This window comes from Onychomys torridus, chromosome 3 (assembly GCF_903995425.1).
Source record: "Onychomys torridus chromosome 3, mOncTor1.1, whole genome shotgun sequence".
In the NCBI taxonomy this organism is placed as follows: Eukaryota; Metazoa; Chordata; class Mammalia; order Rodentia; family Cricetidae; genus Onychomys; species Onychomys torridus.
Window position 1 is genome coordinate 102000481 of NC_050445.1, and position 139635 is coordinate 102140115.

Sequence of the window (139635 nt, forward strand, 5' to 3'; positions counted from 1 at the left end):
ATGTACAATTCCTATGAAACACTTCTTGTTGCTAACCATAAGACTCTGGGTTTATTTGTTACCCAGTAATAGCCTGGTGCATTGAGCATCAGTGGGCTCTGGTTGCCTGAATGGACTATTTCACTTACAACATAAGCTTTCTGATATCCTAGTGTTTTATGATGAAGGAGGACTTTCAGAACTTTGCAATTAGAGAGAGGGAAATATATTCTAAGGAAATCACACTGAGGATAGGGAGGGTTCTGCTTTTCTCCAGCAAGCCTGAGCATCAGTCTGGGTTCTAGAGTCAGATGATACAAAAGACACTAAGGGTAAAATGGGAGATAAGATGTGGGGGAAAAAAAGGAAGTATGGGTTTGAGCAGTCCAGAAGATAGAGATATAGTAATGAGCCAGGTTAATTGGGGCTGAAAATAAAGGGTATATTGTCAGACTAAAGGAGCCCCCTCTGATGGAAGGTGATGGGACACTTGTTTACCTGAAGGAAATGATTTGCTCCAGGCTCAGATCATCCAGCCAGTTTTGCTATGCAACTGGTTGCTCCCTGGGTACTTTCTTAGATGGGGGTCATGTCAGTAAAATGCCATGTGTACTTCCAAGCAGCTATCTGGGCACCTGGATGGTGAGACAAGGCATGTGAGTTATACACTATATGACATAGGGAAGGTGGAGGCTACCCCTGGTCATCTGGCACTTGGCCTCCCATTGACATTCCAGAGGCATGCATCTTCTAGCTTGAATGCTCTTGAAAGAAGAAATTAAGTCAATTTCTGGGTAGTCAGAGGTAGGTACATAGACATTTTAGTACTGAGAGGACACAGACTTAGACATACAGCAATATACCCTTCATTCTCAGCCCCAACTAACCTGGCTTGTCTGGGACATACCAGGACTATCCACCCCACCTTCAGTGCTGCAATCAGGGGATAACTAGCTATGAGATAGTAAAGAAAGAGATGGAATGAGGGAGGGAGAGAGAGGGAGTACTGTTGTCTGAGAGCTTGCTGAATGCTAGGCACCATGGGTAGTGGTTTACATAAATCATCTTAATCATATTCCTGATGTTGTATGTTTACCCTCATTTACAGACAGGAATCTTAAAACTCAGGAAGGTGAAGCAACTGCCCTGTCCTAATTAGCTTCCTGTTGCTGTGATAAAAACAATGACCAAAAACAACTTGGAGGAGGAAAAAATGTATTTGGATTACATTTCTATACCACAGGCCATCACTGAGCGACATCAGGGCAGAAACTCAGGCAGGGACCTGGACGCAGGAACTGAAACAGAGGTTGTAGAGGAACACCACTTACTGGCTTGCTCCCCATAGTTTATTCAGTCAGCTTTCTTGTACAACCTGGGACTGTGTGCCCAAGCGTGGCACCTCCCACAGTGGGCTGAACCCTCCCCCATCAATCATTAATTAAGAAAATTCCCTATGGACATACCAACAGGCCAATCTGATGAAGGAAATTCCAGAGTTGAGGCTCTGTCTTCCCAGGTGACTTTAGTTTGTGGCAAGTTGACCAAAAAACTAGTTAGCACTAACTAGACTATACAACTGCTGAGCAGGGAGCCCAGAGTGGAACCCAGGCTTACCCAAATGCCAAGGTTCATACTGGTGCTATAATCCATGACAAGAGCATCTTCATTTTATTCTCAATTATTTTACTGCTGATTCCTTAAAATAACAGGGTGGCTCTTGTCTCTCCTGGGTTAAGTGTTATAAACACCATCTCAAGTGTCTTCTCAAAGCTAGTGTCATCCTTCTTTCATACATGGAAAATAATAAAGCTAAGGAAAGCTGCATGACTGACCTAACATACACAATGTGGTGATCTGAAAGAAAATGGCCTCCAAAGGGAGTGGCACTACTAGGAGTTGTGGCTTTGGTGAAGTAGGTGTGCCTTGTTAGAGGAAGTGTGTCACTGTGGGGCAGGCTTTGAGGTCTCCTTTGCTCAAGCTTCTCTCAGTGTGACACTGAGTCCACTTCCTGTTGCCTTCTGATCAAGATGTAGCCAACACCATGTCTGCCTGAACACCGCATGCTCCCTGCTATGACAATAATGGACTAAACCTCTGAAACTGTAAGCTGCCACCCCAATTCAATGTTGCAATGGTCATGGTGTCAGCTCACAGCAATAGAAACCCTTACTAAGACACACAATAAGCAGCAGAGTCAAGATCTGAACCTATCTCATTTCAGAACCCATATCTCTAGTCAGGAGGCCATCCTTCATGTTGTCAGTGTCAACATACTACAGTCCAAACATGTCCATGAAAAAGTGATTATGAGTCATGAAAAGAACACTCTGAAGAATACAGCTTTCATGGAACCACAATGTACACCCAAAATCTCATATATGCATGTGACTCTGATAACATCTGTGTCTACAGCAACCCTGAAGCATTGAATATATGTTGGGAATCAACTTGGCCCCAAACACAACTACACTGTACCAGCATCGGAGCTTACTTACTTTGGGGAACATAAATCATGAATAACCACGGCTTCTGGGTGTGTCTGGGTTCCACCATGGTCTCTCATTTAGCACTGTTGTAGTCTTGGGGCACCTAATAACATACTTTTGGGCAACTTGACACAAGCTAGAGTATCAGGGGAGAGGGAACCTCAGTTGAGGAATTGCTTCCATTGGCAATGCCAGGGCACCAGAATGATCCTCTGTGAAACAAACCACAGCTGGATAGAGTGGTATAGGCCTGCCATCCCAGCATCAGGAAGCCTAGGTAAGAGGATTACAAGTTCAAAGCCAGCTTGAGACAGACAGAGATCCTGTCTGGGTAAAGCAAGGGCTGGGGAAATAGCACAGTGGTTGAGTGCTTGCCTGCCACATGAAGGTGCTGGGTTCTATTACAGAAAAAAATAAACAAAAGAAGCAAGTCACTCCTTAGCTGAGAAGCAGTTTTAAAAATCTATTTCAAAAGTCCCTGAAAGTGTTATGTTCACAGGCATGACCCAGGATGGTGATTGGCAGGGAGGGGAGAGGGCTGGAGAGCTAGTATGTAATGCATATGGAGGTTCAGGTTGGAAAGATAAGGAATATTCTAGATATAAATAGTGCTACATAACACTAAGTGTACTTAATATTGCTGAATAGCAAACTGGAAAATGGCCAATATGGGGGCTGAAGAGAAGGTTCAGTGGTTAAGAGTACTGGCTACTCTTTCAAAGGATCTAGGTCTGGATCCCAGCACACATATGGTAGCTCACAACCAATTGTATCTCTAGGCCCAAGGGGTCTGACACCCTCTTCTGATGTCCACAGACATTGGGCATGCACAAGGTACGCATACAGACAGACAGACAGACAGACATGCAAGCAAACAAAACACTCATTAAATACAGTACATAAATTGTTTAAATTTTTTCTTTTTTTTCTTTGTTTTTAAATTTTTTTCTCCCCTTTTTTTTTATTACATTTGTGTTTTAATTTTACACATCAGCCATGGGTTCCCCTGTCCTTCCCCCTCCCGCACCCACACCCATCTTCCCCCCAGCCCCTCCCCTCCATTCCCATCTCCTCCAGGGCCAAGACTCCCCTGGGGATTCATTTAAACCTAGTGGATTCAGTACAGGCAGGTCCAGTCCCCTCCTTCCAGGCTGAGCAAAGTGTCCCTGCATAAGCCCAAGGTTCCAAACAGCCAGCTCATACACTAAGGACAGGTCCGGGTCCCACTGCCTGGGTGCCTCCCAAACAGTTCAAGCTATTCAATTGTCTCACTTATCCAGAAGGGCCTGATCCAGTTGGGGGCTCCACAGCTTTTGGTTCATAATTCATGTGTTTCCATTAGTTTGGCTATTTGTCCCTGTGCTTTTCCAATCTTGGTCTCAACAATTCACACTCTTACAGTCCCTCCTCTTTCTTGACAATTGGGCTCCACTGCTGGTGGGAATGCAAGCTTGTGCAGCCACTTTGGAAATCAATATGGCCCTTCCTTAGAAAATTGGGAATCCATCTCCCCTAAGACCCAGCTATAGCACTCTTGGGCATATACCCAAGGAATGCTCAACCATACCACAAAGGCATTTGCTCAGCTATGTTCATATCAGCATTGTTTGTAATAGCCAGAACCTGGAAACAGCCTAGATGCCCTTCAACTGAAGAATGGATAAAGAAAATATGGTACATATACACAATGGAGTACTACTCAGCAGAGAAAAACAATGACATCATGAGGTTTGCAGGCAAATGAATGGATCTAGAAAAAATCATCCTGAGTGAGGTAACCCAGACTCAGAAAGACAAACATAGTATGTACTCACTCATAGTAGGATACTAGATGTAAAACAAAGATGACTAGACTGCTACACAACTCCAGGGAGGCTACCTAGAAAACGGGACCCTAGGAAAGACACAGGGATCGCCCAATGACAGAGAAATGGATGAGATCTACATGAACAACCTGGACGACAGTGGGAGTAATGAAGGGCAAGCTTTGAGGGAAAGAGAACTTAGGGGACCAGGAGATGCCAGCTGGATCAAGAACAGAAAGGGAGAACAAGGAATAACAGACCATGATAAATGAAGACCACATGAGAACAGGAAGAAGCAAAGTGCTAGAGAGGTCCCCAGAAATCCACAATGATACATCCACTGTAGACTACTGGCAATGGTCGAGAGAAAGCTTGATCTGACCTAGTCTGGTGATCAGATGGCCAAACACCCTAACAGTCATGCTGGAACTCTCATCCAATAACTAATGGAAGTGGGTGCAGAGATCCTCGGCCCAGGCTCCAGGAGCCCAGTTGTTAAAAATTTAAAAAGCAGGAACTCTCGCCACAGCAACACTTCTGCCTGTGGCTTCCCCTGAGCTTGTGAATGAATGCACTTTCTTTCTTGTGTAGTACATGCTTCTAAACAGCATTCAGCTCTTGTCTGGTGGATAACAAGGCCCAGTTGCTTTTGGAGCAGGCTGTTTGAATAGGAAGCCTGTGAAGCTGCCGAGATGTGTGGAACCTCCTCTTTCCTTCCTCCCACATGCCCATCCTGCTCTCTGCCCTGGTCTTCTGTGGGATTTGACCCAACCTGGCCTCTGGCTTCCATCCAGCTGTTGGTAAAAGTTTTCTTGCTCCTCCCACATGACCCCAGGAACAGAGAAGCCGTTTAAGCCTTATAAATACTGGCAGGCTCAAAAAGTAAGTCTCCTTTTTGACTCAAAAACATGTCTCTGTTTCCTTTGGCAGATTGGCAGATCCAGTAATATTTTCAGATAAGAAGGTAAACAGTGGGTGGAGGGGATTAAGGCATCCTAACAAGGCCAGTGTCTTTACAGAGAGAGAAAGGGAAGAAATACCACTCAAGTCTTTACAGAAAGGTAAGGGGAAGAAATACTACTCAAGTCATTTTCTTTGGGAGAAAAGGAAAGAGCTGAGTCCATCAGAGGCCCCAGAGCTGGGAGAAGTGGGGGAGGGTTACATGGGTATGCCTCTTGGTACTTTCAAGAGAAAAAAAATGGGGACACCCAAGGACAGGCTGGAAGATACAGTTGTAGCACATCTCACCCTCAGAGCTTAGAGACAAGGAAGAGGGTGAGAAAAAGCAGCTTATTCAAAGCCACCAGGCAGTGGTGGCCCATGCCTTTAATCCTAGCAAGGCAAGCAACAGGGAGAAGGTGAGAGAGGGAGGGAGGGAGAGGGAGAGGGGGAGAGAGAGAGAGAGAGAGAGAGAGAGAGAGAGAGAGAGAGAGAGAGAGAGAGAATTAGTTGAAACCCCAGTCTGAGTTCTGAAGTGTGGTGGTCTTTGAGAGCACTAGCAAGTCCCACTCCTTACAAAGAAAGAGGAAGCCAGACCCTTGCTTTGTGTTCATCCCTCAGAAGCTGGGGAGACAGGGAAGATGGACTCCAAGACAGAGGAAAAAAGTCTACACAGTTCAAATGCAGGTGCGTGCAGAACTTCTGTGATAGTCTGGAAGAAAGATAATAAGCTGTAGAAGAGAGAGTATCTTTAGGGCTTGTGTCCCCCAAGCCTCGCCCTCAAGTCCCCCTGTGTGCCACTGAATTCAGGCTCAGGGAAGCAAGTATTTTCATAAAACTTATATGTACACTCTACCCAGAAGGGAGGCCCAGGGAAGAGGGTGAGTCTGTGTGTTCTATGTACTGTCTGTATGTCTTAATACATATTAGGTACTCAGAAAAATATTTATGAAGTAGATGAACATCTCTAGCCAGAGCCTAATCTTTTATCTGCTTTTTTGATGGGAATTGATGTACCCCACAGATGCACTATGAGGGATCTTAGGAAATACCCATCTTCAGATCCTATCTGCACTGAGCTGGTTGTTAACCCCCACCACACATTCTAATAATCATGTCAGGAATCCAGTGTCTTCACACTGCCACAGCAAGGCCACCTTCCCCAGTGTAGAAAGGAAGGTGGTAACTGTGGCTCTGAAAGCCAGCTTTATAAAAGGCTTGCTCCATCCTGGGCTTGCAACCTTTCTGTTATTGACATTGAAACCTAGTTGTGTTGACCTTGGTCTCCAAGGTAAACAAACTGTGTGGAGGAAATGTTTGGACCTGAAGATTCCTGTTTGTTTCCAGTTTGGCCTAATGGCTGGAATCCTCAATGGTTCCATTCTCTTCTTTTTAAAGTGCTTCTGATATGTAGCAAAAGGGACAGTACCAGACTATTGGTTCTTTTCTAAATCAGGCTCAGGCATACCATCAGGACTCCCCAGTCTCATGGAACTGCACTTACAAAGAAACACCGGAACCTGAGCCTTTCTGGGGGCCCCAAGATGCTGAGGAAGAGCTAAGAAGACAAGAAGAAGCAGAGAGTGTGGTGGTCAGTAGTTGCTGATCCATTGTGGATTTTTTGTTTGTATTTTTTTTTAAGATTTATTTATTTATTATGTACACAGAAGAGAGTGCCAGATCTCATTACAGATGGTTGTGAGCCACCATGTGGGTGCTGGGAATTGAACTCAGGACCTCTGGAAGCGCAGTCGGTGCTCTTAACCTCTGAGCCATCTCTCCAGCCCCTGTATTTTTTTATTTAGTTGGTGTGTACTTGTGTATGACATATGTGTGTGTACATGTGTGTACAAACAGGGGCAAGAAGTCAAAGCCAGGGATCTTTCTCAGTTGCTCTCCACCTTATTTTTTTTTTGAGACAGGGTCTCACCAAGCCTGGCTCTCACTGATTGGCTAGACTGGCTAGCCAGTGGGCTTCAGGAATCCACCCTCACCCCTGAAAGCGGGGTTACAGATATCCACTGCTGTGCCTGGCTTTTTATGTGGATGATGGGTATTCAAACTTGGTCCCTCCTGTGATGCAAGCACTGCATCAGCTGAGCCTTCCAAAGCTGTGTGTGTGTGTGTGTGTGTGTGTGTGTGTGTGTGTGTGTGTGTGTGTGTGTGTGTTTCTGGCAATTGAGGCTTGAACTCTGGACCTTGTGTAAGACCTTCCTTGCAAATCTGAGCATTGATTAAATACCTGGAGCAAAGTTAAGACTTTCAAATGATTGGTCTCCCTGAATCCTTTCAACAGAGCCAAGACAAATGCTTAATTTTCTCCACTTTACACATGAGAAAACCAAGGCCCAGAGATGGTCCATGGGCACACAGCTGAGATGGGAACCACATATGCCTTGGTGCCAAAGCCTTAATCACTAGGTAATGCTGCCTCTCCAAGCTTGTTCCCCTCCCTCGTACCATAACATTCTTTCCCCTGAGTATGAGGGTTGTTTCTTAATTAGACAGTCAGATCTTGGGCCTGGAGAGAAGAGACAGTGATGGTTGGATGAATAACCTCCTTGTTAGAGCATCCAGCCAGGAGGATGTTTGGAGATGGGCAGATGAGCTTGAACTTCTCCAGAAGACTGCAGAAACCAGAGCAGGGTTCAGATGGGGGCAGGGCATGGCCAGACCTGTGTGTTGGAAATAACATGCCAAAAATGGCATGCCAGGCCTCCTGCTGTCCCAAGCAAGACACACACTGCTGAACTGAGGAAGTTGTCTCGCCCGCAATTGGCATTGTCGGAAGGGGCCTGCCTGGCAAACGATGGCCTCCTCATAACCCAGTCTGGAAAGCTGGCTTCTGTTGAATTTGGCAGGGAGCCCTTGATGAGCTCAGCAGCAGAGAATGCAAAGTGTCACTACTTTCCAATGTAAAAGGCTCTGCTCAATCAGGACCAGAGCTGGACCATCATATGGGGGCCAGGGAACATATCCAGGGCCCCCCGTGTTTTCTCACACATGTGGTAACAGATGAGCTGAAGGCAGGCTCATCCTTGGCAAATAGAGTCTTAAAACTCTCAGCATGATCCCTGGAAACCTTAGTATTCCACATGCGATCTAGGTACCAATCACATGAGCATTTCTCCCACCATTCATCAGAAATGCAAAGTCCCAGGCTGGGGAGTTGGCTTAATGGCTTAAAGACCTGGCCACCACACAAGCTGTGGACCCAAGACCTGATTCCCTGAACCTATAGGAAGTCAGGCATTGGTTTCATGCTTCTATCATCCCAGCACTCCTATAGCAAGATGTGAGTTGAAGACAGGAGAATCCACAGGAGCTTGCAGGCCAGCTAACCCAATGCATACAGTGGAGGAAAAAAAAGACTGCTTCAAAAATATGCAAAGTAAGGGTTAGCACCCAAGCACTCCTCTGACCTACATACACACACCATCACACAAGTGAGCCCCTCACAGACACACACACACAAAGATAAATTATAAAAGAAAGAAAGAAAAAAGTGCAGACTCTGGGCTCCATAGACCCACTGAATCCAAATGTGTGTTCCCAAGCTCCCCATGTGAAGAAAGTGTAGACATGCTGTCCTTTACCATGTCCTGGTAAGATGAGTCAGACATCCTGAAGCTGTACTTACCCAATCTGTGTTCTTTCTGAGACTGAGCTGCACAGTGGAGTTTGGTTACCAGCACAGGAAACCTTTGAGACACTCTAAAAGATCAATCATGCTACACTGAAGCAATATCTCGTGTATGCCTCCCACACTCAACAGTGCCACAAAAATTCCCTTTAAAGAGGTGTAGAAAGCATCACCAGACAATTTTCAACCTGTCTGCTCCCTGCTACGGTTTGGAGGCTGCCTGTAAGCAGAGTGGGTGGCCTGATGAGGAGAATAAAGGTGTTCTGAGAAAATCCAAAGTCCCATTGCCCATGAATCCACTCTCATGGGAACAGAGCCTGCCGTCTTTTAACTGTTTTCCACTGTGATTCCTTTTTAAAATGAGTTGTGGGGGCTGGAGAAATAACTCAGCGGTTAAGAGTGTGCTCTGCTCTTGCAAAGGATCTCAGTTTGGTTCCCAGTACCCATGTTGGATGTTAACTCCAGCCCCAGGGGATCTGACAATTCTAATCTCAACAGACACTCATGTTCATACCTCTACATTCAGATACACATGCATACACATAATTAAAAAGAAAAATATTTTCAAAGTTTGTTTTGTTTTGTTCTGAATGAAAAAGCATACTTACCCTAAAACTAAGTATCTTAGTTATGGTTTCTATTGTTATGATAAAATGCCATGGTCAAAAGCAACTTTAGAAAGAAAGGTTTGATTCACCTTATAGTTAGAGATAACACAGTCCATCACTGAAGGAAGCCAGGCAGGAACTCTTGCAGGACAGGAACCTGGAGTCAGGAACTAATGCAGAGGTCATGAAGGAGTGCTGCTTACTGACTTGCTCTTCATGACTTACTCAGTCTGCTTTATTATAGCACCCAGAAACACCTGCCCATAGGTGGAAACTTCCTACAATCAGCTGGACCCTCTCACATCACTAATCAAGCAAGCAAATGTCCCACAGGCTTGTCAACTGGTCAATCCAGTGGGGGAATTTTCTCATTTGAGGATCCTTCTTCCCAAATGACTCTAGCCTGTGTCAGGTTGACATAAAACTAGGCATCACATTAGATCACTTGTGACTGCAGAGTCTGGTCTGGGGTGTGTGTATATGTGTGTTGATGTATGTACATGCATGTGCAGTATCTATGGGTGCATGGATATGTGTGCACATGAGTACACATGCACGTGGAAGCCAAGGATCAACATCAAGTGTCTCCTTCCATGGCTCTCACCATAGTTTTGGAGTCTGGGTCTCTCACTAAACCTGAAGTTTGCTGATTTGGCTAGAAAGTTCACTGCTGTCCAGTAAGCCTGCAGATTCTCCCAGTTCCTCCTCCCCAGCTCTAGGATTTCAGGTAAACACGCCATACTTTCTTATGTGGGTTCTGGAGATCTGAGCTTGGGTCCTCACTATTTATACAACATGCAGTTCACCAGCGGAGCCATTTCTCCATCCCCAGTCTGTTTTTCTTGATGACAGTCTCTTAGCCAATAGAAAACCCTGATGGCTGTTTCCTTCTGTCTTCACCACCCATCACACCTTGTCTACACACCTGCAAGGTCCCCCAGCCAACCCCCCTACTGCTAAGCTTGTCCCTCTGCTCTCTGCTCCATGAAGCCACCAGGAGGTCACTGAAGAACCAACATTGAAGATGCTTGGAATCCAGCTGAAAGCTGAGCCCTTCCTGGTCTGGCTTTCCTCAGCTGCTGTGAGAAATGACCACAACCACAAGTGGATTAAGAGAAAAGAATTTATTATCTCCCAGGTCTGGAGGCTGGAAATCCAAAATCAATCTCATCAGGCTAAAAACACTCTTCTGGGTGATCCAGAATCTATTGCTGACCTGTTCTGCCTTCTAGAACCTACCCTTATTGGCTAGCTCCTGGCTACATCCCTCACTCCCTGCCTCCACCATTGCAAGGCCTTCCCCTCTATTCTCTGTGTCTTATCTTCCTCTCCCTCCCTTTCACAGGGATGTGTGTACATTATTTCATTGTGTGCCCTACATGCTTAGCCATCCAGACTCCACAAAGCCTGAGTTTGTCTTGTCTTCTGACATTTATGATTTCAGGGATAGGATGTGGGTGTCTTCAGGGAAGGGGCATTTTCCACCTACTGCATGGTCATTCCAATACACTTACCAAAACCTAAACTCTTTATTTACTGGAACCACTAAGGTGACATGACCCCTGCCCATCTCTGACCTCATCTTAGTCCACCTTTTTCCTCTCTCAACCCATTCCTCTGCCCTGCTATCAGCTCGTCAAACAAGTGTGTGCCTGCCACAGGGACTTTGATCTTACAGATTCTTTGCTTGAGATATTACTGCTTTGGGTATCATTCCCTGAAAGGATGCATGAATTAATGAATGAGAATGAATGAATGCATGAGTGAATGTCTTATTCCCAAATATATCAAAAACACAAGCAGCCTCATGGATTGACTAGCTTCATCTACTTCTTAGGTTTTCTCAGTCTGAAGGAAGACCTTTCCACCTAATCAGATTTTTCAGTCACCAAACACTTGGAAATACCCAGAAGTCTTAGCTATCTACAGGCTGCCTAGAAAGGAGCCATGCTCTCTCATTGTGATGAAGCCTGAACTGAGGACCGACATAACTAGTGTTGTACAGCACCTTGCCCATCTCTTTGTTCTTGCAGAAGAAAAGCCCAAGGAGTAAGAATCTTCTGCCAGGCGGTGGTGGTGCACGCCTTTAATCCCAGCACTCAGGAGGCAGAGCCAGGTGGATCTCTGTGAGTTTGAGGCCAGCCTGGTCTACCAAGTGAGTTCCAGGAAAGGCACAAAGCTACACAAAGAAACCCTGTCTCGAAAAACCAAAAAAAAAAAAAATCTTCTTGGACATTCAGCAGTGGTTGTGATGAGGCTTTGTCAAGTGGCCAGTGAATTCTCATGGCAGTGAGCAGTGGCTCTTGTACAAACACCACTGCTCATAGGCTTCATGTTACCCTGAAGAAAGGATGCCTGGCTATAGCCAAATGACCTTGAATTTCTTTTTGACTCTGAGAGCAGGACTATCATCAATGAAAATCTATTAAGATACCAAGATAAAAGCATAAACAGAAGTTGTTGTGGTTTTATTATGATTGTTCCCAAAACAAGAATTCTAACATATCTAGATCTACAAATTAGTAGCACTTATTAGATTATAAGCAGAACTAGAGAGAACAACTCAACTCCCCCTGATTTGTCTGGAATTTTCTCTGTTAGCATTTTAAATCCTGCATCCCAGGGAAAACCCCCTTAGTCCCAAATAAGCCAGGACAGCTGCTAACATAGTGGTGGCTTACAGGCCTATCCATACCACTTGAGGTTTGAAGCAAATGGGTAGAAGAGGGAGCCACATAATTTATGTCCAAATATGTACAAGTTGTAAATCAAGCTAACATACTGTGAAATAAAAGTATGTTTCCTCCTCCTACCCATGACAAATGGTGTCAAAACAACATGGGAAATCAGGTTTGAGTTTCAAGTTCATGAGTATTTCTCTAGTTGCTGTTTTTTTTTGGGGGGGGGTTGTTTTTGTTTTTGTTTTTTTCACTTTTTCTTCTTACTCATATCTCCGTGCTATACCTTAAGGAATATTATATAGGTGGGGATGTTCAAACTTCATCTACACACATTAGGATGGCCAGCTCTTAATTATTCCTTGGTCCTAGGGCAAACTGTGGCTTTCTTATACATCTAGGACCACCTGCCCAGGAGTGGTACCATATACAATGGGCTGAACCCTCCTACATCAACCACTAATCAAGAAAACATCTCACAGGCTTGCCTGCAGGTCAATCCTATGAAGTCCTATTAAGGCATTTCTCAATTGCAGTTCCCTCTTCTCGGATGACTCTAACTTATGTCAAGTTGATTTAAAACAACAACGATAAAACAGCCAGGATAGGTGGTGAAAACAAGAAATATGGATGTCGAGGTGGATAGCACGGAATTAGGAAGGGTGGATTTAGATATTGCCACTCAAATTTGTCACCAGAGTGATCCTAGGTGAGGTTCATTGCTTATGTGATTCTTGATTTCTTCTTAACCAGCATATAGTACATAGAATTGAAGGGAAGATGGGCAAAGATAGAAGAGATAAAGGACATATAACCCAAGCCTATGGCATCAAGTGTCAAATTCCACATCTTCATAGTAACAGGCATGCTGGTGGCTGTTCCTCAAGAACTATACTAGAACAGTTCTAACTATCATCACGGCATGCTATAGCCACGGTGCTGTGAAGTAGATTAATTAACTCTGAGGCTTACCATCAAGGAGAGACGATGTCAATGATGATTGAGATGTCAGGTCATGAAATCCTGCTAGAACACATAGGAAACAGCTCTGATGGTAAAGGATTTGCCTTGCAAACACAAAGACCTGAGTTTGATCTCTAGGAGTAGTGGTAGACATCTGCAATTTCAGCTTGGGGAGGTCGAAACAGGAGGCTCCCTAGGGCTGCCTGGCCATCTAGTCTAGCCAAACCAGCATGCCACATGTCCCTGAGAGAGACCCTGTCTAATAACCTTCTGAAGAATGACATTCAAGGTTGGTCTCTAGCCCACATACAACCTACACAAAAAATACACACAAAAAAAACCTCTCTCCCACTGGAGATGGAGTTGATAGACTAAGTCTTTAATAACTACAGAATGGCCAAGAAGAACCCACAGGGAGACACTTGAAGGCATAGATCGTTCATGTCTTTCTTGGAATATGCAGTACAGGATGAGCAGTGCCCATGAGCACAGATACATCTCAGACTACATGGGACACACAAGAGCAGCTATGAGGGGGGGTTAACCATGGTATTCATGGTCACACTAATGCCACCTGAGTCACTGCAGCCACTCAGTCACCTCTCAAGTAACAGAAGGCGGGTCATTCATGGGCAAGCCCTAGTCACCATCACCTTCAGTGACTGTCCTGAACTCTGGCCAGACATAGGCAATGACTCAAGTTGTGTATGAGTCATTTCTAAATTAAATGTGAACATCACCAAATTAGCTCAAAAATGATTGAACATCTGGACCGATGGACCATATCACTAAGTCAAAGGAAGGAGACATAAGGAATTAAGGGAAAAAAATAGAAGCTTACATTCTTTGAAAAAAAAAAGTTTGTTTTCTTTTGAAATACAGGACTATTTTTGTAAAAATGACTGACTCACTTCTTTTTTTATCATTCTAAAGGAAGGAGAGCATGTATAATAGATTGCTTTACAACCAAATGAAGATGTCATGTAGACATTAAGTTCTCTAGTTTGGTTTATATTATCCTAGCAACATCCAAAATGTGCACATGAGCCTAAGATTGATTCGTTTCTAGGTTAGATTGCTTAAGGCCTCTCCATGATTGCAAGGAACTTCCCGAAAAGCTTTCTCATTCTTCCTGGGAGGCAGAAGCATGGCTTACCCCCAAAATACTCTCTGGCCTGATCACCCTAAGTTCTTACACTTGTTCTCACAGGGTGGGGACCTTATTATGGAATCTTGGGGGTAAACTAAGGTCAAAAGATGCTTCCTACACTGAGTTCTTGATACCCTTTGTCAAAATTTCCCCATTCAGGGGACTGGGACAACAAAGAGTACGAAATCAGACTGATCAGGGCTCCGCTCCTAGTGGACAAGCTGCCCGCTCTTTCAGCTTCCTCATCTGTGAAATGGGGAGACTTGGGATTGTTGGGAGGATTAAGTGTGACTATCTTTGTAGAGGGCTTGGCTCTATGCCCAGCCACCTGGCACAAACTGCACAAATGCTCTCTCTTCTTCCTAATGTAGGAGTGTTTGACGTTATTTATGTAGACACTCCAGAAGCTAAGCCACTGGAATCTCAACTTTGGGGTAATAGAAAACTTTTAAAGCTCTGGCCAAAGGGAACTTTTGCTGCAAGACTCTTATTCTCCCTGTCACGATGCTCCCCATTCATCACCTTTTGTTGTAATTACTTGTTTACAGGTCTGTCTTCCCCAGAATAGCCAATCCTATGTGTGTCTTATTTCACTGCCTCCTGTCCAATGCCCAGCACAGTAAGGTGCACAGAAAGAAAGCACAACAGTTATTTTTCCAGTTAGTGAAAGACTGGACAATTAATGGACCCATAGAAAGGCAGATGGAATGGAAGCATGGAACAAGGATAGACCGGATGAATGAATAGATGTTTCCATTAATGGAAGTAATGAATGAATGAACTAAGAGATTGAGGTTGGTTATGTGTGTTTAACTGAGTCAGATGAAAGTGTTTTGCATTCATGATACAAGATGAACCTAACTACTCCACATCAGATCTTAACTTGGAAAGAGTGAGTTCTTCGGGGATAGATGATAGTTATTTTTTAATATCTTGAGGAGTTGGAGTCAGTGCTGGGATAGGTGATAATGCCCTACTGGAAAGCATGACTCATTCCATGCTCACATGGTACACAAATTGCACGTCTCTCTTACCTTCCATCACAATCCAGGTTCTATCTGGCAGCCTCTATTCATGTCGGATGACATCACCACCAAGCCATGTGTCTGGGGCTGTGACAACAAGTGGGGACATCAACAGGAGCCCCTACCCACCCCCAGAGATTTTACAACTTGATTTCTGATAACTAGGAGTCTTTCCTGAAATCCTTCACCCGCCCCTTCTTCTGGGTGAGCTCATCTGGTCTTTCCAGAAGGATGATCATCAACAAAGCATTGCTGGACTCCATCAGGGGGATTTGGTGTCTACATAGCCTGTGCATCAGCGATGGATGCACTCATCTTTCAGCTGCTCTGGAGTACTGCCCATGGCTGTCTGGGCATTCCACTGCTTCCCCAGCGGTCTCCACAACGCCCAGGGTTAGCCAAAGGAGGTCTGAATGATGATTTTTAAATTGCAACCTGCCTTGAACTGATGTGTTTAAAGTGACCATTGTGAACTATCCAAACCTCCTCCAAATGTGTGTGACTCTAATGGGGTAAGGAGGATACTTAATTAATGCCACTTTTATTATCACAAAGGAAGAAAGACCCCACACCCTTGCTGAGTACAGCCTTCAAGGTCACTAAGCAGATTTGTCTAAGGTAAACAAGCACAATGATCACTCCCTACCTGACAATTAGCAAATTAGCCTTTACTTGCATTTGCCAGGCTAGGCATGGGAGTGCATATTCTACAGACATCTGCACATGTGACCCACTTGCCCAGTGCCAGGAGCTTGGTCAGGCTGCCTCTATTTTATAGGTAGGTGAACTGAGCCAGTGGCCAACAGAGATTTGAAACAAGTCTGCGTGGCTTATGAGCAGGTACTCTTACTGCTCTGCACACTGTAGCATGGCCCACCAAGAGAGGAAGTAAGGGTAACATCTCACAAAGTGGGATATATCATGGAACACACCTGAGAAAGAAAACTATCTATACCTGGAGGGAAATAGGGGAAAGACCTCTTGAAGATACAGTCACAGTTTTCATGCATGTGTGTGTGTTCATGCACGTGCACATAATTATAAGTGTACAAGTAAGTACATGTGCACATATGTGTGCATGTGTATGGAGAACAGATGACCACCTCAGGTTATTGTTTGTTGGACATCTTCCATCTTGTTTTTTCCTTTAAAACAGGGTCTCTCCCTGGCCAAAAACTCACCAAGTAGGCTAGGCTAGCTGACTAGTGAACCTCAGGCATCTATTGATCTCTGCCTTTAATATCATCATCACTGGGCTTACATGTAAGTCCCACCATGCCTGGCTATTTTACATGTGAGTTCTGGGAATTGAACTCATGTCCTGTGTTTGCAAAGTGAACACTTTACCAACTGAGCTGTCTCCCCAGCCCTGATCACAGTCTTCTAATAGATTCACTATCTTCATGTGCATAAGGGCAAAGCCTTTCAGATACATTATGAAGGCAAGAAAGGAACAGATGAATGACATTTTCAGAGACAGATTGTTGTGGAATATTTGTTTAAGCAGGCAAAGATGTGTCACATTTGTTTATGATATGGAATATTACTTTAACTGTGTAAAGGTGTATTATATTTGTTTATGCTGTATTTATTTGTTTAACAATGTAAGGATATATGCTTAATTATGTACAGATGTGTTGCTGTTTCACCTTGCCTGCCTAAGGCATCTGATTATTCTAATAAGAAGCTGAATGGCCAATAGCTAGGCAGAGAAAGGATAGGTGGGGCTGGCAGGCAAAAAGAATAAATCCTGTGGGCCACAAGAATGTATTCTAGAGATTCAGCTGTATATTAAAGCTATATCTAGATATTTCAAAGCATTTTTTCTAGAGGAAGCCACTTATCAAGGAATATTTGGTATTTTTCAGTTTTTAATATTTCAGTTGTCTTCTGCTATGAAATTTTTGTGGGCCCATTTAGTACTAGGCCATTGGTGAACAGTTTAGCTTCTCAGACCTACTGCTGATCCACTAGGTAACTAATGTCCCTATAGAGCCTAGGAGACAGGTTGGCTGTAGATGCATAGCTTTGTTTCTTGTGCAAACAAAGCTCAGACCATCCCTTGCCTTCCAGCCTAGTAGCACCTAGTAGAGCTATTGACTCAGAACAATAGGGTTTGTTTTTTGGTTTTTTGGTTTTTTGGTTTTTTGGTTTTTTGGTTTTTTTGCATAACCTGGTGCTGTAAGAACTGGGGCAGATTTCTTGGCCAGAGCAGAGCCATGTTGCAGGGAGAGAAAGAACAGGGCCATGTGGTCAGAGGAGAAGAGAACAAGGAGAGTTTCTGTAGATGGTAGGCAGAGCTGCATGGCCAAAGAGAAGAGAAGAAGGCAGAGTTTCTCAGAGCCAGGGGTAAGGAGCAAGGAAGAAAAGAAGGAGGACGGAGGAACAGAGGGCGAAGATGAGGTCAAAAGCATAGGAGCATAATTAGGACTATGAGAAGACAGGAAAATTAGGTACAGAGAGGAGCTGAATGTGAGAATGGAGCTGAAGCTGTGTAAATAGACGTTTGTTATAGAGAAATAAAGTAATGGATGAAAGAGCATGGTGTTCGACGTAGATTCTTTTCCCCGCAGATAACACCCCGCTGAACATGGCATCTTCCCCAGGACTCTGGGAGGAATCTTCTCAGGACAGGCCCTTGAGAAAATTCTGTTAAATAAATAGGAGGAGAAATCTAGGTTCGAAAAGAAAGAATGAGAGAAGAAAGAGAAGAGAATGAGGGAGAAAGAGAGGGACACACCCAGGGCCAGAAGCCAGGCAGCCATCAGACAGACAGACAGACATGAAAAGCAGTGAAAATAAGATATACAGAAGGAAAGTTAAAAGTCCTGAGGCATAACATAGATGAAGAGCAACAAGTTAAATTATAAGAGCTAGTGGGACAAGCATAAGATAAGGCTGAGCATTCATAAATAATAATGAGTCTCTGTGTTATGATTTGGGAGCTTGTTGGTGGCCCAAAAGACAGCCTGGTACAGCAGATATCAGCTCATGCTAAAAAGAAAACTTATAATAGTGATATCTTATGTTTACCTAAATTTTTCTAGTATTAATAAAAACTGGGGAGTCATAAATTGAGATAAAATCCTAATAAAACCAAGGACAGCAGCGAGACAACCGGCTGACACCACTCTCCACATTTTTCCAGTCCAAAAATCCTGGAAATGTCCCTCAGCCCCTCCTGTCCCTCTCTATCCAACTTCCCCAGCCTTCAACATCTCTATGACTAATCCTGGTCAGCCCATCACTGACTCCTTCCGTGATTCGAGGTGACTTTATTGGCACAGCTGATTGGCGGTGCAAACAATTCTCTAGCAACCATGAGAGAGCCCAAATACCTGGAGCAGGCTAGTGAAAGAATGAGCTCTCACAGACAGAATCAAGCAGAGAATGGCAGCTGTCAGCAAGGTGATACAGGTGTAGAAACCATGATTCCTGAGAGGTTTTGCCAACTCCGTCTCCTCTTTGAGCATCAAGCATCCAAGACAATGTACCCTGCCTGCACTGCAACAGGCAGTGGCTTCCACACAGCTACTGCTTTTTATACCTGTAAGTACAGGAACATCTTGGGGAATCAGGCCAAGGTTGCAGTGTCGGGTGCTAGGGAGAAAGGTAACAACAGAGGCAACTGCTATTCTGAACCATTTGTAATCTAGAAATAACTGAGTGGACATTAGAAGGGAAGGAATTTTTAGGAAAAAAGAAAATTATGGTGTCACTGTATGCCAACATCAGTGGGGTACTTTGTTGATGAATTTCTAAATAGTCATATTAAATAAAAAACACAAAGCCAGATATTAAGCCACAGCTAACCTTACCTCACCAACTCAGCAGCTTGCAAATGTGACTTACTACCTGTCTACTCACGCCTACATGCCTTACTGTTCTGATTTGCTCCCTCTGTCCAGCTACATCACTTCCTCTTCCTGCCCAGCTCTGTCACTTCCTGTCTGTCTGTACCAACCTCCAGACCTCCATGGTTAACTAGTGTTACAATTTAAGGCATGTGCCACCACACCTGGCTCTGTTTCCAGTATGGACACACAGAGATCCTGCCTGCCAAGTGATAGAATTAAAGGCATGTGCTAACACTGCCTGATTTCTGTGTTGTGGCTGGCTTTTTCCTCTGATCTCCAGGCAAGCTTTATTTATTATGCACAAGTAAAATATCACCACATTTTAGCACAAATAAAATATCACCACAGTACTTTATATGTCTACCCTCCTCTCAGTGGGCCCATCCTCTCCAAGCCAGGCTCACAGTCCCACGTCACAGTTAGAAAAATCAGGATAAAATGAAAAGTGCCCATAATTGTATGGCTGAGAAGCAAAAAAAAAACCAGGGATTCAGCCTCAGACATTCCTGACCGAAAAGCCACACTTTCCTCACCAGTATCTATCAGACCCAGTGGGAGAAATATGGGAGAGGACCCAGGAGCCGCAGTCCTCAGGGTAGTCTAATGGTCAGAAAGGACAAGCAAGCTGAAGCATGGACTGGGTCACGAAGGATTAGACTAATGTGGGATGTTCAGGCAGGGAATCTATTCCCCCAAAGAAAGTTGGGAAACAGGAAATGACTGGATTAGATGCTTGTCTCATCACTGGGTGACTTGGTTTTCCTTCTGTGTATGTGGTAAAGCACTGACCAAAAGCAACTTAAGGGGAAAAAGGAATTATTAACTTCCTGCTCTCAGTCCATCACTGAAGGAAGTTAGGGCAGGAACCTCACATCAGGGAGCAGAGAGCTCAGGCTAGAAGCAGGGTTGGCCATCATCCCCAAAAGTATATCCTCAATGACCCACCTGTAGAGTCCTGCATTCCCCTGAAATTAAGGCTGGGGACCAGATAGATCAAGCCATAATGTGGATGAAATCAGACATCCTCTCATTTAAATCAGAGTCTAATTTGGGCCTCAAACCCAGCCAGAGAAATGAATCTAAGTCATAAATGGTGCCATAAATGAGACCTCACCCTTTCTGATAGTCACAGAGCATGTGCACATCATTCTTGGGGCCAGATAATATACACAGGCATTTTTATCAGCATCCCACAGGGAGATGTTACCAGGTAATATAGTTTCAGAGTGCCTTGGAAAATTAAAATGCCAATATGGCAAATAGGGTAGAAAGTGTAGTCATGGAGAAAGCTATTAATGAAGGAATCAGCATACTGATTTTTATATTTTCTGTCTTTTCAGTTTGCCCCAGAATGAAGAATGCTATAATATTTACCTCTACCTCTTACTGATGAGAGATCTCCTGAGGAACTAAATAGGCTGAACTTTCTCCATTCCCTGTGTTCAGATTATTTTAAAATATAATGTTATTTTAAACAGTTCTCTGGAGCTGAATAGATAGCTAAGCCCACAAAGTGCTTGTTGTGAAAGCATAAGGACCTCATATCAATCCCCAGAACTTACATCCAAATCAAAGCCATATGTAGTGGTGTGTCCTAGTGACCTCAGCTCTGGAGACAGGCTGAGATACCCGCAGATCCCTGGGCAGCCAGCCTAGCCAAAGCAGCAAGTCTCAGGCCAGTGACAGACCCTGCCTCAGAAAAACAACGTGGATGGCATCCTGAGGAATGACAGCTGAGGTCGACTTCTGGCCCTCACATATATTTACCCACATGTGCACATATACATGTGTATATATAAACATATACATTCACACTCACACAGGCACAATAATAAACAAATGGCATCCATAATTAGGTAATTGATAGATATAGATATATACAATCAACGCACAGGTGTTGAGTGGTGAGGAGGCAAGAGAGAATAATTTTCATTTCTAAGCCAGGGATCAATGATATACATACACGTATGTGTGTGTGTGTGTGTGTGTGTGTGTGTGTGTGTGTGTGTGTGTGTGTGTAGTCACTTGGCACATGGCCAATACCTCATTAGGGGCTGCTGGTGTTTTTAGCTGTTGTTTATAGTCTTAATCAGTATTAACATTGAAATCTTGACACATGTAAGCTCAAATCAAAGAAAAATTACTTAGTGTCTCTAAGTATCCTAGTGAGTATTAACTGTCATTTCAGCATACACAAGAGTCACCTGAAATGAGTCTCCAAGGAGCTAATTGTCTTTACCGGGTTGGTCTATAAACACATCTGTGAAGAACTGTTTCGATAATCTTAACGGATGGAGGAGGGGCCAGCCTGCTGTAGGTTGTACCATTGTCAAGTCTGGAGTTTTATTAGACAGTGATCTAGAGAGTAATCTATCGAGCACTGTTCCTCCATGGTTCCTGCCTCCAGTTTCTGCTGTAACTACCCCTGAAATGGACTGTGACCGGAAAGTATAATCCAAATAAAATCTTTCCTCTTTAAGTTCCTTTTTTGATCAGTGTTTTATCATAGCAACCGAAATCAAACTAGAATGCCAAGGCTCATTGAGATGGGAACAAGATCACTTTTCTCAAGGAGGTTCCATAAGAAGATTCCATGAAACTTTGCATATATAGAGGCTGGCCACGTCATTTCAGTATCATCCCAGAAATCACACTTGGTGCCAACTATCTGGAGTATGTCATTTGAAATTGGGGAGTCCTCTCTTTACCACGCCACTGTAAATCTATGGTGCAACCCCTTCTCAGCTAGTCCACCTCTACCCCTGCCCTCCCCAGTCCCCAAGGCTCATAATGATTTCTAGGCTAGGAATTTTGGATCTCTATCACTGAACTTTCATCCTGCTGAATGTGCTTCTTCCTTGGTGAGTCATGGCACCATCTCCCTCCCACTGGGTCACACAGAATACAAACAAGTATTTTCCACACATTGTTTGCAAACTGCATACCAGCTAATCACACGGTAATTCAAGCTCAGTCAGTCAGTCTAGAAAACTTCTCTGATAGCCCCAATGTCTCATACCCAAACCTAATCCCTAAAGAATCAAGATGAGATTGATATTATCAAACTTCTCCACTGAGGAAGACTATAATGTAACGAGATGGGTCATATTCCTTTAAACCATGTGCTATGGTTTGACTCCATTCTTCACCTTGCTATGGCGAAACTTAAGTGCTGTGGAATGTTTAAGTATGTCAAATGTGTTGCTCTGATTGGTTAAAATAAGACCCTGATTGGCCAGTAGCCAGGCAGGAAGTATAGGTGGGACAAAGAGAGAGGAGAAGTCTGGGAAGTGGAAGGTGGAGGTGGAGAGACCTGCTAGCCACCACCATGACAAGCAAGGTGTAAGGTACTGGTAAGCCACAAACCATGTGGCAACTTATAGACTAACAGAAATGGGTTAAATTAAGATATAAGAACTAGATAGCGCCAGGCGGTGGTGGTGCATGCCTTTAATCCCAGCACTTGGGAGGCAGAGGCAGGCGTATCTCTGTGAGTTCTAGGCCAGCCTGGGCTACCAAGTGAGTTCCAGGAAAGGTGCAAAGCTACACACAGAAACTCTGTCTCGAAAAACAAAAACAACAACAACAACAAAAGAACTAGATAGCAAAAATCCTGCCACGGCCATACAGTTTGTAAGCAATGTAAGTTTCTGTGTGTTTATTTGGTTGGGTCTGAGCGTCTATGGGCCTGGCGGGTGAGAGAGATTTTGTCCTGACTGTGGGCCAGGCAGGAAAACTCTAGTTACACTTAAGCCCCACAAATCATGTGTTGATGGTGTGTGGAGGCAGTGTCTTTTAGGGGTAATTAGGATTAAATGAAGTTGGGAGGATGGGACCCCCATGATGGCATTGATCCATATGTAAAGGCACCTGCTGTCAAGCCTGATGACTGTGATTTCCAGAATGGACATAGTAGGAGGAGAAAACCAACTCCTCCGAGTTGTCTCTAGCTCTCCACACATAGACTAAATAATGAAATATAATTAAAAAGGGAGAAGAGGAGGAGAAGGAGGAAGATGAGGAAGAGAAAGAAAGGGGGAAGTAAGAGGGAGGAGAAAGGGTGGAAAAGTGAGGAAGAGGAGAGAGAAGTGGGAAAGGAGGCAAAGCTGGGATGTTTTCTGCTTCCCCACATAATGCCTTCCACAATGTACCCACGTACCCTAAAGCACCCACACACACACTATGTGCCAAATGTCCCAGGCTCTAGAACCATCAGCCAAAATAAGTCCATCTTTTATAAATTACCTTGTTTCAGATATTTTGTTATAGCACAAAAAATGGACTGTGATGCTAAGCTTTTGTCTAAGCCTCACATTCCCACATCCACTCCTCAAAGCAGAAAAAAAAATTATTGACAGTTATTTTAATAACTTTTTCCTTGCACACCCTTCACTGAGTTTACACAGCACTTCTGTGTGTAGGCATTCCTGAGCATAAGGCCAATGGCCTAGGATTAAAATAGTTTTCAGCTAAGAGAAAACTATTAAGGAGAAAGGAAACTCCTAGTAAGCAAGAAAGCTTTGTGTACCTGCAGCCTCATCATCTAGGAGCTACAGCTGTGGTACCTGGTGGTACCCTGGAGTACCTGGTGCCGCTTGCCATTCCTCATACAGACTTTGATAACTGCCTGCATTTCCCACTCTGTTCGTGTTCTTTAGTAGAGTCTCAGCACTAAATATTCTGTATTTACAAATTCATTACTTCTTTTTTGTGACCCTGGGCACAGAACTCAGGGCCTATAGCATGCCAGGCAAATGCTCCACCACTTAGCCATATCCTGGGCCCAGCTACATTATTTTTAATATAGAGAGACTGAGGCACAAAGGACTTACATGCCTGAAGTCACGCTCCATGGCTGAATAACTTCACTAACTTCACAGTTGGTTTCCTGTGACCTCAAAACAGCCAATGTAAGGTACCCCATTGTCCACCTTAGCTTCCCAGCATTTCTAACTGATTTTCATGTTCCAATTGATCACCAAGCCTCACATCCTTAAGCTGACTCACATATAGCAGAGAACACAAAGAATCTAAAAGAGGCCAAAGGGTGTTTGCCAATGAGCTGGCAGACACCAAGCCAACCAAGGAGCATGGCAGTGTATGACAGAGTTCTAGTTAGAAGTCTTGGAAGGCAACTAATGAAGGGATTTCTTATAAAGAAGAAAACAGGCATCAGAAGTTTCTTAAAGAAAATGGAGGCATCTAAAGCCAGCAATAACTAGAAGCAGCAAGCGGAAGTGGCCAAGGGACAGAGCTGTCACCGTGAGAACTGTGCTCTGTGGAGGTGTTCTATTTTCATTTCTGTTACTGTGTTAAAACACCCCCAACAGCTGGGCAGTGGCAGCGCACGCCTTTAATTCCAGCACTGGGAGGCAGAGCCAGGCGGATCTCTGTGAGTTCGAGGCCAGCCTGGTCTACAGAGTGAGATCCAGGAAAGGTGAAAAGATACACAGAGAAACTCTGTCTCAAAAAAAAACAAAAACAAAAACAAACAAACAAACAAACAAAAAAACCACCCCAACAAAAGCAATTAGGGGAGAAAGGTTTATTTCAGTTCACGATTCCAAGTTAAAGTCTATGCCTTCTGAAAAGTCAAGGCAGCAGGAACTTGAAGCAGCTAATCATAAACATCCACAGTCAAGAGCAGAGAGAGAGAAATGCGCACATACTTAGTGCTCAGCTAGCCTTCTACACTGACATAGTTTAGGATCCTCTGCGTAGGGAATGATGCTGTCCAAAGTGGACTAGGTCTGCCCACATGAATTAGCATAAATAAGAAAATCCTCCACAGACATGACCACAGGCCAATCTGATCTAGATAATTCTTCATTAATTCTCTATTTCTCAGGCTAGGGAAGATAGCTCAGCTGTTAATGGCTCACAACCAAAACTTCAAGACTCTCTCACTAATTGGTTCTACATTATGTCAAGCAGACAAGTAGAACCAGCCATCACAGTGGGGGACAATGGCCAACACAAAATTCTGCCAAGGGAGGACAAGAGGAGAATAAATATGTGTACATCTAATCTACCACTAGCTGGACCCAATGAGAAGACAGCAAAGTACACATGAATGGATTCTGGGGAGCTGCCTCTGGTACAGAGCCAGAGGAAGAATGAAAAATGGAGCCAAAGGCCATGAGAGAAACTTCCACACCAAAGGCTGGGTGTCCTATCTTTGCCCAGGAGGTCCTCGCCCAGAAGCCAGGGATCCCCTGAGTGGCCCCATTGTGAACTTGTATCCCCACCATCTAGGAGGCCTTGAGCAGCTAAACTGACATGGCTGAGTTCCAGATTCTCATCTGGAAATACAAATGACAACCTTTGGCCATTTCAAGGCTTTCACTCACAAAGCACTAAAGATGCAAAGCAAGATGGGCATTTGTTTACTTTCTTCCTGTTACCTGGATTTGCTCTAGAAACAAGACAGAGCAGATATGCACACATGAATGGATATACACATGGGGGTCAGATAAATTAGAGAGTCATTTAAACAGCATATTGAGTTAAATTTAATGTGTGAATTGGTTGACTCTTCCAAACTCTACCTAAAAATTTCTCCATGATGCTGATTGTATGATGGTTAATCTTCATTGTTAATTGGATTAGATTTAGAATCACCTTTGAGGGCATTTTCAGAGAAAATTAACTGAGGCAGAAATAACCACTCTGAATGTGGGTGACATCATCCTGTGCAAAGGAAAAGGAGGATACCAGCTAAATTCTAGCATTCCCCTTTTCTCCTTCTTGATAAACATAGATGTGTGCAAGCAGCCTCATTCTCCTACCGCAACTGATGACAGCCAATCATTCTGTCACGTTTCTTCCTTCCTCCCCTACTCTGTAAGTAAGTGTGCGTGTGCGTGTGTGTGTGCGTGTGTGTGTGTGTGTGTGTGTGTCTGTCTGTCTGTCTGTCTGTCTGTCTCTGTGTGTGTGTGTGTCTGTCTGTCTCTCTCTCTCTCTGTCTCTCTCTGTCTCTCTCTCTGTCTCTCTCTGTCTCTCTCTCTCTCTCTCTTGTGTGTGTGTGTGTGTGTGTGTGTGTGTGTATGTGTGTGTGTGTAGTACACATGCGTGTTTATGTATGGGACAAGGAATAGAACTATTACTGGTGAGGATGACAGCCTTCATCTCTCAGGCTTGTATATCCTTAAATTTCCTGTTCTGGAATAAGCACTCTTTATGAATCTATGTGTGTTTGCTTATTGTAGTGTAGGAAATGGAACTCAGAGCCTCAAGCATGCCTGGCAAGTGCAGGTGTATGAGTGTTCACACAGGTATGTGTACATATGTAGGGAGATATGAAGTTGATATTGGTATTTTTATCAACCATTCTCTACCTTATTTTTTTGAAATGGGGTCTCTGGCTGACCTTGGAGCTCAAAGTTACCTAGACTGGCTGATCAATGAGCTGCAGGGCTATTCTTGTATCTGCCTCCCTAGTATTGAAATTATAGGCGTGCATTACCCAGAATCTGAACTCAGGTTCTCATAACAATGAGAACTCTGTCTCTTGACAGAGACAGGAGAAATCCCCAGACACTTGCAGGCTCGCTGGCCTGCAAACAAACTACCCCATCTTGATCAAGTTTATGAGCTGAAGTATCTCCCTAGATCCTTAAGATGCTTTTCCTGGGTATTTGGTTATAGCAGTGAGATAGTAACTAACAGAGTGACCTAGGGACAAATGATGCCCTTTAAGGAGATACTTGGGGTGGGGGTGTGGCTCAGTGGAATAATACCTGTCTAGCATGTGCAAGTTCTTCCATCCTTATCACTGTAAAGAAAACTCAATTACTCAGTCAATTAAAAAGATAAATATCCTAGTCACAGGATTTTCTGCCCAAGGACATTAAAAGAACTCAGAGAAGTGTCACTTTTAAAGGGAAAGAGCAAACTTGTTTATCCTAAGAAGTAACAGAAAACTAAAGCTTTAACATAAATTCAATGATCATGGAACAATGCTGCTTGGATCTTCTTTTTGGTGTAACAAATTAGCAAAATCTAGCACATTTTAATGTTCTTCTCACATCCAGACATCCCTCAGCTTCCAATGGGGTCAGTTAATGTGTCAGTTAATGCTCATTGATGTGAGCAAATGTTTGATGTGACTCAATGTAAGGGAAGAGAGATTTGTTCTGCTTTATGGTTTGGGGCGGGGGGGGGGGGGGGGGGGGGGTGGATACAGTCCATCAAGGCAGGGAAGGTTTGGTGGTGGGAGCTTCAGGCAGCTGCTCACATTGTATCTGCCATTAGGAAGCAGAGAGTGATGATTGTCAGTGCTCAGCTGGCTAAGTCCTCTGTATACAGTCCAAGAATCCAGTCCATGGCATGGCATCACCCTCATTTACAGTGAATCTTCCTATCTTAATTAACTTAATCTAGATAATCCCTAATAAACGTACCCAGAGACTTGTCTCCTAGGTAAATCTGAATTCTATCAAGTTGACCATATCAACTATCTCAATCACAACAAATCTATCCTAAACTGAAACTATCTTAAATCCAAACTGCATCAAATAGCCTAAGCAAATGCCCCAGCTCAGCAATACAGCCACTTTGGAGTATCAGATATCTACCCACTCTTGAGAATATGTGGCTGACCAAGAGTAGTAGGTTCCTGCCCAAAAACTACTGGACCATAGACTGATACTCCAGGAAAAGATAAAAATTCAAAGACTGAAGTCAAGTTCCTCACTTCCATACTATAATAAAGTTAATTTAAAAAAAAAAAAAAGAGGCTTGGAAGATGTCTCAGTGGGAAAAGCTTTTGCCACACAAGTGTGTAAATTTGAATTCAGGTAGGCAGAGCCCATGGAAGAGCTAGATAAGGTGGTGCATATCTGTGATCCCAATGCCCTGTGGTGAGATGGATGGCAGAGTTGGGAAACTCCCTGCAAGCTTGCAAGGCAGCTTGCCTGGTAAATGTGGGAGCAAACAAGAAGTTCCAGTTCAAGTGGGACAGTGAGAACTGAGATTGTCTTCTGACCTCCTCATGCTGTGCATCAACACAGAGGAGCATGCACGGACAAACAGAGAGACAGACAGGCACACGTGCGCGTATTAGAATGGTTTGGGGGTTCAGGCACACTTAACTGGTTAATTGGGTCCCTGGCTCAGGGCCTCACAAGACTGAGTTCCAGCTGTCAGCCTGGCATGAGACATCCTCTGAGACCTCCTCTAAGACAGTCTCCAGTCCTCTTCCAAGCTCATCTGCTGTTGGAAGAATTCATTTTCTTCCACATGTAAAACTGACAGGGGCTGATTCCTCAGATCCAGCAAGACAGAAAGAAGGGCTATTTCTGCCACCAATAGGCTCCCTTTTCCTAGCCTCAGACCAGGTTGGGTGCACACAGGAACATCTCCCCTCTGTGTCTTATTCTAGACCTTAACTATATCTGCAAGATCCCTTCATCTTTGCCAGAGACACAGCATAATCATAGCATGACATAATCATAGCATGATTTCTAACACTTTCACCATCTTCTGTTCATTAAGAAGCACCTTACAGGTACCAGCATGGGAAATCACTTTAAAATTCTGTGTACTGCAAAGGAAGCAAGAAAATCATGGGTGCATTTGCAATAAGAGTGCAACAGCCATCATTATCCTCAGTTTCCAGAGACAATGAGATTCTCAAGTATCTTATTCTAACCTCTTGGTAGAGCTGAAGTGAGCTCTCTCTCTCTCTCTCTCTCTCTCTCTCTCTCTCTCTCTCTCTCTCTCAGCTAATTTTAGGTGTGCATCCTGTACTCTGTCTTTTTACTCCCTTTACCTGATTAAATGGGAAAAGGTTACTATTGTATCTTCAGGTAGATTGCAAAGCTGACACTAAGCACCAACTTACTAGTCACTTCTAGTAAGTTTGCTTACAGCAAACTTGAGTTGCAAGGTGGGGGTAAGCCACGTGATGTTAGCAGAATTGGGTTCAACATTCAACACTCTGGCTCCTGGCATATTGTACTTTTCAAACAGGGAGAGTCTCCTCATGTCTTTCCCCAACCCTGTCAAAGACTGTGAAGCAGAATGCCGGTTGGATCCAGCAATTGTGGTTTTTAATCCAGATGTTTTGACCCTATAGGCAAAGCCTTTCTGGATCTGGGAGGCTATCCAAAAATCTGGAGAAAATTAGATCTTTATTCTAAAATTAAAGTTCCTGTAAAAAGAAAACAGCAGGAAAGAAACCAAAATATTTGAGTTGTGGACAAATCACAAAATATATGGCACAAATATGAGTTGAAATTAACACAAATTAAGCTACAGTATGTCACTCACGCATATTTATAACAGCTAATTAAAATAGACTATGAGGTCTGTGGATTATTTATATCTACTAATCCTTAAGGGTTAGTGTTTTTAATGAATATGGGATGTTCTTAAAAATTGCAACCAAATAAAAGCCATTATTCATGTTCACACATGGAGACAACTTGGGCCATGATTGCTACACCCTAACAGCAAAAGTGCTTGTGAGCTGTGATCAGTGGGGATGCTTGAGAGTATCTGGTATGAAGCCAGGAGATCTGGGTTCAAATCTTGCTTCTACTTCTCTCTGCCTTTATAACTTTGGTACAATCACATGTCCCTCCTAGTGCAGGCTCCACAACAGAACATAGGAGGCCAGTGAGAAACTGACTTCATAGCCCCATCATTTCTCCAAGTGGCAATGGGGGATGGAATGTTAGTTATCAGCTATGTTTCTATTTGCTTTCTGTAAATATGGCTATCAGGAAGTTTTAAGTGCCACATGTGGAATGCATTGTATTCCAGTTGGGAAGCTGGAATAGGTAACATCTCAGTGTTCTCAGAGGAGAATTTTAATTCCTTGGTGTGGCTATCAGGGACATTCCCAGCACTGCAAAACAATGAACCTTGAGAAAATCATACCTTACTACTGTTCCACCCCCCCCCCCAAAATAAAAAATGTTTCCAGTTTTCAATTTTCTTCCCCAAAGAAATAAGAGAGAGTTCAGTCCACAAAGTATACAAAGCCATAGAGCTACACAAAGAATCAGAGTTCAATTCTCTGTACTCACACACAAAGCCAGGCATGGAAGCATACATGCTTATATCCCAGCCCTAGGGAAGTAAAGACAGAGGATCTCTGGGCCTCACTAGTCACCAGCCTAGCCCAATTGGCAAGATCCAGGTTCAATGAAAGACTCTATCCCAAAAAAGAAAAGGTATGACACACAGGAGTTTGACTATGAATCTCCACATGTATACCATATATGCACCCATATACACCATACACAGAAAGAGGGGAGAATGAGGAGGAGGAGGAGGAGGAAGAAGAGGAAGAGGAGGAAGAGGAGGAGGAGGAGAAGTAAGATATCTTAAAAGTGAGGTACAGTGGCCACATTCCCTCCATGTAACTGAACAGATAAAAGATAAAAGTCATACAAGTCTACAGCTATAGGACCTCCTTTAGTGCATGGTTCTGCAGAAGAATTTGAAGGATAGGAATTGGCATCCTGAGTTGGGACAGTGACAGGCTCTAGAGGACAGCAGGGATCTTTTGTCTGCCCAGAGTAAGTCATTTTCTAGAAAATAGTAGATGGGGCACCCAGGACAGCAGCTGCTGCATTCTATTCTGAGAAGGTGCTATGACATCTACATCTTTCAATACACACGGAGACAGAGGTAGAGACAGGGGGAAGTGGAGGGAACCTAGCTGAAACTATACAGTGTGAAGTTAACGCAATTGCCAACGTCTACAGAACAATGGTTTCTCAAGATGAGGCGAGAAGAGTGAGTGGGAAGGGAGTGGGCATGACTTCACTGGGAAGGCCTCCGCCTGGTCGGAAAAGGATAAAGCTTGCCTTTGTTACACTCCTGGCTTCTGTTCTCATTACTCTGAGACATGAAAGCTTCTGGCATGATGTCTCTCTTTAGCACTGTTGTTCTGAGGATTTGCTACTCCGGTAGCTGCTCACGGGAAAGCTTCCATGCAGGGCCAGGCTTCTGTTGACCACCATGGATGTCTGACATTTCACATGCAGCCCACCTCGTAAGTTTGAACAAAGTGGAAAACATATACCCTGTGCCAGCTCTGCTCGCCTCACCTGGCCTGATTAGTGTTAATGAAAAGCCAGAATCCCAGCTAGGATGATGGCTCAGTTGGTAAAATGCTCACCTAATAAACATGAGGACCTGTGTTCAATCCCCAAAACCTATGTAAAACAAGCCTGGTGTTGTGGCATGCTCATAATCCCAGCAACTGAGGAGGCAGAGGCAGGTAGATCCCTAGGAGCTCACTAGCCAGCCAGCCAAGCCTACTGGGCAAGGTCCGGGCCAGTGAGAGACCTTGTCAAAGGTGGCCAGCCCTTGACAAATAGCCAGTAGTGTCCTCTGGCCTCCTCATGAACACACACACACACACACACGCACGCACGCACGCATGCACGCATGCACGCATGCACGCATGCACGCATGCACGCACGCACACCAGATCCAGATCTTTATTCATCCATCCATCCATTCACCTATCCAGTTATTGTGCCCTGAACTTCCCTTATATGCTTGATAGTTGCAGTTAGAGCTAGGAGTAAGTAAAACTAATTATAGCAGAAACCCGTGAGAAAGAAATAGGTTCTCTTTCATCTTAGGAGAAAAAAAAAAAAAAAGCAAAATCACCAATGGATAGTTTTTTGTTTTTGTTTTTTTCCAGGAATGTGAAAGGGAATCACAGTCTGAGGCAGAAGGGGCTGGGGATGATTTGAGACCCTGAAGATGAAGGGTTATATACTCAGCAATAGAAATCTTCTGATAAGGAAGTTTCAAGATGAGACCCACAGTCCCAATCCCTAATGAGTCAAGGATATACTGCAAGGTCAGTATTGAGTCTCCTACAACCAATCTTTCACATTAGCACACTGGAGCCCTGGTTTCTGGTGTGCGATCTCACCAATGTGGGTTGTAGAAAGACCACCTCACCTCCTTACAGATGAAGCAGGACTGTCTTGAATTAAAAAGGTGCTTGTTATGTTTTCTCTTGGGGACAGGGGGGCCCAAGTCTGGGGAACTTCCTCTGAGAGCAACGTGGACTCAGGAGCAAAGACCGTGGCGTAGCTAACCCAGGCCTGGCCAGCTTACAGGGATCGTTGTCAGATGTTACATGGACACCTCAAGGATGGGAAAATTCAGATAGACTCTTGCTCATCCAGACCCTCAAGACTCAGTTTGTGTAAAAACTCACTACTTTTCACAGTATATCATTTACAGTCTTGAGCTCCTCCCCCGGGGCCAGTTCTTTTCTCACCTTTTCAGATTAAATCAAGTCTTGTTGTAGAGCACAACCTGGATCTCTCCTCATCTTCTTAGTCGGAGTCATAGTAAAACTACATCAAGTAATTTTGAAGCTATAATATTGAAATGGCGCCCTGGGTGAGGGTGTTTGCTGCCAGGCCTGATGATCTGAGTTCCATCTGGGAATCCATGTGGTAGAAGGAGGGAACTGACTTCCACAAGTCATTCTCTGACCTCCACACAAGGGCTGTACACACACACACACACACACACACACACACACACACACACACACACACCATAAAATAAAGATTGCATTCTCTTCCTCTGAGAAGGCAAGGCCAAACAAGTTATTAAAAAGTTATTCTATCAGTTATTGGATGAAGGTTCTACTGGCATTTTGGAGCCCCTTCCCTATGGAGGGACACTTTGCTCAGCCTTGATACAGCGGGGAGGGGCTTGGTTCTGCCCCAACTTGATGTGCTGGGCTTTGTTGACTCCCCATGGGAGGCCTTACCCTCTCTGAGGAGTGAATGGAGGGAGGGGGAGGAGAGGAGGGAGGGAAAACTGTGGTTGGTATATAAAATGAAATTTTTAAAAAACCTTTTAAACAACAAAAAAGTGATTTTAAACTTTTTGTTATTATTGTTGTTTTTAAGAAATTTTAGTTTACTAGAGTCTCTTTGGTGACTAAAGACCTTACCCAGGTTAGGGTCAGCCCAGACTTCTGCCGACCACCTGCCTGGCGCACCCCTGGGACAAGGGGGAAGAGGGTGGGCAGAGAGGACTGCTCAGCATTTATTTTTGGGAGCCAGCTCTAAAAATACTTTGGCTCTCCTATTTGCTCTCTTTTGACCTGAATGGGTCTGCCTGGGTCTCGTCCGCCCCTCCCTCTTCTCCTTGCCCTTTAAAGGAGAAGGGCGTGGAGAGGGATTCCTGCCGCCTAGGGGACAGATGTGAGCCCTAGGTGGCAGGGCTGCCGGCTGCACTGACGTCAGGGTAGAGCTTAGCCGCTTTCTCAGCTTCCCCGCAGAGGCCACCCTCCGGGAGGGGAGCAGCCCTTTTGCTCTAATTGGCTGGCCCTAAGTGGGCGCCCACGAGCATTGGCTGGCGACGTTTTAGAGGGAGTCCCGCTCTCCAATTAAAGCGGTCGGCAGCTCTGGGCTCAGCACAGAGCTGCCCGCTGAGCGCGCAAACCTGAACTTGACCCACCAGCCGCACTGTCCCTTCTGCACGCCCTTGCGCCCCTGCCTGAGAAACCAGGAGCTGTTTCTGCATCCCCAGGATGGCGAAGGTGGCTAAGGACCTCAACCCCAGAGTACAAAAGGTGAGCCTGAGATCCTTCTGTATTGGTGTATCCTCCTTGTTCCCCTTGCTCTCAGACACACCGAGTTCCTAGAGACACCCTAAGGGATGCATCAAATCCACAGAGCGAACAGAAAACAGAATTAGGTGGTAATATGTATTTGAGTTAACAGGCACACCCGTCAAATCCACTCTTTAAAAGCCATTGTTAAGGAAAGTATTTACACCGTGTCTTGGTTTTTTACTGATGCTGATTAAAGGTGAATTGAAGTAAAAATGTAGGAGGAAAGGATAGGCACTTGTTTGTGATCACGGCCCTGGCTTTCCCCTCCCTGCCCCCCTCCACTTCTCTGCCTCCCTGATGTGGCTTTAGTGAAGGTTGGGAGTTTAGGAAGGATACAAGTCCTCCCACTCTGGTACCCTCCCAGAGTTGTGTGGTTTCCCCAGCACACAAAACAGCTTCTTTTGGTGCTGTTGGCAGTAGTAGCCATTCTAGCACAGGGAAACTAATTTCTGTCCCCAGGGTCTGCACGTTTCCCTTTCAAGAAGGACTGGCCCAGAGCCCAGAAGGTCACGGGTATCTTGCTGCAGAAGGGGCCCCAGCTGTGCCTACAGCTCCAAGCTGGCTGCCTGCTTACCTGAGGCACCCTGAAGGCAGCGGGCTGAACTATGAGAAGACATAGGGGACAGGAAGGCAGAAGTGACAAACCTATGCTTCCCAGATGGAGAAACAGGACATACAGGGTCACAGAAAGATAGCTTGGGGGTGGGGGGCAGAGGTGTTCAAACCCTGGCCCTGGGTCTGGCACATTTTAGCTGTACAACAGTGACCAAGTTACACTTTCCCTAACTAAAATATAGGGAGGAGGGACACCCCTGCAGTTGTAATAGCATTGTTGATAGTGTAGCTAAATCTCCCCAAGTAGTAATTATTAAGATCTACTTTCAGAGTATTTCATCTTGCAGGGCCAAGACCTTCTTTGCTGACATTGTTGTGGGAGGAAGAGAGGCAAAAGAAAAAAAAATAGAAAGACGTGAGTAGAGGGCAGGAAGAAGAGAGAGGGTGGAGAGAAAGCCCTAGACCTCCTGCCCTCCCACCCTGAGCCTAGTGAATCCTTCTGCACATGGCATTCAATCAGACTTAATCCAGGCATCCCCCTGATGCATTCACCAGACTATCTGCAGAATCCGCTATCACCTCTCCTCCAGAATTCCCAGAACACAGAGACCTGAGTGAGGGAGTAATCAGGTTTCCCTCTTACTGCGCTGTGTATTTTTCTCAAGGGTTTGAAGACAGGCCTCATTCTTCCTCACTTCTGTTCCAATCTAGGGTCACATGCTTACAATGAAACTCAGAAAACACCTACAGTGCAGAATATATGGCCGCTAGGCCCACACTGGCTGCTTAGGGTGCATGTGGGATTATCTTTCTACTTGTGGCACTGTGGGATGGTATGTTGGAATTGCTGCCCCAAATCTAGTCAAAATACCAGAATTCAGGGATGGTGACAGCATTTCACTGTCCTCAGAGAGGTCAAACGGTTTGGGAGTGTGTGACTATAAGCTGGTTGACATCGTAGAATGTGAGACAGAGTCTATAAAGACACTCCCTCCCTTCATCAAAAGCCCAGGCCATGATTAGAGAAAGCCTTGTTTTTATTGTCCCTTGCATAGGAGGGTGCGATTCTCTGGATTAGAGATGGAACATGTTCATCTTCATGTCACCGTCTAGTGCCAACTTTCTTGGCTTGCAAAGGTTTTATTTTCCCTTTAGATCCAATTACAGGCTTAGAGAAAGAATGAAGTGGGTAGAGATGAAAGGGCTGGTGTTTTTTACCTCTTGGAATTTCAACCATTGGGGAAGATCACCACGGGATGGATTAACCAATGTCCTCAACCTAAAGAGTGGAGGGAAGGGAAGGGAACCTGAGATAAGAAGGCCTTGCTGAATGGTGCAGCATGACTAAATACTGTGTCTGATCAACAGCCTGCTGAAAAGAGTTTACTGTGTATTTACTTTAAATTCTGCAACTGTCGGGGGGTTTATAACATTTGGCTTCAGAGAGCATAATCACACTTAGACATTCTGAACCAATTTCAGACTGTTGGAGTTGCAAAGGACCTATTTACAAAATGTGAAAGGGCTTAACATGGATTTCAGTTTCCCCATTGCCCTGTCCCCCAAGGATTGGGAGGGGTGGGAATCCCCAGCAGCTGGGAAGTCATAAAAAGGTCTTCAAGAGAAAATATAAAATCCCAAACTGGAGTGGCCTTGGAGATCATGTGACTGAACCCAGACAGGCTGTCGGCCTCTCTAGCTGTGGGATGTGTCCTCTTGTCCGCAGGGGTAGAAGTTGGGGAACAGTCCCAAGCCACTGGCTCTTGAGCCATCATTTGCTTTTCTCTTGGGAAAAAAGATATTCCCCAGGACAGACAGGTCCCTGGGCATGGTGAAATTGCCAACATTCCTTGGCAAAAAAAAGACCCTAGAAGGTCAAATACCCATCTCTAGATGGCATCAATTACTAGGATAAATTTGTTCTTCAGGTGCTTATTAAAAATTCTGCTTACTGCCACAGGCTTTGGTGTCAAATCTGAGTTCAAATCCCAGCTCCACCACTTACTAGCTTTGCACTAGAGCAAGGTAACTAACTTCTGTGTTGGTGTTCTAGAGGTAATAATGGCACTGACTTCTCACAGTTACTGTGATAATTAGTGAATTGATGTATATTAAAGGCTCAGCATCCACACACTTAGTGAAAACCACCCATTAGTAGGACTGGGAAGATAGTTCATTTGTTAAAGTGTTTGCTACACAATCATAAGGACCTGAGTTTAACCTTTAGCACCCACAGAAAGAGCCATGGCACGCATGTGTAATCTCAGCACTGGGGAGGTAGAGACAGACAGATCCCTGGGACTTGCTGGACACCCAGTCTAGCCTGCTTGACAAGCTCCAGGTTCCAGTGAAAGACCCTATCTCAAAAACAGGAAGTGGATGGCTCCAGAGGAAAAATAGACAAGGTTTGGCCTTAGGCCATCATAGGCACTTGTACACACACACACACACACACACACACACACACACACACACACCTGCACACAGGTGAACATACATAAATACTGTACATACATACACACACAGAGACACACAAAATCAGCCATTAGAATGTTTAGTGTTTATTTACATTTTGATAGTATGTGGGTACAAAAAGTACATGCTTTAATTTTTGCTGTCCCAAGTAAATAGTAAGCAACTTGCATTCAGCTATTTCTCAGCTATACCTAAGCCAGATGTGTCCCATACCCCTTGATAAGCTAGGGAAAAGACGAAGGATCTTACTTCCATTCTCACCCAACACATAGAGCATGTATTCATGTAGAATCAAGTCTCTCCTTCTGAACTTGGAGGGCCAGTCAGTGAGTAGTTCACCTCAGAGATATAGAGCTGGGCCCTGGGAGGGGGCGGGGGCACTTGGAGCTCTTCATCACCTTTTAGCTGTGGAAAGTGAGACTCACAGGAGTCAAACTACTGACCAGAGGTTGCTGAAAAGGTGCCTAGAAGCCTAGTGGGCTCTGAAAGATCCCCTGATGTCCAGGAGACCCTTGTAGGGATTTCAAATGAACTAGAAGAAGACGAAGAGATTTAACGCTCTCACTCTGCTGCATGTACCAATGTCCTGGCTCTAAAGCACTGTTTTTCACTCCGCAATACAACGCCCAAGGAGCAGTGAGAGATGGGATATCCAGGTTTGTGTCCAGGTTCAACCAGGCATCTTTCTCCACATATCTCCACATCATATGCTTCCTGGCTAGCCCGCACTCCAGGTTAGTCCACAGCTATGTCCAAAGCCCTTCCTGTTTTCACCTCTAATTCCTGCTGTGTGCAAAATTTCTGGCACATGGCTTGGGCAGGCCAGTCCAACATAAACAGGCCTCCTCAAGAATCGTCATTGGCTCCCTCAGTCTTAAAAACATATTAAAATGTCACTTAAAGACCTTAACAGCCAACACATTGGAGGCATGCTCCTAAGTGTGTAAAGAAAGCAACTTGTCCCCAAAAAGAGCTAAAAGGGAGAGATTATTGTTTTTATTTTATTTATGTGTATGTGTGTGTGTGTGTATCTCTCTCTCTCTCTCTCTCTCTCTCTCTCTCTCTCTCTCTCTGTGTGTGTGTGTGTGTGTGTGTGTGTGTGTGTGTGTGTGTGTGTATGTGTCACAGCACATGTGTAGAAGTTAGAGGACAACCTTCAAGAGTCAGTTTTCCCTCCACTGTGAGTCCAAAGGAGCGAACTCAGGTGGTGAGGCTGGTGGGATAAAAGCTTTTACCAGCTGCATCATTTCACCAGCCCTCTCTAAGTCTTTTTGAGAGAACCATTACACTGCCGATGGCAGCAGACACTCATTCTGACAAGCAGGTGTGTCTGAAAAGGCTCAGTGAGGAAGTCACAGGTAACGTAGCACAGTAGCAGCCCCCTGCAATGACAGGAGTGGGATCTTCTAGTCATAGGAACTGTAGGGTTGCTGAGGCAGGACAAAAACAAGCTGAACTCAGCAGAGCAGAAAACCAGCCCACCCAGCCTCTTCATGCCACTTCCAGGAGGAGATGAGAGTGAGCCAGCTGGGTTCCAGAAGAGGCATAGGACTGGATTGGTGCCGGAGAATCACCCTATCTTCCCTACTCACATATTCAAAATAGTCTATGTATAATAAAGCAGAGATTTTCCATGATTCATAGCAGGCCTGGAGTACTCTTATCTCACCACCCACTTCCCCAACACCATTTAAACATTCATTTTTCTAGCAGGTGGTTGAATCACTGCAGTTAATATAGGCATGAGAGGAGACGGGCTTCAGAGGTAAAGCATGTGCCTAGCACACTCTGGAGCCTGGATGCTATCCCAAGCACTATAAAATGAATGAACTAAATAACAAATAATCATTACTATTAATCCAGGCATTTACTCACTGTAGGACTATGCACAGGTCATTTTCTTAAGAAGTGGTGAAAGCTGGATAAAAATCCAGTTTCCTTCTACCTACATTCTGCTGCCTTTTATGTCAGACCATCTCCTAAACAAGTGATTGTGGCAAAGCAGACCTAGCACTCCATTCTCGGGAAATCAGAAGCGTCCAGCAGCCTTCTAGAACATCCCAAAGGAAGAGACAACTGTACTCTTCACTACTTTCCTTTGAAACCAATCCTCTTCTTCCGTTATATTACCGGAAGAGGATTTGCTCAGCAGCTGTCACTGCCTTGACAGGTGTAGGGCCAAAAGCCACTTCTATGGGATTCCTTCAAGATCAGGGGGCTTCCTTGACTGCACTTGGGACATTTTTGGTGTCCTGAACATTCTTGGTGTCATGTATGTCAACCTGGTAACTTTCTTGGAGCTTTAGAAAATGCCATCTGTGGAATTTCTCTAGGAGTTAAAGGTAAAGCAGGAGTCTGTGGACACTGAGATTCTTTTTAATAGCTGACACATATTTGGTATCTAAGCTTAGATACTTAGGCAGACATTTGTTATTTTTATTACACTTACTTACTCATTTAGTGTGTGTGTGTGTGTGTGTGTGTGTGTGTATGTGTGTGTGTGTGTGTGTGTGTGTGTGTGTGTGTGTGTGTGTGTGTGTTATGCTATGGTGCACATATCAGAGGACAATTTTCAGGAGTTGTTTCTTTCTTTCTACAATGTAGGTTCTGGGTGTCTGGCTTGATTGCCTTTACCTCCTGAGCCACTTTATCAGCCCAGATCCTGGCTGTTACAAAATCAGAAATGACTAGGCAGTCACAAAGCATGAAATTCTCACATCAGCTCTGTAGCTGGACTCTGTTCTTTTATATGAGAAATTAACCTGTCTACTTTTTTTCCCCAAAAAAACTATGCTTGTTGGTACTGTTGTCAACTGTTCGAATTCCTTCCTCCCAGCAAGCTTGTCTGTTCTCGGTTAAGACAGACAAGCTTGGGGAAAAAGCAAATGAGAGAAAGAGTAGACGCCTACCTCCAGGGTACTCAGGATGCCTGACATGTGCTCTGACACCATTACAATTAGCCTTCAGAGCCACCATGTGAACACAACAGTGTCCTTTCCACATATGAATACATTTAGGCTAAAAGTTTAAATGGCTTGCCCAACATGACAGGCTAAGAAGTCAAAACTGGGTCTCTCCCATCACAGCTCATCTATCCAAAGAAAGAAGGTGACTATTGCTATAAGTTTCACATGTAGATTAAGTTCTTACATCTCACTAAACTCAGTGATAGTCTGGGGGACAACTTCCCAGCATTTGCCCAGTGTCACCAAGTGTCTCTTCTCCTGGGATGTATGTGAGCACCACCAGGAGTATATGACCAGGAGTGTCATTCTCATCAGTTCAAAGCCATTCCCAGGGAAACTACGCAAACTTTCTATATTCTTCCTGATTTTCTAGAAGGCTAGTGATATCCTATAGTCAAAAATCTTGTACAGGAACAATTCAAGAAATCGCATTATTATCCTATTATCCTGGTTCTTAAAATAAATCCTAGCAATACTAGACCCAAATATTCCAGGCTATATTAGTATGAGGATAAGCTTCTCTAGAGAATGTACATCTCAACATGCTTGGTCAGCTTGACTCATACTTTGCCCAGGAATACATGAATCAGGACAAGAAAACCACAGCCCAGGCTCCCACAAGGACATGCTTTAAAAGGACATAATATTGCTAAAGGGGAAGAAATTAAAGGCTCTATTTAGCCACTGTTATTTTGAAGGACAAAGACAATGGATGTCCAACCCCAGTTGGCTTTTGAAAATCCATATGGTTTGTTCATAGATTGATTTTTTTCTCTATTATTTTAAAACATTTGATCTTGTGTAAAAACCTATCTATGCAGAATGAATCATTGTGCCAAAGAGCTGAGCAGACTTGAATGGTAGTCTCTATTATAATCCTAGAACTGTCCTAGGTAGAGACAAGGGGATCTCTGGAACTTACTGACAAGCCAGTCTAGCTACTTGGTGAGCCATTAGGTCCCAATGAGAGGTCTTGTCTCATAAAATATGGTGGAGAGTGATTAAAGAAAACACTTGATACTTACCTCTCTATATATGTGCATATACTTATACATACACATGTACACATGGGGTAGGGGGAGATCCACATATTGCAACCATAGTGATGTAGAGAAAAGATCTTATTCTGTTATTTGCCAGGTCCATAATTTTTGCCAAGTTACTTATCCTTGCTGAACCTCATTTTAGAACACAGGCTAATAGTAGTTCTACATTTTAAAGATAGTTTAGTGAGGTAAGTAAGCAATAAACATGTTCCCCCTGCTGTTATTGGCATTCCTTCTCATCAGCACAAAGCAAGAATCTCATAGGTCATTAAGTACTGGAATGTTGAAAGAGCAAGTTCAGTTTGTCTACATCACATGTGGCAGCTTCTAAGATATCAGATGGCAGGACCTTCTCTTTGTAGCTAAACTTGATCCAGCCATAAATATGTTCGGGCCACACCATATGCAAAATCATGGGAATAGCTGCAGTTCATCTTAGATCTCTCTCCAACCTTTCAACAGCAGCCTTCACCTTGTCCAACCTTGCACTTGTGACCTTACACAGGCACTCACTCTTAGATACCTTGCTTATAAAATACAGTGAAGTACACTCATTTCTTCCTATGCAAATATTTATTTAACATTTACTAGGTTCCATCCACTTGAGATTCCTACAATGCTGACTTGAATCTGGTGGAATTCATTTTTCATATGGTAATAGAAAGGCCCAACAATGTCAATGTTCTAGGTTCTACATATTCCTTGACCTCCCACCTGACGTGCACGCATGCGCACACATACACATGCATAGGCATGTGTGAGCACACTAATCCTTTCCCTGGCCATCCTCACATCTCCCAGGACTGTATACCTTCAGAGAAACCCCAGATATACTGCCTCACTGTAACAGTGGAATGTATCAATTCTTTGCCCACTTTTTATATCCTGAGTAGAACTCTTAGGAAAGCAACATCAGAAACAGTTAAAAAGTAGCTCCCAGGCCCCATCAGTACCTAGCTTTAGCATTCATGCTGATAGAGAGGTAGACCAGTTGTCTAAGTATATGTCCTCAAAGACTACTGAACCCTAGGTAGTATTTTCTTCATTGAGTTGATTTCAGGGACACCAATGGATAAAAGAACAGGGAAAGGGCTACTGGCTGAGTAATGCCCTATAAGAAACCTGTCCTTAAGAAGACAGCATCTATTTGGGCCACATGACTAAGTGGCATTTCTAGCTACTGATTCATGAGACTGACCATCAAGGTGACTGGCTCAAGTAATCTTCTGGCTACAAGAGGTAGAAGGAAAGAAGATCCCAGCTTTGTCCCCATCCTGGAGGACAGCCACCCACCCGCTAAGGCACTCCTATGTTCTCCACCTCAGCTGGCTGTGGGGGCCTTCCAGATTCCTACGTAAGAGTACTTGGCTCTAATGAGAGGGACAGTGGATAGATAATTATGTAAGGGAGATTCTTTTGAAGTCATACTGGTAGATAAAGGCAGGGGTACTTTTCTTTTTCTTTATTGAAGTAGAGTCTCACTGTGTAGCTGAGGCTGGTCTTGACTCAGATTTTCCTGCCTCAGCCTTTCAAGTTCTGGGATTCAGGTGTGTGCAACTATCCTGGGCCAAATCATTTTACTTTTTTTTTTTCAGTACTAAGGATCATACCTAGGGCCCTGAGCTTTTTAGATAAGCCTTCTACCACTGAACTATATTCCTCAATCATGAGAAAGGTGTGTCTTTCAATGAGAGATCTGTGGCTACAACTGGGGTTACCAGACAACTTAGTGAACAAAATTGTTGCATCTTCACATCTCTACTCTCTCATTGAAAGTTAGGGCTTCCTTCTACTAGGAATAAAGACAAAGGCCTTTGATATTTAGAATCCCAGGCCTTAAATACCAATGGACATCAGTAATTATTCAGCTAGGTTGAATTTGGACATGCCATTTATATTCACCTTTGCTCTGAAAAGATAGTGATGATAGCCACCAATATTTACTAGTAATATTTTAAAGCACTCCTATATTAATAAACCACAGCTCAGAATTTATGTGTTTATTTAATTTCAGTAGTACTGGTTTTCTTTGGGATTTTGATTTGTGCACTCAAAACAGTATTCTGAGAAGAGATCCCTTCCAATCAGACAGCCAGGAGGTCCCTTCCCATCACAAATAAAGCTTTAACAGCCTTACACATATATTTAATATATTTATATCCATACACACAGTTATACATACATGAAAGCTGATATTCATATATTTATAGTGATAGAGAGCTGAGGCTGCTGGAGGGGACAAACAAGACTCAAATTGAGCCCTGCTACTCACTTTCTAATGTTTTGACTAAGTCATTTTTGAAAGGAGCCTCAGTTTCTTCATCAGGAAATGGACCTAAAATCCCTTTCATTACAATAATCTTTTGAGCCCTTAGCATAGCTCTTGGCGTATAACAGTTGTGTTAAATGTAGCTGTCATCACCATTAGAAGACAAGAGTGAAGTCTTACATAGACAATAAACTATTATGCCAGTGAAACTATCTAACCCACATTTGACTTGGTCAAGTATAAGAATTTGCTCTTTTTTAAAGCTAAGCATGATTGTGCACACTTGTACTCCTAGCATTCAGGAAACTGAAATAAGAGGATTGCCACAAGTTCAAAGCTAGGCTAGGCTATGTAACTGGCTATATACTGGTTTAGCAGGGGCTATATAGTCAGAACTTGTTGAAGGAAGAGAGGGAGGGAGGGAGGGAAACGAAGGAGAGAGAATTTAGTCTGTTCACACATATATTATACAATTATTACTTGCCTGAGAAGTGGAGAAATGGAAGAAAAGGACTCACAACCTTGATGATTTCGAAAGAGGAATCATCCAAGAATCTCAGCAGTGTCTTGACTGGAGGTACAGAAGTGAGTCTGAGGAAGATGAAAAGAAGTAGTTAATCTCCCTCAGGGAGGTTAGGGAAGCCTCCCCAAGAAGGCAATTTGAACTGTGTGTTGAAAGATGAGGATGGACACAGACCAGGCCACAGTCCCGCTTTGAGCCTTCCAGATCTGCTGCTAATATTCCCCATCACACTTGCTGTCTAACTTAGGGATATCAGCTGTCTCAAACTGTGGAGATGCATTCCAGTGTAGTCCTCCATTCTAGCCATGAATCTTTTATTTTCCTATCTGAAAACATGTTCCTTTTCCTCAATGAAGACCCTTTGGGCTGGTGGGATATTAGGGCTGGCCACCATGGCAATGGAGAACATGTCTTGATGTACCCTGCAGATGACAGTCAGCCTTCTAAAAGGCAAATCCTTGGTCCTCAAGACCCAGAGTCTTACATCACAGTGATTTCTTTCTGAAAATTCAGATTCTTTATTAAAGCATTATAGAGCAGGTGATAAAACACAATGAAATGTATAAGAGTTGAATATCAAAAAAAGTCACTAGATTGACTATTCTTGATTTTTGTTAGTTACATGTGGTGTGTGTATGAGTATATGACCTGGGGAAAATCCTCAGATGATTTGCTGCCAAGTGTTTTTGGAAAATGAAAACACAGTAATCATAGTTATATTTGCAAGGACTTGAAGAAAGGGTAAGATTTAGTGGAGGAACTCAAGTCTGTCCTCCTACACAGCTGACAGGCCCCAACAACTCAAGAGGAAAACACAGCCCCAGAATAAGATTCGTAGCTAATTAGGCTTGTCATCATTGCCTCCACCTTTCCTGGGGCACAGGGTTAGGACTGTCACAGGGGAAATCGCTGGATTCTTATCTGAATAATGCTTGTGCTCTGCATTTAAACAATTAAAATTAATTTTTAAAGGGTGGGAAAGACCTCAGAGATCCTCTGCTTTCTTTCTGATGGATGAGGCCACAGACCCAGCAAGGCCAAATGACCTGTTCAAGGTTCCAAGGCTAGTCTGTAGAAGGTCAAGAATGTAGCTCAGTGGGGGAGTATTTTTCTAGCATCGACAGGTCTCTAGGTTCCCACCCCAGCACAGAGGTAAGGAGAAGAAAGAGGAATAGGAGAACTCAAGGTACCATAGTATTCAAGTACGTGGCTCAGTTGCTAAAGTGCTTGCCCAGCATGCACAAAGCCCTGGGCTCCATTCCTAGCACTGCATAAACCAGGCATGATGGCTCAGGTGGTAGAGACAGAAGTACCAGAAGTTCAACTAAATAATGAGTGTGAGGTCCACCTGGGCTATATGAGGCCCTGCCTCAAAAAGAAAACAAAACACTATCTTGCCTAACCTCCATGGTCAGAACCATCAATGCAGGATGAAGTGGGCAGAGATGAGAACATCTCTGCCTCCTGAATAGATCAGGTTTTGTGTTTGTTTGCTTGTGAGCTTGCTGTTTAACTTCTCAAATCTCTAGAGAGCTCTTCCTTGTCTTGAACTAGAAGCCCTGTCTCTGCAGCTTCTCCCCAGTAGCTCTCTTTGCTTCCATGGTCAGCTCAAGACTGAATGGCCAGTTGTTTCCTGAAATTCTGTTTTCAGGTCTTCTGCCAAGTCTTTCACGCTGGTCAGGTTGAAAGCTGCCATTCCTGGGGTCATTTTCCAGCTCCTGGAGACCTAGCATAAGCCTTCAGCTGAGGGACATGGACTTCCATTAAGTTTGGTCTGGAGATCACTTTTATGAGTGTGTCATTTCTCTGTCTGGGAAGGGTATTCTCTCCACCCATCCTCGTGCATTTCTGTGCCTCCAACAATCCTGTTCTTGGGAAAGGACTTTTAAAATGAAAAGGCCAGACTGGTAATGAATGAGCATGAATGAGTTACTTTAAAAAACAAAAAACAAAAAAAAAACAACTCCCACACTCCTGGGTAATACTTAAGAAAAACTCAGCACTGTTGTACCCAGTGTGACAAAAAGGTGGGGAAGGTGTGTACATAAAAACTGAGAATACTAAGGAAGGAAAGTAGAATTACTGTTAAAGCAAAGTAATAGCACAGCTTTTCAGGTGTGTGTGTGTGTCTGTGTGTGTGTCTGTGTGTGTGTGTGTGTGTGTGTGTGTGAATGTACATGTGCATGTACATGTAGGGCAGTGAGCCATAGGGATCCACCTGTCCCCATTTCCCCAGGGCTGAGAAACATGCATTACCAAGCCCAGCTTTTATATGTGTGCTGGGAATCAAACCTTCATGCTTGCACAGTAAATACCATCCCATGTAAGCCATCCCCCAAACCTCTGGCCAAAATATTAAATTTGCAGAGTGTTTGTAATTTATTGCCATAAGGAATGCTAGAATAATGACACTATGATCAAGATTGTACTTTTGTGACTTCTCATTTAGAGGGAATATGCAACAAATAAATGAGAGAGCTGTCCATCAAAATTACCTTGCTTTCACTAAAAGACACCACCAAAAGGTGAAAGGTAATACACAAAAAGAAAACATCCCAAGTGTTACACACATGGATGCATTTGAAAAATGTATCCAGAATATATAGGTAACTTCCACAAACTGATTCCAAATGTTCAACTTAAAAAACCATTTTATGTAAATGATAAGTATGGGTGTGGATACCTGCATATCAGTATTGCACCATTTGTGTGCAGGTGCTTATAGAGGCCAGAAGAGGGCATCATATTCCCTGAGGCTGGAGTTCCAGGCAGTTGAGAGTTGCCATGTGAGTGCTGAGAACTGAATGTGGGTCAATGGCAAGAGCAGCAAGTGCTCTTAATCACTAAGCCATCTTTCCAACCCCTAAAATTAAAGACTGGATGAGGTACATCAAGAAGAGGCCTAAACAGCCTGTACGTGAAGACAAGGCGGATTGACATCTTTATTTCTCCTAGAAATACAGCATAAAGACAGAAAGAAAGCATAATGAGGTTGTGTTTAATACTCAGTGGAAGGCTGAAATTAAGTCAGATATTACAAAGTCTGGGAAAGAAGTGGAGCAACTAGAAGTCACACAATGTTGCATGGGAGAAGATAAAATAAAATGATTCTACAAGAAGCTGCTGGTAGCTTCTCGTGGGGTTTAACATGGGTCTGCCTTGTAACAGTTTCACTCTTAGGTATATGTCAAGAGAAAGGATCAGGGGTGTCCACCACAAACACTTACACAAGAGTGTCTGGAATGATTTTTACCTACAACAACCCTTGATTGGAAACAATTCAAATCCCCATTAACATGAGAGTGGATATTTAATAATAGAAACTGCTAAGCTTTTTTTTTAATTCAATACATGAAACCACCTCAGTAATCTTAAACAAGAAGAAACAAAATAATAGAGTATCATAGAATTTTTTTTGTATAATTTTCAGAACAGGGAGAAAAAGAAATCCACAGTGGTAGAACTCAGAATAGCAACTCTCTTTCTAAGAGGTGGTTATTGCCAAGAAAAGGGCACTTGGAAACTTTCTGGAATGTAAGTTTTCTGTATTTTATCTGATTAGAGGTCTTAGGGAATACACCTATAAAGTAATCAAGTGAATACTTGAGATTTTTTAACATTTTTAAACTCTAAAGACAGACACAGTAGCACACCCATCTGCAATCCCTATGATCCTTCTGGAAGATGAGAGTTGGGTCCAGGAGAACCAGACGCTCGCCACCCAGCTAGTCTGGCATATGCAGCAGTGAACAAGAGACTGTCTTTCAAAGAAGGTGAAAGGGAAAGACTAATTCCCAAGGCTGCCCTCTGACATCCACATGCACATCATGACACACACAGGTACACACACATGGACATACATCATACACCCAGGCAACATATACATGCACAAAAGGAGGAAAGCTCTGTGTGAATTTTGCTTTGAAGTACCACTAAAGGTTTTAAGAGACAATCTTTAAGAATAAAGAAGATGGATCTGTGAGTAGATGATTAAGGCACCGTAGGCTGAGGGCTGAGTTCCTGCAGCAGCCTGGTGATACCACAATGAAGAAGCCTGTCTCAAGGAGCTGCTGCTGGAGCTTTCAGATGTCCCTTCCATTAGTCTGGAGTTACCATTTCAGTGATGGTCCCCCTTTGGTCACGGACCTGACAACAGCCAGCCTGCCCTAAATGATCTGCCACCAATTCCCTGAAGAGACTTTCTTGTACACTCACCTGCTTGAGGTGTGAGAGAGAAGGCCTTATTCCCCATGCACCCATCTTCGATGAGGCTGGCAAGTCAGATGAGGCCCTCTCTGTTCTGAACTCCTAACCCTCATCTGCTTTCCTACTGAGTGTATGTGTCACCTTCAGAAGGACCCAGGGACATCTGCAGTTGTTGTCTTGTTTGCCTTAATTCCCGTACCACAATATTCTGTTTGTTCCGGATTCCCCCACCTGGCCTCATTGCCCTCTGTGTGATCCCTGTTAGTTTGGCACATGGGAAGGGCTCAGCAGTATGGCGGATGGAACAGAGAAAGTAAGGTGTGAAGGAGATGCATGGACTTGAGGGAACGGGGGGAGCATTGCTCCATCTCCTGACAGAAACAGTCATCCCTGGGAGGATAAAAGAGGGAAAGAGAACATGAGAATGGAGGGTATAATGCAGATGGATAAGAGAGAGAGAAAACCACTTCCCTCTCCCTCAGTGGGGCCCCATGCAGGCTTCACTGCTGTCTCTCCAGCCTTTATATTGGTGAGCCCAAACCAGTGCCATCAGAGGAGGAGTGGGATGCAGGGGTAGAGGAAGGCAGACCTCTTGATGTCTGTCCTTGGGGGTACCCAGGAGACATCTTAAGACCAAAAGGAAACCAAGTGAAAGGCATGCCAAGCCAGACTCGGAATCTTTGACAAATATGTCAAAAGTCAGATTATCTTCGCTCCAACTTTTCTATGGAAGCAATGGCCACAGGATGCAGAGGAGCCACGCCTTGATATATTTCTGGTTTCCAAAGAACCAACTCAGGCCTCCCTGTGAATCCAGCAGCTCTTGCTTTCTAGCTAAAGGTTCCCTGAAAACAAGTTCTAGGGATTTCCATAGGCTAGGGAGGCAGTCAGCCCTAGTCTCCTAACAACAGCAGGCACGTCTCAGAAGATCTGGCCCTCCTAAAGAGCTGGCAGAAATTGAGGCCAAACTGCTTCTAGCTCAGACCCGTATCTAGTTTAATTTTCTAGCCCTTGATTAATATTTATACCAAAATAGGCCAGTGGAAAAGTTCCATCTGTGAGGATTTGCAGTGGTTTGTCTTCCTGTAGCCACCTTGACCAAGCTTAGGGAAACAGTGGACTCACTGCCAACTGCAGAGTCTTTGAAGTACAGGAGATGCTGAGAAGACTCTGGACCATAGTGTTTCTTCTTATCTTGAAGACTCTGAGTTGGCATTCCACCCTTTAAAAAAAAATGCTTAGTATCAATGTGGCTTAGTGCTTTATAATTTTAGCCAAGCCTTCAATACCACACTGACTATGGTGAAAAGTATTTTGAAAGTGTGGATAACTCTATTCAAATTCTTTTCTGGGTGAAATTGCTCAGTTAGTTGGTGTTTAAAATTATTACTTTAAAAAGTTAAGTTAGTGCAATGCAAACATGAAGGCCTGAGTTCAAGGCCCAGAACCCATGGTTTTTAAAAAGACCAAGCATGGTGTCATGCTCTTATAATCCCAGTACTGGGGAGGCAGAGACAGGTAGATCTCTGGGGCTTGTTGGCCAGCTAGCCTGGCCTACTTGACAAGTTGGAGGCCAGTGGGAGACCTCATCTCAAAAAATAAGGTGAGAAATGACACTCCAGGGTATCCACTATCCTCTGTGTATGCACTGCCTCTCTGTCTCTCTCTTTCTCTCCCTCTTCCACTTCCCCCTCTCTCTCACACATGCACACACACACCTGCACATCCATAAACAACCACTACACACACCTACCAAATGCTACAACTAATTACTTTCATTATCTTCCTTTTTCTATCCATTATACTTCAAGCCTCCCATGTTCTAGGCAATAGTCCTCTTGTCTTTACTGGTGAAGAAATGTCTCCCATACTATCTTCTTAGTTTATTATCAGCCATCCCCTACTTCTTAGAGCCCAAGCTCCTCAACCCTGCCCTCCCGTCCATGTGAGAGAATAAAACAGCATCCTTATTCTTCCATAAAGTGTATCGACTTATCTTTTGAAGCATAGGCAATGGGCCATGCATTGCACTGGTTCAGTTTCTTGTATCTTTACAAGAATCTGCTTTTACAAGAGGGTGAACTCAGGCTCTGAGGCATAAAATGAATTGCTTCGGTTGTAGACTCAACTGTTGATAAAGGTGAAAGATAGGAAATTCAATCTTAGCTCTTCCCTCCTTTCCTAGTATGTTTCCAGTGCTCTGAAGTCTAGGTCATAAATTTGGTCATGGGTTGAATTTGGTCAATACACAGACATGAACATTTACCAGAATCTATCTCCCAGTTTCAGATCTCAAATCCTTCAGATTCTATCAGGGAGGAAGTCTCCTTCCAGTACTGACATGTCTGACTTCTCAAACACTTACCCAGATTCATGTTAAAGTTACAGTGAGCCAACCCAAAGTGCTTAGAAGGAAATTTCATATAATTAGAATTTAATGAAGCTGTTCCATTATTCACTTTATTTTTTAAAGATTTATCTATTTTATTTTTATGTATACAGTTGTTTTATCTACCTGCATGTCTGAATATCTTTGCATGCTTCATGCCCACAGAGGCCAGAAGAGAGAATTGGGTCCTCTGGAACTGGAGTTACAGATGGTCATGAGCCACCATGTGGGTTCTAGGAACCAAACCCAGTTCCTCTAGAAGAGCTGCCAGCACTCTTAACCACCCACTGAGCCTTTCCTCCAGCCCCATTTGCCATGTCTTATGATGCTTTCTATTTTAAATACATTTCATGGGTAAAGTTATTTTTCAAGAAACAAGTTCTCAAAAAGTGATTTGTGTAACTATAAATAAGGAGATAGTCACACAGATGGCATGTCAAGGACAAAGTCCATGAAGAAGGAAGACAGGGTTCTGTAAACAGCTGATATTTGATTTCTCCCCATCTCCAAAACACTTTGTGTTTTCCAAAACATCTTATATGTATTATCATGTGAGAGTCTTACAACCAAGCTATAGAGCTGCTAAAGACTATAATTCATGTTCATAGATGAGAAAGGACTGGGGATTAGTTCAGTGGTAGGGTTGTGTGCCTATCATATGTGGGGCCCTAGGTTTCACTCTCAACACTATTACACAAAAAGTATAATAAAGCTGAATGTGGTAGTGCAAACCTGTAATCCCACCACCCTGGAAGTAAAGAGGGTCTAAAGTCCAAGGCCATCTGCAACTATATAGCCAGGTCAATGCCAGTCTGTGATATATGAGATTCTGTGTCTGAAAAGGACAAGGTGTAATTAATATGGAAAAGTCTGAGATTGAAAGGGCAGAAAGTGCTTTCTGGAGTTACATAGGTAACATGAATAGTGTCCAGAGTTTACATTCAATGGCACAAGGTCCAACATGCACAGAACTTCCCTGATACTCTATGAGCAGCCCACAGCAGCAGCAAATAAAGAGATAATTCTGAGGTGACGTGCCAAGACCAGAAATGTCATGGAAAATCTACCCAGCTTAACAGGGCTCTCAGATTGGCCTGGGTTTTCACAATTTCCCGAAACTTGTATATATTCTGTTTCATGGAAACGCCTGGAACAGTCTCCCTATGGAGATGTGCTTTGCTCTTCCCTCCCTCAGGAGTCCCTTTCCAGAAGACAGTGAAGGAATGAGCTCTCCTAGCAAGGCAGTGTCTCACCTTTGAAACTCACTAGATGTGATTCAAAAAAAAAAAAAAAATTAACAAACTCAAGGTAGTTTGCAGAAAATTTCATGTATCCCTGTCATATGCTCTTGGAGTGCTTGTAAGCTACGGCATGAACTAGAAGTGGACCACTCTGTGAGGAAATGTCCAGGTCTGAAATAAGAAGAGCAGTTCTTTCCAAGTTGACTGGCCTTGAGTGGATGGCTGAGATTTGGCACTAGACCCAGACGCCCAGACAGATGGGGACAGCATAAAGGGGTTCAAATACCAAAGAAGATAAGAGGCAGTTCCATTTGTCTACACTCAGTCTAGTAGCTAAGGAGGTTAGAGGTGAGAGCAGCAAGATGAAACCACTCAGTGGAGTCCAACAAGAGAGAAGAGCAGATGCTAGAACCTGGGAGGAGGGGGCAGCTGAGCGGGGCTCAGAAGGGGACTGTCTCCGTCACAGAAGAGAACCATCTAATGTATTAGCTCTTGATGCCAAGAAGCATAGACAGAAAACAAAAATCGGGAGTGCTATCAAAGGGGCTTTCTAAACCAAAGTGTGTTGTAAGGAGCTGCTGTGAGCAAGGCATTGTCCTGGGGACTCGCAGTAGACTAGTGAACTAGGCTCCAGGGACTATGCCCTCTTATAACTTACAATCTAGCAGGAAAAGTTGCTAAAGATCGTCACAGTGGGCAGGAGGTTATACCCAGAGTGATGGGGACCACAAAGAAGTGAAAGGCACAAGCACTCCAAGAGCACATGACAGGGATACATGAAATTTTCTGCAAACTACCTTGAGTTTGTTAATTTTTTTTTTTTGAATCACATCTAGTGAGTTTCAAAGGTGAGACCTTAATAAGGACTTATTTGTAAGTGAATGGCCATCTCCAGTGTCCATTTCTTGTTTGGTCGGTTGGCAGGCTTTTTCTCTGTTTGTTTTTTTTTTATTTATTTTCATTTATCAGTATTAATGTGTGTGTGGTGTGTGGGTAGGTGTGTGCATACATGTGTGGTGTGTGTGGTACTTGTGTGTATGAGTATAGGTATGCACATGCTCCTGCACACACGTGGAAGTTGGAGGGAAACTTTCTAGAGTTGGTTTCTCCTTCCACTAGGGGTTCTAGGTCTATGATCTAACTCAGGTCATAAAGTTTGCATGACAAATGCTTTCACCCCCTAAGCCATCTTTGGCTTTTGTTTGTTTATTTGAAACATAGTCCCCCTCTGTAGAACAGGCTGGCCTCAAACTCATGTAGATCCACCTGCCTTTGCCTTCTCAGTGAGAATTATAGGCATAAGCCACCATGCCTAGAACTAATTTATGCTTTATAAAACTTGGCTTAGAAAAAAATTGACCTATGAACTCCTTAAGTTCCTTTCTTCTCTAAGGATCTGTAGCTTTCTCATGTATAGAAACCAACTGTACCTAGTGTAAAATTGGGTCCTTATGCAGCAGAAAAGTCAAGGGAAGAATGAAATATTTGAGCTCAAAAAGCTGTATTTAATGTTCGTTTTTTAAATGTCGGCAGAAAGGATAGAAGAGGAGTCATTTATAAGAAGGGTGCCCTTTGAATGCAGAAAAACACCTCACTAAAGGCAGCACACTGAAACAAGGTGTTATTTGTCAAGGTGACACTGATGTTGGTTTAAGCAACTCTCTCTCTCTCTCTCTCTCTCTCTCTCTCTCTCTCTCTCTCTCTCTCTCTCTCTCCCTCTGTGTGTGTGTGTGTGTCTGTCTGTCTGTGTATGTGTGTGTCTGTGTCTGTGTCTGTGTGTATGTGTGTGTGTGTGTGTGTAAAGCTTCCATTGTCCATAAGCTAACCTACAGTTTAAGCTTGAGGTTCCTAGCAGGAGGCATTTGCATAGTGAAACCTGCAGATTTTTAATAACTGGGCCACAAAACACATTTAGACAGCATGTTTCCTTTCAAGGTATTGGGACTGAGACAGGCGAGATTTAAAGCCTTCCTGCTTGATTTTCTCCAGCTCCCCCTTTCCTAAGCTAAGGCCAATAAAAGCATGTCATTCTGAAAATTAGAATTCACACACAAGTACACACACACACACACACACACACACACACACACACACACACACGTTTTCCTCATGGGATTACATTCTTAAGCTACCACAATACTAAACTCACCAGTGTCTCGCCAAACTGGGAGGTATAATAAACAGGTATAGCCAACCTAAAGATTAAAGTTGACACTGGAAACAAAGTTTATGAAGAGTTGAAATGTAAGAACCATGAAGTGAATAAGACTCCGAGTGTAGCCTGAAGACCTCAGGCCCAGGAACACCAGCAGCTTGTTCTTATTTAAGAAGTGTGGGTACAGGGGAGGAAGGAATCCCATAAAAGGGCCTTATTTTTTCTTATCTTTGCTTCCTGCAAGCTACTTGGATACGATTCTCAAGGGAGTTTAACGTCTGCTTCATAGCGAGGGTCATATAGCTGTGTTCTATTGTCCAAAAAGCCACAGATCATAGCCAAGGAAGGAAGGGTGTCTAGGAAAGGGCTGTTTGAGGAAGAAGCACTCGGAAGTGGTCAGAAGCCCCAGGTCAGCTACCACCTCTAGGATCCCCCTTCATAGCCTATGCCCATGCTGTGGGAATGGAAGTGTCTCACAAGATCCATGAGAAAACACAAGGGTGTAGATTAGGAGTGTAGATCTGTGGGAGAGGGCTTGTCTAGATTGTATGAGGCCCTAGATTCAATTCCCCAGCATGTCCCAAAACATCAACAAATGCCCAAGTGGGGTATGGTAGAGTGCATGCCTGGAATCTCAGAGTTCAAAAGATAACTGAGGTAGGAAGGTTAGCATACATTTAAGGCTAGCCTGGTTACAAACTAGGCCAGCCTGGGCTACAGTGTGAGAGTCTTTTTAAAAAAAGAATCCTTGGGGGGATGTAGCTCAGTTGGTAAAGTACTTGGCTAGCACTCAGAAAGTCCTGAGTTCAAGCCCCAGTCCAGCATACACCGTGAATGGTGGTACAGACCTATAATCCCAACACTCAGGAGGTGGAGGCAAAGTTAGTTCAAAGTTATCTTCTACTACGCATGGAGTTTGAGGCCAACCTGGACTCCATTCGACTTGTAACCACCACCTCCCTCCCCCCAGGTAAGCTGAGGGAACTGACAAGAGGACCTTCTGCTTTGTGCATTTTGCTTTTCATATTAGCCCATACAACATTGGTAGCTGGTTCAAAGGCAGCTGATGCCAAAGGAAAATCTGAGTTCAGTCTTAAAAACCTGGTCCCATCAATGCAGTGGTGTATCTCAGAAATAAGATTTGTGGACCTGCTTTGGATACTGCAGAGTGTAAACATGGGCTATCAGCAAGCTGCTGGCCGCCAAGGAGGCTGGCTTCCTTTCTCCTTCCATCACTGTAGTTCACACCCTGCCAATAGAAAGTTAAACAAAGCTGTCTGTGTCCAGGGTTTGGACCACCGAGCTCCTAGACTTTCCATGTGCTGTCGTCACACACAGCTGGTTGCTCAGCAACGGATCTCTCAGTATAAGAGTTGGAACTTTGCACCTTGCCTTAATGCCTTTGTCGTGGTGACCCTAATCTCCTGACCTTAGGAAGATGCAGGTGTCTTTTGATGACCACATATAGACCATGTACTTTCAAGGGATCTTGCTAAGTCCTAGAAGAGAGGGCTTGTCTGTCCAGATCATTTCATAGAATTTTGATAACTCTCCTTTCTCAATGTCTCTCATCTCAGGACTTTCTCATGACTGTAAAACCTTGGATGAGAGTCTTATCATTTCCCTTATCTTTTAAAGTATAAGAGCTAAGATTACAAAGTAATGAAATTATTTTTTAAAAGACAGTGGAAAGGGGAAAAAAAGGAATATAGACAACTTTCTACTTTGGCTAAGCAAGCACTATCTCTGCTATATCCCAGAACTTATGTGGGGAGGTAGACATTACTAATAGACATACACACAATTTCTGTCTGCCAGTTCTACCTCAGTGAGGATGAAACTAAGTTCCTCATGTCACTCACAGTCCATGGACTGCCCTTCCTGGAGAGGAGTGTTTTCAGGAAGTCTAGCTTTGTTTACTGTCCTCTCATGATGCTCACACCTTCCCTGGCATGGATCTAGCTTGAGAGTTTAAGTACCAAATGCAGTAATTGTCCTCCTAACCGGACACAGGGAAACCACAGCCCTTCCTCTTCCCTGGAATGTTGCTGGCTGCCTGCCCCTTCTCCAGGCTGCCACTGACTGCGACCCTCTGTCCTTCTTGGGGCTGATGGTGGCCCCTGCACCTCCCCAGCTCTAGGCTGAAGGGGATTGAGAGATTCTTCTAGAAGGAAGTATCCAACCCAGGCTCATATGAGCTCCATGTCTGCAGGCTGCATGGAGAACCACTGCTTTATATTACAGTGTTTGGGGGCTAAAGTGGTCTGGCTCAGAAGGTTTCTCACATTCTTTTACTTAAGAACCTCTGGGATCTTGACAAAGGTCTGGACTTCTACTCTGTCAAGTGTTCCAACAGTTAAAAAAGATGATGATGATGATGATGATAATGATGATGATGATGATGATGATGATGATGATGAAACTATTCACAGCACATTGTTTGTAATCTAAGTCTGGACTTTATCTTTTCTGTATGGATGCTCACTGGCCAGTCCCAGCTCCCTGGAGCAGATCCTGTGTCCCAGTGGAAGCTGACCTTTGTATCCAGATGTTTTTCCCCAATGCATTGCAAAATGAGTGCTCCCAATCTTGCCTTTTCCACTCTCAAGAACTGGTCCTCTCTGTTCATCCTCTGCTTTGTTCCACATTCACCTCCCCAGGTTTTGAAAAATCCCCAAGTGAAAACCTTAGGCCAGGGCCAAAACGAATCCTGTTTTCCCAAATATGGGAAGAGTGAGTATAGGCTGTATTCTAGAGGGTTCCATCAGTCCCTTCAGCAGCCTTCAAGGTAACTGACCCAGGACATGACAGCAGGTAAGGAGAGGCATAGAAATGGTTGCTATCTTTCTCCTTAATTGAGTGACTATCTGACCTGAGTTTTTCACCATGACAGGGGAGCCAACCATGCTCATAACTGTACAGAGTCACTTCTAGAACTAAGCTGAGTCCCACACAGACAGTGGCAAGGACCTTTTTTTTATTAGGGGACACATAACAGGCATTCTTGGCATTCTTTGAGTCTCTCTCTCTCTCTCTCTCTCTCTCTCTCTCTCTCTCTCTCTCTCTCTCTCTCTCTCTCTCTCTCTCTCTCCTCCCTCCCTCCTTCTCCCTCCCTCCCTCCCTCTCCTCCTCTATGTGTGAGTGTGGGCTCCTACAGTCTCCACATAGGGCATGTTGGGTTCTCATCTAGATAATCATGGATGAGAGTAAGTCCCTTCAATTCCGATATCCTTTCACTAAAGTGTGTAGTGAGGCTGAAAATTCACAGACTAAACAAACTGAGATTAGCTCTGTTGATCCAGTGCTTAGAATTCTAGGGGTGGAAAACTTTGTGTATTGTTTGTTAAGAACTTATTTGAAGCAACATATTAGATCACGATCAGTGGGTGACAAGCTGATGGTTGCCATGCCTGACCTGGGCTTCAGGGTAAAACATTACTGTTCTTCTTTTTCAGTTGGTTCATGTGGGCTGTAATTATCCCCTGGACCAGCTACAGTTGAGTGGAGGAAATTCTTGTACCCCAAATGTTATTTTACTATATTTGAGACAAGGTCCCTAGCTGATTGGTCTCAAACCCCTTATGTGGCTGAGAAGAATGACTGAATTTCTGATCCTCCTGCTTCTACCTCCTTATTTTTTATTTTACTTTATTTTATTTTTTTGAGACAAGGTCTCTCACTAGCCCTGGAGCATACCATTTTGGCTTGACTGGCTGGCCAGAAAGTCTCCTGTGATCCAACCCCTCCCCCTCAGCACTGGGTTTACAGATGTACACTGCTGTGTCTGGCTCTAGCTCTAAACTATAATAATAAAACAAATGCTGAACAAACATATTTTACTCTGTATAAGAAATATTCCTTTGTAATTTCTTAGTTTTTGACCATCCATTTATTCATCCACTCATTTTTTTCCCTCAGTGTAGTTTGTCCACATTCAGCTTTGGTACAATTTAAATCACATTCTCCTTGTCATCTTCCCACTGCCAACACGTCACACTTAGCATGTAAGTACCTCTCACTGAGTTATAACTGGCACACAGAAATTGTATGTACATGAGGTCTGCAAGCTCATGTTCCTCCATCTGTGGACATTTTTGGACCCCTTGACTAATGAGCCTCCCCCACAGTTACCTTTTTCCTTGTAGTGAAAGTAGCTAAGACCCACTCTCTTGGCAAATTCGAAGTACAAAATATAATCAAACCACTATACTTTAGATCTCCCAGGTATATTCTCATTCACAGCTCACACTTAGTACTCATTTAGGACCATCTCCCCATTTTCCCACACCCTGACAGTCAACATCCACTCTGTGTTTCTGTGGGACCCTATTAGGATACCTACATGAGACCATGCAGGGTCTGCATTTCTGTGCCAGGCTTAACTCACTTAACCTAATGCTTCTGGGTTCATCTGAGTTGTCCTCTATCCATAATTCTTTAATGTTTATTTATGCTTATGTATACGGTGCTTTGCCTGCACATGTGCCTGTGTGCACCATGTGTGTGCCCTGCCCCTGGAGGCCAGGAAAGGCATCAGATCCCTTGGGATAGAAATTACAGATGTTTGTGAGCACACAATTGAACTCTGGGAACAGAACCTAGGTCCTCTGAAAGAGAAGGAAGTGCTCCTAACCACTGAGCCATCTCACCAGGCCCTCTATCCAATACTTTTTATCCAAGGTTGATGGAATCCATGAATGTGGTATACATCAGTAATGAAGAATAACTATATTTACTACAATTGCTGTTATTCCTATATATTATGAGAAACATGAGGACTCAAGCCACTTGTGGCCTTGAAGGTCTCCGAGGGTTAGATAATTATGAAAAGAAGCTTAGAAAGTACATTGCAGACTTCCAGAGGCCCAGGTGACCACAAAAAAGAATTTCAGTGGCAACAGTAAATGGAAATAGAAATGAATATATTTGAACTTGTGGCATGAACCTCATCAGGGAGCCCAATGACATCAACCTCAAGGTATCCTTATAAGAGTTGGGAGTTAACCCAGAAACGACTTCCTCCTTAATCAAGGAGGAAGTTTGTTACCTCTTAACTTTGTTAAGCACTGACAATTTTGAGCAGTATGTTTTTAGCATGTAGTCCCCAAACCACTGTCTGTTCCATTATTTCTGCCATTTGGGTCCAAGGTCAAGCTCCAGATCCATGATACTGTACTAAGTATTTAACAACCTGAGGCTTTTCCAGGCTTCCAGGAAAGGGCAGAACATATGTGACCCGTGATTCTAATCCACTTCCTCTGACTACTACCTTTCCCTCTGTACTTGAAGTCTATCTGTTGCCTTGAACATCTTTTGGTTTATTGATCAAAATAAGAGCAGGTGGTAGAATCCTGAGGTCAAGGAAACCGTATCTGAACCCTACCCTATTTCTCATAAATCAAACCTTCCTAGGACCTCATATAGTTGGTTTTTTACTCTTGAGGGCCCACCACCAAGCTCCCAAATAAATACACAGAGATTTATTCTTGCTTATAAATGTCCATCCTTAGCTTGACTTGTTTCTAGCCAACTTTTCTAACTTAAATTATCCCATTTCTCTTAAACTACATTTTGTTTCTGGGCTTTTTATCTTTGTTTATTCTATATGTCTTCCCTTCTTACTCCATGGCTGTTTGTATGGCTGGGTGGCTGGCTCCTGGTACCCTCCTCTCCTCTTTTTCTCTCTCCTCCTTCTTCCCTTTTCTTTATTCTCTCTGCCTGGCAGCCCCGCCTATTTCTCTCTTACCTAACTATTTGCCATTCAGTTCTCTATTAGAACAATCAGGTGTTTTAGGCAAAATGACACAGCTTTACAGAGTTAAACAAATGCAACATAAAAGAATACAACACATCTTTGCATCATTAAACAAATATTTCACAGTATAAATAAATGTGACACATCTTAAACTATTATTCCACAACAACCTCATGACCCTACAGACATGCATTACCTCCTTTTGTTCCCAGAGTCCCAGAATCAAGGACACCTTCAGTGAAAACTATCTGGGATCTGGAGACTTCTGGTTTGGTAAAGAGTCAGACCTGGATTTTCATAATTCAAGTGTGAATTATGTCCTAGGAAGTAAATCCCATCAGTTCTATGGACTTGTTTTCCTCAGAAGCAAAATGGAAAATACCTTCCTCATGGGATCACTATGAAGACCAAGCAAGATAGGGATGTGCCCCCACTTGTAAAATGGAAAGTACAGTATTGCTGGTGGCATGCTCTATAGCACGTTAGCTAAGGGAACACATAAAATAAAACCTGACTGGTGTTATGTCATGGCTCCATCACTTATACTCATCAATCTTCCAGAAGAGCATAGATATTTCTGGACCTCAGTATTGTGATCTAGAAATGAAAATAATAAAAAGTACCTCTTTGGTAGGGTTGGTGGAATATTAATGAAATATTATAGTGTATAAATGCTAGACATTTTCCTGGCACAAAGTATGTACTCAATAAATGTGAGCTACATCCATGATCATCAGAAAAGACAGCGCATCACACAGAGTAGGTTTTAGAAGCCCTCTCCTCTAGAGGGCTATATTCCAGACCATTCTGAATGGGAAAGTTGCTTTTCATCTGTTGACTAGGAATAATGGCAGTCTTCAAAGGTTGACCCCAATTGTTAACAAAAAGAATGATTAAGGAAGTGAAATCACTTGGTAGACTGTAAAGCTGTTATTATTGGGATATTTATAGTAGTGGGATAGTTTTAGGATTTGTTTATCTGAATGTAATACTGGCTCTTTCTCGACCCTCTCATAACTTCAATCTGCTCCACTTATCTCCATTCTCACTTCCTGTTTGCTACTGGAATTCTTGTGAGTTTGATTTAAGTAACCTAATAGGTTAATCAGTAATCCTTAATGACCTATATCTATGGGACTTACTTGTAACAGTCCCTGTCAGGTAGAATCCAGCATGTATTTGAAAGATATTACCTCAGGAAACACTTGGCATAGTCAGAGGCCATGTGCTAGCACTAATAGACCACTGTCAAATGGTAAGACCAGGACCTTCATGTAATCAAGAGAATCTCTTACCCATAAATGAGAGAACCTGTAAGATGTTGGGACCAGCTCAAAAACCCTTTAAGGAACCAGGTCTTTGCAGGTAATTTAATGTTAAGACAAGATGGATGACCAATTACAAAACTAGTTCATATTTTCCGGGGTAATAAATCACAATCTTAGGGGTAAAATTTTCAAAAACAGAGAGATTATTTGTGTCTCCCAGGACCAAGAACTGCAACTAGACTCAGCATGCAGGCTAACTAAGTCTTAGAGCTGAGGATCTGAGGGAAATAATTGTTGCTGAATGATACATGACTCAGGGGAGCCAATAGCCAGTGTCCTTCTGCCATTATATAGCATTGGAAGATTGTCAGCCATCTTTATGCCATATTACCAAAATTTTGATAACATTTGAAACAGTGGTCCATATGTATCTCATTTTACAAACAACTTTTTTCATTGTACATGAGTCCCACAAGGAGAAGGACATTGAGCAGGATACTTCTTTTCTAATTCCCACGTCCATCCTGAACTCCACACTGCAGTCTCCCTCTTAAATTCCTCTTCATCTCAACCCTATACTGCTCTCGGTGACGTTTTGTCATCGGGACAATTCCTGGGAAGTGGGAGAGGTGGTCTCGTCTATGAAGTGCCAAGCATGAGGGCCTGAGTCTGGATCATCAGCACTCGCATACAAGCAAGGCACTGAGGAGTGGTGATGCATGCCTGTAACCCTGGTGTGAGGGCAAGGGTGGGGACAGGAGGATCCCCAGAACTCAGTGGCTCGACACCCTAGCTGAATTAGTGAACCTACTGGTTCAGTGACAGACAGTGCCTCAGAGAGTAAGGGGGAGAACAGTAGAGAAGAGTACTCAATGCCAGTCTCTGGCTTCCACATGCATGTGCATGTGCACAGAGACAGAGACAGAGAGATAGAGAGGAGAGACAGAGAGGAGAGACAGAGAGGAGAGAGAGAGAGAGAGAGATCCCCTAGATGTTCACCAGAAAGTCCACATTAAAGGAGACTAGAGTCCCCAGGCTGTCTCTTGCTCCCTATACCTCCATTAGCTACCTAAGTAGTCTTCAAAGGAGGTGGAGTGGGCTGGGAAGAAGGGAGGTAGGGGAAGCTTTGGTTTGGTTGTAAAAACAAGAAAATAAAAAATAAATTAAAAAAAATTAAATGAATGATTCAGTTCCAACACATTATATTACATGCACCACATCCTACCAAACCAGAGCCAAAAACCGTTGTCAAAATGTGCTTTCTTCCCCTCAAGAGAAAACTCGAATTAGATGCTGCATTCTAAGAAACCTTTGTTAAAGGGATGGTTCCCTTAAGCTTCAGTTCTCAGCTACTGGGAGAGGCTGGGAGACACAGTGCCATCCATCAACAGCATCTGCATCACAGAAGTGCACTGTTTATTAACCAGAGGATCTTGTTTGGAGCTCTGTGGCCAGCTGATTCCCCTCCCTGCTCCTCAACATCATTTTCTCTGTGTTGAAGATACTTTGGTCTGCCTGGCTCCAGTGATCGGCATGCAGCGAACAAGTGACTATTCAGTGTGTTGAACAGTCAGCCAGAAAACTCACGGCATGCATGGCCTGACTGCCCAAATGTAACTCTTCCTGGCAAGGCCATTTATTTTTCTTTCTAGAACTTATGTTGTCATGGAAACTGGGCCACTGGCAGGCTGGAGACTGAGTTCTGCTTCCTATACCCATGTAGCTATGGCTACCTGACTCAAGGATAGACCTCCTCCATCATCACTTGCTTAAAAATAGTGGCCTTTCTTGGTTAGGAACAGCTTCACTGAAAGAGATGATCAGGTACGACACAGCCATCACCAGGTACCTACCTTGGGCCTGCATAAGCCTGGCCTGTCTACAGCCAGTCGTGGATGAGAGAGGGGCTCATAAGCCCTGACCATTTTGCTGAAATCACAACTACTGACAGTCTAGGAAGCAGTATGTCACTCTGTCCTGTTGTGTGGCCACCAGGCTCCAATGGACAGCTCCGAGCCATGGTTACACATATACAACCCTGGTTAGAACTCAGGAAGTCACAAAACAGAATGGCATGAGAATGTGTTTATTATACATGTATGAGATTGTCAACAAACAAGTTTAATTAATAGAAAACTGAACAATACCAAGAGTTTCTCCAGGGCCGAAGTTAAAATCAGCCTTACCTAATGACTTAATCACGAAGTATGGAGCCTGTGTTGGCCTTGTGTTTTGTTTTGCTTGCTTACTTCTTGACTTCTTAAATCTAATCACAAGAGACAACAAACAGATAAGGAAGAAAGTGGAAAATAAACAACATATGGGGTCTGCCCTTCCAAAAGTTGTTCCCCAGAAGTCCCCAAGGAAGCAAAAGCATGAAAGAAAGTTTCAGAACAACCAATTCAAGGACTTTCAAACTGTCTTTCATAAGATCTACTGAGAACAGCAAATACTCAGTGCATAATACGTGTGCTGAATCCTTTCCAGTTTCTCATTTAACTTTCTGGGCAACTCCATGAGGCATGTGTCTTTCCTGCTATCCCAGTGAGTCAGGAAGAGAGAGACTCAACAAACTCAGCCATTGATCCTGTACAGTAAGAGGGAGGGAGAAAAGCAGTACTAAAGCCAGCCCAGCCTGACCCCTCCCCAGGGCGCTTCTCCCTGAAATAGGGGCTCACTCCCCCACTCTCTTGTTGCAGTTAGCACAGGCTGGCATCTTAAAGGTTAGAAGCCTTTGCACAGCCAGCAGCCACCACGTGTATTTGATCATGTGATCTTCACTTCCACCCTGCTGCTACGAACCGCTCTGTAACATCTCACAAGTGACAACTGTCGGGAACACAAGCCAGACAGCCCCACCCAGGTGGTTTTCCAGTTTTACAAAGCAGAAACTTAACCTAGTAGAACAATGGCTTGCATCCAGTCACACACATAGCTGATAAATGCCAGACCTAACCCAGTGAGGCTGGTCCCCACATCACAGGCTATCACGCTTAGGAACAGCACTGTCTTACATCGCTGTTTCTCAACCAAACAGGAGCCAGCAGCCACACTGAGGCTCAACTCCAGATCAGTCGTCAAAACTAATTCTCTCCTGGGAGGACTGTTAAATAGTCCCTCATTAGAAGATCAGCTCTGCTCAGGCCTGCTGTGCCACTTAGGAAATGCTTCCGTGAATGTCTTCTTTCCAGGCCTCTGGGTATATCTGAAACACTCCAACAATGATGCCTTATTCGTGAATTAAGTCAACCTGGAACCACTCAAATATTAAGTGTAGAAAGATTGCTATATTTCAGCTAGTATAATTCAAGGTGTGGGGGAGGTGGAGAGGAGGTGGACGGAAGCACACAGGCGGGCCAATTGCTCTAAGGAACAAAGTTCTGTCTCTAGAACAGGGCCCTGACTTAGGGAGATAGTGACCTGAGCCATCTCAATGCTCATACTTAGCACAGATCTGTAATCTTAAGTCCCAAAGGGCTAAGGCAGGAGGATCTCATGTGTGAGGCCAGAAAGGAACATGTAGTAGGACCCATTTCAGGGAGAAAAACATATAACATGATTTTAGTACTAATCAGACACAAATATAAACACACAGTCCTCTGAATACCTATGACTAGATTGCTGGTCTAGTTGTTGGGAGATTTGGATGCAGGAGAGAGATATTGTAAAGGACCACTGTGCTGAATCCTAACACTGGCAAACAAACTTCACCAGGTCCCCTCCTGACCCCCACCTCCATACACACACCTTTTAAAACCAAACAGAAAGCTATAGAAAAGTCACTAAAATTCTTACAAGCATGAGGACCTGAGTTTTAGCCCCAGACCCCATATAAACAAAAGCCAGTGTGGTGATACATGCTGGCAATATGATAGCTTGAGAGGCAGAAACAAGTAACTACTCTGGCTCACTAGACAGACAGTCTAGCCTGTGCCTGCGTTGTGAGTTCAGGACAGGGTAAGACTGTTTTGCATAGCAGTGTGGTTGTGACTGAGGAGAAACAATATCCATCATGGTCCTCTGGCCTTCACACGTGTGCGCGCGCGCACACACACACACACACACACACACACACACACACACCACAGTGAACCAGAAATGTCCCCAGAAGCACACTCAGATTACCACACCACAAGACACATTCTACCATTTGTTCTCTTTCAGCCTCTTCCCACAACCAGGCTTCCCTTCTCTCCATTTTCTATCCATTCAACCTGCGCAGTCTAAATCCCCAAGGGACCTGGTTCAAGAAGCCTCCCTGGTCCTCCCATCTGAGTTTCTTCATAGATGCCTTCTTCCATACATCTGAGTTCATGTCCAAATCATAGCAATGACCATAGCTAGACTTGCAGTCTGGGGCCACAGCCTAGCCCTTGCTGTTACTCAGCAGCCATTTGCAAAACGAAGTGAGAAGTTGGAGCTTCCCTCTCTATAGCCCCTGGCTTGTGTATCCATTTAGGGCATACAGCTCCTAATGTTAAAGCCCCCATGCAGGCCACAGAGTAGCCATTAAGTAAATGTTAGGCCATCTGTGCGTTTGTTAAAATGAGGAGCTTATTCATTTACATTTCTAACGGGTTGAGCCCTGCCTGCTTCTGATAAGAACACACACACCTCTACTAAGTCTTCCCACCCCCCCCCCCCCCCCCACCCCCCCCCCCACCCCCACCCCAAGGGAAAACTAGGTTGTTTCTCAGCCTGCAGATTCATCACTAACCCATCGCCTCTCCAGTTTTAATGTAATACATTTCTGGGAATTTGCTCAAGGGCAGTGTGATGAAAGGGGGCCACAGGAATTGTGCATTTCTGGTGAGCTTGTGGGTATAGTTTCTGGTTCCAGGAACCCACAAGAGCCACTGGATCTAACCACAGCAGCAATGGCAGCCGAATGCACTCCTGTTTCCTAGGGCATGTAATGAAAAACAAAACCTGCCTTGGGTTGCCCTTCCTCCATTTCAAATGCTCATGAGATTGTTTTTGGTACATTAGCAAAATATTGAAGTTCTACTCTGAGCCATAAACAGCTGGGAGCAGTTCCTTTGTTTGTGTCTGTAATGTTGGTTCAGTCACATCCTATCAATAAACCAGAAGGCGGTGAAGGAGACACTCTGGAAGATTCCGTTCCAGTGATAGACAAATCAAGGAATGAGTAAAGGTGGGGAATGAAGCAGATGGCCCCTCACAGGAGTCTTTCCAGCAGCCCTGGAGCCTGGCAGTGAGCCCCAGTAGAGCTTTTATTAGGAAGGGCCCCACCCTTCAACACTTGCCGCCTATGGCCCCATTCCCGGATGTTCTTCTCTGTTCCCAGTAAACAGTGAGTGGCAGCATATTGATCAGGAGCCCTTTGAACCCCGCACAGTCCCTTTGCTGTTATGCCAAGTCTCCCAGAGGTCAATGTGAAGGAAAACACCCTCTCTGTGTCTCCTTTTCCAGATGTCCCTGGGCCAGCAGCAGTCCACAAGAGGAGTGACTTGTCTTCGGTGCAAGGGGATGTGCTCCGGCTTCGAGCCTCATTCGTGGAGGTAACGGATTTGGTCAAGGGGACTGTCTGCTTTTGTTTCTTGACTGTCCTTTGCAAAAATGTGGGTGGTTCTCTCTGCTGGCGCCGGGGTAGGAGGATACATGCTAGGAAGGGCAGCTGGGGAATGGGGGCCCCCTTTCTGTCCTAATTCAGGAATGGGTGAATGTTGTAAAGATCTTGGGGAGCAAAACTAAGGGAAAGTTGCTTTGCATTTCATAAACCATCTCAAGGTAGATGCTACCAAGCCTGGCCCAGCAAGGATTATGTCTTGTTTTGTTTTGTTTTTCTTGCTGTGACCAAACATCTGACAAGGAGCAATCTAAGGGAGGAAGGGTTTCTTCTGGCTCACAGTTGGAAGGGACACCATCTGCCATGGAAAGGAAGGCATGGGGGCAGGATTACGCAGTTAGCACGCTCACATCTTAGTGGAACAGGAAGCAAAGGTCAGACAGGAAGTAGAGCTGGGCTATGAAAACCCCCAAGGTCCCACTCCCATGGACTCACTTCCTTCAATCCAGCAAAGCTCCACCTCTTACCATTTCTATAACCGTATAAAACAGCTACCAGCTGGGAGGGACCAAGTATTCAAACGTATGAGCCTACTGGAGAGATTTTATATACAAGCCACAACAGATGACTATGGGAAGAGGATTGGGGCTGCCTTTGGGGAAAGACTGTCCCTTCTCGGGTCTGAAGATGGGCTTGCTCTCACCTCACTGAAGCAGCATCTCCTGGTTGGATTTTAGCCTAGGTGTGGCTCCTGAAATAGAGGTCAAAGGTTGAGCTAAGGAAATAGCTCCATCAGTAAAGTGCCTGCCTTGCAAGCATGCGGATGGACTTGATCTCCCTTTTCAAATGTCTCTGAGGAGACAAACACAGGAGGGTCCCTGGTTTTTCCTGACCACCCAGGCTAGCTTTCTTGGCAAAGTCCAGTATAACTTCTTTGCAACTTCTAAAGCAATGAGAGACCTTGTCTCAAATAACAGGAAAGGCAGCACCTGAGAAATGATGCCAAAAGTTGTCCTCTGACTTCACACACAGAAGCACATGCATGCACACACACAGCATACACACACGCACGTAGTCAAAGGCATTCTGTCCACAGTGCCGGGAAACCAGATCCTGAGATTCCTATCTTTACATGAGGAATTTCAGGTCCAGCCAGAGTTCTGGAATTTGTCTTTCTTCTTTTATCTCTGAGGGCTCTGAAACATTGTTGAGGCTGCCAACAAACACAATGGCCCAGCAATCTTCATGTTAGCATCTGTGTGATGGTAGCTCTAGAGCTGTGAAGGATACAAACTGAGTGACTATCCTTGCCACCACAGATGAAGGGGCCACACTCCAGAGAACACCATAGCAAACCAAGAGCTTTTGTTCTCAGCATCTTATTATAGTTTCGACATTCAATGGGGATCAAAATTCCCCAGGTGTTTCCTAGGATGCTGGCAGCCATGGTGAGACCGCAGTTGAAAAGTATCTGCTATGCATGAGACCCTATCTCAAAAGAAAACAGCCTACTTATTAACAAGCAAATGTTTCTATGTTGGAATGTTAATCAACATTACATATTATATAGTGTTTCTCCTGTTTTCAAGTATGTACAGGGAAGGTGGGTAATTGGGAAGAATTTACTAACTGACATGATTTGAATTTAGGCCTGATTGAGACACAGTCTCGTGTTCTTAGGTGTCTGCACTTGTGAGCTTTGGAAGCACTGCCCCATTCCTTTACTCCATTTCCTAACTGGCTTCAGCCTCAGAGGAGTCCACATGGTCTTCCATTGAAGGGACCCTGGAAGTCATATAACCTGAGCCTCTATTCCTACATGACTTCCCCCTTCAGCTGACTTGATCCCAGCATCAAGGATTCCATTCATTCCTGCCTTAGCCATTTGAGTAGCTTGTAGCCTGGAGGGAAGTTAACTTATCCATTGTGAATCCTACTAGTCCTAAATCTTCCTTCCACCGGGTCTCAGACAATATTGAGCAATTTCTTCAACTCTTTTTGGACAGCTAGATGATCTCTGTAAATTTCTTGAGACAGGGAGTAAATGCTCACTTAATGCACAAGGGTCAGTGCTAGGCTGCTGCTACCTAACATCCTAAAATGGTCCTGTAGTGTATGTGGTTTGGTTGTCTAGTTGTTTACAGAGGCAAAGCAATCTGGTCCTATCCATCACACTTCCTAAGAACAGAAGTCTCCTTGCATTGTTTTAACCCTTGTGTTTGCTTGTCATCCTGCCCATGGGTTGAATATCAAGTGAATTTCTTGAGAAGCACTGATTGAATTTGGAGGTCCTACATAAAAACATGTCACCTTGCATTGGAATGACCATATGAGGAGTTTCTATTCAACCCACATTGATGCAGAGATGTCACAGCATCTGGGGGGGAAGGGGACCACACTTCCACACATCTTCATTTCCCAGTTTTCACAGTCAGTTGATGAAGGTGCTGTATTAGTTTAATACACTTCTGTGGCAATGATAAATACCCCCAAGTAAAGCAACTTTAAGGAAAAGAATTCATTTGGGCTCCTGGTTCTAGAAGGTACATATAGTCCATCTTGGCAAGGAAAGCATGACAGCAGGAAGATGAGGCTGGCCTGTCACCTTGCATTGGTGGTCCAGAAGAGAGAAAAAACAGGAGGTGGTGTCAGTCTATCAAATTTCAAAGCCCACCCCCAGTGATACTCTTCCTTCAGCAAAGCTCTGCTTCCGAAAGTTTTATAACCTCATAAACATCACCATCAGTTGGGGGCCAATTATCCAAACACATGAGCCTATGGAGGATATTTCATATTCAAATCACAAGAGATAGTTAAATGACTGAACTTTTGTCAACCTGGTTTAAAAGAAAAGCCAGTGCCTATCTGCCTGTCCAAAAAGAGAGGAGAATTGGCCACATTAATGCCACTTAGGTTCTTTGGGGATATGTATGTGTCCCTCACATTTGGGTACCTGACAAGAGCTGGGGCAGAGTTGGAAGGGGTCTTCCTCAACTGTCACAGCACAGCAGTGGGCCCAACAGTAAGAAGAGCATGAATATCATGGACACAACCTCAGAGAATATCCTCATGTTTGCAAACATTTTCCCCATCTCAAATGGTTTGCATTCCCAGTGGCTCTGGTACATCCCAGGATCCCATATTAACAAAAACAGCCCCAAGCAGCCTCCACATCAGGTTCCACAAATACGGTCAAGTGGAACACAAAAGACTTACAGTTGGGGCTGTCCTGTGTGCCAACACACTGAGCTTTTTTTTCCCCATGTCTGCTATTGCCACCTCTCACGTGAAAATGACTATCACTGTCCATCACCAGCCTTCCAGCCTGCCTCTTAAAAGGAGGGGCAAGAGACTCCAATGAACTGTGAATGAGATGCCCACTTACACATAACAGGGAACTTCTTTCTGTGGGACCAAAAAGAAAAGACTTCTCATGTGCAACCTGCAGTGCCCTTAAGGTCCGTTGTCTCCTTTGGGGCTGGGACAAATCCTTCAGGTCATAGATTTAACTCTTCTACATGACAACATACCAGATGTGAACATTCTGTCCATCAAGCCACACAAGATTCAACCTGACATGAACCAAAAATTAGTTGTTTTTAGGCTTCCTTAACTCAGCTGTTTCCAGACTCCAGAGCACAGAGCACTGAACTCTCATCTATGTCCCACCTACACACATTTGGGAGTGAGTCACAGGTAGTGGAAGTACCCCATGCCCCCAATTCCATTGCAGTTCAGCCTTCTCCTGCTCCACATTACACTTCCCTCTCCTTCTGCTATGCCAGTTGTGAGCTCCTTGGAGGTTCCAGTTAAACCACCTCCTCAGATGAGATGCACTTCTCCACCCCACTCCCAAGCCACACTAGTGAAGTGTTGGGGCTGCTGTTTCATTGATGGAGCCTGAACCATAGGATGCTTTAGTCCACATCCCAAGCTTTTATCCACTAGATGACAGGGGCACCCTGCCTCCTAACCATGATAATGAAAACTGCCAACGTTGCTAACTACTCACTGAGGGACATGATTGAGTTTAGTGACCATGGCTGTAAGACTATATCCAGTGAGACCCATGCCAGCCGGATGTAAAAGCAAACAGGGCTGTTTCAGGTTGCTCTGACTTCTCCACACATCTGCAGCCGAGCCCCCATGCCTTGCCCCCATCCCTGTGGTGGGTCTTAACATCGCTCACTTTGTTTTTTTTTAACAATCTCTTAAATTGCATGCACTGGGGCGTCTGAGACACTGCACAGCAAGCCTATGGTGACAGGCCTTGTGAAGGGAGGGGAGAGCACTTTCCTTCTCACACCATGGAACTCTCTGGAGCTCTAAACCTTTATAGCATGACACAAAACAGTCAAACACTTTCTTTTATTAATTGTCAGAGGGAGAGGCACCAGGGCTTTCAAGTGAACTTGAAACTTCCCCAGAATGTATTTCCTCCTCCTGGGCCCCTGACAGAGCCACCCTCCAGGGACATCAATCTCCCCAGCTGGAAGGTTTTACTCAGTTCACTCCCTTCCCTCTGGCTTCTGTCCACAAATCTGAAGAAAATTCCCACCAGATCTCACTTCAGTGGGCATGCTGAAGAATTTCAACCAGAACTTATGAAGCTCATGAATCATAGTGGACAATTTTAATGATTCTTAAGAGCAGAGAACTTAGCATACTTTTTTTTTTGTAAAGGGCCAAATAATAAATATTTTAGGCTTTGATGGTCAGAGGGCCTCTGTTGTAACAATTCAACTGTGCCATTCTAGCCCCAAAGCAACCAAGGGTAGATATACAAATAGATGAGCATGCCATGTTTCAATAAAACTTTATTTATAAAAAGCAAGTCAGGGGCCAGGTTCAGACCACAGTCCACACACATTTTGAATAAATTTGCTTTTGCCATGGTAACCACCAAGAGGAAACTACAGCTCTTGTTGACAACCATCATGGAACACAACCTTCTCAGATGATATTTGCATTTTGAATTCCCCAAAGCCAGACAGAAAAGAAACAGGTGTGCTGCCCCAAAGACTTTGTCTGTCTGCTGCCACTCTTTCCAGGTTAATAACGTGAAACTCTGTGCTTGGGTACAAAACAGTAGATGCTGCTGATACAGCCAAAGCATGTCTTCTCTGGAAGATGACCTCACTTCTTTCCACTGTCCCCCAGGAAAATATGTAAGTCTTGTAAATGCAGCCAGGAAGAGCACTGCCTGAGCTCTGACCTGGAGGATGATCGGAAAATCGGGCGCCTGCTGATGGACTCCAAGTATGCCACCCTCACTGCCCGGGTGAAAGGTGGAGATGGCATCCGCATCTATAAGAGGAATCGCATGATCATGACCAACCCCATCGCCACCGGCAAAGACCCCACCTTTGACACCATAACCTATGAGTGGGCTCCTCCAGGAGTCACCCAGAAACTGGTAAGAATGGCCTCTTCCTACCCTGTTAAGTATGATCTGTCATAGATTCCTGAAACTCAATGATGAGGTAGAAATGGCCATAGTTTCAGCTCTCCTCCTGCTTCAGGTAATCACACAAAGACAGTCTGGGCCTCAGTTTTTCTCATTCACAGAATGGAGAGAGGTGTTCATATGAATTCTTGAGGGCTTTCCAGTTCTATACATACAGGCATTCAATATGTCTTTGGGGCTCCTCACTACTGAACAGTGGAATGGTTTCACACAATTCTCTGAATGCTCTTTGCTCTCTGTGAGATGTTCATTTCCACATGAAATGATCTGGAACCCTCAACAAACCTATGGGAAAACAGAGGAGCAGTCCTCCCTCCTCAGACATGGAAGCCTCTTGATCTTGAATGAATGAATGAATGGCTCTTAAGGTTCCATGAACTCCACCACCCTGCAAGGCAGAGAGATTCCCTTACACAACAAGGAACAAAGAGTGACTTTGCAAGTTGTCTGAGTGAAGCAAGGGACTGAAGGCTGGCCACGGAGGGTGGTATCAGAGCAGTGGCAGAGCCAGCACATGCCAGGGCATCCAGAAATCCAGTCTCCTCTCAGCTCCCAGAGTGTGCAAACCATCATTTGGTGCTCACAAAGTCAGTGGGACACAAGCCATCAAGTCATAAAGATCCGGCTGAGGGTATCAGGAAGCAGCTGGTGAAGCCCGGATACGCTCCCCAACTAATCAGGGGCAGCCATCAGAGGGCCATGGTGAATGCTGTCTTGTAAAACCGCCTGACACTACAAAGCCCTCCTGTCTGCCTCGCAGCTGGCTGGTCTCAGTTCTGGCACTGGCCAACACTCTCTTTGTTCACCCTCCCTTCTCTGTTTTCATTACCAAGTGGTCGAGCCTGATTGAATGTTGGAAGTGGGACAGAATCTGGCTGTCCATCATCCTTCCCTACCAGAATAAAAGCTAGAGGATTCTATCAGCCTTCCAAGCTGGTGCCCATCAGCTTGCCTGTGCCTCTGTATCAAGCACTGCTGTGTACTGGTCATCAAACAAAGATTATTTCACCCACAGCCTTATGGAATGTCCTAATGTATTACACATATACTGTTATTGCAATCAGGTACCTAGAGGGAAACTGAGCCTCAGAGGGGACCTTCAACTAGCCAAATGACCAGCTGATTTAGATGGAGCCAAGCTTCCATACCCACCCCCATCAAAGCCTATATTCCTTCAACCCCAGCCTAGGCCATGTAGGAAAGGAGGCAAGCAGGAGAGTTAGCTTATTTGAAAGCAGGCTTCCAAGAAGGGAGAGAAGCTTGAGTGGGCTTTGGCTGCCAGCCAGGAAAAGGAGGGGAAAGAGAAAGAAGGTGGAGGGAGCCAGCATCTACTTAGCAGTCTGCATGTATGTCTTCTGAATGTCTGCCACTCCTTACATCACACACCCAGGCTTGTGAGTCTCATGCCTCATGATATGCTGCCATATCCAAGGTGACCACTGACAATCACCAGTGATCTGCCTCCCTCTGAGCCCATCATACCTCAGCATCCTACTTAATACAGACTCTGGGTGCAGTCACCTGGGGCTAACATGTGAGATGTAACTCATTTGCTGTCCTTAGCTAACAGCCAGAGAAGAGTCAGGAAGAGATGCCTTGCGCTGCATGTCCTGACTCCAGAGCCCAGGTATATTCTCCTGCAAAATCCAGGAAACAGCCCTTTTCCTGAGCCTTAGCTCTCAGCATAGCTGACTTTTCTCCTGATTCTTGTGGAATATAAAGGCTCTCCACCTGAGATGTCCCCATCAGATGCAAAACAGAACATTACTCGGGCCCCCAGGAAATTCACAAATTCGAGATGAATCTTTCCAGCTGGGCTGCCTCTCCCTAAAGTTCTGGGTAATGAGACTTTAACTACCTTCCTAGAGAGACATCTGGAAGATTGTCTTACAAAAGCCAGACCAGTGCCAGACATTACTGAGGCCCAGACTTCTAACTCTGCCATCTTATTCTACACTGGGAGTAGAATCCATAGTGAGTGCCTGGAGGCCGGGGTTGAGCAGGATCACATACATGCCTTTCATCAAGGATCAACGAGCAATGTCTGTCATGAGCATGGACAGAGATGTGATGGCAAACAGGCAAAGCTAGACCTCCCAGCCTTATAGCATGCACTAATGGCAAGTGGATATGCAGGGTTCTTTACAATGCAAAGATGGAGCCAGCCACACAGTTGCAGCAGGACCACTGGGTCCTGAGGAAAGAAGTCTCCCATTCCCCAAGGCCCAGTCAAGAATCCACTTGTAGCCACACATACCCATGAGCAATGCAAAGTTGTTAAGGAACACTATAGGTGCAAAGACAATGAGTATCAATGCTATGGGATTCCTGGCAAAGGATAGGGCTGGTACTGAAGGCCAGAGAAACAGACACAGCCAAGGGACAGGGGATCCTGATACCAGATAACAGGGAAGAAAAGAACTTGAGACGCGAGCTACTGGGTCCAAAGCTGTTGCTACCGCATATTATCTGTTGTATGAGTCAAGGGCCTACTCAACCCTTCTGTGCCTGTTTCCCACATTATATCAGTACCTTCCTCCTAGGTTTTCCTGAGAATTAAAGGGGTCAGCAGATATATAAGAGCTTTACATTATAAAAATCCCTGGAACATGGTAAGATCTACCATATTGTGGTCTATTCCCACCACTGTTAAACTGCTAACCTTGGGGGAATCCAGCCCCCTAGCAATGAAAGCAATTACTCCCCCCAAGAGATGAATCCTGTGACTGGGTTTCTTCAACAACTAGAATAGTGAGGTGTTGCCTGAGTAGCAAAGCTATTGCCTCCACCTTCCCAAACTCATTTGAATAATGGGGTGAAGACAGTCCCTGGGCATCCCCTAAAAAGGGGCTATGTGGGTGACTTGGCCACCCAAAGCTGTGTCCTAATCCATTCCCTGGGCCCTATACCTTGACCTAGACATTGGCATATTCAGCTATCATTTCTCACTGTCGTTTGATGGCCACAGCCCCTTCCCTGCCACCCTTCAATGACCCCAGAGAGACTGACCCTAGATGTCTGCTTCCACTATGCCCACAAAAGAACTTGTCTGAGGGTTCCCTTCTGCGCATGCTTAATGCCCCTCTTATTGCAATCTGGTAATGCATGGAAATCCCTTCACTGCTTCCAACTGATTCCTACACACCCAAAGACTGAGTGAGCCTCGGTTCTTGAGAGCCACCTAGGCAACACAGTCATGCTACAATCCACCTGTTATTTACCAATAACTGAAAAAACAGCCACTGTACCCATTGCCTCTTAATACAGGGCAGAGAAGAATCCCTTCTCACATGGGGCAGCAGCTATGTGGTATCTCAAGGAATCTGGTTATCCTTGCATTAGCTAGAGGATCTCAGCCTCCTTGGCCAGGTAGAGTCCTTTGTCCCTTTGTCCCAAGCTGGAGTGAACTACTTCTCCCTGGGTTGTGAGGAGGATTGGGCAAGGTTGCCCCAGTCCTCTCTAGTACTCATGCAGCCTGCCCTGAACTTAGCAGAAGACAAAATTAGAGTCCACAGGGGTTAGGCACTTGGGGAGATGAGTTAGTTGCTGAGCCTCTGCCCCACCATCCCAGGACTGGCCAGCTCCTGTTTCTGGGAACGTACTTGAAAAGCAACTGAGCATACGCAGATGGACCTGGAGTTGACAAAGTGCACCATGAGAATTTTGTGTCAACAAAGACTCAGATGGGGTTCCTGGGATCTAGGACACAGTCAACAAGAAGGCATCCACAGTTAGTTGGCAATCTGACTTCAGTAGAAGCTGGTCACATGGCTCTTACCTTCTCCAGAATTTAGTTATTAAAAAACCCAGTGACTGCCAGGCCTGGGACATACCCACCCCAGGTTCTTCTCCCATGTTCAGCTTCCTGTTGCTATGACAAATGCACAGGATAAATGACTTATAAAGAGGAAAGGGTCGTTAGGGCTCCTTGTTCTAGAGGCTTGGGTCTGTGATCAAGTGGGTCCATGTGACACTATAGTCGGACCATGAGGAAAGTCGCTCACTTCACAGCAAGGAAGCAAGAAAGAAGGGACCAGGGACCATCTCTACGCTCTTAAAAGGCTTGTCCCAAAGTGACCTAAAAGCCCCATTACACTCCACCTCTTTTAAGTGTCCACCACATCCCAATAGCACCAAGCGGGAAACCTAATCATTAACTCATGAATCTTGGGGAACAGTGACCGTTCACATTGTGGCCCCTCTGCTTACTGGTATCTGACTGTAGCTTTGGCTGCTCAGTGCAATTTTTAGTGGACGTTTACATGTTAATACCCATAAGTCCCAGTGAGTTCAGCTCCGATTGGCGAGACTCGGGCAAGCTGGGTTCACAGAGGATGGACAGTGGAAGCCAGGCCTCTCAGTTTCTCATGTTGTGGCCTTGACCTTTGCCTTCACTCTGACCTCTCCTCCCCGAAGACCCACTAAGCAGAAGATCTCTGGCTGTGAAGGAAACAATAGTTATTTTAAACACATTAATATTCAGACAATTACCAGTCACATAGATGGGGAGTGCTGTTGACGTGAGATCCTGTCGGTTCCACTCTTACAGGTGCTGACACATATTTTAAAATTAATAAACCATGAAATACCATATTCCCACAACGATTTAATTATACTTTTCCAAGGAAAGCAATTTTAAACTAGATTGATTTTTCTTTTAATCAGGGGTATTGCCCATGAGGTAAATGAAATAAAAATGTTCATTTTGGAAGGGAACATAATCCACACTACAAAGCCAGCGAATGTAAAATGAGCATTGTTTTCAGCAAAAATGAGACTCTGTGGCAAAGCCTCAGGCAAGTCAAAGCTCATGCAAGCCCCTCTGAGGTGTTACCAATAGTCCCAGCACTTCTTTTTGGGGAATTCGTGAGTTTTCGAAATTCCAAAGCATGAGGAACTTGCCTTGCCTCAGTTCCCGGCTAGGTGCTTGGGGTCCCGGTTGATTTACCACATGTATTTGTTTCTTGCTAGTGTTTCATTGAAAAAGTAGTTACATTTGTCGTTTTCCCTTGTTGCTGTGGCAGAACAATTTGCAGAAGCAGCTTAAGAAGGAGGATTTATCATGACTCACATTTTGAAAGGGTGCAGCCATCAAGGTGGGGAAAGCATGGTGGCAGGAGGGGCTTCTGGCTGTGACAGTGGGAGCATACGGCCAACGATTATTCACAGTAGGGCAGGAAGCAGAGAGAGAACGCTGGAACCAGGAGTAGACTATAAATCCCAAGGCATCCCCTCTAAATGGCCCACCTCCCAAAGGTTTCACCCCAAAATAATGCCACCGCAGGGAACCCCGTTTTTGGTCACATGACCCATGGGAGACATTCCACATTCAAACCCTGATAGTAGTGAAAGGTGTTGAAGCAACTTTCCACCTCAGTGACTGAGACTGGCAGCCAGCATGCAGACTCTTGGGTGCCACAGCTGCCCTGCAGAACTGGGGACTGTGCTTGAGAATCTACATTACCGAGTTTTCCAAAGGCTACTCACACACTGTGTCAGTTAGTGAACACGGCAGCGACGTATAAGTGCATTTCAAAAGGTGGAAAGTCACAGACAGGAAAGGAAGAGCAGCGAGCAGCATGCTGTAGGTGGTGTAGGCCTGTCACCCAATCCCAGAGCCTGCTGGATTTGCATGGTGCTCACTTTCGCAGCCAGGAAACATGTGCAGAGAGAGAGTGTGGAGGTGGCTGAAGTCACACAGCCAGAATGCTTAGGACCAATTTCAATCTAAGATGGGCTAAATCCAGAACCTTCATTCCCACTACTAAACTCTAAGGGATTTCTGCCCTTGGGGAGTGGATGGTTGCACTAGAAGGTAAACACACACACACACACACACACACACACACACACACACACACACACACACACTGGCCAAAGCTTCTAAGCACAGAAGAGATGAGCAGGATTTTTCCTTCATGAGCATCTCCATCAGCAGAAGCACATCTGCTGTAGGACCAGAGAGAAGACAGTACCTTGTAGGTCCAGGTCAAGTGAGATCAGCCTCTGCCATCATTCCTGTTGCCATGATTCTGCAGTGGTTTTATCGTCTGGTTACTGCCCAGAACATAACAACAGCAAAGAGGTTTAAAGTAGTGACTTTGCTTTGGTGGTACAAGCAAACTTACGTTCCTTACTTTTCTTGTTGTTGAAACAAAATACCAACCAAACACAGCATAAGGGAGGAAAGGGTTTCTTATGTCTGTGGTTTTAGGGTACAGCCCGTCACAGGGAGAAAGTGATAGCAGCAGGAATACTAGGTGGCTGGTCAGTCATATTGCATCTATAGACAATCAGCAGAGAGCGAGGGGGATGCCAGTGTTTGCTAGCTTTCTATTCTCTCTGAGACCCACAGCCCATGGGATGGTGCTGCCCACATTCTGGGTGGATCTTCTTCCCTCATTTAAACCTTTCTAGGAACATTCTCATAGACACACCCCAAATTGTGTTTCCCTGGTGATTCTAAAGTCAGTCAAGCTGAAAACACACATTAACCATCTCACTTGTCGCCATAATCGTTTCATGTCAGACAACAAAGTAAACTGATCTTGGTTTTCATTCTGACAGAAACTGAAAGGAGTAGACAGATACCCTTGCTCTCTCGAATGTCATTCCAAAGTGAAAATCCCAGTAGTGCCTGGGGAATGAACAACGAAACAATGCAGTCATCAGCCAGAACAGCCATGCCTAGTCACTGAGCAAATGGAAAGCCAGCTAACGGATTAAGTCAGTGCTTCTTTCTCACCTGTCAAAACCGGTGGCACATTGGTAGAGCACCTGCCTAGCATGTGTGCTGGCTTAGTCAAATCTCCCTAGAGATTTAAAATGCTTTGCCAGTCAGTGGATAACATCATATAGAGCAGGGATTCCCCAGGGCCTACAGCTTGATGAATTCAGACATAGGTACACATCCATGCCTCTAGCACCGACCGAAAGATACAGAAGCATCTCAGCACATGCAAGCTACAAGGCGTGCATTTCCCCTTTGCATTCTTTCTCTAACCTATGGATTCCTGTCTGAAATACGGGACAGGTATTGCTTTGTGACTTGTAAAAGAAAAACTAAAGTAGAATACAAACACGATGAGGCTGAGATGACAGTTCCATAGCTAAAGTGGATGCATGGCAGGCATAGAGCCTGAGTTCAATCCTCCTGCACCCATGTTTTAAAAAGCAAGAGCGATGGCACATGGAACCTCAGTTCTAGAAAGGCAGAGACAAGTGGATGGGGGGGGGGTTGATGGCCAGCCAATCTAGTCTATGTGGTAAGTCCACAGCCAATGAGAGACCTTGTCTCAAACAAAAGGTGGATGGATGTCCTCGTGTGCTTTCTGTTGCTCCACACTCTAGCCAAGAGCAACTTAGGGGAGCAAAGCATTTATTTATATTATATTATATTATATTATATTATATTATATTATATTATATTATATTATTATACTTTCAGGTCAGAGTTCATAATTAAGGGAAGTTGAGGCAGGAACTTGAGTAGGATTTCAAGTAGCAGAACCTGTGGAGGAACATTGCTTGCTAGCTTGCTCGGGTACCTGCCCAAAGAATGGTACTTCCCTCAGTGGGCTGGGCCCTCCTACATCAATTAACAGTCAAGACAACCCCTCAATGCCCACAGACCAACCAATAAAGACAGTTACTCAACTGGGTCTTTTGAGGGTGCTTCTAGGCTGGGTCAAGTTGACAGCTAATGCTAACCGGGACAACGGCACTTGAAGAACAACAGCAGCCAAAGGTGGCCTCTGACCTCTGCGTGCATGTACACACATGTGAACACGTATATACACAGTACACATGGGAAGGAAGGGAGGGAGGTAGACAGGGAAGAAATACTTGTATTTCAATCACTGATAGCAGTGGAAGATCATCATTTTTGTTTTAAGTAGCTTGGGTCTTAGCTTCCATGACCATGAACTCCAGCCGTATGACACTGTCTCTTCCATGCCATCCCCCTAGGGCCTGCAGTACATGGAACTCATCCCCAAGGAAAAGCAGCCTGTGACAGGTACCGAGGGCGCCCTCTACCGCCGACGCCAGCTCATGCATCAGCTCCCTATCTATGACCAGGACCCCTCCCGCTGCCGTGGACTTGTGGAGAGTGAGCTGAAAGCAATGGAAGAGTTTGTCAAGCAGTACAAGAGCGAGGCCCTTGGGGTGGGCGAAGTGGCCCTCCCAGGGCAGGGAGGCTTGCCCAAGGAGGAAGGCAAGACACAGGAAAAGCCAGAGGGCACAGAGACCACTGCCCCAACCACCAATGGCAGCCTGGGAGACCCATCCAAGGAAGTGGAATATGTGAGTGTCCCTTGTCGCTGGTCTGGCTGAAGCTGCCCAGGCCAGGGCTATGCTGTCAGGGTCCTATCTTGCCATATTCTCCTCTCATGCATGTGTGTATTCATGTTCAGTGAATGAGGCAGGTACTTGTTACTCTTCGTCAGACATCACTCATGGAAAATAACACCAGGTTACTGCCATGGAAAGGACAGTCTAGGACAGTGGTTCTTCACCTGTGGATCACGACCCCCTTTGCAAACTTCTATCTCCAAAAATATTTACATTATGATTTCATAACAGTAAGTAAAATTACAGTTATGAAGTAACAGTGAAAATAATTTTTTGGTTGGGGGTCACCACAACATGAGGAACTGTATTAAAGGGTTGCCTCAGTAGGAAGGTTGAGAACCATTGCTCTAGGATAATGCCACACATTTAATAAATGGCCACAGCTTAGGGAAAAGGCATCTAGCCCCCCTTGGAATAGGGATAGGCTTTGAGAATGTGATATGGTTCAACTTGACATGTGTGAAATAACTCAGGAACACCCAAACCATAGACTTTGAGCAGGAGCCTTGCACCCCCTTAAAGAGTAAGCTTGTTCATGAAAGCAAAGTACAATCGACATATTAATGGCAGTTCCATGTATATGATGGCACAGCAAGCTAGGGGAGCCAGAAGGGGTGAGTTTCACACTGTTCATGCGCCCATTGCGGCATCATCTGTTGGGTCCCAGGAAGTCAAGCAAGAAGAGGTCACTGCTCCCATATTTATGGGAACTTTGGGCTGAGGACTTGATCTAAAGGGGCAAGCTGTGGGTCAGATATAGGACATGGTTCCAGCTGTGTGCTTGCCAATTTTCCCTAGCAACAGTATGGAAGATGCACATACCTGGGCAGGACGGGAAGGGGGGGGGGGGGAGGGAGCATGTTGAGAAAACACAAAAGAGAAGCCAATGTTTCAGAGGTGAAATTCCCCTGAATGGGTTTGCCTTAAGCGGTTCCACAGGCCAAGAGTGAAAACATGGGGCTGATGGCCACTATGTTTTTACCCGGAGGGACTTATCCCTCCCCTTCAGCCAGGTGGCCTTTTTTGCCCCTTCTTTACATTTGACTATAAAAGTCCCAGCACAGAGATCCCTTTGTTTGCCAGGTCATCATCTTTGTGGTCAGATTTCCTGACAGAAGCAACTGAAGAAAGGAAGGTTCTATTTTGCCTTGTGATTTCTGAGGGTTTAGTCAATGGTCTCTTGGCACCATATGCTTGAGCAAGGGATCATGTAGGTGGGTGGGAAGCACCCAGTAGACAGAAAGTGGAGAGAGGAAACAGAGGAAGTGGCCAAGGTAAGGGACAGGTCCCCAGTGACCTACTTACAAGATCTAGCTAGACCTTATCTTCTTCTACCTTTTGTCACCTCCCAACAATGTCATCATATTTATTAGGGCAAGGCCTTCATGAGGTGATGGTATTTAGAAATGTCCTTGAAAACACCCCCAGAAGACCACTTTATTAATCCCCTGGACAATTCTCAATCCAGCCAAATGGACTACCAAGATTAGCCATCAGGACCCTTAACAAATTCTCCACAGGTGCCTGCTCTGAGGAGATTTCTACCAGGGTCCAGAACAAATGCTACAAGTGGCTAGATTACTAATCTGAGGGATAGCAAATGAATCTAAGCACACCAAGCTCCTTAGTCCATTCACTTTATTCTTATAAGTCAACTCTATCTACACATCTTTTCTGTTCTCACACTTGGCTCCTCTCTGTCCCTTCAGCTGTTCTCTCATTATTCTATCTAGTTCTTTCCATCTTCCTTCACCTCTTTGTTCCTCAAGTATGTGTATATATCTCCATTCATGAACAACTTGTTAGTAAAAACTGCAAAGTAAACTCTCAGGGACAAGTATTCTGAGAAGAGTCACACTTGGCAAAGACTTGGTCAGCTTAATTGGTGATTGACAACAGCTGTAGGTTGTGAAAAGTTCGGGCTATCTCTTAAAGGGATAGCTACAAGGGTTACAAGGGAAGAAAATAAATCAATGAGAGATTTAAGGAAAAGGCAAAGAATATGTCTACTATTTTATGTGAATAATAATATCCAGACATGGTTAGTCAGTTAACAGCCTTTTTCTGTTAATCACCTGATTCTCAGGACCTATACATAATTAGTCTACCGAGCCTAAAATCTTGCATTAAAAACTGGTGTAGAAATAAATACAAAGTGTTAATTATTTTTTGAATCAGAGTGGGGAGTTGCCAGTGGAAGAAGCTTAGAGCAACATAGGTGCTATTGATCTCTTGAAGGACTAAGATATACCAAGGCCAGACACCTGCACTATCACTTCTGATTCACTATAATTCTTCTAAAGGGTTTTGATCCAACAAGTCCAGGCACCTGCAATTCCACTCCATGAGAGTTCTACAAGGACACTTTGTCTGGCCAATATTTACCTTGTCAGTGGCTAAGGATGGAGAACAAGACCTCTAAGTGTCTACAGTGCACATGGAACAATAGACCTATTATGAAGCATATTTTAGTATGTTTCTAATCATAAAAAATGTACAGTTAAATAAGAAACCATCTTCTTTACTAAGTAAGAAACCATCTTCTTGACGATCCACAATCATGTGTGCCCATAAGACTGCGATGCAATCATGAGATTACATGAACACATAACATGGAAATGCACGGTAAATGGGAAATATCATAGCTGTTATTGCACAAGAAGTTTACAACAAAAACAGCCAATTCATTCAAAAGGCAGTAATTCCGTAACACCTTGCATGATAGTTTCCTCCAACAGAACCCTTGGTTCTGATAGATTGACCTTCTGAGCACTAGTTGTCACCTGCTGTATACTCCCATGATCTTTTGCCACCAGCAGCTCTTAATAGGCCCTGAAGTATGTCTTGCAGGGAAGAGGCTGACAGACTCTAGGAAGCAACCTATGAGCCTGGCAACCCATGAGCCTGGTTACCCTGTCCTTCCTGGCTCTAGGTTTCATAAATACCTCCCAGTTCCACCCCAACCTTGGCCCAATTTGGGATTGCCATCCGAGGAACCACGGCCTCATATCCTTTAGCTGAGAATTCTAATATTTTTTTCTTTATTATTTAACAGTGAGACTTATTTTTCAGTTATGTGTACATGTGTATGTCTCTGTGTGGGTATGTACACATGGGAATGTAGGTGCCTGTGGAATCCAGAAGAGAAGGTTGGATTCCCTATACCTAGAATTACAGGTGGTTGGGAGCTGACAGATGTGGGTGCTGGGAGCCAAAATCAGGCACTGAGCCATCTCTCTAAGCCCTGTCAGTAATACTTAAAAGACTCATTTCTTAGGATGGAAATATGTGTGAAAGATCTTTAAAAGAAACTAAATCTAGTTACCATAGTAGTTACTAGTTTTATAAACTATTTTTCCCCACACCAACCCAACCCTGCCCACTATCCACCCTTTAATAGTTGTCTGTACTTAAAGAGTAAGTTTTAAAGAATTCCAACTTGGAAGAGAATCTCTTGATGTCATTGTGACTTCTCTGAATTGCCATTCCCAAGGGAGAGATGCTGTTCTGAGAGCATATCTTGTCCTTGCCTAAATCCCACATATTTGTTTAACGTGAAACTAGAGCAAAGATGCTCTGAGATTCTGGGGTCTTGCCTGTACTTAACTCTGGGGAATATTTGTGATATTTTGGAAGCATTTAAGTAACAACACTGGCCATTAAGTGGCATATTCCACAGTCAGAAACGAGCAAGGAATGAGGGAGAAACTGTTAGGATGAATTTGTCTGATGACTATGAAAGATGGAGTTCTCCATCCTATCCCAACCACAATTTTAACTCATAACTCACTGTGTCATTAGTGGACTCACATCTGTCACTATCTGTAGATTCTGAGATCTTTTTCATCTTTGCATCTATATTGGGTATCTTTGATGTAGATTATTGGTGTTCAACAAACATGATCCACAAGTAAATCAATGTTCAAAGTACAGTGGGCTCTAGAAGATGGGAACAATTTGGATAGCAGTTTGCCTAAGAAGTTAGTGGTATTCCCTTTTCACACTGCGTAAGCACAAAGCTTCACTCAGACTTTCAGGATCTCTTTAAATTCTCACAGTTGCCTGGTAGAGTGATTTCATGAGAATCAGGTGAGGTGTAGACTCTCAGGTGCACAAACAATAGGCAGATTGTCCAAGATCCCATTTCCATAGTAGTATGCAGTATTTGTTCAACAGTTTTGCTATTTGTTCCAGAATAAAACAGCCGGGTTCTCTGTCTCCTCAAAGCAGGAGAAAGAGTCCCAAAGAAGGCAACTCAGGAGCAAAGCAGGCCATAAAGCTGTGTCACCAGCAACCTCACTGCCAAGTGTGGGCCTGAAGTACTCTCTGAGGCCCATGCATGCATGCATGGATAGATGCATACATGGATGGATGGGTGGATGGAAGGATGGATGGATGGATGGATGGATGGATGGATGGATGGATGGATGGATGGGTGGGTGGGTGGGTGGGTGGGTGGGTGGGTGGATGGATGGGTGGATGGATGGATGGGCGGGCGGGCGGATGGATGGATGGCGGATGGATGGATGGGCGGATGGATGGATGGATGGATGGATGGGCAGGTGGATGGGTGGGTAGGCAGATGACCTTCAAGGAGCCCTGCTTTAAAAACTACTACCCAGTACTCTTAGGGTCCTTTGCATTGTGTTCTAGAAACACAAGCATAGAATCTAACATTGTTTTTTATCACTCTACAGCCTATTTCTGCCCTTGACACTGAATCATGCTCCTCTGCCACCCAAGATCTCCCACCACTCAATATTGCATGCTGCTATACACCCTTCACTGTCCCACAGGCTTCTTAAGTTAGGCCATGTTGTTCTCTAAAACCTCATTATAGCATCTCACAGAGGAGTGTCATGTCAGAGCCCTTTCTAAACCCCTGTGGGGAACTCTCTCCCAGAGGCAATGATTCATGGGAATCCCAATCATCAGCCAGGATGCAGGACACAGCTCTGCCTGAATCCACCTGTCTAATGGCCACAGTTGTCCTCTACTGAGTCTCAGTTCAGTTCACAGATCCAGACCCCAGGCCTAGCTTTCAAAGCCCAGTATGTCAGGTAGATCCACAAACGAGGCATGTTGACTTAAATCAGAATAAGCACATCTGTCTATTGGGTAATGAACTAAGAGGCGTGGCTGTCTATAGACAGCTTCAGAGCAAATGAAAAGTCACCATCATCACACTGGCAGTGGGAGACAAAAGCATGGTGGAAACACCGTCAGCCACAGAGACTTTAGTAAGGCCTCTGCCCAAGAAAACCTCAAGGTAGAAACACCCCAGTCCCAGACACCAATTCATCGGCTGTCACCCTATGGGGAGGGAGACACTGGCCTTTCAAATCTACAAGGTCAATTAAATGTCTTTAAGTCTTTGTGATGACTATGAGACAGCTTGAGGTTGTCAGACAAATTTCCCAGATGAGAAACCTAGGACACAGCCATGGTAGTTTGCTAAGGAGCGGTAGGCTAATTCAAACCCAAGTCTTGTCAACATAACAGTGTGGTGTGAGCAGTCCTGAGAGGATCCCCTAGAAAGGAGAATATATTTGAGTGCTAATATCTGGAGTGAGCCACAGCACCTGACATCCCTGAGAGCCAAGCCTGCTGGAGAATCAGACCCTTTTCTCTGTGTGCTGGGAACACCAGGGCAGGACACCCTACCCCAGCCCAAGTCTCTCCTCATGGGTCTCAGGAGCATATCAGTGCTCTGTCAAGAGAGCTATGAACTCTAGCAATTTGTTTAACCCCACCAGTCTGCTCAAAGCCCCTCACCCACTTTCTAAGCTCCCACCCCCCACATCTCCCTCCTGGATAGAATTTATGGATGCCTGTGCTATGTGGGCGGCAGCCTGCATGCACTGACTGCTGACAGTTCCACAGGCAGTTTCACTGCATTTGGAAAGCTTGGTGGATGTTCCCTCAGAAATTGAATATACAGGGTTCCCAGGCATGGTCACTGTGCCCAGGCATTTCCGCCTTTCCACCACCCCACACTTGAAACCAAAGAAAGGGAACAGAATGCCAGAACAGAGCATGAAATGTACTCTTCATTCTGTTGCTGATCGTTCTTACCACATTCCCCCACCACCCCCACCATCACCTTGCCCCTTCCTCAGGTCAGGTGATCACCCCTGAACAGCAAGCAACAGAGAGTCAGTGAAGAGGAGTAGGCTCCCCACAGTCCTGAAAATGTGTTCCTAAGATCCCAAGATACCCAGTGGGATGCCAGAAGTAGGCCAATTCCTTTTTCCCCTCCTTCCCACAAAAATGCAAAGGGAGGCACAGAAGGCCTCGGACCCCACCTTCCTCCATAGGACAGCCCCTCAGATGGAAACTTACAGCAGCTGGCTGCTCAGGCTGAGGCCCATCCCAGAAGTGCTCATATTTGTGGGCAAGGGACTTCCAAGTTTTTGTCGGAGCAGATGTTTGGTTTGTGGGCTGTGCAGGCTGGCTGCCTTTCCTGCCAGCCCTACTTGGAGACTTGAATCCACCTCAGGCCCTCTGTGGGCCATTTCTTTCTGAGCTGGAGTAAAGATGTAGAGACCAGTGTGGGACCAGGGAGTCACAGCCAACCCTGGCCCCTTCAGCTTCCCTGACCCATAGGTGGGAACTTGGGAGCAGCCCTCACAATCACCATGGTGCCAGGCTTCTCAGCCTCTGCCTTCTTCCTTCTCAGTGGGGATATTTTAGTGACATTCAAAAAGATCATTTTCCAAAGGAAAAACATCCCTTTATTCCACTTTTTATACTATAAATACTTTCCCATGTGGCCATGTGACTTTTACAGGCATTTTTGTTGCTTCTTTTGAGTGGGCTACATAATATTCCATTGACTGAAACAGCCATTGGCAAGCTATTTTCTTTTTTATTTTTTTTCTTTTGGAATGTGTGGCATTTTTTTATTATTATTATATTTGTGTTTTAATTTTACACATCAGCCATGGGTTCCCCTGCCCTCCCCCCTCTCGCCCCCACCCTCACCTTTCCCCCATCCCCTCCCCTCCATTCCCATCTCCTCCAGGGCCAAGACTCCCCTGGGGATTCATTTAAACCTGGTGGATTCAGTACAGGCAGGTCCAGTCCCCTCCTTCCAGGCTGAGCAAAGTGTCCCTTTGTAAGCCCAAGGTTCCAAACAGCCAGCTCATGCACTAAGGACAGGTTCTGGTCCCACTGCCTGGGTGCCTCCCAAATGGTTCAAGCTGTTCAGTTGTCTCACTTATCCAGAGGGCCTGATCCAGCTGGGGACTCCACAGCCTTTGGTTCATAATTCATGTGCTTCCATTCATTTGGCTATTTGTCCCTGTGCTTTTTCCAATCTTGGTCTCAACAATTCATGCTCTTACAGTCCCTCTTCTTTCTTGACAATTGGACACCTGGAGCTCCACCTGGGGCCTGGCTGAGAATCTCTGCATCCACTTCCATTAGTTATTGGATGAGAATTCTAGCACGACTGTTAGGGTGTTTGGCCATCTGATCACCAGACTAGGTCAGATCTGGCTTTCTCTCAACCATTGCCAGCAGTCTATAGAGGATGTATCATTTTGGATTTCTGGGGACCTCTTCAGCACTCTGCCTATTCCTGTTCTCATGTGGTCTTCATTTATCATGGTCTGTTATTCCTTGTTCTCCCTTTCTGTTCTTGATCCAGCTGGGATCTCCTGCTCCCCTTAGCTTTCTTTCCCTCAAACCATGCCCTTCATTACTCCCACTGTCGTCCAGGTTGTTCATGTAGATCTCATCCATTTCTCTGTCATTGGGCGATCCCTGTGTCTTTCCTAGGGTCCCGTTTTCTAGGTAGCCTCCCTGGAGTTTTATAGCAGTCTAATCATCTTTGTTTTACATCTAGTATCCTCCTATGAGTGAGTACATACTATGTTTGTCTTTCTGAGTCTGGGTTACCTCACTCAGGATGATTTTTTCTAGATCCATCCATTTGCCTGCAAACTTCATGATGTCATTGTTTTTCTCTGCTGAGTAGTACTCCATTGTGTATATGTACCATATTTGCTTTATCCATTCTTCAGTTGAAGGGCATCTAGGTTGTTTCCAGGTTCTGGCTATTACAAACAATGCTGATATGAACATAGCTGAGCAAATGCCCTTGTGGTATAGCCACAAATGATATAAAATACCTTGGGGTTACTCTAACTAAGCATGTGAAGGACCTATATGACAAGAACTTTAAGTCCCTGAAAAAAGAAATTGAAGAAGATGTCAGAAAATGGAAAGATCTCCCATGCTCATGGATAGGCAGGATTAACATAGTAAAAATGGCGATCTTACCAAAAGCAATCTACAGATTCAACGCAATCCCCATCAAATTACCAACACAATTCTTCACAGATCTGGGAAGGCAAGCTATTTTCAATAAAGGACAGAGAGTGAATATATCAAAGTTGGCAGGCCTACAGTCCCTGTCACCTCTACTCACCTCAGCCCCTGTAGCATACTGTTATAGGCTCTATCTAAACAAGTGACCGGCTGTGAGCCAATAAAACTTTACTTACAAAAAACAGGTGGTGGTCTGGAGTTAATCCATGGAGAAATGCAGTTTGCTGACCCCTGAGCAAGAAAAGCCATCTGCAGCTTTTTCCTGATTATTTGGGTTTTGTTTCTTTTTTTCCTCTTGGTTTTTGCTTTTGTATGTTAATCAGTGATGTTGATTGTGATGGTGTTGGTGGAGATGGTCATAGTAATGGTGATGATGACGGTGGAGATAATAACAATGGTGATTATCACAGTAGTGCTGATGATAATAATGCCAGTGATGATGATTGGGATGGTGGGGATGGTCCTACTGATGATGATAATGATCCTGGTGTTAGTGATGGTCCTAGGGATGATGATGAAATGGTGATGCTGATGTTGGTGATGATTAACAGGTGATAATGTTATACCACACTTTACCTAAGTTATTTCAGGAACCATGCCAGGAAATTTCCATGTCATTTTATCTAATCCTAAAAATTACCCTATAAATCATATTGTGTATGTACATGTATTTTTTCCAGTTTTAGAAACATCTTATTTTTAAACTTTTATGCTCACCTACACGTATATATGTGTGCCATGTGTGTGTCTAGTGCCTGTCAAAGCCAGAAGAAGACATTAGTTCCCTTGTAACTAGAGTTACATATGGTTGTGAGCCACCATGTGGGTGCTGGGAACTAAACTTTACAAAAGCAGCCAGTGCTTCTTACTGCTCATCTGTGTCTCCAGCCTCTTTCTTTCTCTGCATCTTTGTAGACTGTATAGCACATACGATGTTGCAGGTATCCCCTGTCTCTGGGCCTAGACATTGTGCATGGCCCCTGCAACAGAGAATACGCTGAAAACTTCTTTACCCTGCTCAGCTGTGAAGCAGACAGCTTACTTTCTGTACCAAGCTGGTCCTTGAGCTCACAGTGAGAATAAATGCAGGCTACTGTTTCTTCTCATGAGAGTAGTGTATGTGCTTCATGCCCATCTCAGGCCTGAACAAGCATGGAGGATCCAATTAAAAGTACCCAATATTTGGCTTCCCTGGGCAAAGGCCTCATAGTTGTAACCTGCTCCAAGAAAGCATCCTTGGTAAAAAGGCTGTTAGCGAGGGATGAGAGGCAGATTTGTAGTTGGTATGTAAAATGAAAAAAAAAAATAAATAAAGTCTTAATAAAAAAATTTAAAAGGCTGTTAGCAGTAGTGTCCACTATGGGTAACAAGTTTCCTATAAGCCAGGGACCACCATTACTGAGGCTTTAACAAGCCCCAGTTTCTCCTGTACTTCCCTAGAGATGAAGCCATTGCACTGACCACATTTCAGACCTAGGACCCTAACCACTGTACACCCAGTGTGCTCCTTCTATGCCCTCTGGAGCCTCAGGAAGACTGGTATGTAAGTAAACAGAACTCAAGACAGTTATGCCTGCAGAAATGATGCCAGGCCAGAAAATGGGGGTTGGGGGAACCTTTTGTGGGACACAAGGCTGAGAGGCACAGCTGAGGACTAAGCACCATAAGAGGACATGGGAGATGCTGTTTATAAATAAGTTGTTGAGTGTTTGCATGGGAGTGAAGCCAGTGCCTGAGTTCAAGTCCTTGTGTTAATATTTACTGGAGGAGTGCAATGGTGAGATTTTCACGAGGCACTCTGGATTTAGACTGAGTAGGCCTTTGGATAAGAGCCTTCCAGGAAAAAAACAGAGTGACTGGGATGTGCTTCTGGCAAGCCCAAGGCAGGGATTACTGTAGCTACAGAGGTCTTTCTGGGCCCATGGGTCTCTCTGAACCTTGGTCCTTAGATACAGTTCTATAGCTGCATGGCCCTTGGCCACTGTCCTGAACCTGCTACAGCCTGAATACTTTGTGTCATGCTGCAACCACATGACTCCATGTATCCCTGTTCGGTGTGGTTCTTTCATTATGCTGTGGAGTCAAGTGGCTTCTGTCAATGGGGTCCCTTTTGTTCTCAGATCAGCCATTTGAGCAGAGCTCCATAGAGACATGTGTCTCTATCCACTCAGCTTTACTTGGGCAGGGGTCTGCATTCACATTTGGACTGGACTGGGGAAATCACACAGCTCTTCCTCTACTTCTCCATGTGATGATCACCTCAGTATGGAAGATTCTGGATGCTGTAACTTCCTTCTTCTCAGGAGTCCTTGGGGGTGTGTCTTTAGAAACGGAGTCCAAGAAAAGCTGCGTACGTGATCTCTAACTGCTTAAGGTTGTACAAATGTAGACTGTTGTATAAAAGGGATAGCAGTTTGGGAGACATTGAGTCTTGAAGTTTGATGTTTTCCTGGATTAGCCATGGGTACTGTTCTCTTCCATGGCACTGGACAGTGCAGTAGGGCACAGCTGCTGGTCAGCCACTCTGTTGTAACAGTGAACACCAAGACTGGACTCAACTGTGTTGCTAAGTCAGGAGGCTGACAGTTAACAGTGCTGGGTGCATGGCAATGTATAGTTTCCACTTCTGACTTCCTAACCCTGTCAGAAGCAGAGGACTACCCTCCTGCTTTGTGTCATATGGTGGCACTCTGCACATTCTGTTCCACTAAACTGGGACAAGATTCCCCGGGGAAAGGGAATTCAATGCCATGCTAATTGGAAGAGTATTCAAGACACAGCCAATTGGATCTGAACACATCCCAAAGCAGGGAACCCACAGCCCCACAGAGGCTCAGCTACCCTGTTGAATCTCCCTGTCTTTCTTAAGTCAGATGTTTAAATACTGCCTAGGCCCAAGCACAAAATATTCAAAATTGCTCATTTGGACTTTTTTTCCTATTCATTTACTTGTTCTGTTGCCCTGGCTGGTCTCTAGCTGGCTGTGGAGATCTCCTTGCCTCAGTTTCCTGGGTGCTAGGATTATAAACATGAACCATTGCTTTTCACTATTTGACTAAGCTCCTTATACTATGTGAGTAGGTCATAGAAAGTCATGGGCATGGACAAAAGCCTCCTGCTGGTTCTACCTCTGAAAAGTTCTGTCCCACATCCCCTGTCCCAGGGGAAAGTGCTGTGCAGACAAGGTTCTCTGGCAGCTATTGGGAACACTCTCTCATGAGCAAGCTGAGTTTGGGCACTTGGGAACAGGAGCAAAATACAGCTGACATGCTCAAGATAAATGACTTCCTAAAAGCCTTTTACCCTACTCCCAAGGAAATTCTGACTGCCTGCACCACCTCTTTTACCAAAAAGTCCAAGAGTGGCCACATGGGCTTCCTTAGAAAGTGTTAAAATATAAACTCTCAAGGAATTCAAATTAGCCTGTAGCCCCCAAGCCACAGGTCGGACTTCACACAAAGCTCATGAAGGTTTTAGCACTCCATGGTGGTTTCTCAAAGTGCAGCCCCCAGCAGTACCCATATCTCCTTGGACCTTGCAAATTCCTGGTGTGTTGAATCAAATGCTCTAGGGGTAAGGGGTAAAGGAGTACGTGCTGTGAGCCCTCCAGGGGACCGGAGACAGGATAATCCTGAGAACTAGGGTCTCCAAGGAGTCAGGGTTAGCGATAAAGAGCAGTAGCCACAAGCTCAGGGCTCAGAGCCCCTGGGCATGGGGCTGTGACAAGTTGGTCAGTCTGGCAGAGGTCAACTGATGTTCTGACCTTGCTCAGCTGGAGAGAAGGCACACAGGAAATGCAAAAGCATGGGAGGAGCATCCAGAGAGAGTCCACTTGGTATAGCATGGTGGAAATGAAGAGCCAGCTCCAACCCTCATCTCAGCATGGCATGGTCAGCATACAGGAGTAATTTAACCGCTCTGAGCCTCAGCTTTCTATCCTATGAGGGAAGAGGTCTGAATAACAAATGAGCCCTTTAAACTCCCCAGTAAATCCACTGAACTCTTACAGTGACCCCAAAATGCTACCACTGCTAACAGTGTCCCTGTTTGACAGATGACAAAATTGAGACATAGAGGTCAGCTTGCCTGAGGTCACACAGCAATCATGCAGGCAGCCTGACTCCAGAGCTCAGCTCCCTGCCACTCTGTACAGTTGAGAGGCTGGGAGCTTCACCAAGGGTGGAGGCCAGGATCACGGCAAGGAAGTAGGCGTAGGGTCTAATTATTCATTGCCAACCTGTTCCGGGTGGCTGAGAGCCCATGAGGCTGACAGGCCCAGGATCCACAGAGTCCTCAGCCTTTGAGATGACCAGGAAGACAGAAGTAGGAGGAGAAGGAAAAAACAGAGGAGGTCACACAAAGGAGGAAAGAGAAACCAGACATGTTGAAAGAGCTGGTTACACTACGTGTTTTTACAAATTGACAATGGCGCTGTTTGCTACAAAGAGCTGGTGAAGGGTAATAACTGTCACCCAAAGAGTCATGGGGAAAAGTGTATTCCTATGGCAGGGACCTGACAGAGCACTGTTAGAAAGGTGGGCAGGCTGACACCCAGTTCTGGGAAACTGATTGTTTCCTTCCTCCTCACTGACCTGGTTGTTACCCTGCAGCTCAGACCACACCTGCACACTCCCGGTCTCAAGAATCTGCAGTGGTCCCTACTGCCTCATGAATAAAGTCTCCATCCACCATGTGACTTCAGGGCCACCCTTGAGCACCCAACTCAGACTGCCTTTCTTAAAAGCTCCGATCGCCCACTCCCTGTCACGCGTCACCAAGGTGCTGGCCAGCATCCCCAGGCCATTTCTTTTCCCCTGTCCTCTCCTTCCATGTTCAACAACATCTGGGAATCTGGGGTGTGGCTGGCCAACAGTAAGTCCCTTCGGTCCCTTATGTGTGGGAGGAAAGAACTGGAAATTTCATTCTACAAAACTTAGAAACCAGACAGAAGACGTACTGTGTGCTCCAGCTGCCCTGTCCTCGTGCCTTACAATACCCAAGTGGGCATGGCAGGCAGTGTGCAGGAATAGACCTGACTGTCATTTATGCCTTTGACCCTCCGATGAGTCCCAGGCTGGTGGTACTCACTCTCTGGAAGAGGTACAGCATTTTCAGTTAACTGAGGGGCTCCCTCCCCCTTTTCATTCAAAGGGGAGAAGTGTATCTAGAAAAGTAGACTGTTCTAAAGCCCATTATCAGGCAGTGAGCATCCAGTTCAAATCCATCCAGATAAAAATGTCTTCCTTGACTAGACATTAACTCAGCACCTACTGTACTCCAGGAAGCTATGTTACATGGAGTAGAGACTCACTTGGTTTCCTTATCCTAATCGTCATCATTTTACTTACTTATTCTTCAGTGTGCAAGGGTATATTAAGTAGATCACTAAAAGAGATAAGATAGGTATAGTGTTCACACTATGCAGCTTTCTGTTCCTGTAACAAATACTTGGGAAAATCAATAAGGGAAGAAGATTCATTGAGATCACAATTGCCAAGGTTTCTTCCTATGGTAAGTTGCCCTTGTCACCTTGGACGTATGGTAAGGTGATGATGAAATCATGGCCAGTGTGTAGTGGAACAAAACTTCTCACCACCTGGTGCCCAGAGAGCAAAGAGATAGAGATGAGCATCCCACCATCCCCTTCAAGGCCACATTCCTGTGACCTCTTATCAGGCTCCACCTCCCATCAATAATATCCACAGACTGAGAACCAAACTATTAACATAGGGCCTGTAGGGAATATTCTAATTCCAAATTATAGTAGACTCTTAATTTTTGTTTTTTAAACTTGTGTATATGTGTGTATGCATATGCCTGCAGAAGCCAGAAGAGGGCACCAGGTCTCCTGGAGCTGGAGTTACTGGCAGTTGTGAGCCAACTGACCTGGATGCTGGGAACCACACATGGGTCCTCTGAAAGAGCAGTAAGCATTTTTACTTCAGTCCCTATAATGGACTTTTAACATATACCTCCCCATCCAAACATGGCAAAATGTAAGTATTTGGAATTGGGCCTGACAGGACTTAGTAGATTAAAATTAGCATACAAAGAAAAGACCAAAGACAGCAAACAGTGCAGGGTCAGACAGTAAACATTTCTGGTATCCTGAGCCAACAACCAAAACTGATCGCACCCTGTGAGCGTTTTACATAATGAGAGAGAAAACAAATTTCTGTGGCATTTTTATTCATGCAATTGAAAATGTAGCCCTTAAACATAGTCCTTTAAAAAAAATAATCTAGGTTTGACAATAAGGACAATTGAGTTCTTTTTGAGGATAAAATATTTGCTATCCCGAAGCAGCCCCAGGCAGTTGTTTGTTGACACCAGCTGTAAAAGCCACAGCACGTGGTCTAGAGACCTGGGCTTTGGAGGTAGCTTGGGCTTTTGTCTTCTGATAACTGTGTATTGCTGAGCAAGTCATGGAGTCTCTCTGAGGCATAGGTATCTCTAGAAGGGAAAACAACTGTTTACCTCACACAGAAATGACTGCCAGGTGTGTGTGAGGTTATTCATAATGGGCATAACATCCAAACACACTGCAGGGTACATACGTGCCCTAAGGACATGAGAGTCATCATCATCCTGGGACTTTGAGGAGCAGAAGAGGCTTTCAAATGACTCAAGAGAGTTTATAAAAGACTGTTTCTGGGAGGATGAAAAAGACAAGTATATAAATATGGAAGGAAGAGAGGGAAATATGGAGGATGGATGGATGGATGGATGGATGGATGGATGGATGGATGGATGGATGGGTAGGTGAATGGATGGATGGGTGGATGGATGGGTAGGTGAATGGATGGATGGGTGGATGGGTAGATGGATGGGTGGATAGATGGATAGGTATATAAGAAGAATGCTGTCCAACACTTACAAATCCAGGAGATATATCAATCAATGGTTCTCAAAGTACCGTTAGAGGAACCTGTGAGGTCAAGGTTTTGTATGATTCCACATAATGTATGTAGTTACTTGAACCATGAGAAAGTGGAGAGCTCTTTACATGAGGAATATGAAGTAAGTTTCTTGCAAAGAGGACAATATGGAAAGAAGAGGAAATCTTCACTGTGGAGAAACTTTACCAAATCTCAGCCATGGGGTCATGGTCAACATCCTTGTTCAACCAAGGTCAACACTCCTCCTTAGGAGGCATAGTGACAGCATATGCCCCTGATACCAGGTGAAGAAAGCAGGGTTGGCTTCTGGGGTCCTCATCTCAGTGTTACCCCATGATAGTGACATTAGGCAGTTCCTAACTGGCATACATTTTACCAAATATCTGACCATTACTCCCCCAAACTGTCAAGGTCCCACAAACAGAGACATGTTAAGAAACTGTCACCCCTTCCTCCAAAGGAGAGCCCACAAAGCAAAAGACTAAGTGTGGGATCCTGGGTGTGTACCAGAATAAAGGAGGGAGGTCACATGAAATCTAAAGGTACCTGAATGAAGTCCCTCAATCATATGTTACTACTAGCTCACTGACAAAGGTACCTGACTAATACAAGCCAAATAAGAACAGAGAAAACAGAATGTGGTGTGTGAGAAGTCTCTGCTTTTTTTCCTTCTGTAAATCTCAAACTATTCAAGAATTAAAAGATGATCAGAAGGCAATGCAGGGCAAGAAATCTATTTAAAGCTGAGCAAAAAGAAGGGTTCCTGTGACCTCATATTATATGTGGTGACATGTTTTTGTTGTTGTTATTTTTTGAGAGGGACACACATGTGCCACAGCACACATGTAGAGGTCAGAGGACAATTTTCTAGAGTCAATTCTTTCCTTCGACTGTGTGGGTCACAGGGGTCAAACTCAGGTCATCAGGCTTGGCAGCAAGCACCTTACTCCCTGAGCCAGCTCAGGCCCACGACTAACTTCTGAGAAACGGCCACTTGTTGAATTTTGATGTCGAGTCAAAGACGCATATCCTGTTTTCTTGGACGGCTATTTTAATTCTCCTCCCTTCCTAATCCAACTTATCAAAGTGAGGCCAGAGTTCCTCTACAGATTTCAACCAAAATGGCACAAGGCAAAACACAGACATATAAGTAGTTAAGAGAATCCAGCCGTCTTAAGTGAGTTATTTAAAAGATATTCAATTGTTCTTCTCACTAAGGTTTTTGTTTGTTTGTCTTAGAAAATACAGTTGTTTTTGGGCATAAAACATGTGTGCTAACATGCCCATATAAGCTTCTTCCTATCATTGTAAGGGAGTAATTCAAATGTTTTCAGTTTTAATTTCTCTTCAGGTGATTATCGATCACTGTTTCCCCCATCAACAAAAACTTTGTGGAAATCTTCATAGCTATTAGGACACAAAGAGTGGTGAGGTTAATCAACTTGAGAATCACAGAGATCGATAAGTGACTTTATTTAGTCCTCAAAGATTGACAATGCATTTATCCCACTTTGCAAGTGGCAAAACCAAGGAACAGAGAAGTCTTTTAACTCATTCAAAGTCACACAGGAAGTAGAAAGTGTGGAACTGGGATTCAAACCTACATCACATGCCCCTCTTTCTCATCTCCTTTCCAGGTCTGTGAGCTCTGCAAGGGAGCTGCCCCTGCTGACAGCCCTGTGGTCTATGCTGATAGGGCTGGCTACAGCAAGCAGTGGCATCCCACATGCTTTGTGTGTATCAAGTGCTCAGAGCCACTGGTGGACCTCATCTACTTCTGGAAGGATGGCGCACCCTGGTGTGGCCGCCACTACTGTGAGAGTTTGCGACCCCGATGCTCAGGCTGTGACGAGGTGAGAGTCAGTAGGCTGATGGGAGCGAGTGGGTGTGGCCACGCTATGTAGTACAACCCCAAGGCCAATTAGGTAGAGCTCTGCTGATGGTGTATTCTTCATTTGAGAAAATTGGGGACCCCCAGCCTCTGTTTTCTCATCTACAAAATGAATCTGAACTAAGAATGGTGACACACGCTTACAATCCCAGAACTTTGGAGGTTGGATGTAGGAAGCCCGCCCTGGTAGCTCACCTAGTAAAAATGCTTGCCCTGCAAGTATGAATAGTTGAGTTTGAATCCTTAGACAACAGCATTTTTAAAAAGCCAGGTTACATATAAGTGGAGGAACAGAGAGGTGGTATAATTTGCCAAGTCACAAGGCTGGCAAATGTCTACATGACAGCTCATGCTCATGTCCTATTGTGCTCCAAAGTCAGAAGACCTGCTAAACCATTCCATTCTGCCTTTTCTCAGCTCCTGGAGTCATTCTAGGGTGTCACTTCATTCTGGGTCCAAGAGATCACCCCGTGGTTTTTTGTTCTTAGCAAATGCCCACTGTCTGCTTCTCTGTTGTTAATTGTTGGCCAGGGTCACTCAAGTTATGTAATCCAAACTCAGAAAATAACTGGCCTCTGAACTCACCCAAAAAGTTTCACAAACATTAAAAAAACCTGCCTGTGGCAGAGTATTTTCTTTCTCATGCCTGAAAAGCTGAGACACAGCCAGGACCCTCAGATTATGTCAGATTGCTTTGTGGAGGCATTTAAAGGGCACAACACAAATGTAATGGGAATCCCATAATTAATCCTCTACACACTGCCTCTACTGATGGGCAGAACCTCAGTCATGCCTTCCTCTCTCTCTCTTCCCAGATCATCTTCTCAGAGGACTACCAGCGCGTGGAAGACCTGGCTTGGCACCGGAAGCACTTCATCTGTGAGGGCTGTGAGCAGCTGCTGAGTGGCCGTGCGTACATCGTCACCAAGGGTCAGCTCCTGTGCCCCACTTGCAGCAAGTCCAAACGTTCCTGAAGGGCTGCCCACCCACAGCCAGAGTCTATTGGATCCCACCAGGAGACTCAAGGCATCCTCTGGGGCAGATGCACCAGCCAGCAAACAGTGCATAGCCTAGGTTGAGGGGTGGTAGATCCTTGAGGGTCAGTAGTTTTAAAAGCAGAGGTATTCTAAGAAGTCTTAGAATGAATTTATTGTTTCCCAATTGCAACCAACTAAGACACACTGGTATCCTGCAAGGGAGCCCTGGGAGAAGTTTCCCAGAATGCATTTCTGAGGGATCCAATCAAGTAGCTGTAGGCTGTGCTTCTTTCCCTTGGACATGGGATCCCTCCAGGGGGCAGGATGGAATCTCAACTCTCATTTGTTTGCCTCTTTCAAGTGGAATTTGAATCTTCAATAAACAATACTGTTGGCATGATAAACACATCAATAAAAGGTTTATGAATTTCTCACTCATACACCTTTGTCTAATTATTTACACTATGATGCTGATTCTCTAAGAGGTCGTTATCCCCAAGACCCTGAGCTGGTACTGCCAGGAGCTGAGTAAATGCTAGTAAGTTCTGTAGACATGCTTATCAGACTCCCAATTCCTCTCCTCCATTGCTTTCCCCATGCTCCCAGATACCTGATAGCAACACTTATCCATATTTCACGGTACCCTAAAAGTAGAAATGTTACTAGAATTAAGGACTTAGGCCTGTGCCTTTGGCAGCCCTAACAAGCCAGGTTCAAACATTCATCCTCAATAAGCCAATTAAAAGAGCCAAATTAATAGTGAAAAACATAAAAAGGAAATTTGTTTAACTTGGCCACACATGGAAAAGGGACAAAGAGATCTGGCAACCACCCACCCCCATACACACACCCAAAAATCCATATTTGGGGTACTTATAAGAGGCTTGGGTTTAAATAGGATGCAAAAAGTGTGCATGACTAAGCAGCCTTGGCTAAGGTATGGCCCCATCCATTGTTGCATCTTCAATGACTCTGCCATAGGTCAAGCCAGCCTGTCTGACATCAGGCTTCATTCAGCCTTTTCTTTCTCCCAGGAAAAGGTTCTGGGGAGGAAATTCCAATCCCCTGGGGTGCCTTGTTTAATAGTCTAATAGACACACACACACACACACACACACACACACACACACACACACACAGAGAGAGAGAGGGGGGGAGGGAGGGAGGAATTGCTTGTAGAACATTCTCATTCCTTTCAGGCATGCAAGTTACTGGAGCTGATGATGTTCTTTGGAGCTAAGGGCCCAAATCAGCTGTCTTTAGCTTCCAGGCAGGTCACGAGTGAGCCTTCCTGGGAGCAAGACCTGGCAGAGTGCTGGGAGCTGCCCAAGGTACCTATGCTCACCCAGTGGATGGGACGTGGTGCCCAGTCAACATAAATCTTTAAAACTATGGCATTTTAATGAAAAATCTCTCAATTTTCACATGTTGCCAACTGAACATTTGGTGAGCCAAATACAAAGTGGAGGGGGGGGGGGCATGATTTTATCTCCCTTTTATGGTCTGAGTATTTGCAGTCCTCAAATTTATTTCCTTCCCACAATTTCTAAGTACCACTTCTTTCTCTACCAGATAGACAAGGATGGAAAAGACACTGGTCCCAGGAGTTGCAGTCATCAATGCTCTTCTTAAAATTTCCCATCTGTTGCCCTCACTCTCTTATCTGCCTCAGCTCCATTTATGTGCGTTACAAGCCTGATGATGAAACATTGTGATTTCTCCTCCAGTGGTGGGTATCAGCCTCTGGAGCATCTCTCCCACCCCCCTTGGTTTGACCATTATTGGGATGTCTCAGAGACAAGTTCTAAGCACCTCTTTGCCCTCAATCAACTCCCACAGCTCCTCAGTGCCTGTCAACTTAGGAACCAGACTTCAACTCTAGCATTTGAAAGCTCCTAAAGCATGGTCCATTTGTCTCCAGCCTCAGAACTCAGTACTTCCCTCTTTCTCTTACATAGGTACAAACTCCACCCACTACCCCATGCTTGCTCCTTCTTTGAAGGTCAAGTCTGTTATCTATTGAAAGTTCACATGCCCTACAATGCTCCTGGGGCATTATCTGTTTCTCAGTACTTCCATCTACCAATCCACCCATCCATCTGCCTAGCCAGCCATTTACAGGTCAATGTGAAACTACAGTTACTGTAGGTGCTATAAAAGGAAGATACACCAAAAAGAGACTGGACCTAGTCACAAATGAGAAAAAAAGTGACCCTGAGACACTGACAGCTGATGTGGCATGAGTGAACCCTGATCTGACAGAGGGAAGGATTAAGGGTTAAAGATATGTAAGTGGATACCAAGTACAAGCCTATCCATTTAGTCAATGCCCAGTTTTTAGTGTTGGAGATACAGGGATGAATATGAAGCATTGACAGACAGGACTGTCACATGTTGTATGACAGGAGCACAGAAAGGAGTGAGGAAGGTGGCTTTGAGGCACAAAAGTGGACAAGGCTAGCCTGCTCCTCCCTTGTGAACAACACAAAAGCTGAGACCCTGGCACAGGAACTGTAGGAGCATTCAAACAAACTCAAGCTGGAGTTGGTGACAGCTGGACAGGGAGATGATGAGATGCATGATCTGTCCTATTGAAACCTCAACATGATCAGATTGCCTCTGCCTACCAGGTGACCACCAAGCATACCTTCCTGTTCATCAATAACCCTGCCCTTGCACTTGGAGTGCCTGTGTCCTATCTTGGGGATCCCCCTCTCCCTCCAGTGGGCCACTCAGTCCACTCCATCATCCTTTCCCATCATCTCTGATGTCATATCCTGCCTGGCACACATTCTAGCAGACATACAATGCTTTTTCATGTTCTTCCTGGCAGGACCTTAGTATCTCTACACTGCTTCCAGACAAGCTACACACACACACACACACAAACACACACACACACACACACACCCTGCCTCTGTGCCTTCTCTAGTTCAAGAACAATCAGGAGCTCTCTGATTCTCACATAGAAGTTGACATTTCTTTGTTTTGCAATAAGGTTTCTTAATTATGCTTAACTTCCATGTCTTCCAAGAGGACCTGGAGTTGAGGGGCACTGTACCAGCATCAGAAGGACACACACTTTCAATGCCCAATGTCATTTGTTGCATGCTATTATCCCTGAATCAGCACAGAGAGTGGATGCCAACTTTATCACTACATTCTCTCGGCTCCTTGATCTGTGTACTCAGTATGCCCCAGGCTAACAGCATTCTAGCATTCTTATCATACTGCAGTTATTTGTTGGTGAAAAGCTCCATTTACAAACTTCTTTCTTTCTTCTTTTATTCTTAATGAACAAATCATCATTGTGCATTTTTATGGGGAACAAAATGTGACATTTTGATAGATGTTTGCAATGGGGAATGAGCCATGATTTTCCTTACAACAATCTCTCCATCATGGTACAAGGCAAGGAACAAAAAAGCACAAATAGCCCAGTGTCTGGTGTGGTTCACTTTGCTAATGGCATCGTGTTCCTGCTGATCAAGATCACAGATACAGATTTCAGACTGGAGCAGACATTGTTGGCTATGTATCATTCCCAGGCTGCACCACTTCACCACTTCCTACTTTTGGGGGGTGGGGTTCCTGTGACAAAAAAAAAAAAAAAAAAAAAAAAAAACTGGCTCTCACAGCCTTATTCCAGGGAGAGAAGGGATTGGTGCGGCTGTGGTGTCTCTACCGAGGTGCTTATTGACTTCCCTGATGAATAGAGAGCCTCTTTGGGGGAATTCAGCTTTTGCTTTCTTTGTCTGTTTATAGAACTTCAAACTTACTTGAAAAGTGACAAGAAAAGAATGAAGAATTGCTGAAGAGTTTTTCAGGCCTTACCATCCCTGAACCTTCTTCACCATACCAGAGATGGAGCCAAGGCCCCCACAGGCTAAGCAAGTGTACCACTGTATCACACCCCCAACCTCCCATGAAATGTTAGCATATGACATCTGACAAGGATGTTCTTATCCACAAGCCGCTACACAGTCATCAAAATCAGGACAGTGCTATCTTAGAATCCTCAGACCTAACCCAGTATCACCAATGGTCACAATAATGACTTCTAAAACAAAAGTGTAATCCAGGGTCACACATCTACTTACTTACCTGACTGTACATTTCTGAGGCCATTATTTCTTCCAGTTCATTTGAATTGTTCGATTGATAGATTTTAAAATGTTGATGATGTTCAACATGAGGTTTGGTTACCAGGAAACATTCTCAGAAATGCATCAGTACTGAAGCATCATGGAGAGGATGCCCTAGACCTAGATGGTGCATTTCACACACTCAGTGTGGCTTCCTGTTGCAAACAAGAGTCAGAAAAGCAGATGTTGAGGCTGCTGCAGGTGTAGTGGCCATCATTTCATGATGAACTTGCTTTTTTATAGTATAAGGAATGTACATTAATGTAGCACAAATCTTAACTGGTCTTATTAATAAAATCAAACCTGAGCCAGATGACACACTAATGATCTTAAGTCCAGTGCACTAAACTTACAGACCAGTGATTTATTATCATTACCTAGTAGTAGGTACTGTACAAAAGGCATGTGGTTGTTTTTAATGACTGACAATGCAATAGAGTTGGGCATATGATAGTGTGTATGTGTGGGTCTATGCGTGAGTATGCACACATTGGTATAGTTACTCATGGAGGCCAGAAGAGAGCATCAGAACTCTTGGAGCTGTAGTTATAGACAGTTGTGAGCTGCCTAATGTGGGTACTGGGCTCCAAATACTGGTCTTCTACAAGGACAGAAAGCACTTTTAACTACTGAATTATCTCTCTGGTCCCCAGTAGAGACTTCTTAATTAATTTTTCAGTGTAGGAAATGATGAGTTTACATGTGCTTTTGACACCAATTTCACCAGGAATGCTTGATACTTTGTGCCACTGAGGTGTCCCTAGGGAGGATGAATATTCCAACTCCTGAGGACAAGAACACATAGCAGATATGTATACCTATAGATACCAGCTATGTGTTGTGCCCTCCAACTTCCTGCCATGAATGGAGGAGGTACCCATGAAGCCCAAGTCCTTCTGAAGCATTTAATGACTGTTAATCATGGTTGGAAGAGGAGATGTCCTTTTCTCTAATGGCATAGCCACAGAGGGACCAGGTAAAAAAAAAACATAGCTCACAGAACAAGCAAGGAAGGAAGGTATGAAGAGGTAATAGAGGGAAAACATAACCACAGTGCATCTATAAATGTAGGAGTCTGTCAAAACATGAAGAGAATAAAGCGCAAAGGCTGCTGGGAGTGGGAGCACATGCCTGACACCTGAACACTTGGAGGTTTGAAACAAGAAGACAGGAAGGTGAAACGACAGATGGACCACAGAGTGAGACCTTGTACAAATAAATACGGCAGACACAAAGGCTAAAATAGCAATTATAGTAATGAAATGATCTGAAGAGAACCACAGGCTAGGTGTGCCTATTGTCACCTGAAACCTCATGGCACTGTGTGCATGCATACAGTGCAAATAGCTCCTGAAAGTTAGTCAGTACCTCTGTGACCTCACCTGCTGCTTCCTTGTAGGAGGGCCATCTAAAATCCACTGTCCTGAGGTTCCTTCCAATTTCTCATCAAATCTGTCCCATGGGCACACAAGCAAGAGTGACATTGAGGGAGACACTCCCTGGACCATCTCAATTGTTCTCCAAAAGCTTGGCTTCCAACATGAGAAGGTTCTGAGAATAATCTAGTGCCATAGGGATGGCTAGTCACAGCTCCTCTTTTTCTCACAAGCCAAGACTGCAGGTGCTGCCATGGACTGGGGAGTCCCTGAGGTTTTTGTTCGGTTAGTTGGTTGATTGGTTGGTTGGTTGGTTGGTAGGTAGGTAGGTAGGTAGGTAGAGGTAGGTAGGTAGGTGGGTAGGTTGATTGGTTTGTTGGTTGGTAGGTGGGTTGGCTGGTTAGTTGGTTTTGTTTTGTTTCAGTCAATGTATGCAATTGGTCCTAGTCTGCAAACCAGATGGAAAGTGATCTTGTGCTCAAACTCTTGGCTTTGCTGAAATAGGAACTGCAGACACTGGCATTATGTTTCTTTATTCTGTCTGAGATGATGTTGGTTCTTCATAGACAAAGAGGATTTGGATTTATGGACAAGAGAAATATTATTTGTATCTCTCCTATTATTAGAGAAGATGGTCCAGTTCAAGTCAATATAACAAACAGACAAAAGAAGGTGAGAGAGGATGTACATTCTAGAATTGATTTTCTAGTCAGGCTTTAGGAGAAAGTCCAGCTTGAGGAACAACTGGATCCAGGAGCTCAGGTTTTAAGCTTAGTTCAGCTTTTTTCCTTCACCTCTCCCTTTTGCTTATCATGGTTTTCCTCCACATTGCCTTCGCTCTTCTCCATCAGGTTCACCTAGAGTGTAGCAAACATGGCTGCCAGTACCATACAGACCCATGGTTCTCCTTGGAGCCAATGATCCCAGTGCAAATGGAAGGTAATAAGTCTATATGTGTAGGAGACTGTATCTTTCTAGGGCTTTCTAGGAATGACTTCAGTCACCTATTGTAACTTTTATGTTTACCCCTCAATCAATCCTTGTGCCCAGAGCCCTATGGTACTCTGACTAATGGTGTCTCATCATCACCAGGAGGCCAATCTCCATTAGGGAGGGGGAGGGGAAGATTAGTAAAGACAGCTACAGCAGCTGGGGATGAAGCTGAGTTGGTAGAGAACAGGCCTAGCATGCACAAAGGCCTGTTAAATAGTTCTTAGCACCTCACAAAACAGATGTGATGGCACATGCCTGTAACCCTAGCATTTAAGAGGTTGTGGCAGAAGGACTCCAAAGTCATCCTCAGTTACATAAGTTGTGTGAGGCTAGCCCAGCCCCCTGAGAACTTTAGTAGGTAAAGACAGAGAGGAACAGATATCTCCAAGAAGAAAGGCCTGGTGGGGAGGAGGGAGGAGAAAGAAAGAAAACCATCTGCCATCCAAGTGACATGAAACTGGGTTCATTTGGAAGACAGGGGCCCTGTTAGAGGCAATGATGAGAAAGACCTCCCCCCCAGTAAATTGGAGCCAACTCTGCTTGCCAAAGTACCAGAAGGCAGTGCACATAAATAAAACAATAGGAACAAGGCACATAGAAGTTAAAGCAGACGACCCTGGGAGAAGAGCACCTCAAGGAAGCCAAGAGACAGAGGGTGAGTCCCAGGATCAAGGAATGAGGCTCACAGGAGGCCTGGGGAAGCTGCAGCATGTACCCAGGCTGGAAGCCAAGTCCCAGTGCTCATCTTGAAGTAATTAGAATGCTACTAAAAATCTCATTTGTCTTGATATTTTAATTACTGGCAAGATAAGGCAAATGTTTTTAAAGGCCTAAATAAAATGGTATCCCTGAAGTAAATATCTAAAAGGATTTCATAGTGTCCCTGGCCCTTCTTTTTCGGCTGTGAGACATGATGGATGCTTACTAAACTGTTTTGTGGGAAAACGCTAATAGACAAGAAAGACAGACTTCCATAAGTTCAAATATGGAGAGTTTTAAAATAGAGAAATGACATGCATAACTAATGATCTCAGGATGTTAGATTGTGCAGGCTGCTGGCACAGGCTCCAGAGCTTCATCAAATATATAAATTATGAAATATTGCTCCAAAGCAGTGCAAGCCTTTGCCCTACAAGGGAATAGTTTGGGCTGCAGCTGACAGAGAGCTGTGTGGAGTTCATCTTTAGCTGATAACAGGAAGAGGGGAGGAGTGGATGAACAAGCATCCTGGGGACCTCTGGGTACCAAGGCTGGATGACAGACATGCTCCTCAGGCCAGGGAAGAAGATATACATAGGCTCAGTATATTTCCTGTGTAATCCTGTCCTCAAAGGAGGTGACTGTGACATCTTGGGCTGCAGCATGGAAACACACAGAGCATTCTGTTTGCTTCCATCTGAAACACACCCCAGCTATTGCACCTGCCTTTAACTCTCAGCCCTGGAAGGCACTGCCTTCTCCAGGAAGGCTTTGGTGATTTTTTTTAGATACTCTGTCAGCTTCTTAGACTCAACCAACCACATGATTAATATGGCCATTAACTGGGTAGTACTCACCACTACTCATTATATGGTTTGTCTCCAAAACAGTGGGCAATTCATTCACTAACTGGGTGGTTCTTTTATTCATCCACTTGCCAAGCACTTACTCAACACCTCCTTTGACTTAAACATGACGCTGTGGAGCCTTATAAATGCACAGGAGGTGCCAAGCCTTGTAAATGCATAGGAAACTGAGCAAAGCAGTGTATCCCAGGAGAAGAGTATAGACCTGGCCTTCTGCACTCACCAGAACACATCAAATATGGCAGGTAGCACAGTCCCAACACAGTGGGTAGCATAGGCCCAACATGGGGAGAGGAACAGGTCCAATGTGACCAGCAGCAGGCACAAATTCAACATGCTAAGCACTGTATATACAACATGGTGAGCAGCACAGATCCAGCATGGTTGACAACACAGATCAAATGTGACAGGCAACACAGCCATGGTGTGGCAGGCAATGTAGATCTAAAATGGTGAGCAACACAATTTTTATGTCCTTGTGGTGGTTGATTGAGGTCCTGAGAACCAAAGTAACTCTGTCAACATCACACATCAAGGTTAAGACTGAGCCAAGGCTACAATCTGGGTGTTGTCACTTCCAATCCAGAGCCATTTTGACTCTACTAAGCCAGAGATGGGTTCTGTATGCCCCAGGAGCTAGACAGTTTTGTAAACACAGGAAGGTCTGGTGCCAACAGCGAGGGGGGGGGGGCACAATGCCTATATGACTGTTGTTACCTCCCTTTTTCAGATTCCAACAAGACATTCCTGGATGCTAGTTCTTGCTTCACCTACTCCCCAGATTAGGGTCAGCAGGCCTTCCTATAGAGACCCAGCTAGTGAAATATTCTAGACTTTACGTCACAAGGTCTGTGTCCCAACTACTAACTCTGATGCTGTGGTGTGAAAGGAGACACAGACAACACGTACAATAGACACAGCTGTGTACCAATATACAACTCAAGTCTTTCAGGATCATTCAATGTTGCTTCCTGTACATCTTCATAAAGGGAAGACAGAAGTTAACCATCTTGTTTCCTTGGTTCCAAAGGGGATGAAATAAGAGTTATCTCTCTCAGAGTCTTTTCGTATGTTGACAAGTAGTTTCTCTCCACACCCTACCCAGTCTTTGCTTAAATGAGTGGTGTGTCAGTGCTGATGGAAATCAGCAAATAACGTGACCTCTGGCCACTTGGAAACTACTTAGTGCAAAAATCATCTTCCAAAGGCTGGTGAAACAGGTTAGCTGGAAAAACCACTTGCCACCCAAGTCTGATGGCCTGAGTTCAACCCCCAAAACCTACAATGGGAAGAAAGAACTGATACCTGAAAGTTGTCCTCTGACCTACACACCACCACCACCACACCACCACACCAATCACACACGATAATAAACTAACAATAATACATAAATTTTATTTCATTTATTTATACATAAATAAACTAAAATCTTTTAAAAAAAAATTTTGCAAGGAAAAAGAAATCGTCCCCTGAGAGGGCTAGCTGGGACAGGATGTTGTTGGCCTCAGTTCACAATGTAACAGGTGGAATTTCAAAGTCCCAGCCACCAACACATTTCCATTTGGAAGAAGCATCCCAGTATGCTTTTGCTGAGCTGCTTGGGTTTGGAGAAGTTGGGGAGAGAGATGCTATTTCCTTTCAGAAGCTAAGTGGCCTGTGTTATTCAATCAACTCCAGAGAGGCTGAACAGTCAAGTTCAAAGTAACAGGATAGGCTGAGAGGAGAATCCATGATTATCCCTACACATTCACACTTGTAAAAGTGTGTGTGTGTGTGTGTGTGTGTGTGTGTGTGTGTGTGTGTGTGTCATTAAAATAGGGGGCTACAAGAAAACACCAAAGCTTCTAGAAGGAACACCCATGCCTTAAAAGAAAACACCTTATTTTTGGAATGACCACACCACACAGTTAACAACTTCAGAGATACTACTTATCAACTATGAGAAGTCAAATCTTGGAGGTGTGACACTCAGTGGCAGCTCCTGTGGCTTTCTGGATGCCTGCTTCTCTTTGTCATTTTTTAATATAGTCAAAGTCACAGTGCCTTCTGACTAGGCCTATAGGTTTGGTTTTTTCATGGCTTAGATTGCCAAGTAACAGTTAGACCTCAGGTGGTCCAGGAGGCCCCTCTGTAGAAGAACGTACAAATGGCTCTATAGGCAGCCATCTTGCCTGTGGAGAGAGTAACTTGCTGAGTGTTCTGGAGTCTTGTTCATATTTAACACAGATGGCAGTGAAGAGCAGTGCACAAGGCCCACAACCGTCTGCCCTGCATGCAGCCAAAGTGAGGTGGCCCTGGCATGTGAAGACTGAGAGGATCTTGTAAGAACTCAGGAGATTCTGAAGAGTCACTTTACAAGGATTTGCTGTGCTCTTCTGGAAAGCTGACTGTGTTTCTGGAGGACCCAGGGGCCTCATTTGGAAGAGGAGGCTTGCAAAGCTGGCACAGGGGAGGACAAGCTACTTGTGTGACTTGAAGCCCCATAAGTCATCTCTGTACACTGTAACTCCATGAGGCCCAGGACCACAGTACCTTTACTACCTGGCAGCCCACTGCACATTCAGAAGTGGCATGCCACTTAGCATTGCCCCCTAGCCAATTTCCAACTGGTCCCCACCCTCCTGCCCTAATATGGGATCCATCCCATATTAGCATATGACTAACAAGCATCACGGCTCAGGTTACCCCTGACAGCTCAGTGACATCACACAGAATAAAGCCCAGTCTCCTTAGCCTGCCTGGAGGATCTGTCATGTACACACCTCTCCAACTTCATCTATTTTACCTTCCTGGCTCACTTTGTTCCAGCATAAGGGCCTTTCCATGGTGTCTGAGACAGCATGGGTAACTCCTGGCCCAGCCGCAGGACCTCTGCCCTTGCCACTCCTGTGTCCAGATGCTCCTTCTTTCTCCAGGTCCTTACCTCATTGGCTCCATGTTGCCACGCAGGATCAACTTGCATGTGACCCACTCTGAGAAGCCATTCATGACCACTTCCTGAACTACATACACTATGCCTCTCAGTGTTGCCTTAGCTGTAGCTTAGCTTGCTGTAGCAACCCATCTTCTCTACGCATCTGTTTTCTTATTGTCTCCCCAACAAGAACACAAGCTTCAAGGAACAGACTATGACACACAAGTAAGATCTAGAGAGAGGGGGCCATCCATATTAACACTGGAAAGAAAATACTGATGGAGAAAAAAGCCTAAGGGTCTAAGTGTCAGAGACAGCATGACCAGGAAAAGTGAGTGCTGAATAAACTTGGGAGAAAGTGCACGCAGTGTAAGTGACCCACAGAGGGCTGTGAGGCTTGTGTCTGGGGACCTCTGGCTTCTAACTGTCCCTGCCCTCTAGCTCACTTCTGATCTGGGGAAGGCTTTTCTCCCTTCATAAGCTGTCTCTTGTTCTACTGATACCCATGTGTTCCAGGTCCAGTTCATGTTCCAGGACACAGGGACCTGGAAACCCCTGTGGGTTCCTTCCAGATACCAATCCGTGACTATTACAGGGAAGCTTTTCTATACTTTCCCTGCTAGCATTGAGCAAAGCCTGGCACAGAGGCAATCAACAAATAAGTGCCAAGTGAAGGAATGAATGGATGAATGAATGAATGAATGATCAAATTAACAAATGGGCAAATAAATGTTTAATTAAGGAGTTGATGGGAGAAGAATCTTCGTAATCAACTCTGCTACTACTTATTTCCCATAAGACTGCCCTGTCAACTAGACTTGAAGTTTCCCTAGGGAAGGACCCTATCTTCTCAAAGTCAGGAAATATGTTTGTGAATGACCTGTACCTTTGTGTTTTCTGTCTCCTTGATACCCTGGTACCCAGAGTTTGCTGACAAAAAGAAACAGCCCCTGGATCTGTAGACTCAGGCAAGTTACTTAATTTCTCTGGGCTTCTGTTTCCTCATATATCAGTTACTTTTCTCAGGGTTGTGAGCCTGGAAGAATAACTAGAGAGGGAGGGCTGGTTTTTACCTTTTGTTTTAGAGACTTTAGTCAATCATGGAGGAGAGGGCATGGCCAAATAGGAACATACACCATGGATGCTAGGAAGAGAAGCAGAAGCAGGAAGGAGCCAGAACACGATGCACCCTCCAATGACACATCCACAGTGACTCACTTCCTCTAAGACCACACCTTCCAGTTGCCACTGTTTTCCAACAGCCTATTCCAATGTTGACTATATTAATGAATATAAGAATATTAATAAATAACTAACCACCCATTGGGTCCTAGTGAACCACTTCTAGAGATGTCCTTCCAGCCACACTCAGATCTCCTAGGCATTTTTCAACCACACCAAATGACTGATCACCTTACCCCTAGGAGAAAGAAAATACAACAGCAAACTCACAGGGCAGCCGTGAATCTTACCCCCTAGGAGAAAGAAAAATACAACAGCAAACTCACAGGGCAGCCGTGAATATGGATCGAATCCCTCAAGCCAAACACACAGAATATGGTCCACAGCCATTCTGTGTAATCCATTATATTTTATTGTTTTCTCCACCTAGGAGCTCTGAAAAGTAGAGACTATTATTCTCAATATGCAGAGGAGGAAACAGGTTCCAAGAAGGCAAGAAGCAGTTTGGCCAAGCTCACACACACAGAATTTGGCAAAGCCATGTCGTGACCATTGTTAGTCATCTATCCGGATCCAAGGTTCTCCCAAGTAAGGGCAGAAGAACAGGGCTTTGTATCCCCATGGGGCTCACAATTTCTCCTATCTCCTTGGCCTCCATACGTCCTGGTCTTGTCTCTGGGGTGCTGTATCTTTTGCTGAACACATAATGCATTCAGAGCGATGCCTGGATTCCAGGCATTCAAGTGAAGTTACAATTAATGCCTATGAAATCTCAGTGGTATTATTCTTGGCTAGCATTACAAAGCTGCTGAGTGGGTTAGGCCACAGCTGTCCCCACAATACAGCTTCAACATTTTTTGTTAGCCACCACCAGTGCAAAAAAAAAAAAAAATATTTAAATCTAGACAGAGCATCTAAATGTCTTTATTGTGTTGACAATTCATAATGTAAAGCCACACCAGCCTTCAGGGACCTGTTTCTCCAATCCTACTGCCTCTGTAGCCAAGTCATCCATTCTCTCTCAGGCTGTAATGGCAGCCCCATACAGAAGTCTACTCTACCCCTGCTCTCCAATACTCCCTGTCACTATAGAGGAGCCCAAGGAATTCTACCCCCTGATCTTGCACTAGGATCTCTTAAATATTGATGTTATCATGCAAGTCAGACTCTGACTCTAAACTGCAGGGGTTTTTATTTTTCTCCAACATAATATCCAACCTTCATACTGAGGCATTCCAGCCCCTGTCTGACTACTCTCTGGCTACTATTTCAGCCCCAGTTCTTTTCACTCCTTGCAAAGCCATCTGAAACTACAATCATATTCTAGTGAGAGAGACACAAAATAAGCCATGTAGAAGAGCTAAGCAGGAGCAGGACAGGAGGTGATCATAGGCCTCCCTGAGCGTCAGTGATCTGGTGAGGCTGCTTGGAAGAGGCAGCCTCTGAGCTGATATTGGTGAGTAAGAAGTGTCTGGTGATGCCTTGCACAGCCTTGGTGCAGTGGGGAGGGGTTTGGACCTGCCCAGGCTCAGTGTGCTGGGCTCTGCTGACTCCCCATGGGAGACCTCGATTTGGGGGATGTGGGGATGTGGGGTGGCTTGCGAGGGAGGGCTGGGGATGAGAGGAGAGAGGAGCCGGGATCTGTGGGTGGTATGTAGAGTGAGTAGAAAATTTCTTAATAAAGATAAATGGAAAAGAAGAAGAAGAAGAAGAAGAAGAAGAAGAAGAAGAAGAAGAAGAAGAAGAAGAAGAAGAAGAAGAAGAAGAAGGGGTGTCTGGTGAGCACTGATCCCCTCTCAGGTGCATTGTGGTTGCTTGGGGTGGGAGGTTCTACAATGCATTCAGTTCCTTACATGATCCATGCTCTATGGCTTTGCTGACCTTCCCACCAAGAGAGGGAGCTTATTTGCCTATTCCTCAGATCAGGACCCTGGGACCTGCACTGTCTACATCAATTCAACATCTTCTCTGTTGAAGACTGTTGATCAGAAGTGGAGGCTAATTCTACTTTCTACCAACCCATCAGAATTTCTTTTCATTTTATATTGTCTTAAGATACAGAAGTGCAGATCTTCCAAGTTGGGTTTTTTTCCCACAAAAAATGTCATTTTCATTTCCATGGAAGCTTTGTCTTATCAGTTTCTACAACCAAGACTCAATCTAGAATCACCTAGGAAGAGAATCTCAATGAGAAATTGTCTACAGCAGTGGTTCTCAACCTTCCTAATGCTGTGACCTTTTAATAGTTGTGGTGACCCCAACCATAAAATAATTTCATTGCTACTTCATAACTGTAATTTTGATACTGTTATGAATCATAATATAAATATCTGGTATATGGGATATCTGATATGCAATCCCCAAAGGGGTCGTGACCCATGGGTTGAGAACCACTTCATGATTACAAGTTGGCCTATAATCATGTCTATAGGAGATTGTCTTTGTTGTCTTAACTAATGTGGAAAGATCCAACCTGACAGTGCGCAGTGTCAAAGGTTTGGGCCATGGGCTAAACAAGAGTAGAGAAAGCTAACTGTGAAGTAGACATGAATGCATTTACTCACCTCTCTCTTACATCTAATAGCGTACTGCCTTGAGCTCCTGCCTTGACTTCCTGCAGCAATGGACTGAAACCTAAAATTGTGAACCAAAATAACTCTTTTCTCTCCTAGGTTGTTTTTGTTGGGGTGTTTTATTACTGCAGCAGAGGGGAAGCTAGGACATTGGAACTAGACAAAAACAATAGACAACTTTGGCAAGAACTGAAATCTCAGCAGTATTGTATTTTCTAATTCATCATCATAGTATATCACTGCATTTATTTATAATTTCTTTACTTACCTCATTGTGAAGGTCTTAGACATCTCTGGTTACATGTGTTCCTTATTTATTGATTTTGTTTTGTTTTGTTTTGTTTTTGTTTTTTTGAGACAGGGTTTCTCTGTGTGGCTTTGCACCTTTCCTGGATCTCACTCTGTAGCCCAGGCTGGCCTTAAACTCAGAGATTCACCTATCTCTGCCTCCCGAGTGCTGGGATTAAAGACGTGTGCCACCACCATCCAGCCTATTGATGATATTTTTTTAATTTCATTTTCTAACTGTCTGCAACCAATATGTACAAATACAATTGGTTTTTTTTGTTTGTTTTGTTTTGGGTTATTTGTTCGTTTATTTGTTTGGTCCTTAAATGGGTGCTGCCTTTCTGTGCTCTTGTGTGTTCTGCTAAGGCTGGGGATGGTGCTCATCATCTCCAGCTCCCTGTCATTCAGAGTTCTACCCCCACTCTTAGAGACCCCTGGGAGACAGGATTTCTACTGAAGTTTTATCTGCTGTTCCTCTGACTGCATCCTACCTTCAAGCAAAAACACCAAGAGGAGCCTCTTAACTGGCACAACCCTTTCTTTCAAGTCTGACCTTCACCCACCCTTATAGCTTGAGTGTATTTACTTTCAGAAACCTCAAATATTATTTACTTGTTTATAATATCTAGAGTCTGTCACTAGTTGTCCTCTGGAGAAAACATTAGCCTCTTAGGATCCTACTCTGTCATTCCAAAAATGAAACTCTCTTCTTCGATTTTGATGTCTCTGATTAAACAATTATTAAAATCAAACATACACAAAATGGAGAATTGGAGAAGCGCCTCAGTTGGTAGACAGTTGACTAGCACACACAAAGCTCTGGGTTCAGTCCCCAGCACACATAAACTGGGCATTGTAGCAAACACCTATAATCCCTCAGGAAGAGGCAGAGGCAAGAGGGTCACAAATTCAAAGTTATCCTTGACTACATTCAATCCAACCTGGGCTAAGTGAGAATCTGTCTCAAAAAGAGAAATAAGAGGAGAAGAAGGAAGTGATTAAGTGTTGGCAAGGACCTGTAGAAACTGGACCCCTTGTGCTTTGCCCTAAGGTAGATTGTTCAGCCACTATGGAAGAGTCATGTATTTCCGTGATGGAGCAAGTCCACTTCTGAGTAAACACCCCAGGCTGGGTGATATAAGCAATAGAAACATTCTCTTAAGCTCAGGTGGGCAGAAGTCTTACATCAGGATGTGACTGGGGATGGTTTTTTTCTCATGACTGTGGGAACAAGACCTGCCCCAGACTTCAGTCGATGGCTTGTAGATGGCTTCCTTCTCCCCCATCTCCATGTCATGCCCTTCTGTATATGTCTGTACCAAGTTCCCCTTTCTTAGAAAGACATTAGTCAGATTAGATTAGAGCACCCCTTAATGACTTTACGGATCTTTGATTTTTCTTGTTTCTGTGACAAGAAGCAATTTAAGGAAGAATGGTTTATTAATGCTCATGGTTTGAGGGGGTATAGTTCACCACAGAAGGCAGTGTACAGTTGAGACCCCTCACTTCTCACATCTAGATGAACAGAAAGTAGAGAGCAGGAACAGACAGGAAGTAGGGCCAGGCTATAAAACCCCAAGGCCTGCTCATAGTGATGTACTTCCTCCAGGTTAGCTCTTCTTCCTAAAGGTTCCACAGCCTTCCAGAAGAGCACTGTCAGCTGTGGACCAGGTGTCAAACACAGAAGCCTGCAGAGGATGTTTCACATTCAACCCACAGCACTCACTCTAATCCAAGGCCACCATGAGATGGCACCTCCAAATGTGAGTCCATCACAGGTACTGTGGCTTGGGAATTCAACATGAGTTGTTGGGAGGGGAAGACAATTCCAGTCAAGCACTGCGACAGCATGGCAGATCTTTGAACGCTTAGGCTAGGAGAACAAGTCAGACAGTAAAGTACAGATAATTTCTGAATCACTAAAGTGATCAAATCCATGGAGTTAGAATGTCAGACAGATGTAACCATGGTTTGGGGGAAGATGTAGTGGGAAGGTATTTCTGTTAGAGACAAGGTTCCAGTTTAAGGTGATTAAAAATTCTAGAAAATGATGCTAGTGACTGCAGAACAGTATTGTGGATGTGTGGTGCCATTAAATCATACATTTAACAGTGGCCAGCATGGAAAATTCTACATTGTATATATCCCTTCATAGTAAGAAATAATACTCAATGAAATCCACAAAAAGAAATTATTTGCAATTTATTCTCTAATATTCTCTCATATCTGAAAATTATTGCCACAGCAAAAAATTATTTCTATTTTTCTCACTTCCTAAGATAAGAGATTTCTATTTTCTCTTAATTTGTTCCCCTGGATTGTGTGCCACTGTACAATGACATCAGCCTTTAGTTTAAGGTAAGAGGTAGGTCCACTAAAAGCAAAATAAGAAATAATAAGATGACTGATGAATAAATTGTTTTTTAAATACAGTATTAAAGTCAGCTTTTGCAGCTTAAATGGACAATGTTTAATTTAATTTTGACAAAACAGTATTTAATTTAAATAGAATTCTCATACCAGAGCCTACCAGTGTTCCTGAAAACTCTAGAACAAAAAGAAGCAATCTCACCCAAGAGGAGTAGATAGCAGGAAATCATCAAACTTAGGGCTGAAATCAACAACTTAGAATCAAAAAGAACTATACAAAGAATCAATGAAACCAAGAGTTGGTTCTTCGAGAAAATCAACAAAATAGACAGACCCTTAGCCAAATTAACTAAAAGACAGAGGGAGAATACCCAAATCAACAAAATCAGAAACAAAAAGGGAGAAATAACAACTGACAATGAGGAAATACAAAGAATCATCAGGTCATACTTCAAAAACCTGTAATCCACAAAATTGGAAAATCTAAAAAAAATGGACAATTTTCTGGATAGGTATCACATACACAAATTAAATTAAGAACAGACAAACAATTTAAATAGACACTATGAAAGCAGTACTAAGAGGAAAGTTTACAGCTCTAAATGCCCACATAAAGAAGCTGGAGAAATATCACACTATGACTTAACAGCACACCTGAAAACTCTAGAAGAAAAAGAAGCAATCTCACCCAGGAGGAATAGACACCAGGAAATAATCAAATTGAGAGCTGAAATCAATAAAATAGAAACAAAGAGAACAATACAAAGAATCAATGAAACAAAGAGTTGGTTCTTTGAGAATTTCAACAAGATAAATAAACCCTTATTCAAACTAAGCAAAAGGCAGAGAGAGAATATACAAATTAACAAAATCAGAAATGAAAGGAGAGACATAACAACAGACACTGAGGAAATTCAAAGAATCATCAGGTCATACTTTAAAAATCTGTACTCCACAACACTGGAAAATCTAAAAGAAATGGACAATTTTCTTGATAGATGCTACTTAACAAAGTTAAATAAATTTAAATAGACCCATAACCCCCAAAGAAATAGAATCAGTCACTGAAAGTCTCCCAATCAAGAAAAGGTCAGGGCCAGCTGACAGTTTTAGCACAGAATTTTATCAGACCTTCAAAGAAGAACTAATACCAATGCTCCTCAAATTACTCCACAAACTAGAAACAGAAGGAACATCGCCAAATTCATTTTATGAGGCCACAGTCACCCTGATACCCAAACCACACAAAGGCTCATCAAAGAAAGAGAATTATGGGCCGATTTCACTCATGGACATAGATGTAAAAATACTCAATAAAATACTCACAAACTGAATCCAAAAACACATCAAAAATATTATCCACCATGATCAAGTGGGCTCCATAACACAGATGCAAAGATGGTTCAAACATACAAAAATCTGTTAACGTAGTCGACCATATAAACAAACTGGAAAAACACACACACAGACACACACACGATCATCTCAGTAGATGCTAAAAAAGCCTTTGACAAAATTTAACACCCCTTCATGATTAAAAAGTCTTGGAAATATTAGGGATACAAGGAATATAACCAAGCAAGTGAAAGACCTGTATGTCAAGAACTTCAAGTCTTTGAATAAAGAAATTGGAGATGATATAAGAAGATGGAAAGATCTCCCATGCTCATGGTTTGACAGGATTAACATACTAAAAATGGCAATCTTGTCAAAAGCAATCTACAGATTCAATGCAATCCCCATCAAAATACTATCACAATTCTTTACAGACTTTGAAAGAACAATACCCAACTTCATATGAAAAAACAAAAAACCCAAGATAGCTAAAAATAATCCTGTGCAATAAAAAATCTTCCAAAGGTATCACAATCCTAGATTTCAAGCTCTACGACAAAGCTATAGTAATAAAAACCACATGTATTGGTATTAAAACAAACAGTTGGATCAATAGAACTGAATTGAAGATCCAGACATAAATCCACACACCTATGAACACCTGATTTTTTACAAAGAAGCCAAAATCATACAATGGAAAACGAAAACATCTTCAACAAATGGTGATGGTCTAACTGGATGGTGATATGTAGAAGAACAAAAATAGATCCATATGTATCATCCTGCACAAAACTCAAGTCCAAGTGGACCACAGACCTCAACATAAAACCAGATACACTGAACCTAATAGAAGAGAAAGTGGGGAATAGCCTTGAACACATTGGCACAGGAGACAACTTCCTGAACAGAACCATAATAGCACAGACACTAAGATCAACACTTAATAAATGAGACCTCATGAATCTGAAAAGCTTCTGTAAGGCAAAAGACACTGTCAGTAGGACAGATGGCAGCCTACAGAATGGGAAAAGATCTTCACCAACCCTACATCTGACAGAGGACTAATTTCTAAAATACATAAAGAACTCAAGAAACTAGACATCAAAAAATCAAATAATTCAATTAAAAAGTGGAGTACAGGGACTAGATTGATAGCTCAGCAGTTAAGAACACTGGCTGCTCTTCAGAGGACCTGGGTTCAAATCTCAGTACCCACATGGTAGCTCACACCTGTCTGTAACTCTAGTTCCAGGGGATCTAACACCCTCACAACAGACATACATGCACGAGTGAGCATAAAATAAAGATAAAATTTTTAAAGATTAAAAATGGAGTACAGATCTAAACAGAATTCTCAGCAGAGGAATCTCAAATTCCAAAAAAGCACTTAAAGAAATGTTCCATATCCTTAGCTGTCAGAGAAATGCAAATCAAAATGTCTCTGAGATTCCATCTTATGCCTGTCAGAATGTCTAAAAGCAAAAATGTAAGTGACAGCTCATGCTGGAGAAAATGTGGAGCAAGGGGAACACTCCTCTACTCCTGATGGGTGTGCAAATTTGTACAGCCACTTTGGAAATCAATATGACAGTTTCTCAGAAAATTGGAAATCTATCTACCTCAAGACCCAGCTATACTATTCCTGAGCATATACCCAAAGGACATTCCACCATACTACAAGGACACTTGCACAGTTTAGTCATAGGTCATAATAGCCAGAAGCTGGAAACAACCTAGATGCCCCTCAACCAATGAATGAGTAAAGAAAATGTGGTACATTTATTTACACAATAGAGTATTACTCAGCTATTAAAAACAATGATACCAGGAAATTTGCAGGCAAATGGATGGAACTAGAAAAGATCATCCTGAGTGAGGTAATACAGACCCAGAAAGACAAACATGGTATGGACTCACTCATAAATGCTTATTAGCCATAAAGTAAAGGAGAACCATGCTACAACCCACAGACCCAGAGAAGCTAAATAACAAGGAGAGCTCAAGGGGAGTAGAGGTGATACATGAATCTCACTGTGAAGAGGAAATAGAATGGGCATGGCCAATGGGTGGGGAGAAGGACCGGGAGGGGGGAATGGGAATGAGAAGAGGAGAGATCAAATGGAGGGAGGATGAAGGGAGAGAGTACTGAGAGAGAAAACTGGAATCTGGGGGAATCTCTGGGATGAGCTAGAAACCTAGAGCAAAGGAAACTCCCAAGAATCTAGGATGGTGACCCTAGCTGAGATTCCTAGCAATAGGAGATAAGGAGCCTGAACCAGCCATCTCCTGAAACTGGGCAAGACTTGTAGTGGAGAGACTTGGACACCAACCCAGCCACAAACCCTTTGACCTACAATTTGTTTTGCCTACAAGATGTGCTGGTATAAAGATGGCACAGAAAGTGTGGGAGTGACCAACTAATGACTGGCACAGCTGGAGATCTATACCCTGAGAGAGTGCTCACCCCTGAGGGCCAGGACCCAGAAGCAGTATACCCCCAGAGACCTAGGATAGAACCAAACATGATTGGGCGGAAAGTCAATGAAACGATTCCTGATATTCTACTATACTCATGGATTGGTGCCTATCCCAACTGTCATCAGAGAGGCTTCACCCAGCAACTGATGGAAACAGATACAGAGACCCACAGCCAGAACTCTAGGAATCCTGGGAAAGAGGGGGATGAAGGATTGTATGACCCAGTGGTGTCAAGGGTATCACATGAAAACCCACAGAACCAACCAACCTGGGCTCATAGGGCTCACAGAGACTTAACTGTGATGAGAGCCTGCATCTGACTGACGTAGGCACTCAGTATATATGTTACAGGTGTGTAACTTGGTCTCCATGTGAGACTCCTAAAGTGAGATCAGGGGCTGTCTCTGACTCTGTTGCCTGCTTTTGGGACCCATTCCTCCTACAAGATTGCCTCATCCAGCCTTAACAGAAGAGAAGGTGCCTAGTCTCACTGCAATTTGATATACCACGACTGGCTGATATCCATAGGAGGCCCACCTGTATCTGAAGAGAAACAGTGGAGGGGGAGTGGAGGGGGGGGGGGAGGCAAGAAACTAGGAAGAGGAGAGGGAGGGAAAACTTTGGCTAGGATGTAAAAACAAAAAAAAAAAGAAAAGGTAAAAGGAGATTTGAAAAGACTTTAATAAATCTTTGTTTAGCATTCACACTGAGCTTGACAGACTTCCTAGAGTCTACACTGAACAGACCAGAATACAGGGGCCCCAACTTCCTTCAAGAAGCCATGTAGTTCATTATCCAGAAGGCTGGATGCTAATGTAACTTATCTGACAAAGGGCTTTATCCTTTCCTCTACCAGTTCAAAACCAGCCTTCACTTCCTAGTGGTGAGACAGAAGGAGTTGTTTAAGATTTATATTAATTTTTACTTATGTGGGTCTCTTCCTTGTACACAGTTTGCTATGAGTCACATAAAAGGCTGATTATAGAAATACTTGATCATGATTATAGTCTTTAAACCCAGCAATGTCCTGAAGGTTGGTAGTGCATGTCTGCTTTATTCATCACAGTGCACTTGGGTCCTGGTTTGTTGACCAGAACACAGTGAGCACCCAATTAATAGAGGTGAATGTAGGGTAGGCAAGTGAATTTACATTGCTTCTAGGTGGATTTAGGGTAGGCAAATGAATTATCATTGCTTCTAGGTAGATCTAGGGTAGGCAAGTGAATTATCATTGCTTCTAGGTGGATTTAGGGTAGGCAAGTAAATTTTCATTGCTTCTACAGAGTAGGAGTTTCTCACAGCAAATGTTTCCTGAATAGCCTCCAAACTCTTGTGATCCTCAGGACGAGGACTTGAGAAGGTGGTAGTCACTAATTCCCACTCCTGTTTATCTTTGACTCTAACAATGAAACAGATCCCAGATTCCAGAAGGGACTGGAGTCCCTTGAACCCAACAAATATAGAGAAGAATTGGATTGCTAGTTGGCTATAATTGTAAAGGAGGTTGTCATTGGCCCCTGGGATGCCCAAAAAAAACCTTTCCCCAAGACAAATCTATTGACTGTCTTGTGACTTCAAGTTTACACACAAGAATACATGTCTATATCATCAATGGTATCAGGTCAGAGTAGAGCCCCTCTGTTGATGTCTTTGTTCAGGGGATAAAGAAGAGCACTCAAAGTCACTCTCTGACTGCTATATGGTCATCCTGATGTTCAACTTGGCTTCTCCTATGTTGCTCAACAGAGATCAGGCTGCCCTAGGGAATCCTGCCCGGAACAATGAAGAAATCCTTCTAGAAGCTACCATTTACTTAGCTACAAAGAAAATCAATGAACGCCATTCTAAAATATATATTCAACACCCAGTTCATTAAGGAGAATGAATAAAGAAGAAAATCAGCCAGAAGTGGACAAGATAGAGTCAAATAAGATTCCCTATCTTTTCCCCCATAGACTCATGGGCATTTTCCTCACTTGACATCCATTTGTGACAAATTGCATAGAGCATCATCAAACACTGATGCTTACTAGAGCCTCAGAGTTAAGAGTATTTATGTAGGCATTATGTAAGCAGGAAGAATGGATAAATGGATGGGTGAGTGGGTGGATGGATGGATGGATGGATGGATGGATGTGAGGGTGGATAGGTTCATGAGTGAATGAGTAAGGGATAAGTAGATGAATGAATGTTGATAGATGAGTCTTTGAGCGGGTGGGTAAGTGAGTAAATGTATGTATGTATGTATGTATGTATGTATGTATGTATGTATGTATGTATATGTATAGATAGGTGGATAGATGGATGTATAGATGGATGAATGGATGGATAGATGGATGAGTTGGAGAGTGGGCGGGTAGATGGATAGATGATGTAATTCTAAATGAATGATCTAGCTTACAGATCATCTGGGACCTCAAAACCCAAAGCTATACTCTAAAACACACAACTGGTTCTTCTTGTGTGTTCATTGCCAACCTGTAAACAGATGTTTCCTGTCCTGACCACCTAGTCATAAATAACAGACTCAGAGGCTAAATATGAATTATAAATTCTCATCCAATAGCTCAGACTTGTTACTAGCTAACTCTTACATTTAAATTAACTCACTTCTATTAATCTATGTATCACCACATGGCTTGTGGCCTTAACTGTCCTTTAGCATGTCTTGCTTCTTGGGTGGCTGGCTAGTTTCTCCCTGACTCTGCTCTCCTTCTTCCCATCATTCTTATATTGGTTTTCTTGCCTAACTTCCTGCCCAGCTACTGGCCTAACAGCTTTTTATTGACCAATAAGAGTAATACATACTCTGTGTAGAAAAGGATTGTTCTACAGCATCAACCAAAATTGCATTGTTACTCTCTGAATAAACCAAAGAACCAAGGAAAAAAATTATCTTCCAACAATCAAGGGTAAAGGCCAGACTTCCTTTAGAGCAAAGCTAAACCCTTTTCTGCAGACATATATGTGGCATATTTTACTTGTGTACCCCAATAAAGCTTATCTGAGGATCAGAGGAAAAAGCCAGCTGCTATACTAAACATAGAGGTTAGGCAGTGGTAGCACATACCTTTAATCCTAGCATTTGGGAAGCAGAGATTCATCCAGATCTCTGTGAGTTCAAGGCCACACTGGGAACAGAGCCAGGAGTAGTGGCACACACCTTTAATTCCCAGCACTAGTTAACCATAGAGGTCTGGAGGTATGTACAGACAGATAGGAAGTGATAGAGCTGGGCAGAAAGAGGAAAGTGATGTAGCTGGGCAGAGAGAGGAACTGAGATGGCAGGGCACAGAAAGGATATAGGCATGGGTATACAGGAAGTAGTTCTCTCTGGAGGCTGAGGAGGTAGTAAGGTGAGGTTGGCTGTGGCTTCTCTTATTCCTCTGATCTTTCAGTTTTCACCCCAATATCTGATTCCAGGCTTTTATTAATAAAACCATCTAGCAATTCATCTTACACATATATTAACTGTATTTGTATTCATACAGGTAATATAAACTGTATGTAAATTCATAGATAAGAGGCCAGTGATATTGCTCAGTTGGTAAAGTAGTTTTCCACTAAGCTCAATGACTTGAATTTGATTCCCCGGACCCATATGGTAGAAACAATTCCTGAAAGGTGTCCTCCGGCCCCCATGCCCATGCCCACAACCACACATATGAATACACAAGTAAATAATAAATAAATATGATAAAAGTTTTAAAAATTAAATCTACAATAAAAAATGGAATAAATCAAACTAAATTCTTAGCAGTCAGCATTGAATGAAGTAGAATACATGCACCCTTTCTGTGTTTCTCTGTTATTTGCTAATGATATTATCTTTATGCTGTTGATGAGAATAATTACCTTTAAGCATGTAGAGAATAAAGGACAAGAGGAAGCAAAGTCTATTGAGGCTGCCAGGCCAGCAGATGTGACACCAGGTCTGAGGGACACATGAGACTATAAATAGGATGGAATCTGCTGGCTCACCTTGGTGTGGAATGGCATGGGCTGGCTGTGTCACAGGAATCCAGAGTTGGGAAATCCCAATGAAACCATAATGCTGGGGGTCAGGAGCAAGCAAAGAGAAGGGGGACCTGTCCAAGAGAGAAGGGATCATCAGCAGAGGAGCAGGTTGACCTTCAGCAAGCAAGCAAGGTTACCCTGAGTCCTACCAGAAGGTCAGCAGGGACAGTGGCCAGAAGGAGATGGTGGAGCTCAGGACGTGGCCTTGGAAATTAGGAAAGGAAAGTGGAGTCAGAGGAGTAGGAAGGACTTTGTTTCTTCCTTGTTTGGGAGTTCCTCTGCCCAGAACCCTGACCAGTAGCTAATAGAAGCCAGTGGCAAGTGTAGTTAGAGTTTTCCTGCCTGGCCCACAGTCAGGACAAATCTCTCTCACCCGCCAGGCCCATAGATGCTCAGAACCAACCAAGTAAACACACAGAAACTTATATTGTTTATAAACTGTATGGCCGTGGCAGGCTTCTTGTTATCTACTTCTTTTATCTTAAATTAACCCATTTCTGTTAGTCTATACTTTGCCACATGGCTTGTGGCTTACCAGTGTCTGTACATGTTGCTTCTCATGGCAGTGGCTGGCAGTGTCTCTCCCCCACCCTTCCACTTCCCAGAATTCTCTTCTCTCTTGTCCCGCCTATACTTCCTGCCTGGCCACTGGCCAAACAGCATTTTATTTATACAGAGCGATATCCACAGCAGGCAAGGTCGCATGTCCCTCCCAAAGGAAACACTATAGTCTTGACCTGTCCTCTTGTGCAAGCCACACTGAGGAATATCCATCTGAGCACCCATATCTTCCTGATATATCTGCTACCACAGTGTACAGAACAAGGTGCATCTGCCCACCCCTACCTGCCCAACAAAAGCATCTCTACACCTTTACTCTGACAATTTGGCTTGAGAAATACAGCGACAGTCTCCCTCTGCATGGACTTTTTCTCAAAACAAGCTGGCGAACGAAGGAGACAAACACAGCCAGCGAAGACCACATGCTATGATGTCTTAGTCTACACTCTGGTCAGTAAGAGCCACAACCTGTGGGTTTTTCTAGACTCAGTCTTCAGCTTGCCCTGGCTCCTCTGTGTTCCACCAAGCTGTGCTTGGTAGAGTCCCCAGAGGCTTTGTTCTCCAATTCAACACCATCTTGATCTTCAGACTGACCTGGCTGACTCCAAGGTCACCTAGCATGGAGTTATATTTCCAGAACAGTAAAAGAAACTGAGTCTTCCCAGAGGAATTTCATTCTTTTTCAAGTGTGAACGTCAAGCTGAGAAATTGCTATTTGGCTTCCAACATGTATCCATTCTAGGCACAGGCCAGTGGGTCTTGGACACTACAGGGTAATGCTCAGAGCACTAGAAAAATGGCATTCCCATGTGACTATGAGTGCACTGTGGACCCAGCTCTTAACATGGGCACAGAGGATGCTGATTAACATTGGCTTCATCTGACAATTGGTGAGCCAAGGACAGGGACAAGGTCTGGGTTATTTTGGTACCCTAAGCACCAGAGCCATGGTGAGCACAGAGACAGAGAAGAAAATAACTGTCAGGAAGAGGAGGGAAAAGAGAGGAAACAGGAGAGGAAGGCACAAATGGGTCCTGTTCTCCCTTTAGCTGTAAAACCATGAGCTCAGGCTCTACAAAGTGAGGAACGACCCTCCCCTTTCCCTATACCTGCTACCCAGAATGCCACCTTCAGGGGACCTCAGCCAGGAGTCTTTAACACCTGTCATTGAGTCTCCAGGACACCTTAGGCAATTGCCTGGCCCAGAATCAATTACTGGAGCTTATTTTTTTCTGCCTCTGGGGAGAGCTGGAGGTCTACTGAACAAGAGGACTAGGAGGTGGCAGGGGTTAGAGGTGCACACAAACTTGGTAACGGCACTACAGAGTACCTCACTCAGGGTTCCTATACAGATAGAGAGGACCGTAATTGCTACCAGTGACAGGATGATGAAATGGGAGCTGAGTGACTTTTCCAACTGTAACATGCTGCATAACAACTGTCCCCATGTATGCTCAAGGATGGCTCCATATGCAAGAGGTGCACACACCCAGCACCACACAGCAGGCCATCAATGACAGGGGGTGACATTGGATGCGGGTGGAAGACTGCTGTTGAGAGGGACTGTCAAACATTAAATGAGAGGATTAGGACCCCCAAAACATCCAGACAGCCTGAAACAAGATGACCAATGGGACAGATGGGGCAAGCTCTGTGCTTTTGCTGCCTGTCCAAGGGTGGGTAGCACAGATTGACAACAACACATGTGAAAAAAGACAGGGGGAGTGGGAGGATTGGGGACATGTGCAGGATATGGGATACCTGGCAGGCAGGGCTGGGCTGGGAGAGGAGGGAGTGTCAGAATGGTATGACCACCCTGCTCTATGTTTGGAGCAGAAACCCTTGAACTTTAAGGATTGGAAAATTCTGAGAACAGTGGGAGAGAGGGAACTGGAGCCGTGCCATGTGAGTGACAGGGGGAAGGTTATTATGTCTAACCTGGGGAAGCAGCTCAGCAGGGCAGCAGAGCCACCTTCAGCCATGTGAAGCGCTGTCAGAAAAGAAGAGGGATCGAAACTCATTCTGCCTAGTGCCATAGGGTGAAGCCAGAGCTGTGCAGATGACATTGAGGTAGATCTGGCCTCTGGGGAGGAGAGACTGATGCTAACAGGCAGTCCATATTTACCGATGACACAGGTTTTCCTCAGAGAGACTGAGCTCTCCATCACCTCAAGGAATCAAAGATAGGCAGTTAACTACCTCTAAGGAGTCCTCCAGTAGGCCTAAGCTAGCAAAGACCACCTTCCCAGGGCTTTTGACCTCTAGGAATTGAGTCTTTTCCTTGGAGCCATGAGACAAATCTGCCTCTGGAGCAGCTGACTGAAAGCATCCTTGTCTCAATTCTCTGGCTAAATACGGGAGGCCACACACTTTCAAGCCCTGCTTTCCACAGGCTCCTTCTCCTCCACTCAGTCATCAGGGCCTCACATCAGCTGGAGCCCAGGAACAACAGCTTGAGGCGGCCCTCAAGGTAATTAAGTTCATGCCACTCACATGGAAACCTCCAGGCAGGGCCATGTTTCTTCAAATTACCATCCTTAGCACAGATTATGGACTTTTGTCTCCATGGGCTTGTACTCCAGCAAGGTAATCTATACCAAATTATGACCAAAATAGAACTGAGCACCAGAACCCAGAAAGGGGACACTTAGTCAAGGACATGGGTCAGTGGCTTCCACTACCCCTGGCCACTCCTCTTTCCACTGAAAGCTATAGGGCACTGTCTTTTCAATGAGCCATGCAAAGTTAGGGATGACAGCCAAACCCAAACCTGATTAAGAGCTGGGACACACCAAAGAGGCAGGCAGGTCTGTGCCTAAGTCTTGCACAAGATTGAGAAGCAGGGCCTCAGAGCACAAGTGCTTCCAGAAGGTACCTGCTCCCCTCACTTAGCAAATTATGGACACATGAGAGGCAGTGGTCTCCATTGTGACAGGCAGAAAAAAGGGAATAACAAAGCAACTTCCTCTCTGGGTATCTGAGGACATCAGAGCCCACAGAGGTTGTGTGCCTGGACTATGGTCACGAGGCAGCAGTGCTGAATGGCAATTTCCTCTGAATCTAAACCTTCCATCCTGAACAGAAGCTCGATAAGATTCTTAAAGTTCTAAAGGAAAGCTAGCTCCTTAAGACTCAAAAAGCAAACAACTCACAAATCTCAGGAAGTCCCTGAAATTCATCAGGCCCCTCTTTCAAAGTTATATAAATAATATGAAAAAGAGACTCCTCAGTCTGCCTAGCTGTCTCCAAGTTCTGCAATGCACTCCAGGCTTCCAGCTTCTGTGGGCGTCTCCCATGCTGAGATGGGTTTTTGGTGATGTGATTGCCTTTGAATTCTATGCTCTTCTTGTGAATAACCCCTCATCTATACTCCTAAAATGAATCTCAGTTAAGCTGACTGGTTCACAAAGCTGGACTTTGGTGATAGCATTACTTTGCTGGGTCTTCAGTTCCCTCTCTGGGGTAAACATACATTTATTTATGTCCCCACAACCACAGAAAAGTGTCACAGCAAAGCTAAAGTTGAGAACCAGGTTTCCTTCCACACTCAACATTCTCAGAAATGTCACCCTAGGGGCCCAGAAGCACCAAGTCATCCCTGAACCCTCTGCTGTCTGCCTCCCTCATCTCTATGACCTTTTTTATAAGGCTACAATGTGCTGAGAACAAAAATTCCTATGGGAAAAGAAACACACAATGTTTCTGCTTAAAGGAGGCAAGTAGGAAGCTCACTGTTGCCTCCTTCCAAATGTCCCCTTCTGGGGAAAATGCACACAGAAGGGAGATGAGAACGAAAAGATGGAAACATGGGGGAGAAATAAGATGAGTGGACTATGTCCAGATCCCCAAGTAAATAAACCAACTTGAGATGGATTAATAGACCAGAATATTAGGCTTCAACCTCATCCATTTGGAAGTCCTAGCAATTAAATGATACAGCGCCACAAAGTAAGTAAGCAAGGTGCCGACAGGGGTATTGCAAGAGCTGAGACAACCTGTTGTCTGTGTTAACTGTTGGAAGTGTGGCACAGGCTAAGAGGTGCATTGTGCTGATGACCCTCAGTGGCATGTGTTTGAAACTGTCTGCAGCTCAATATTAAAAGATGGACATGCTGTGGGTATTCTGAGCATCACCACTAGTGTGACAACCTAAAAGGAGAATTTTAAGTGGACAGAATATGTTTTTTTTAAAAAGTAAAGGTCAGTGTTGGCATCCATAATTACACATGCCTATGAGTCTTCCCAGAAAGCATCTGGAAAAATTGCTACTGAGCAGGACAGGAAGTGGGGAAATTGCTCATTAACATATGTGGCAAAAATGTTGTTCCCTAAAAAAAAAAAAAAGTGAAGCATGCTTGTAATCCCAGTACTAGGGAGGTAAAGACAGGCAGATCCCTAGGGCTCACTGGCCAGGCAGCTGAGCCAAACCAATAAGTTCCAGTCCAGTGAGAGAGACCCTAGCTCAAAATTAAGGTGGACAACGTCCTGAGTAAGGACACCCCAAGTTGTTGTCTGGCCTCCCTATAAAAGTACACATACATGAACCAATATATGCATATACACACCCGCACATGTATGTGCACATGCACACACACATGCAGGAATGCATGAACACATGCACATACACATATGCACAAACACACACACACACACACACACACACACACACACACACACACACACACACATGCGCGCACCACAGAGTATTGATCCTTATCATCTCTTCCTAGAGACCAGGTGCCTCATTGGCCTTCGTGGTAGGAAGAAGGTCCTCTGGAAGCCTCTAGAGATGGAAGAGGTTTCTCAGGCTTTGATGATCCTTGTGTTGTGTTACTATGCCCAGGCTACAGTGATGTCCACAGCAAGCCTGCTTTGGGGACTTGAACAGCCCTGGACAGAGCTGGCCCAGTCTACACCCAGCCGCTCACATGCCTTCTCTAAATAGAAGCCTCATCTGACAGTGTCTGCCCTTCAGTTGCCTGCAGAAGCCAGGCAGAAGAGTCCAAGCTGATGAGTTACAAGCTAATTTTTACCTGGGCCCACCTGTTAATGTCAGTTTCCATGGGTCTTGAGTAGTGGAGAGGCATGACGTGTGATAATCACTGGCCACTGGGAAATGGGTTTGAAGGGTCTAAAATCTGAGGATTAGACAAGTCTACCACATTGCACCCTCTCTTCTCTTCAGATCCTGATGGCTGCATCAGGGTCTCACTTTGATACAGCTTGTGTTTAATACCCATCTAGTACCAGTTAACAAAAAATGAGGCAACCATAGCCTCAGTGAATCTATAGACAACAGGCTCAGCTAATATGAAATAATTTAGTTTGACCATCAACATTTCTGGTTCTGCTGTTACCTCCTATTGATGGGATTTCTAACATACATGATAAGACAATGGAAAGAAATGTCACCTAATAACAACTCCCATGTTATGCAAATCTTGAAGAAACATAGACAAGTGAAGGCAGAGCTACTGATGCTGCTGTGAAACCTGCATGAAGCTGCTTAGCACCACTCAACACAGAGACAGCACACAGAGGCAGTTCTGATGGAAAGAACCCAGTGGGGGATAGTCTATCCAGCTTCCTCAACTCTGCTAGGAAGCTAGAACCACTTGAACATAATTTGTAGTTGTTTAAAGGCCTTCCTCAGTCACCAACCAGAAACCAATTTGAAGTCCATGACCCATGCTCCCACTGACTATAAAGAGCAAGGAAGCTTCTTCTGCAGTGTTATCAATGACAGCAGACTCACAAATGAGAAAGAGATATAGAAGGTTTCTGTGACAAGCTCTATTCCCACCCTACCCCCCAAAAAAGTAACAGATTAGACAGGAAGCCATTGAAGAGAACCTTTAAAATGTGATAAGAATGCTGTAATGTAGTTCTCCACAACTGATGGCTTCTGGCAGGGATTAGGGTGGGGAATGACTCAGTTTTCCTTAAAGAGCTGGTAACTGGGAGTTTGATCATGCTTCAGTGAGCATATGGGCAACATACAATGGACTACTACTACTAATACTAATACTACTACTAATACTACTACTTCTTCATCTTCTCCTCCTCCTCCTCCTCCTCCTCCTTCCTCTTTTCTTCTTCATCTTTTTTGGGGGAATGTCACAAGGGTAGGGGTGGACCTGGGAGAGCTGAAAAGTGAGTGTGATTGGGGTATAGTATGTGAAACTAACAAATAATCAATAAAATATTATGTTGGAAAAAAGGAGAAAATGGGTAGCTGGATCTGACTTGGAGCACAGGTTGTAACCAAATTTGGTAGCATCACTGTTCTAGCGCTGCCACACCCACTGTCATCACCATTCCCATAATCAGCACGATCAGCACTGTTACCTCTGTCTTAGTCAGGTTTCTATCACTGAGAAGACACAAAGGAAAACATTTAATTGGGGCTTGCTTATACTTTCAGAAGTTTAGTCTGTTATGCGGGAAGACAATGTGCTGGAGAGGGAACTTTAGAGTTCTACATCCTGATCCACAGACAGCAGGAACAGAAAAAGCCACTGGGTCTGGCTTGAGCTTCTAAAAACCTCAAAGCCCACCCCAGTAACATACTTCCTCCATAAAGGCCACACCTTCTGCAACAAGGCCATACCTCCTAATAGTCCACTCTGGTGACCAAGCATTCAAATATATGACCCTATGGGGGCCATTCCTGTTCAAGCCATCATCACCATTATCAGCACCATCTCCATCCTTACGATCACCACCATCACCAACATACTTCCACCACCCTGTCACCATCCTCTCCATCACTACCACCATAACTATCAGTAGCATCATCCTCTCTATCATCAATATCATCGCCATCTTACAGTAGCCATCATCACCACCCTTCCTATAGCATTTTCACTGTTGCCTTGTCAGTATCACTATAACTATCAACATTATAAGTTATCATTACATTATGTTTACCATCAACTTTTCATCATCATCATAATCCACTGTCACCATTCTTACCATCATCACTAACATAATAATTGTCATCATTATCATACTCAATATCATCATGACCATAACTACCAGCACCATTACCACCAATAGTCTATTATTATTCCCATGACTGTTACCACCAATAGTTAACCATATTTACCCAGCACGATGAGTCAGATGCTGTGCTTAGCATCTCTCCAGTGTATCAGTGGACATCACACAGGCAGAGGTCTGTCATCCAGCCACAGATGACAAAAACAGCCTTGCAGTCATTTGTGAAGTGAGCAATGGAGCCAAGTCTATGGTTGGATCTCAAGCTCTTCACCATTGCACTCCCTGTCATTGGTTCAGCCTATGACCCAGCTTAGCCTCTCCTGTTTCTTCTCTGGACCTCAATGCTCCCTAACCAATCTGCTTGCCTCTGGTCTGCCTTTACTCCCACAGAAACTAAGCCATCATCTCTAAACCCCCAGCATTGTCTGCACAGGGCTTGAATGTCCTTGCACTTGTCTACCAAAGTCTTTTAAAGGGACTCCACCATCCGCAAGATTTATATAAACTCCTTGCACTTGTTGTGATTTATCTATAAGTACCCCTAGAGAAAATTCTGAGTGAACTAATAAAGGAAAAGCTTCCAGAACAAACAGTTCAACAGAAGGACCCTGTGGATCACCCTTGGGCTGAAGTGTGAGGCACAATGATATAGCAAGTACTTCTGACTAATTTGCTGGGTGGAATAATGATAAATAAATGTGAAAGTGAGGGAATAAATATATCAGTGGTTCTAGGTAGCACTGTCCACATCCCAGCAGTTGCTTCAGATGCTCCAAGAGTATGAGGCTCTAGATCACACGCACTCTCCACCCCTCTACTTCCTCTGCTTGTTAATGGAGAGGATTCCTAGAAAGCTCATTTTCCAAAGGCTTTCACTGCTTTCAAACCATAGATCAAATCAGGAATAAATCACCTGGGGCCCAAGTCTCTTCTACTTCTGGTTCCACAATCACCAAGTGCAAGACACAGCAGCCCTCTTCCCTCAGGCTGTTCCCATAGGTCACTCCCATTCAGCATCCTGAACTGTCCTATATTGAAGAAAAAGAATCACATTCCACAACACTATATAATACCAAATTAAATTCCTGCATATTATAATCATGTTTTATTTAATATCAAAATGAGCCACACCTAATTATAATAAGTAATGAGACAACAGGACAGTGACAGAGAGAAATGTGAGCATTTCAGGTAGGCACTCTGCCACTGAGCCATGCCCCGAGAAAGAAGCCCTGGGTTTCAGCAGCTACCACTGACAATTTATTAACTATATTTTGAGCATTTATATAAGTAGAAAGAAGTTGATAATAAAACAGGTAAGAACTGGGATTCACCACCCAGCAAGTAGACAGTGCAGTGAACATAAATTGGGTTATATTTGTGTACACTATAACACAGAGTATTCACTCAATGTATACTCAATAGGAAAGGCCCTAGAAACTTTCCCAACACACAGGAGAACACTGAGATTTAGAAAGGCTAAGGGTCTTGGTTTTTTGACTACCCGTAGTTTTATATGAATGGCCTGCATAGCCTTGGGGCTTATGGTCTTCACATCTAATGTGTGCCCACCTTTCCTTCCATCTACACATCCCAAAAATCCTCCCTAAATCTTCTGTACATTCTCCTCCAAAGGCAACTGGCTGCTCAGACATCACTCAGAGGAAGCTGTAGGACAGATGTGTGAACTCAAGGCGCAGTGGCTTTGCTAAGTGCTTGGCACCAACACACCATCAAGCTGCCAAAACTCTCCTGCACACATTGGGCCTCAAGTCCAAGGTCATCATATCACTTTCCCAAAAGTGGTGAAATGGGCCTTGTAGGGGTAAAACATCTGGAAAGCAGAAAGCAAACAAACACTACATTTGGAGCCAGAGAACCTCTCCCACACTGTATGTGATCACTAACAAACATTGGTCTCACTTTGGAGATCAATGGAAGAATGGCTTTTGGGTGGTAACAGGAGCTAGAGGTAGAGCCAAGATCTGGAGTAGAGCCAAGACCTTAAAGAGGGCCACTAACAAATTCCATATAGGGTACCCATCCTCATCCACCTTAGTTACTTCTCAAAGGTATCACCTCCTAATACCTTAAATCACCATATTCAGGGCTAGGGTGTCAGCTATGAATTTGGGAGAAGAGAGACAAAATTTCAAAGTACAGCCATCCTGCTTGCCAAAGTGGCTTGCCAACCAAACTCAAATGAAACATTTGAATCAAAGGCAAAGAAAGCATCTCATTGGTCAAATGCAAAGGAAGTTTCTCATTGATCAAACACAAAGGAAACTTCCCATTGGTCAAACCCAAAGGAAGCTTTTCATTGGCCAAACCTAAGGGAAGTCAGAAGAAAGGGAAGTCCAAGTAGGGTACCTACAGAGTACACAGAAAAAAAAAAATTAAAGGCTAAAGAGCTGATGGGGGTACAGATGGAAAAGATCCAGTCTCCCATGCATATGGGAGTTCCTGAATAGTTTCTGCTGACAACATGCAAGTTCCCAGCTCCCAGCACACTGAGGTCCCCTCAAGGTCACCACCTGATTCCTCAGTCTCGTTCCTCACAGCATTCCCCTTTTCTTGAGTCAGCTCCCTCTCACTTTGAACTTCTCCTTCCCTAATTATACAGATCCATTTAGAAAGCATCCTGCCCTTTGTTCCAACGGGTCACCCCAACATCTCTCCTGACTGTGCAGTGCCCTCCCAGGAGGCCATCTGGAAGGCAGCTTTCTCATCTCATTTTACATGTTCGTCCTTCACATTGCACTGCTCAAAACCCTTATTCTCTGCAAACCCCTGCTTGGGGAGGTTGTAATAATAATTTTCCCTAATTGACCTGGATAAACATGGGTCTGTCATCACAAATTCCATCCCTTCATGGGTCACTGTTTACAGAGATGAGCTCTAGGGCAGAGCCAAGGTGGCTTTGCTGTCACTGAAAGGACCATCCACTGAGCAGATCTTTCTTTGAAAGAATGCTCTCTGAGCCTAGCTGGGGGAATGAGAGAAATAAGCAGATGCTTGGAGCCAGGAGGATTTTCATGTTTCTATAATCAGATCGGATCTGTTTCCCAGTGAGAGTTTGGATTTCCTCATGCCCACAAGCAGCCACAGACTCAAAGCCACCTGCCCATATCTATATACCAACTCCTGAAGGGAGGTCACACTGGCTTCTGCAGCCTGGCTGGCCTCAAGTGCATTCTGGAGCTGAAGAAGTGGTTTGGTCATTAAAGTACTTGCCACACAAGCATGAGGATTTGAGTCTCATCTCTAATATCCATATAAGAAGTCCAGCATGGCTGAGAATCTATAAAACCAACACTAGGGGAAGCAGGGACAGGCAGATCCCCAAGCTCACTAGGCAGCCTGTCCAACCAACAAGTGAATTATGAGCACAGTGAGAGACTATGTTTCAAAAAATAAGATAAAAGAAGATACACAATATTGACCTTTGGCATTCATGTACATGTGCATGCGTGTACACACACGCGCACACACACGCGCACACACACACACACACACTACTGTACTAAGGAAGAGAACACTCTCTCCCATAAAAACATCAGTGTCTGTCTTTCTCAGCATCCTCCCTCTAGGGACAAGGTGATCACTGTCAGATAGAAGAGAAGCTGAGACCCTAATATTCCTGACCAACTTTAGACAGGATTTCAGCCAATGTCAACAAAAAGTCTTTGGCCCGTACTATGTATCCTCAGAGGAACTCCCCAAGCCTGGTGGTGCCTTACCAAGTTCACATGTGACCTTGACCCAGTGCAGACTTACTGTCTTCCAGTGAAAAAAAAGTACACCCAAAGTCCAACATGGACACAAATGCTGGCCTGGTCATTTGGTTGTTTTGCTGACTGTGTCCCCTCTCCTGTGCATGGCATAACACCTACATTTTCCCAGGAGAACTAACTATGCTAGTTACTTCTGCATTGTTGTGACATACGACACCTGAAAGAAGAAATTTAAGCTCACTGTTACAGAGGGTTTCAGTCCATCATGGTGAAGAAAGTATGGCCAAACGTTTCAGTTCATGGTGGATGGGAGCATGTGGCAGAGGTTGTTCCCATCACCGCAAACCAGGAAACAGTGTATGGGAAATGGGAACCAGGAGCCCAGTGTAACATTTGAAGACCTATACCCCTAGCCACTGACTTCTGCTAACAAGGTCATACTTTTCAAAGTTTCCATAACCTCCAGAACAGATTCACCAGCTGGGGACCATGCATGTTAAATGTGAGCACTCTACATACTATACAGTATGGTGAGTGTGTTCCATGAATGGCAGACAGCAAGAACCTCCACACAGGACATCATTAGTCCCCCTATTTGGTATATGCAATGACAGAAAGTCGAAGTTAGAATTCTACGCTGGCAAGTGGCTCAGGGGGTGAACTGGACCCAGTCTATGTTGCCAAGAGGCAAAGTCCGCTTTGACAACGAGGTACAGCAAACCCCCAAACTTCCTTCCATTGAGACCAGTCCACTTCTAGCCAATAGCTGCCAGTCAAGGTCTCTAACAATCACTACTGCTCCCTATGACCCCAGGGCAAACACACTGGTCTCTTGCCCAAGCTTCATCCATCAAGCATTGGGTTGAAGCTGGGACCTGGGGTAAGTTTTTCAAACTCTCTAGGCTTCAACCTCCTGGTGTTCTGTTAAATGGGGATAACACAGTTCCTGAAGCCAGGTTGCATGGTAAAGCATGAGGTGTCACCTTTACAAAATGGTTCCAGTGGCACTTGGCATCTGGGCAAACTGTGGGTATAGTAAATTTGCCATGTTTAACCACTGGGATCAGAAAACAAGACAAGCCCTGGTCAGGGTTCATGTGTGTATATCTGCTGCCCCCTGGTGGACAAAAGCTGTGCCCTAAGTTACTTGGGTTTGCAGATGTTTCCTGCAGTCCCAATCTTGGGATCTTGTGTGGGTCACCTTCCCCGCCCCCCCCCCCCAAAAAAAACCCTTATAGGCATCTAGAGTAAAGCCATTTCCTCATCCACAAACAAAGAAACTGAGGACTCATAGGAGAACGTATATAATATGAAAGAAGAGAGCTGGAAGACTCCAGGTAAAAAGGTTCAAGTATTGGGGAGGGAGGGGAGACAAGGTAACCACAACTAAGGGTGCATGATAAATTGGAAACCCACTATTTTGTATGTTTATTTAAAATGTAATTTTTAAAATAAAGATAATAATTTGATTAGAGGTGCCCTTATGGGTGCCCTTAGAGAAGACAATACTTCTCTAAGAAGCCATGGGTTATTAAATGAAAATACCTCCCTAAGTTCTATGGGTCAGGGAGGCCTCAGTGTCCCCCCAAAACAATGCAGGCTATTAAAATTGATTTCAGTAGCCCACCAGTACTTGATGATAAGATTCTTTTTCTAAATACACTAGCCACACGCTTTGAATACAGAACACAGAGACATCAAGCTAGCACTAAGCCAGGAGCTCCCTTCCCACTGGCTAATTTTCACAGTGCCAGAAGGTGCTATGCACACTGATGAAGGGGAAAGCCAATGAGAGCCCTACTCAACCCTTCAGGGAACAATACTGACATACCGGGCAAGCTGTCCCCACTGGTGAATAGTGGCATGGTTATGATGGGAGTAACCAACTACTTTCTTATTGGACTTGAGGCCTGTTCCACATGAAGAAACCCATACCTGGTACATAAAATATGGTTAAGAACTCATGGGTGGGGGAGGTCATAAGCGATAGAAAAGAGCCTCATACTATTGTTTTTGCTAAATGGGCATGTCGCCCAGCTGCCTTCCGAACACTCCTCTTGACCCTATAGAGGCATGCTGCTATCAGCTTGCTCCAGGGGAACTTCTTACTGTGGGCAGTGCTTAAGATTACAACTCAGAACTGGTCAAAGTACCAAGAATAAGAGATGGTGAAGAGCTTCTCCCTAAACAGCAACATCAGTATCATCTCCTCCACCTCAGGAAATATGACAGAAGATGGAGCAAGAAAAATGGAAGAGTAGGAAACTGGGAGGCATGCTACAAAAAGCCATAACACGGCCATCGCTCTCATGAACTCACTATTTCCGTCGTCATCCACACAAGACCTGCAGAAAACTGGACATGTGATTATGGCTATGAAGGGAGCTCATGAGACCCTAAAAGACTATTAATACTTAGCCATTGCTGGGGGAAGAGGACTCATTTGTCTCAGTGGTGTAGCCACTTGTAAGTTGCCAGTCAATTGGCAAGGTTCTCCAAGCTCAGGCAAGAAACTCCAGCTAAACTCACTGGGTCACATACAAAACAGAGATGAAACTAGAAAGGAGAAGAGGCTTCTGTGGAAGAGAGGGTGGGGTGGAAGTGAAAACAGTTAGCATTTGTTGAAGGCATGCATGAAACTGTAGAGGAACAAAGGATGGAGAAAGGAAAAACTGAGGCTTAGAGAGACCTGGCCACGGGAGCCAGCACTGAGGCTTAATGTGCTATTGTCACACAAAACCAGCCCAAAAATTTGACCCACAGGCTGACACTACAAGGAGGTGATAGGACTTTTAGGAGGTAGGCCCTAGTGAGAGGTTCTCAAGTCATTAGAAATATGTCCTTGAAGTTGATTGTGGGAGTTTTCTCTCTCCCTCCTTCTGCTCATTTTGAAGCCTTAAATCTACTACCCTCCCTATATGCCAAACAAATGCACCACTGACCTCCTACCTAGTCTTGAACCTTGAATCTCCAAACAAAAAATTAATAAACCTTATCTGTTTCAGAAGTTAGCTGCCTCCAGTATTTTGTTACAGTCACACAAAGCCATGACAAGCTGAGAATTGTTGTTTTAATACCCAGCAAAGCCAGTTGTGGTGCTGCAAGCTGGTAGGATATGCTGAAGAGGCAGAGGCAGAACAGGTTTGCAGTGGTTATTTTACTCTTTGTTCTTTGGGGAGCCCACCACCCCACTCCCAAATAAACCACACAGAGTTTTATTCTTTCTTATGAATGCCCAGCCTTAGCTTTTCTTAAGTTATCCCATCTACCTTATACCTCTGGGCCTTTAGATTTCTTTATTCTACATACCTTTCTTTACTTCTTTTGTTGTGTTTGTTTGTTTGTTTGTTTGTTTGTTTGAGACAGGGTTTCTCTGTGTAGCTTTGGAGCCTGTCCTGGAACTCATTCTGTAGACCAGGCTGGCCTTGAACTCACAGAGATTCACCTGGCTCTGCCTCCCGAGTGCTGAGATTAAAGGCATGTGCACTACCACCTGGCCCTTTCTTTACTTCTTACTCATGGCTGGCTGTGTAGCTAGGTAACTGGCCCCTTATGTCCTTCTCTCCTTCTCTTCTCATTCTTTGATCCCTCTTCCCTTTCTCACTTCTATTTATTCTCTGTCTCCCAGCCCTGTCTATTCTCTCTCCTGCCTAGCTATTGGCTGTCCAGCTCTTTATTAAACCAATCAGGTGTTTTAGGCAGGCAAAGTAACTAAGGCTTACAGAGTTAAACAAATGCAACACATCTTTGCATGATTAAACAAATATTCCACATCATAAACAAATATAACACACCTTCAACTAATATTCCACAACACATGTTCAAGGTCAGCCCAGAATGAAATGCTGTCTTCTGGACATGACAAGTCCATTGAACTCTCAAACTCACAGCAGATATTGTAACCTACACAAGACCTGGCCAACAAAATGAGCCAACATTCTAGCAGGCAGCACTAAGTGAACTCAGCAAGTTATACACACACACACACACACACACACACACACACACACACACACACGCATACACACACATGCAGACTCTCTCACACACACAAAGAAGAGAAGACACAAAAGTGGGAGGAGTGTGTTGGGGATATCTGCAGGGAATGGGAGGGAGAGTAGGGGTAAATATATATGGTCAAAGATACATTGTATACATATAGAAAACTGTCAAAAGATAAACTTTTAAAATATATGTCTAAAAGCTCAATAACTTAATTTCCTGATCTAATTACAAACTAAAAATAAATGAATCCCCTGGGACACCAGCCAACTCTACAGAATTTCAACCACTGTCACCACAAATATCTATAAAGAAGATCCACCAGGGGGCAGCAGAACTGCATTATGACAAACTGGTTGACACACACCCTAAGAGGTCCCAGTAATTTGATACACTTTTAGAAACCTCAGTCTGTGCCTAGACACCAGCTTCTGCTCCACCGCATGTTTCTGATGATCTCTCCCTTCAGTTCTGGCCTCATATGTCTCTCTCCATGGCTAAGAGAACATCTGGGAGCCTGAGTGTGCATCAGAACCGCACACACAATGGCCTCAACTCCCCACCAGTCCCAATAGTTAGGGGGACCACCAAACAGGTAAGTAGAGTGGTATAAGGTCACAGAGGGGCACATAGCCAGAAGGCCACAGTAAAGGCTGCCTCCCAGCCTGTGTCTCAGACACTCCAAATTCTTGTCTTACTTTCTGATCTTAAGATAGAAAGTAAACAAAAGCACAGAGATTAAGTTTGACCGCAAAGGTTAGCATGGCCTTTACCATCCTTAGATCAATCTTTCTTTTAGCTGGAGAACTCAGTTCTGTCAGGTGACAGGAGGAAGAAATTGAACAGTAAAAATAAGGAAAGCACCCAGCTGGAGGGCCTGATAGAGGACCCACATCTGGATGCCGCAGGGCTTTCTGCTCTAGACAGACTGCAGCCAGAGACCTCCACCCCCCAGTCAGACTCTCCACATCTCTTCACATTTGCCACAAGCAGAAAATGAGCCTGTGCCAATGGTTGAATTCTCTTGAAACAGAACAACAGAAAAGCATGCA

The 139635-nt window shown here is 44.2% G+C and overlaps 1 protein-coding gene across 1 annotated transcript; it reads left to right on the forward strand.

Moving 5' to 3' along the window:
- The first annotated feature begins 33421 nt into the window (after window positions 1-33421).
- On the forward strand, window positions 33422-98488 carry Lmcd1 (LIM and cysteine rich domains 1). The gene is made up of 6 exons (XM_036181482.1): window positions 33422-33708; window positions 66032-66120; window positions 71289-71544; window positions 79564-79899; window positions 96818-97033; window positions 97887-98488. The coding sequence occupies exons 1-6, from the start codon at window positions 33667-33669 to the stop codon at window positions 98043-98045; spliced, it is 1098 nt and encodes a 365-aa protein (XP_036037375.1). The 5' UTR covers window positions 33422-33666; the 3' UTR covers window positions 98046-98488.
- Window positions 98489-139635: the final 41147 nt, after the last annotated feature.

Bases quoted from the DNA above. Each gene is read 5' to 3' on its own strand.
- Lmcd1 (XM_036181482.1), top strand. From the start codon at position 33,667: ATGGCGAAGGTGGCTAAGGACCTCAACCCCAGAGTACAAAAG. The intron at 66,121-71,288 runs GTAACGGATTTG...ACTGTCCCCCAG, and splicing joins TTCGAGCCTCATTCGTGGAG to GAAAATATGTAAGTCTTGTA. The intron at 71,545-79,563 runs GTAAGAATGGCC...CCATCCCCCTAG, and splicing joins CAGGAGTCACCCAGAAACTG to GGCCTGCAGTACATGGAACT.